This window comes from Quercus lobata, chromosome 8 (genome assembly GCF_001633185.2).
Source record: "Quercus lobata isolate SW786 chromosome 8, ValleyOak3.0 Primary Assembly, whole genome shotgun sequence".
NCBI classification, from domain to species: domain Eukaryota; kingdom Viridiplantae; phylum Streptophyta; class Magnoliopsida; order Fagales; family Fagaceae; genus Quercus; species Quercus lobata.
In genome coordinates this window covers 38,265,566-38,389,198 of record NC_044911.1, presented here as the reverse complement: position 1 = coordinate 38,389,198, position 123,633 = coordinate 38,265,566, and the positions used below count along the sequence as shown (strand labels likewise).

Below are 123,633 nucleotides of genomic sequence, written 5' to 3'. Positions count from 1 at the left end.
TGGTTGATTTGGAATTTATCGGTGTTAAGGCTTTGGATTGGAAACTTTGTTATAAATTTGAGATTTCAAATTTATGGGTCTCGGAATTTTGCATTGAAGAATTTGGTTGAACCATAGATGTAGTGTTTATGTACTTAGTTAAAGAAGTACTATGTCCACAACATTTTTACAACAAATCATAGATCGTAAGTTGTTATTGGTTCTAATTTGAATTCACAACTTAAATTACTTTTTTATCCACCTATAACAACCAATAACAACCTACCAATTAGGATTTGTTTTGAAAGTGTTTTGAACATAGCATTTCTCTTATTGCTAAGGGTTTTATGACCCGTCTCTAAATATCATTGTATTTACTATTTACAAGCTTTTGGTCTATGATTTGAAATCCATTTTGGTTAGTTTTTTGTGGGTGATTTTATTTGTATAAGTTCTGGTCAAATATTTTGTAGCATTAGTATGCTTACATATTTTTCTATTCTGTCTCAAGAAGATAAAGGAAGAAGATTGATGTGAAAATCCAACTCAAAAGAATGATTATGTATTTTTTTCACTTGAATTATGGAAACATGTCCTCAACATGATAGATCACATTTGTACCATGCTCTAAACTTGTGATTCAATCCTTAGAGGACACCAATACTTCGGTCATAGATTCATTTTCCTCTCTCAATGTCCTCAAATAACTCTGTTATTTTCTGTTGTTTTTAATTATCTTCTATAAGCTTTTAATTAAAGTCAAACGACGCCATTTCAGCTCTCTCCCTCTCTTTCTCTGTGAATTTGGTGGTGGTTTATGATTTTTCTGTTGGGTTGTGTTGTATAAGAACGAGGGCTTATTTGTTGTTGTTGTTGTCGTCGTCTTGGTCTAAGAAAAAAAAGCGGTGTGTTCGGATCGCGGTAAGAACGTTGTTTGTTTGTTGGTTGGGAAATATGATGAAAAGTCATTTTTCTAGATGAAAGTAGAACGTGTTAAATATCATTAAAAATGCATGTAGGGATTGATGTAGATTGTTGAAGAAGAAACCATATGGTGGAAACGTTAGATGGACGAAACAAAAATAAAATGGGACAATGAGAGAGATGCCATTTTGAGGGGCTTATCCAAATTTTGAATGGCCTACCTATGGTTAGAATTCTATGCTATCATGGCCCCATTATTTGAATTTTTTCCTAAGATTTTTTTTTAAAGAAGATTTTTGTCCTAAGTTAAAATATTAAGATGTTTGGTAGAGTAATTTGAGTGATGTTGTTTGTAATTTTTTGAAATACGTGTTGGTGAAAAAATGTATGAAAATGTGTGTAATGTTGTTTAAAATGTGAAAATGTGAGTTTAAGCTTGCTTACTAAACAAACCCTGAAAATAAAAGGCTTATTATGTTGAGATTTAAAAGGAATATATAAAAATAAAATCGATCCCCAAAAAAAAATTACAACTTGTACTTTTCGATTTGAGGGTACGTTGACAATGGACGGATTTAAACTTTATCCTTTCGGTTGGATTTGAACTTATCTTATATTTTATACGGAGTATATTTTAATCTTGTCCAGTGAAAAAGAAAAAAGTACAAGAGGAAAACAAACATTTATTAAGTTGTTAAAATCCTTTTAAACCTTACTAATTTATATAATAATAAAAAAATCCTTATAAAATATCTATACATCTATGTAAATAATGAAAGTTCAGTTGTATGTGTTTGATAAAATGACTTATGAAGTACTTAAACGGCATGCTTCTATTTATATAAAATGTAATATCTTATTTATCCTTGAAAAGTAGTGAAGTTGTGAAGTCTTAAGTGGTGGTGGTGGTGCTGTTGTTGTTGTTTTTTTTTTTTTTTTGGGTATTTTACATGTCAGCCCCATGACTGTCATGAGACCACTGCGTCTTCTTATATCTTTGTTAACTTTTTCTTCTACCAGTAGCTTTGTTGATAGACATAAACATAGGACATGAGAGATAGAGATAAGAAAAAAGAAAGAAAATTTGTAACTTTTTTTTGGGCTTAAATCTTAATTAATTGGTATGAGATTTACAAATAATTTGGAAATTGATTATAAATTTTGGTTTTTGGAGCTTTTGTATAGATTGATCACTTGGAAATTTATTCACGTGGTTGATTTGGGATTTATCGGTGTTGAGGATTTAGATTGAAGACTTTGTTATAAATGTGAGATTTCATATTTATGGGTCTCGGAATTTTGCATTGAAGAATTTGGTTGAACCATAGATGTAGTGTTTATGTACTTAGTTAGTATAACCCAAGTATTGAAATATATTTTCTTGTTGGTTTGTAGTGCTGATGGATATGCTGATTTGCAAAATATTCATCTTTGTTTCATTTATCATGAATCATAGCCTTACCTGATTGACATGGTTAATGTGATGTTAATTGAGAATTTAATCAAAACCTTTAATTTTCAAGTTTTCTACACCTCCAGGTTCTTTTATTTCAACTTTAAAAAAAAAAAAAAATGATGTTTTAGTAATATATATATTTTTAGGTGAAATAAATTTTGAAATCTTTACAGCAATAATTATTGTTAGAGAAGTGTTACGTCCACAACATTTTCACAACAAATCATAGGTAGTAAGCTGTTAGTGGTTCTAATTTAAATTTACAACTTAAATTACTTTTTTATTCACTCATAGCAACCAATCTACCAGTTAGGATTTGTTTTGAAAGTGTTATAGACATAGCATTTCTTTTATTGCTAAGGGTTTTATGACCTATCTCTAAATATCATTGTATTTACTATTTACAACCTTTTGATCTATGATTTGAAATTCATTTTGGTTAGTTTTTTGTGGGTGGTTTTATTTGTATAAGTTCTGGTCAAATATTTTGTAGCATTAGTATCCTTACATATTTTTCTATTCTGTCTCAAGAAGATAGAGGAAGAAGATTGATGTGAAAATCCAACTCAAAAGAATGATTATGTATTCTTTTCACTTGAATTATGGAAACATGTCCTCCACATGATAGATCACATTCGTATCATGCTCTAGCCTTGTAATTCAATCCTTAGAGGACACCAATACTTCAAGCATAGATTCATTTTCCTCTCTCAATGTCCTCAAATAACTTTGTTATTTACTATTGTTTTTAATTATGTTCTATAAGCTTTTAATTAAAATCAATCGCTATAGAATTGCAGTATTGTTTATTATGAACCTTTTTTGATAATATTTGTCACGTGCACTACACGTGCCTCAAAACTAATTATTAATAAAAATCCTTTAAAAAAATTATAAGATTCTAGATTTTTACTATCACTCAGGCTTGATTTTGTTGTCTAATAGTAAATAAATGAATAAATTATATTATATAATTTTTACTAAAATATATCGACAGAATACTATAAACTAATAAATATAAATGGATATATATTATATATTTTTCACTAAAGCCTTTCCATGCCTGGATGGTTTCAAATAATACTCCGCATTTATTAAAAAAAAAAAAATCAATTAAATTTTGTTTAATCATTTTTTTAATTGGTCCATTCATTATTGTTAACTAAAATTAACCAAACATCAAGTAATTTATGCTTGACACTTATCCAAGCATTAACAGACCTGTTTCATGAACACAAGGTGATATTTTATTGCAGGAGAAGAAACTTGCAAAATGTAACCTTCACTTGTCTGGTACAATATTTTAAAGCTATTTAATAAGATTTTTATTTGGGCTAACTTGAATCAATTTAGAAACCTCATCATCAAAGCAAACTAACCAATTCACAACCACTCTAGCAAACCAAAAAGTAACCTCGTCATTTTAATTGAAATTTTTTAAAATTTGGGGTTAATTTGAACCAGTCTCAAGCTATAGAGAGAATTATGTAATTTTTCCTCAATAAATGTTACAAATTTTCAATATAAAATGGTAATCCATAAGAGTTATTTTTTATTGATAAGGAAGTAACATCTGACCCAACTTTCTATAGACTACATCATTTTATAAAAAAACTGGAAACTCAGTTAAACGATCTCTGAATTGAAAAAATCACATGTCAATAATAACCATTATTCAATATACTAGCTAACATTAATCAATTTAAGTGCCTTCTTCTATCACTACAAAAAAAAGTCCTATAGCCACATTTTAAATGGCTATAGGTCAATTTGGCCTATAGCCGCGTTTTCAGTCGTGGCCTAAAACCCATAACTATAGGTTTAAGGGGTCTATAGTCGTGTTTTTACAAATGCGGCTATAGGACATACTTTAGCCGTGTTTATAAAAGGCGGCTATAGGGGACAACTATAGCCGCGTTTTAAAAACATGGTTATAGGTTAGCTAAAAACGCGGCCATAGGCAAGCTAAAGCCACATTTCTAAACACAGCCATAGGTTAGCTTAAAAAACAATTTATTATTTGGTTGGTCCTATAGCCACGTTTTTCAAACGCGGCAATAGGGCCTAAACAAAAAACACGGCTATAAGCACATATAAATGTGGCCGTAGATGTATTCTATAGCCGCATTTTTATAAACGCGGCTATAACTCCCGTGTTTTGTAGTGTATTTTTATGTAGCCTACATATGCAACTATTAATGTTATATACTATATTTGATTTCGTGCACTAAATTTTAGTATGTTTTCAACCTCATTTTATGACTAAAATTATTACTCTAAAGGTACAACCAATTGTTTCCAAATTCTTAGTCTTTATGATTCTTCTTAGTCTTACTGTCACAATATTAAACTAAAAAAGTTTAAATAGAACCTAAATGGAATTAAGTTAAGAAAAGCCTAATTAAGTTTAAATCAAAACTACCCAAGAACAAGACCCATAAATCCCAGACATAAGTCCAACTCGAGCTAGAAACCAAATGATACCCAAACTAATAAACTATAACCAACTTGTTTATCCAAATCCAAGAGCTCAAACTCCATGAACCCACTATTCAATCCCATAAGCTATAACCCAAGATCTAGCAATAAACTAAATCCAATGACTCCAATCTACTAACATCCTAACCAAATAACAAAATAAATACTACATTAAGCCCAATAATAAACTCAACTCATACCCATTAAAGAAAACTATTAGCACCTAACACAAAATCCAATAAAGAACCCATTTTCATTTGTTGGATCTTTAGACTCTTGGGCCTTCTGCAACAATTTAGGGTTAAGGCCTACAATGCTATTTAATAATAGGTATAGGTTATACCACTTCCAAAGAGTAATTCTAGTGCCACACCCAAAACCACAACTTTGTTCACAACTTTCATACGTGGCAAGCCATCTCACCACCTTGGGCCCACCAACATAACACAGTACTTAAACCTTTAGTTATTCCAAATTTTCAATTACAAATCTCACTATGACTTTACTCCTCTAATCTTCTTCTCCCTCCCAAAACCAATATGTGAAAAAGCTTGAGCGCTAAAACAAATTGCAGTGACTGGAGTACTGAAATGACGGTGCCAAAAAGGAAACTCACTCCGAAAAACACCATCTCACATCAAAAAATAAAAACCCAACCTTGAGAAACATTACCTCTCTACCAAAAAACCAAAACCCATTGCTCCCTAAACCCACAAAAACCATTGTTCGTCTTAGATTTGCAGCTGCTGGAGCACTGGCATGGTGGCTCGTAAACGGAAAGCTCACACTAGAAAACGCCATCCCACATCGGAAAATGAAAACCCATCCTTGTGAAACATTAAGGGGTTGTTTGGATTTGTAGTTTTCCATCACCCATAACTCTGTTTCCATCATCCATAACTCAAAACTAGTGGGTCTCATGGCTGAGTAGTTTGTTTGGATGTGTTTTTAGTTTTTGTTTCCATCACTCAATTTTCTGATTTTTGAGTGATGAGTTATGGAAATTGAAAACACATTTTAGGTGTTTTCAAGTTATCAAAATTGAGTTTCCATGGCATTTTTGGTAATTAAACACATATACATGGGACCCACTAGTCTTGTCAAGTTAGATTTCCTTCTCTCTCTCACCGATCACTCTCCTTTTTTTCTTTTTCTTTTTCTTTCTCCACTTTTCTTTCTTTTTGTCTCTCTTCTTTCTCTGTTCTTCACTACAAGCTGATCAGTTCTTTTTTTTTTTTTCTTCCTTTTCGCCTTTCTCATCATAGAACATTTTTGGTGTTATATTTTCTTTTTAACAAATCCTTTTTGAAGTCCAACCAGTTTCCACAAGTAGAACAACCAAAGCAAAGAGAGAAAGAGACAGAGAGCGAGAGAGCCATGATCGGGTAGGATGTTTGTGTGTGGGTATTGTTGTTTTTTTTTTCTCCATCCTTCCTGACTCCACCGTCAGCACCATCAATTAGTCTCAGACCCATAAAAAAAAAATCAAGAAACAAACTTTTCAAATAGAACAATACTCACAAAAAATATTTACAAATTTCACCGATAAAACTTAAGGGATCTATGAAAAAAAATTCTCCTTTATTATTTTCTCACCAACCAAACAACAGGGAAAAATGAAGGCAAACACAGTTTCAAGATAAAAGCTAACAGTTTTCTCAAAACCCAAATGCCAAAAACATAAATCAGATCCATTCAAAAGCTGAGAGAGTACAAAAAGGGATGAAGTAGTTTTTGTTTTGGGTCGGAGGAGATCGGTGTTTCTTCAGACTTCATCAGCACAGCTAGGTCACGACAAAGGAGATCGCGCCATCGATACACGTTAAAGAGATGGGTGAAGCGGCCCTGGTGACGGTAGAGATCGGCGAGGGAGCTTCTTCTATTTTTATGGGATTGGCTTTGTGTTTTGGGAGAGTAACAGGACTGGAGGGGTGAAGGGGAAATGAGAAGTGAAGAAAATGGTGGGAATAAGGGTTTCGTAGGTAGGCTAATAGAAGGCTCTGACCAAGTGCTTAGGTATGGGTCCCACAAAAAGTAGAAATATTTAAGTGATGAGAAGTTGAAAATAGTGTGCCAAACATGTGGGGTTTAGGAAATTGGGGTATTTTAAGTGATGAGTGATGAGTGACAAAAATTGAGTGAGGAGTGATGAGTGATGGTTTTTTTAAAACCAAATAGCCCCTAACCCATCGCCGAAAACAAAAACCCATTGCTCAATGAACCTATAAATCTTGTTTGTGTTTTAAATTTCATCCAATGGACTTACAAATCTTGTTTGTGTTTTAAATTCCATCCAAGTAAAGAAATAACTTCAATTGAACTAACTTTTTAGCAACTTCTGGGCAGATTGTTGCTGCTCTTATGATCTTGACTAGGCATTAACAAGCTTAAAGGAAGAAAACGGTTGCATATCAACTATAAGGTTGTTTTGGTATAAAAGGAAGTTGGATAAAATATTAAAACTTGTTCTTTGTAATTTGTAAAACACTCCTTTTTTTTGTTCTTTGTGTGAGGAGTTTATGGCTCAATTGCTTGTTGTTATGTTGATTTGCTCAAAGTGTTATGCCAAGGATGTTGTAGTATTGTGTATTGTACAAATACACAAATTGTTGTTGTTGATTGTCAATTGCTACAAAAGAACTTCAAAATCCTTAGTCCCTCTCTTCAACCTCAAATGTTTTTTTTTTTTTTTAAATAAATATAAAAATAAAAGGCTAATACAAAACTGACCCTCTAACTTTCTTTAGATTTCATTTCAGTCCTCAGACTTTGCTTTCGTTCATTTTAGTTTTCTAAGTTTCAGATTTATTCAATTAAGGCCTTTCCGTTAACTTTTGTTAAAATTTTTGAAAAAAAAATCTGAAAAATATTTTTCAATCATTAATTGAATTTTTTAATTTAAAAAATTTGAAGAAGAATTTATAAAATTGAAAAATTAACCACAACATATAACAAAAGTTGATGGAAAAATCTTAATTAAATAAACTTGAAAGTTAGAGGACTGAAATGAACAAAAACAAAGTTAGAGGACTAAAATGAAATCAGAAAAAACTTAGAAAGTCAATTTTGCATTTTACCCAAAATAAAAACTCTCAAAAAGTTAATATAACACACCAAAGGCTCAAAACACCCAAAAAAAAAAAAAAAAAATGGTGAGATACTTGTTTGGAAAATGAAAATCTTTGTTTGGATTTATGAATTGCTTTCATTGAAACAAAAACAAGCAAATTACAATTAGGAACCAAAACCTTATTCTCTTGAGTAATAATAATAAAAATAAAAAAACAAACAAAACTTAAAACAAGGGAGATGGTAAAGGTTCTTACCTAATTACAAAAAGATACCTAACAAGTTACATAAGCACTCATGTTTTCATGTTTGTCGGGGACATTTTTGTGACAAAGGCTGAAAATGTGAGAACAGCCAAATCTCCCCTTGAGTTCTTTAGAAGTGTTTATTGTGGAAAATCAAACCCAAAATTCCAAAAGTATAATGAACAAAAGGCTAATGGTGCTTTGACAAGAGAGAATCAAAATGCTAATAACAAAAGTGCTGAAAAAGCATAAAAATATAACAGGTTTGAAAGTTCAACCTATAGTCAGCGAGAAGAGAAAATTGATAGAGGTTGTGAGGAAGAGAGGGAAGGTTCTCTTGTACCCATATTTCCACCCCTATGCTTTAGAATTGCGAGAATGTTAGCTAGTTGAAAGAGCTTAACAAAAGTGCAGAAAAAGCATAAAAACATAACAGGTCTGAAAGTTTGACCCACAGTCAGCGAGAAGAGAAAATTGAGAAAGGATATAAGGAAGAAAGGGAAGGTTCCCCTGTACTAATGTTTCCACCCCTATACTTCAAAATTGTGAGAATGTTAGTTAGTTGAATGGGCTTAACAAAAGGGCAGAAAAAGTATAAAAACATAACAGGTTTGAAAGTTCGACCTACAGTCAACGAGAAGAGAAAATTGAGAGAGGTTGTGAGGAAGAGAGGGAAGGTTCCCCCGTACCCATATTTCCAACCCTAAGGTTTAGAATTGTGAGAATGTTTCCTGGTTCAATGGGCTTTTCCTCTCAAGTTTCAGCTCCATGGGGAAAACGTGGTTCCTTGATTTTTGAGCTCAAAAGAGATTTTATATTGAGTTTAGGGTGTAGCTAATGACTAGTTTTTTAGTAATGGAAGAGGCTTTTATCCTCCATGATACTAATTTAGTGTTTTGGCTCGGGTTGCTTTTATTTAAGGAAGAGTTTGGCATATGAAAGCTTGAAAATGTGTTAAAAACACAAGAGCTATTTAGACCCCCTAATTAAAGTTACGGCTCGATAGATTTTACACTAACTTAATACTAAGTACGGAATAGTGTAAATGCGAGCGGATAAACAAACAAGTTACTCTAATCCATAATCAAGACAACATAGTGGTAAAATGGAATGTAAAAGAGTAGGGAAGAGAGATGCAAACACAAGATAACACGCCGATGTGTTATCGAAGAGAAAACCAAAGAACTCGGCGAAAAACCTCTCTGCCGTCCTCCAAGCTGTAATCGATCCACTAGACAATCAGTTGGGATACATGGGTTAGCAAGAGACCCTCCAAGCCCAATCTACCCAATGTACCTAAGCCTTCCAAGCTCCGACTCCAACAAGGCTTCTCGGAACAGTGTCTTGTTTAGCTCTCCAGATCCCACAACAAGCTCCATGCTGCATCTGCCATCCTTAACTTCTTCCAATGCTTCCCAGCAGCACCAAAATATCACTTGACACTCTGAAAGGGTGTGGTAGGTGTTTGGGCTATCAACCTCTCAATGATATGGAAATGGAGAGGTAGGAGTTGAGGAAAATCTACAAGCAATTGTGTAGAGGATTGTGAGTATAACAATCTCTAACTCTCAAGGTTTGTGGCTAGGGTTTTCTCTCTAAAGCACTCCTCAACTTTTGTGGGTGATGTTGGTATATATAGTGTGGGTACAGAAAGTGTGTATCAGATAGCACAGTCTAGCAAAACAAAATGTTTCGCAGGTGTATCGCGGGGAGGCCTTACCTGCGGGATACTTGCGAAACACAGTTGTCTTCATCTGTACTGACTTTTCACATTCCAGTCATGTGCAGGGCACATGCATCACTTCGCGGGATGCTAAGTTGCGAGCTACCCGCGAAAACCTCTTCAGTCTTCAATAGCTTGAGTCTTCACACACTCTCTCTCTATCACACAACCCTTACAATCAAATCCCACAATAAATATAGGGTACAAAAGATTGAATAAAGTTACAATCAAATTTGGCACGGAATTAAAGCCAACAAAACACATAGTTGCAAATTACAACTTTATAGCATGCTTTTAGCATGATTTTGGAAATAACGTGGTTGACTCCATTAGCTATTGTTTCCTTGTCATTGTAGGCTTTTGACAGCTGCATTTGGTGGCTACAATAGGCTAGCTAATTAGTTTAGGGCCAGTTGTGTTTTTTGGGCGGAAAAGAAAATATGGTAGCAAAATTAGGTTAAGGCATAAACTTTAGGCCACAGTCAGCCAGAGCATAAAAGCACTTTTGGGGTGAAAATTTTAGGTACAAGACCTCTTTCATGAGCTTGAGATGCTAGCAGTGCCCCTTGCCCACTTGGTAACACACTTGTGTTGGGCTCATGCGAAAGGTCCGAAAGGAATCAACCCATACCCTTCAAACTACACTTCCTCAATTTCCCCAATAAGTCACATGGGCTTGAGCCATGCTTAAAAGAATAAAATAAAATATAATATAATACATTAATTGAGCCCATAAGGAAGTCGGGCTTGGCTGAATCGAGTTTGTAGAAAATTTGTTGCAAAAATGGGTATCAACAATGTCTAAAATACTTGTACATAATTATGGTCCTATCTATTCAAAGCAGACTAAGTGCTTCCACCCTTCCATGAGATCACCAAAAATTATATTGTAGTACCATGTCAGCTTGTATCACATGAACCATCTTTGTGCAAGCTTGGATTTTTTTTTTTTCTCTTTCCACAAAATTCATACTGGCCTCTTGATAATGAGAACCCTAAAAACTAAAAAGTAAATAAAAATCAATGATAATATATATTACAATAAATACACTCAAATTTGCTATAAATTTATAAAATCTCTAAAATAGTTAAGGGGGAAAAATTATACCTAAGATTCGTTATCAACTTTTTCATGAGATTCATACCAACCTTTTGATAGTGATGACCTTACAAAATAAAATGAATCATAGTATATATTATAATAAGTACACTTAAACTTGCAATGTAAATTTCACTAAAAATTTAAAAGTAGCTAATTGAAAAAGCGCATACCCTAGGTACATTATCATGGTAAAAAAAATGGTGCATGCTAAACTTTTTGTTAGGACATATGTGAATCATGTTAGAAACATATGTCATTTAGAATTGGCTAATCCTTTGACAAAACGCACTTTACTTGTAATTGGGTAAATCTAGGATGTGTTTAATACTTCAAGGAACAAGAGTTCAAGTCCAAGTGTTAAAACCATGCAAATCTGTTCAAGAATCAAGTGAAGAAGTGCTATATTTTAAAGCTCGACAGATATCATCTATCGAGGTTTAAAAGGGATCTTCAGCCCGATGCTTGACAGCTGCTCGATAGATAACCTATCTATCGAGATTTACGAAAACCGATTTTTCAGATCTGATTTTACACAAATTTGTGTATATTTGTTTAGGCTTTATTTTCTCACAACCCAAAACATATATAAGGATTATTTTAAGGTCCGTCACAGACTTAAAACAAAAGTTTTTCACAAGCATATTGTGACTGGAGACATATGCCCTAGTTCATCTTTCTCTTGAAGAAGCTGCTGCGTTTGTACGCCGTAGGGTTTTGTAACCAAGGAATTTCGTGATCTTCATCGTGTTAATGAACTGAAGAACTTTGCAACCAACATCCTTCTCAAGTTGGTGGTTAGTCACGTACTGGGAGCCAACATTGAAAAGGAGAGATTGTCACTACAGAACAAGTCCAATTGTGTATTGGGGTAAGGATTCAACTGTAGGTTAGTATAAGGTATTGAGATTCCTTTACTTGTAACTAGGGGTGGAAATTTTTATCCATATCCATGAACCCACCCATTACCCACCTTATTTGGATAAGTCTTAACCCAACCCATTTGAATATTTAGGTTAAATGGGTAAAGACCCATTTGGTTATTTAATTAGATGGGTCTAAATAGATAAATCCACTAATACCCACTAAACCCATTTAAAATTTAAAATTAAATATACCCACAAATACCCACTTAACCCTTCTAAAATCTAAAACTTACATAAACAGTATAACCTTAAACACTTTCCCTCAGATTTTCTAAGCCAAAAAATTTGGCCCTCTCAAGCTCAGTCTCACTCTCCTTAAACACTTTCCCTCAGATTTTCTCAATAACCAAACAAAAAAGTAAGGAAATTCTAGAGAGAGATGGAACATACCTGAATCACTTAGTTCTTGGGTTGATTTCTCAGGTAGTGTTTTTTGAAGTTAGGGTTTGAAAGGGCCTAACCCACTCTTTCTTCTATTTGTTTTTTCTCTCGCCTTCCTATCTCCCAAATGTTCAGTTGTTGCCTTGCCGGTTGCTTCTAAGACAGACCCAAGGTGAGTGTTTTTTCTTCTTTACTTTTACTGCTTCTATTTTGGTTTATGTGGGCATTTTATTTTTGTTTTGAAAGTTGTGGATGGTTAGTATAGTTATTTGAGATTGTTGACCAGGTGTTTGATAGAATGCCTGTGAGAACTATACTCTCATGGAACTCAGTTACGAGTTGTTCTCTGTTATTAGTGTTGGTAGTAATGGTTTTAGTACATGCATTTTTTGTTAATGGAATCTTTTAACCTCATAACCAAGAGCTTTGTAATACAGTGTGCCTTTTAAGCTTCACATGGGTGTCTAAGGTCTAAAGGTTGATGCCCATAGGTGTCTCTAGCATTCTAAACTAATTGTTTGTATAATGATTAAAAAAAAAACCACTAGTAATAGTTTACTTTGTTAGTGTAGACAAAGTGAAATTGACAGACTATATTGAAGTTTTTTGTTAATTTTTTTTCTTTTGGATAGAAAACAACCGTTATTATTGTTTTTAATTTGTTGATATAATTTTTAGTCCTGTAATTTGCAAATTACAATATTTCTATTCTCTTTCCATTTATTTGTGTTTAGTTATAAGCATGCTACAATTTGCCTGGAATTGAATTAATATTTGAAATGCTCATTAATATATATTTGGTTGATTTGAAATATATATATTTGTAGAAATTGTCATTTTGCTTGTTTTATCTTTTAAGGTAAACCATGTCTGTAACCGAGGGGATGGATGAATTTGAACAAACAATTTCAAGTGGTAGCAAAAGAAGTAGGAGTAGGACTTCTGAAGTGTGGAATGACTTTGAAATATTACCTTTATATGAAGATGGCCATCGAAAAGTCAAGTGCATAAAATGTACTAATATTTTAACAGTAGATATGGAGAATGGGACTAGTAATTTATGCCGTCATGCTAAGAAATGTCATCAAGAAAATGATAGTGTGCCTTACTGTCCTCCCCTTGATCAAGATATGTATTGTGAAAAGATTGCAATGGCAATTATTAGGCATAATTACTCATTTTCATTTACGGAGCATGAGGTTAATAGAGAGCTTCATATCTTTCTAAATCCTGATGTTAAGCCAATATGTAGGAATACAACAAAGTCAGATGTTTTGAAAATCTATAAGAGAGAAAGAGAAAATCTCAAATTTGCTTTAGAGTTAGTCTCGGGCAAGATTTGCTTAACATCAGATTTGTGGAAATCTTCCACAACGGATGAGTACATGGTTCTTACTACACACTACATTGATGCAAATTGGGAGTTGCAAATAAGGGTTTTATGTTTTTCTCATACGCCACCTCCTCATAGTGGTAAGATTTTGGGAGAGAGATTGTTTAACATTCTAAAAGATTGGGGCATTGAGAAAAAAGTATTTACAATCACTTTAGACAACGCTTCTTACAATGATACCTTGGTGAATAGTTTGAAGAAAAACCCTTCTTTTAGATCATCTTTGCCTTGTAGTGGTGAGTTCTTTCGTGTTCGTTGTGGTGCTCATATTTTAAACCTTATTGTACAAGAAGGTTTGAAAATTATAGAGCATGCTGTGCACAACATACGTGAAAGTGTTAAATATGTGAGAGGCAATGATATGAGGAAGTTAAGATTTGCCGAATGTCTTCAAGAACTCCCTAATTTAACTAGTAAGAAAGTGTGACAAGATGTGCTGACAAGATGGAACTCGACATATTTAATGATTGAGAAAGCTCTTACATTTCGGGATGCATTTCACAATTTGAGTATTATTGATGGAAGCTTTCGCACTTGTCCCTCAGATGATGAATGGGATAAGGCTGGGAAGATAGCAAAGTTTTTGAAGCCATTTTATGACATCACCACTCTCTTTTCAGGCACTCAATACCCTACTACCAACTTATACTTTCATGGTGTATGGAAAATTCATGTGCGTATTTTAGAAGAGATGGAAGATGATAATATAGTAATCAATGACATGGCAAAAAGCATGAAAGAAAAATTTGATAAATATTGGGATTGTTACAGCATTTTGCTATCATTTGCAGCAATTTTAGATCCTCAATATAAGTTGCAGTTTGTGCAGTTCGGTTATAGGCGACTTTATGGCACTAATGGGACAAAAATGGTGATGGATCTTCGTGACAAGTTATATTCCCTTTTCGAAGGATATTTACGTGCCACTAATTATGAAGCACACAATATGGTTGAAAATGCATCTAGTAGTGGTGCTAATGAGAAGGTAAGAGATGTTGATATTGTTGGTTTTGATACATTTGAGAGTCAAATTTTTGGTTCAATCAATAGTAAGTCACAATTAGATGTGTATTTGGAAGATGCCCAGTTTGACCATAACACTCATATGGACTTGGATATTCTTGAATATTAGGAATCACATTGTGGGCGTTTTCCAGAACTTTCACTAATAGCTCATGACATTATGAGTATTCATATCACTACTATTGCCTCAGAGTCTGCGTTTAGCATTGGTGGTCGAATTCTTGATAAGTACCGCAGTTGTCTATTGCCACAAAATGTAGAGGCTTTGTTATTTTCCCTTAGCTGGTTGTTTGGTGGGCAAGGTAAATATCTTTTTCATATACTTGTAATTTTTATTAAATTATGCATTCTCCCTTTTTATATTTAATTACTAGTTTTTTACTTTGCTAGTTATACCTGATCATGATGACGAGCACCTTGTGAAGGATTTTGAACACCTATGCATTTCTGGACACATTACATATAATGATAAGGTTTAGTTAATTTTAATAATTACAACTCAATTAGTTCTAATTAAATGCCAAGTATTTTTTTTTTGGACTATTTGTTGTTTTTAATATATTTATAATTAAAAGCTTGATGATATGATGCATATTTGGTTCCCTAACTGTAAGTTCTGTGGTGTAGTCATCAGACCATGATAGTTGTGGACCTGTGGGTCTTGACATTTGCTAAGTAGGTGAGTGGTTTTACAAGTCTAGTGTTGCAATTTTGAAGAAACTGTTCTAAATTGAAGATTAGTTTGTATCAAATATAATTCTGTTGAATTATCTAGCAAAATGACAATCTATGCGAAGTTTATGTTACAAACTGTGTATTAATTCATGACAATGAAAAAGCACCCTGGTTACTTTGAATTTTCATTTTCCAATGATTATTACTGAAATATAGTATCTTGCATGACATAAGCCAACTTGGGTAGTGACTAGTGAGATAGTTGATAAGTGGGATTAATGACATAGACAACATATATGCTTGAATCCTTTTTAATTTTGTATATGGCAGAAGTCCATGTCAAATTTTTGCCAACAATTTTAAAGTAATTGAACCTAAGATGGAAACGGCTAAGTGGGAGAGAGGTGGTCTGTTGTTCTGTCCTGTGCTCGCATGTCTTTTTACGATGAGTTAAAGACAATATAGGAGTTAAAGCTGCACTATCTATGCTAAATTTTTATCTTTTTTAATTTTTGAATACTAGGTTTTACTAAGGGTACTGTCTTAACTGCTTGGCGTCTATGTCGTTACAATCCCCTTGGTAATAATGGTTATAAATTAGTATATCTCTCTGTTTTCGTTTTTATAGGTATAATATGTGTATATATGTATATTTTAATAAGAATGAATTTTCTGGTACTTTGTCAGGTGGTTCTGGATTTGATCCTCCGCAGTGGTTTGGTGAGACAAGTATACCTGAAGAACGATGTAAAAGTAAAATTTTGCTTTCTTTGAGTTTAAGGTTTCAACTTGTCATAACTAGTATTTGTTTCATCAACTATACAAATATAGATTGAACTGGGTTGTATCAAGTGCATGAAGTTACTATTTTTCTCGTTTGTTCTTAATTTAATAATTTCTGCTGATGACTCTGCAATTATCACTATCTGCCTTCCAAAACTTCATCTTTGGATCAAGGTAGCCTTCTGAGCTAGAGTTGGACTTAGCTTTCCACCAGGGAAAGTATTTTGCTGGCATTTCAAAAAAACTCAAGGGAACAACTTGATTTTTCCCCCTCACCATATATACAACATTTCCCATCTCAAAAATTGTTTTCATCTGCCTTGTTGTATTAAAACTATAATTATGTTCTTTGACTCAGTGATGTCCAGTTCCAGGATTGTCTCATGCATCTCTACCAGTAAACATACACTCATTTTCATTTGGATAAAAATAGGACACTAATTAAAGGAAATTAATTTTTTTTTTTAAATGTCAAAAATTAAACTAAATTTCTGACAGGTGTCTTACTGGGCATGGGCAATTTCATCAATCCAATGGTTTTTCTAAAAGCTTAGATTTATCATTCTATGGGTATTTTGGATGTTCAAGGGTATATTGGTAATTTTGAAAGTGTAGGGGGGTATTTGGGTCATTTTTGGTATTTAAGGATACTTTGGTATTTTTGGAAGTCAATAGGATATTCAACTACTTTGAGAGGTATTTGGGTCATATTAGGTTAAATGGGCGGGTTACTAATTAAATGGGTTGAGTAGATAATGGATAATTAATTTATATATAAACAGGTCATAAATGGATAAATGAGTAATTACACACCCAACCCATTTATGACCCAACCCGCCCATTTGTCAACTCTAGTTATGACCGATTGTTGTGATAATAATGGATTCTCAGGAGTAGTAACCTTAAAATCACCCGGTGGGATTTTGCCTTGGAAGTTTTCCCCATTTGTAAATAAATCACTATGTCAACTTTATTCTCCACTACATATTAACTTAGTTGGTGATTTATTTGTGCTGCCATGCATATTGCTTATTAATCAGATTAATTAATTAACTTGGCTAATTAATTGGTTAATTCATCACAAGGGGTCAATACATTCTTGGCCTATCACATTTGACCAATCATACTTGTTTGAAATGGAAAAGTTTCTCCTTGTAACATATTTTGTTGGCTAAAATATGGAAATATCCCAATGATATTAAGAATTTCACTCATGTTTGGTCACACGAGTGATTGGGGAAAAAATTGACTACTCTTATCACTAATATGTTGTGATTATGACTGTTGCATTTCAAAATCCTACATTTTATATATAATATAATTAACATTTCAGTATACTTTAAACCTATTAGCAACATCCTAATAATAGAAAACAAAATATTTTACATTAAAGTTAAAACTCTCATGTGTTTTAAGCATACCAAATCCCATAGTAGAATTTGTACCATACATATTTTCGACCATCGTAGAATCCTACAAAAACACAAAGTACAAAAGTTAATAATAGTAATAATAATGATTAATTTTCCAAAAAATAAGCAAATAATATAATTATAGTCTAACCTTCTAAACAATTCCTCAAGAATTGAAGTCTCAACTTAGTTAACTACATTCCCTTCGTTAGTTATAGTCTTCATTTTCATTTCCTTTTTCTTTTCCTTTTCCTTTTCCTTTTTTCTTTTTCCTTAATAGCTTTTTTGACCTTTGACATCTTCCTTTTAAATGGTGGTCGCCCTTTTTGACAAACAACCATTGAATCAAGAATTTTTCAAGCTTCTTTCGATAGAAATAGGCTTATTGCTACTATAAGCACTTCCCCCTTCCTTGAAATCCCCTTTCATTTCACATATTTGTGTCATCATATTCTTATACGCATTCTCAGAATTTGCTACAAAATTAGCAACCTCATAAAAGGCATTACACATCTTTTCATAGCGACATGCTTCAGGTTTCAAAGACCAGTTGTCATAACTTATTCAAATTTTAGTGTGCCTCATTTTGACATTTCAATTCCATCTTTTTAAGATGTACTTGTCTGGTATTCAATAAATCTTCCTATGAATGAAAACTAAAATTTGATGCTTGCCTACTATCCCCTTGAACTTAAACAATCGGCATTTGTAGTTAACTTTATTGTTATTCTCATTAAAATACACATGGAAAATTACACTCTACTGACCTTCTCCACATGATACATCTTCACGTACTTCATGCTCTGAAAAGTTGCCATGTTCCCTGCATGATGACAAACTAGAGTAAATACTTCCAACTATCACATTTTGGAAATATTTAAATTTTCCCAAGTGAAAGCACTCTAAATTTTTTTTTCCATCTCATAAATAGTTATATAGGAAATACATGAATTGAAAAAAATTAAAATCTTCAATAATTTCATTATGCACCTTTGTTGCCAAAACATTCTCATATTGTTCAACAAATTCTTATAAAGTAGTTTTCTTATTAATGTATTTATCAAAGAAAGCATTCATGCACCCAATGATGCTGCTCATCATACAACCTAAGTAACCATTCATTGCTTTCAAGTTGGAATTTCTTAATGAATTTACTCCAACTTTCTTCAAATTCTTCTTTTATCAATGAATCATGAACAACATTTTTCATATAAACTTTTATTGATTCATAGTCTTTGTACCCTTTAAATTTGTCAGGCAGCTTATTCATGATATGTCATAAGCACCATCAATGTCATGCATTAGGGAAAACAATTTCTATCGTTTTTTTCAAGGCTTTGTCTTGATTCGTAATAATTGCATTGGGAGGACATTTAGACATGTATGCAAGCCAAGATTTGAATAGCCATATAAATGAATTTGTGTCTTCTCTTAAGATCAATTTACATCCTAGCAATGTTGATTGCCCATTATGGTTCACCCCAACAAATGGAGCAAATGGCAATTCATATTTGTTAACCATATATGTAGTATCAACTGTAACTACATCACCAAACTTTTTATACACTGCCCTACCCCTTACATCAGCCTAAAATACATTCTTTAACCGACCATCGTCATCAAAATCCATTGCGTAAAAGAATTTAAAATTGTGAGCTTGCATTTTCAAAAAGTAATTGTGCATTGCACTAGTATTTCCTTCCCTAAGATGTGAATGTTTGACTTTTTCAATATGATTTCTACATTTTTTTTTTCTAGAAAAGAAAAATTCTTATGTCCTCTTATTGCAACAACAAATGAATTAAAACTCTTGTTCATTCTAATACCAACTTTGTCGTTAAATTCAAGCTTTTTTTTTACATGTGATTCTACTATTCTATTGCATTTGTAAAATCAGGTTTGTCTTGGACACAATCCGTGATTATGGTCAAGTACCATGAATCTAAATTACCACTTTCCATAGTTGATCTTTGCAATCTATTTTTGCTTAAGGTTTCAATTTAATTGGATTGGTAAATCTAGTCCTTTTAATTCTAGGATGATTTAATCTAATCCTTGGCTTTCCAGCGTAACTACAAGCAATGGTCATATACCTCAACACCCCATCATCCCCTTTTTTAGAAGTTCTTTTAACTACCGCAAAATCTTTTTCTTTAGCATATCTTCTATAATATATCACAATATCAACAATGGAATTAAACATCATTCCCAAGGTCCACCACTTTGTTTTCTACACTCTTTGTTTCTACCATTTCACTCAACTCCATTATTTCATTATCGATATTATCTTCATTTGACTCCACATCCACCATATCATTCTCAATATCTTCATTTGAATCCCCCTCCACCATATCATTCTCAATATTATCTTCGTTTAATTTCACATGTGAGAAAACATTTGATATTTCATCTGCCATGACTATACAATATAATTCATAACACATTATCAAAATATAAAATCATTTTAATCATAAGAAAATTAATAATTCTAAATTAAATATTATAATCTATCCTTTCAAAAATTTTGTGCTTCATATAAATGTGTTATTCACATTTATTTTGCAAAGCAAATGATGGATTACTTTTGTTGTCTATAGCCTTTGGCCATTATTATAGAAGAAAAAAAAAATTACATTTCCAAATGCAATAAAAAAAAATGGAAAACTCATTGATTATAGACACCAAATTCACAACTTCAAGATTGCTTTTTTTTTTAGTCCAATTTAGATTTCATTGAAATTTCATTGAAACAAAATAGAGTAAAACTATACAAGAAAAGTTGAAGTGTTGAACCCCAAATATAAAGCAGTGGAGGACCTTGAAATAGGGGACCTCCTAGCAATAATTTATTTGCAAACACAACAAATAATTGACAAAGTAAACTAACAGCATAGTAGTACAAAGTGAACTAACAAATATTCGCAATAATTTTTACCGAATGAGAGTAATAATACAGGGAAAACAAAAAATCAAAGACTAACATAGAAATATAGAGAAAACACTAGACAAAGTGGAATGAACTTATGTAGCCGCGATCACATCCTTGGATGGCAGATGGTAATTAGCTTTGAGATTTGGAAGATAATTTTTTTTTTTTTTTCACAATAGATGGAGATGAGATGAATGATGTTTTTTGTGGGTTTAGGGAGCAGTGGATTTTGGTTTTTAGGTAGAGAGGTAATGTTTCTAAAAGTTGGGTTTTATTTTTTGGGCGTGACTGAGATAAGTAAGTTTTCCTTTTTTCCACCATCATTCCAGTACTCTGGCCGTTGCAATTCGTTTTGACTCTCAAGATTTTTCACATATGGGTTTTGGGAAGGAGAAGAAGACTAGAGGAGTAAAGTTATGGTGGGATTTGTAATTGAAAATTTGGGATAATTAAGGTTTAAGTGTTGTGTTATGTTGGGGGCCCAAAGTAATGAGGCGGCTTGCCACATATGAAAGTTGTGAACAAAGTCGTGGTTTTGGGTGTGGCACTAGAATTACTCGAATTCCAAATGAACCCCATACCAAACATGTCATATCATTTCAAATCTTAAAACAACTAAACACTATTAAATAATTAGTTGAAGTAATTTATAATTTTCAGTTCCAATAGAGGCTTTAATACCTTATTGCATTAGGAAAATTTGTTGCAATAACTTAAAATGAAGAAATTATTGCAATAACTCAATACCCATTATTTTTGCAATTTATTACAACGAACATTTTAAAGTGATAGATTATTCCAACGAGGATATCATAGTAATAACTTGGTATCAACTATTTTACAATCTATTGCAATAACAAACATGAAATTGTAACAAAGATATCATTACAATAACTTGATATTAATTATTTTACAATTTATTACAATGATATTCATAAACCAATTATCTATTACAATGAAGAGGTTGTTGCAATAATTTGACCCCAATTATTTTTATCAGTTATTTACAACCTATTGTAATAAAATTCATGATGCGGAGCCAGGATTTGAGTGGGGGGGGGGCAAATTTTATATATGATACACACACTTACACACATTATATGAATATAGAATATTTGAGATCAACTTGAAAAATTAAAAGCTATTCATTTAAATGCTAACTGATATTTAATGTAATTATACACAAAAAAAAAAAAAAATGCTAATTCATAATATTGTATTTATCTATTGAGATATTTCTCACATGAATGATCTATTTTAAATTTTTTTTTTTTAGAGCCAAAACTCAAGTTATGAATGAAACTATTAGTAGTTAGAAAAATACCGAGTGTAATATATGTGAATTTCTATTATTTTGGTTAAGGTGGACCCATAAAAGGTTCAAATTATAATATGGTAGGGACAAACTAAAAAATTCAGTGCAAGGCATGCTAATGAAGGACTTAAGGTTCCTCAATGGTTTGTTTAGAAGTTGTATTCTATTTCAAGACCAAAGAAACAGAGTGGCATTTAATAAACCCAAAAACAAAATGTAGGCAGGAGTATTTAATAAGTATTAGCTATAATAACTAAGGGTATTTTTTGAGTGGGCCAGGGGGGCAGTTGCCCCCTTGACTCCGCCCCTAGAAGTAATAGTCTATTGCTACTATATATTCAAAGCTGTAAATAGTTTATAGACAAAATTTAGTTACAAAATTAGTTGTAGTTTTAGACTACAACCTTACTCAATATCTTTTTATTGGAGTTGAATTTTGATAAATCTACCATTGGATGACATCTTCTTCTTATATTCTTCACGTTTATAAAATTTCTAGAAAATTAAATATCAATAGCTATATCATCAATAAATTGTTTAAATTGCAAATTTTTGTTATTTAAAAATTATGCATAAAATATAAGTTTATAAATTATATAGTAAATAATATCCTATTAATACAAAATTTGACATATATATTAAGAGTATAAAGAACATATAATTCAACGGTTAGATTTTCAAAATATGTAGTAATGTGAGAGACTGCACCCCCGGCCTCCTTTTTTATGATGCTGGGCTAAACCCAAGTAAATGGGTGGAGTCGTGTTATTGTCTCTCAAAATGGAGGTTCGACTAGTTATATTTTTCCCTTTAGATTAAGGGTTTTATAATGAAGTCGCCACTTATTTAATTATTGGGATAAATAAGAAAACCAAAATTGAAAAATTAATTTTCAATTGAATTTACATTAGTCATAGGAAAATTACATGGTTTTAGTCCTAGATACAATCTAAGATAAAGTACATAGTTTTATTTCCTAGTTACAATCTAAAAATTACAAGGATAAGCATTGGTCTATCAACCCCTGATCTAAAGATGTTAGGCACCCACCTTGCCTAATGAAACCGATTTTCTAGACTATGATGACCAACATTCATATCACATCATTCAATATGTTATCAATCAATTTGCATGTTGAATTTAAAGTGTGTGCATGTGATAAACTCTAATTCAATTTATTAAGCATTTCATTTGGATTGAAAAATAAATTCTAGTGAATGTGTGTGGATGAGTGATATCCTAGATTCAAAAATTTAAAAGTATTATTAAACAAACATATTTTTCATGTTTTTGATGTGGATTTAAGATCGAAACTAGTGTTATGCATGAACATGTGATGAACAACCAAGAACATGTGAAGAACATGTAAGAACAATTAAGAACATTCAAACATATTCAAAGGAATTTAAGTGATTATTTTCATGCTTTAATCTTAAACTTTTATCATGGCAACATAAAAACAATTAGGGAAAAGGATTATACCTTTATGCAAGATCCATATGGTAGAGGAGGAGACTCTTGAAGGAGATCCTAAAGGTGGAGGAAAAAAAGAGTTAGGAGAGGAAGAGTGAGTCTTACTCAATACCTTGAGTCTCAAGAAGATCAAGATATGACAAAAATACTCAACTTCCTAGAACTCAAGAAAGGAGAAGAAATGGAGTTTTTGTCTTTGTGTTTTGGAATGAAGGAGAGGGAGTTTATATAGTAGTGGTAGAGAAAATATGAATGAAATGTCATTTAATGAGGGTTGACAAAGAATCATGAACCTAGATCACATTTTAGCATTTGCAGAAATCTGGTGCATTAAATATGGAGATTGGTGAGAGTGAGGAGTAAGCCAAAATTCGGTTTTTCCGTAGCTGCTGTAACAACCTGTAGAGCCAATTTTGAAAAATCATATCTGACTCAATTTTGAGAACTGAAGAGAGGAGAAGAAATGAGGTTTTTGTCTTTGTGTTTTGGAATGAAGTAGAGGGAGTTTATATAGTAGTGGTAGAGAAAATATGAATGAAATGCCATTTAATGAGGGTTGACAAAGAATCATGAACCTAGATCTCATTTTAGCCTTTGCGAAAATCTGGTGCATTAAATGTGGAGATTGGTGAGAGTGAGGAGCAAGACAAAATTCGGTTTTCCCGTAGCTGCTGTAACAACCTGTAGAGCCAATTTCGAAAAATCATATCTGACTCAATTTTGAGAACTCAAGAGAGGAGAAGAAATGGGGTTTTTGTCTTTGTGTTTTGGAATGAAGGAGATGGAGTTTATATAGTAGTGGTAGAGAAAATATGAATGAAATGTCATTTAATGAGGGTTGACAAAGAATCATGAACCTAGATCTCATTTTAGCCTTTGCGGAAATCTGGTGCATTAAATGTGGAGATTGGTGAGAGTGAGGAGCAAGCCAAAATTCGGTTTTCCCGTAGCTGCTATAACAACCTCTAGAGCCAATTTCAAAAAATTATATCTGACTCAATTTTGATCGGAATTGCCTTGTTCTTGCGCTCAAATTAAAACCTCGGATGTCTAGTTTCTGGAAAAATTAACTTCATTCACATATTCAAAATATTCTAAGAGATATCAATGAAATGGTGAGCAGAGGTCATTTGTTAGAAAATTATTTTAGCACAATTAACATTAATAGGTCCCAAATTAGCTCCCAATTAACATTAAATGGCTCCAATCACTTCCATTTCAGACTTAATTGGTTCCAAATTTACCCTAGTTAAAAGATAATTGCATAAATTACTCATTGAATAATTAATATCTATCTAATTAATTAAGTGTATGCAACCTCACCATAAAATGTAGTCTTAACCAATCTAATTATGACACATCATTAATCTCAAATTAATTATAATTATAACCAATTGGAATCAATTGTTCATAATCACATATAGTTGGACTCAATTTGTGATAGTGCATTTCGGCCAGTAAAACTTAATTTGATAATAACTTTCAATCTGATGGTCCGATTAGGGCTTATGACCAGTCGATTTGATCGTTATAACATCAAGATCATTTTGGTGAAGTGAGATTAAGGATTAGTGACCAGAATCAAGATGCATATTTCCAAGGTGAAATTATCCTTTTACCCTCCATGTGAAGTTAAATGCGGGTTGCAAAATGAGGTGTCAACAAGTAATGCTTATTTTATTGAATAAGGTTGTAACTTAAGACTATAACTAATTTTGTAGCTAAACTTTGTCCATAGTTTATTATAATAACTTGTATATCATTGCAAGGGTGGAGCCATGGTGGTTGAGTGGGGGCAATTGCCCCCTTTGACTCCTCTTAAAGAAATTTATAATTCCTAGTTTTTACCATTTAGTAACCAATTCTTGAATGATTTGTCATTTTTCCTCTCTGTCATAGGAAAAAAGATAAAAGGTATTCTCCAAATATAAGAAAACTTAATTGGCAACCAAAAAATGACAGAAAAGGCTTCCTAACTAACTCTATCAATGGAAAAAAGTGCCCTGAGAAGGGTGGCCTGATGGTTGGGATTCGTAAATCAGCCTTGAGGTCCTTCGTTCGAGCCTAGGCGAGTACCTAGGGAGGAGTGTGGGTATTATCTGCTGAGGAGCCCCTGATTACCAGCTCTCTCGAGGTGATAAAATGAGGTTTGTGATCACCCCAAACCGCAGTAGCTATGACTCAATCCAACATTCCCTAACAGGGGGTGCGCTGATGGTCACGCTCAGGGGGGTGAGTCACAATGGTTACAACCCCCCCCCCCCCCTATCCATCAAAAATATTAATGGAAAAAAAGTTTCGTCAACCAAAGACTTTTTGAATTTTATTTTCTTCAAGTTTTTTAGCTTTACACCATTCACATAAAATCATCACAACAGTTATTTGGCAAGAATAGACATCATGACACTTTTTGTGTTTTAGTGTATATCCTTTTTTTTGGGGGCATTTAAAATATGGGTCTTATATTTTACTCTAAATAATTATTATAAAAGAAACTACTAAATGTCTTTGTACAGAATTAAAACCATATAGCCACCTGTTTCTTTTTTCCCCCCACCATTTCTTGACTTTTCAGTTTCAAATTCTGGAGTTTTGTTATAAATTCAAATTTTATAAACTTAGAAGAACAAAGAAAGAAATGTTGAGTTCTACATTTTTTTTAAAGCAAACAAGGAGTGAGATGTGTATAGCGTATACAACTTTATAGGTATGCTTTTATACTCTTAATCATTTTAGAGTGATCTATTTTCTCAATTTATTTGAAGAAATCAAATTAGATTTCTAAAATTTAAGTATTTAGATTAATATCTTACTTTGACGGTTAATAATTATGAATGATTAATTTTTTCTTTATTAATTTATTTAAATGTTATGAAATTTATCCTAACCATGATAATGATATGAAATATATACTGTTGTTTACAGTTATATTAGATATGTATGACAATTACAATTGTTTATTTTATAAGTTTATTAATATTTTAAAAAAATATTGTCTTTTAATTTAGCCATTCTTGAATTGAAATCCTGGCTCTGCCATTATATCATTATATCAAACTTGAAATTAAAATACCTAGAGTTTATTGCAACGAATTTTGTTGCATAAATTTATTATCTTAGATTTTATTACAACACCTTATATTTACCATTGCAATAAGTTACTGCAATGATTTTTTTCCTTTATAATAAACATTTTTCTTGGATTTTTGATTTTGCATATTTGTGTAGTATTCCATGTTTCATTGTTTATCACATCTATTTATAGTATTCAGTACTCTGATATATCACTAAATACCATTATTCAATATACTAGCGTTATGAAGCTTTAATAAATGTTTTAATCAATTTATTGTTTTGTTTTTCCATTTTTATGTTTCCTATATATGCGACTATTAATGTTGAATACTATATTTAATTTCATGCACAAAATTTTAGTATGTTTTCTACATCATTTTATGACTAACATTATTAGACTTTCATTAAAAAAAAAAAAAAAACATTATTAGACAGATTGTACAGTTAATTGTTCCCAAATTCTTATAGTAACTATAATTCTACTAAGTACTAACTGTCACATTATTAGACTAATTAATGGGTTCCAGCTAGCTTAATTGGTAAAGTCTCCGATAGTTGAATAAGAGATCTGGGGTTCAATCCCCGCCTACACCAAAAACTAATTGGTGTCTTGGTTTGATGATAAAGAGCTATCATCAGGAGTGGACGTCATAGGTTAAAACTCTCTAAAAAAAAAAAAGTTTAAATAAAGCCTAAATGGAATTAAATTAAAAGAAGCCTAAGTTTGAATCAAAACTACCTAAGAATTAGACCACATAGAAATGTAATTTTTTCCATTGTTGTTTTTTGAATAAATATTCATACTAGACTAATAGACCATGTAGTACCAACCAAGCTAAATTTACCATATGGTCAACATGGCTTACAGTAAGATAACCCTAAAGTCTTTCAAGCGAAGGTTCAGAATCTAAAATTGTTATCTATAAAAAGGGTTATCCAACCTGACGGGACTGACGAAATCAACTACAGACGAACCTAATATCACAGACGAGATCATCCTCATGGACGAACCGAACAAATGCCTCCATCACTGACGAAGGTATCAGGACCATTCAATACCGCCAGTAACACCTCGGACGGTTACAGCAACAGCTACGCAGACTATTGAAAGCACATTAAATCCCCATCATTAAGTAGAAGGCGTTACCAGGAAAGGCATTAATGTCCCATTATTAACCACAACGGTCAGAATCCAAGGCAACATATATATATATATATATGGCTCTCACATCACCAACAGGGGGTACATACACACTCTAAGAAACACCCATTATTATCTTGCTAATCTATTTCATTTCACAAAGTGCTTTCCTATTCTAACTTTGGCATCGGAGACGTTGTGGCAAGCACCACACCGGTGACCATCTTTGAGGATACATTCACGCAGACCGGAGGTTGGTTCCATCTGCCTATTTCGACTGACGAACTCACGCTTCATCAGTTTGGCGCCGTATGTGGGAAACAACATTTTCAGATTCATATTTGAAAACGTAGTTTCCATCAACTTCTACATTCAGATGGAATCCAATCCAGATTCCGCAGCCTTGGCCCAGCAAGTTTAAGCTCTTGCGGTCACCATTGAAGAACTCACCAAACAAAATCAGGAAATGAAGCTACGGTTTCAACAGGTTCAGCAGGCTCAACAGGAGGAGAATCGACCCAAGGATAACGTGGAAGGAAAATGGGATAGCCATAGAAAGAGTATTCATCAAAGGCCAACTACTCCAGAGGAGGAGAATTCAGATCTCCTTCGAGAGATGAGGAAGGAGATGGATGAACTGAGGAACGCCATCAAGGAGAAGACAGACCGATGCGTAGACAAAATGGTAAGGGCCACGGATTCTCCCTTCACCGTGACAGTACTTAAATGCCCCGTGCCGTCAAAGTTTCGTTTACCTCAACTTGAGTCATTCGACGAACTCAGAGACCCTTAGGATCACCTTAACACTTTCAAGACGACGCTAGGTCTTCAAAAGCCACCCGACGAGATATTGTGTTGTTCCTTTCCCACCACTCTCAAAGGAGCTGCAAGGGAATGGTTCACAAAGTTACTGACATCATCTGTTGACAACTTCGAGTAGTTGAGCAATGCCTTCTTGTGTCACTTTATAGGGGAGCAACGTCCAAAGAGGCCGGCGAATCACTTACTCACCATTAGATAGGGAGAGAAGGAAACCCTAAGGTCGTACGTGAAACGCTTTACTCGAGAGACTCTGGAGGTGGACGAAGCTGATGACAAGGTACAGCTGACGACTTTCAAAGCGGGACTGAGATCTAGAGATCTCGTTGCTTCACTTGCGAAGAATCCTCCAAAGACGATGGCAGAAATGCTCCTGAAAGCACAGAGGTATATGAATGCTAAAGATGCTTTAGCAGCCATAAAGGATGTAGAGAAACTAGGAGACAAGGGAAAGAAGGAAGATGAGCGTAGGGGTCAAAAGAAGGAGCGCCCAGATCGTCGGAACAATGACGAGAACAGAAGAAAAGATGATAAAGGTCCTCGGACGGTAAGATTTACTCCTCTAGTTATGCCTGTTGACAAAATTTTAACGCAGATTAAGGATGAGCACTATCTCAAATGGCCGAGACCATTACACTCATCCCCCAACGTCCGTGATAAGAAGAAGTACTGCCGATTCCACAAGGATCACGGCCATAACATAGAAGATTGTAGGGACCTAAAGGAGTAAATAAAAGAGTTGATATGGAAAGGAAAATTACAGAAATATGTGAAGAAGGGGGAATATAGTAGTTCAAGGACGGCAATAAAAGCTAACATGAGTCCTCTTCCAGTAGTGACGACCGGCCGTCCCAACCTCCACAGGACGTGATTGGGGAGATAAAGACAATTACAGGAGGGCCCTTCACAGGAGGGTCATTTAAATCCCTCAAGAAAGCGTACCAGAGACAAGTGAATAGCATCCACACGATACCCCCGTTCAAGCAGCAACGAATAGACCAGGACATGTCCTTCAGTGAAGTGGACACCAGGGGAGTGAAGCAGCCCCACAATGACCCTTTGGTTATAATGCTGAATATAGAGGGATTCAATACCAAAAGAATCCTCGTGGACAATGGTAGCTCTGCAGACATCATCTATCTCTCTGCTTTCCAACAGCTGAAGCTAGATCCTAGGAGACTGCGCTCATTTAACTCCCCCCTTGTCAGCTTCAGCGCAGACAGGGTATATCCCAGGGGCATAGTGACGTTGACAGTAACAATGGGGACCTGCCCGATGCAGTTGACCCATCAATTAGACTTCCTAGTGGTAGATTGCCCCTCATCTTACAATGTAATCATTGGGAGGCCCACACTCAACAAATGGAAAGCAGCCACGTCCACCTATTGTTTGAAGGTGAAATTCCCAACAGATAACGGTGTCGGCGAAGTAAAAGGAGATCAAGTCTTAGCCAGAGAGTGTTATCAGGCCGTCCTGGCTGTAAAAGAGAACCACACATAGATGATTGAAGAGAAGGAAGAAGGAAAAATGGAAGCCTTGGAAACAGTGGAATTGGCTGAAGGAGAAGCAAACAAGACGATGAAGATAGGGACGACGTTAAGCCCTAAGATGAGAACAAGACTCATCTAGTTCCTCAAAGAAAATCTAGATGTCTTCGCATGGAGCCACGAGGACATGCCAGGCATAGCTCCAGAAGTCATCCAGCATAAGTTGAATGTGAACCCGGAAAGAAAGCCCGTCCAGCAGAGATGAAGAGTCTTTGCCCCAGAACGAGACCAAGTAGTCACAGACGAAGTTACCAAGCTGTTGACGGCGAGCTTCATCCGGGAAGTGTACTATCTTGAATGGCTCGCAAATGTTGTCCTAGTGAAGAAAGCAAATGGAAAATGGAGGATGTGCGTAGACTTCATAGACCTGAACAAGGCATGCCCGAAGGACAGCTTCCCCCTATCGAGAATAGATCAGCTTGTGGACTCTACAGCCGGACACAAGTTACTGACGTTCATGGACGCTTTCTCGGGATATAACCAGATAAGGATGGCTGAAAAAGATCAGGAGAAGATTGCTTTCATCACGAGTCAATTACTCTATTGTTACAAGGTAATGCCTTTTGGATTAAAGAATGCCGGAGCTACGTATCAGAGACTAGTGAACAAAATGTTCAACCAACAGATTAGCAGGAATATGGAAGTATACGTAGATGATATGCTTGTCAAGAGTAAGGAAGAGCTTACACATCTAGACGACCTGAAAGAGACATTTGCCACCCTCAAAAAATACCAGATGAGGTTGAATCCTAGTAAGTGTGTTTTTGGTGTAGTTTCAGGGAAATTCTTGAAATTCATGGTGTCCCAAAGAGGAATAGAAGCAAACCCAGAGAAAGTGCAAGCCATAATCAACATGGCATCGCCCAGGACCGTCAAGGAAGTCCAGAAGCTCACAGGAAGGATTGAAGCTTTAAACAGGTTCGTCTCTAGAGCTACGGATAAGTGTCTACCCTTTTTCAAGACCTTGAAACAGGCTTTCACCTGGACCGACGAATGTGAAGCAGCGTTCCAAGAACACAAACATTACCTGAGTAGTCCACCCTCTTAAGCCTGTCCAAGAAAGGGGAAGACCTATATTTATACCTGGCAGTATCAGTTTCAGCAATGAGTGCAGCCTTGATTAGAGAAGAAGGTAAGAAACAGCTCCCAGTTTACTACGCCAGCCAAGCTTTCCAAGGGGCTGAGTCCAGGTATCTAAGGATTGAAAATATCGCGTTTGCGTTAATAGTAGCCTCATGCAAGTTAAGACAATACTTTCAGGCGAATCATATCCTAGTGATGACGGACCAACCAATCAAAAAATCCATGAACAAACTTGAGGCAGCCGGAAGAATAGTCTAGTGGGCAATTGAACTCAGTCAATTTGACATTGAGTACCATCCCGGAATAGCCATCAAGACGCAGGCTTTGGCAGACTTCATCACAGAATTCACCTTTCCGGACGAGGACAGTCTTACCGACGAAGTCGAGCGATGGATGATACAAATTGATGGTTCATTAACCCAAAGGAGGGGGGGAGTAGGGGTCGTCATAATCACCCTTGACGGAGAGATACTCAAGTATGGAGTTTAACTGAAATTTTCGGCTACCAACAACGAAACTGAATACGAAGGGATATTGACAGGATTGAGGCTCGGAAAGGCACTTGGAGCTAAGAACCTATTAGTCCAACATGATTTAAAGCTAGTGATTGGGCAGATCAAGGGGGAGTACGAAGCAAAGGAAGAGAGAATACAGAAATACCTTAGGCTGACGAAACATCTGACTCAGGAGTTCGATACAGTGGAATTCGTACAGATCCCAAGAAGTCAGAATATGGGGGCAGACGAAGTCTCGAAGCTAGCATCGTCAGAAGAAGGGGAGATTAGCACGGACTTGGCGATGGAATTCCAGAAACACCCCATCATTGAAGAAGTCCCAACATTCACAATCTAAAGCGCAAACAGCTGGATGACACCAATAATATCTTTCCTCTAGGACGGGCACCTCCCTCAGAATACAAAAGAAGCTAAAAAGATCAGGAAGAGGGCGGCCAGATTTACGATCCTCAGTGACACCTTATACAAGTAAGGCTTCTCCATGCCTTACTTGAAGTGTGTCGACGAAGAAGAAGCTAGATACATACTGGAAGAAATCCATGGAGGAATTTGTGGCGACCACGCCAGCCCCAGATCCTTGGTAAACAGGGTAATACAAACAGATTATTTCTGGCCTACCATGCAGGTGGACACTGTGGAAATCGTCAAGAAGTGTGACAAGTGCCAACGATACTGGAATGTACAACGGCTTCTAGCAAAGAAACTAACGATGATAGCCTCCCCGTGGCCATTTGCACAATGGGAAATCAGCATCGTCGGTCCACTACCCCAAGGTAAAGGTTAGGTAAAATTCCTACTAGTTGCTATTGATTACTTCACAAAGTGGGTTGAAGCAGAGGCTCTAACAACAATCACCGAGGCAAGAATTCGGAGCTTTGTGTGGAAGAATATAATCTGCAGGTTCGGGATTCCATTGACGATTATATCAGATAATGGGAGGTAGTTCGACAGCCAAGGCTTCAAAGACTTCTGCTCAAACCTTGGAATCAAGAACCAGTTCTCTTCCCCAGGTAAACGGACAGACGGAGGTAACGAATCGAATGTTGCTTAAGATTATCAAAGCCAAGCTAGACGATGCGAAGGGTGCCTGGCTAGAAGAATTACCAAATGTCCTGTGGGCTTACAAAACCACGGCGAGAGCCCCAAGAGGAGAAACCCCCTTCAGGCTTACCTATGGCACTGAAGCAATAATCCCGGTCGAAGTAGGGGTAACAAGCATCAGGCGAGAGACATTCAACAAAGAGTGCAATGACGATGAACTGCAACTCAACCTGGATTGTTTGGAGGAAGTAAGAGACAAAGCTTTTAGCAAGATGACAAAGTACTAGCTGAAGATGGCCGAATACTACAATAAGAGGGTTAAACTCAGACGACTGGACATAGGTGACCTCGTCCTGCACAAGATCACCACAGCAACTAAAGACCCTGCCCAAGTAAAGCTTGGCCCCATATGGGAAGGACCTTACCGAGTCATCCACTATTCAAGGCAAGGCAGTTATCACCTGGAAATCATAGATAGACAAAGACTCCCCCGACCATGGAACATTGAGCACTTGAAGAAGTACCACCAATAGATGTAACAAACGAATATATTCATTCCTGAAATTAATGAAAGAATTATTCATCTAATGTCTTTATGTTAGCAAGTCTAGTCAAACCGTACAAAACAAAATTGCCAAGTAACGCAATTCCGCGTTGACGGACGTAAGTTACTGACAAAACCAAAACACCCTAAATGGGTGTAAGTCAAAAAAATGGCTAAGTAACAAGATTCCACGTTGACGGATGTAAGTTACTGACGAATCCAAAACATCTTAAATGAGTGTAAATCATAAAATGGCTAAGTAACAAGATTTCGCCTTGACGGATGTAAGTTACTGACGAATCCAAAACATCCTAAATGGGTGTAAGTCATAAAATGGCTAAGTAACGAGATTCCGCCTTGACGGATGTAAGTTACTGACGAATCCAAAACATCCCAAATGGATGTAAGTCATAAAATGGCTAAGTAACAAGATCCCGCCTTGACGGATGTAAGTTATTGACGAATCTAGACAAACACAACAAGATCCCTTAAATGGGTATAAGTCGTAAAATAGCCAAGTAACAAGATTCCGCCTTGACAGATGTAAGTTACTGACGAAGAACCTTGCAACCAAGCCAAGGCTGGATCGGGGCTCCCAACCAGTTCACCAGAACCCTTGATGAGACCCCTTGAAGGGGTTCAGGTTACAGGAAAACAACTAAGTAACAAGAAGCAAAATCATTAATGAAGAAGAAAGGCGCAACTGGAAACTTTTTTTAAGTACAAAGCATGGACGAATCCCATAAACATGTCACGAACAAACAAGTGCGCAACCACACATACAAGTAACAAGTAAGTATGCAGCAAATTCAATTAAAAGCCCAAAAATCAAGGGCAATTTCCATTGTTGTTATACCCAAAAAAGACCCATAAACGCTGGGCCACAAACATTGTTCTTAAGATAGGATAACAAGTAGTTGTTTTGAAATTAGATTTACAAAAAAAAAAAAAAAAAAAAAAAAAGGGCCCAAAACATGACAGGCATCCACAAAAATGAAAAGAAATTTCCTTAAGTAACGAGGTCAGGCATCAGCAGTAGAATTTTCACCAGTCGGAGCGTCTGTAGCAGTCTCAGGGGCATCACCTTCGGGAGCTGAGGATTGGGCAGCTTTGTCTGTCGCCATCTCTTTGTCAACCTCCTCTAAGTCCAAACTCTCCGTGTCGACTCCAGTAGGATGCTTAACCAGATACCTCCTGAGAAGCTTGAAGCCTTTGAAGTACCAACTAAAGAGTACTGTGTTGGTACTCGTCAGTTGTTTGGAAGGCCTCAACTGATCTAGCGGCAATTGTTTTAAGCTTTTCCTTGGTAGTTTGGAGCTGCTCATCCTTCTCTAGAGTCAACTTGCGCTTAACTTTGAGATCGTCATCCAAGGTCTTGACCTTCGCCTTCAAAAAGGCAGCCTCATCCATAAAAACGATTAAATTCTTCTTCAGCTCAGAATTCTCCTTTTCCAAGGCCTCCATCCTAGATGTTAAGGACGCCACTTTAGCCTCTTGAATAAAATACTCAGAGGTGATGTGAAGACTTTCCCCCAACACCTGGAAAGAAGTTTCAAGTCGTCAGTACCCAAAAAAAAAAAAAAAAAAAAGGGAAGGCACACTAACACCCTACCTGAACGAGCCTATGGACGTGACGAGATGCAACCTCGTTAAGAGGCACGTCAAAGAGGGCCTTCAAATCTGCCGCAGTCACGACCTCATGAGCCCTGTCTACTGCCAATCTCTCGTCATCCCATATAGTGGACGACCGAGAATTAACCTTCTCCTTCTCCTTACCAGATACACGTGGCCTTTTGGAACCTGGGGTAGGGATCTCTTCTACCAACATGGTAGGAGAAGTCGTCTTCATCGTCTCAGTGACGAAAACTATGGGATTGACAGAGACAAGGGGAGCGGCGGAAGGTCCCTTCCCAGTAACACGCATTGTCTTCTTCCCAATGTTTGACAGCGGCTCATCCTTCTTGGACCTCATCTTCGCGTACATATCCTTATTAAACTTGGTCGTCATTTCTGCAAGAGAAAAACACTTAAAAGAAAATCCAAGTGTACATAAGAAGAGTCGATACTGACCAGGTCAATACTTACTCCTTTTTCCTTCAATACCAATACTACGAAGAACGTAAGGAGATGGGTTAGGTCCAAGGTTGTAAAAGGCAAGGATCCGTGGATCAACCAGATCGTCCCAACTCTCAATCGTCTCTGCGTATCCTATCGTGGTATAAACACACTCCTTATGCCTACTTTTAAGCTTAGGCCGTCTCTTAACTGTGCCAAACAAAAGATAAAGGAGTTAGCAGCAATAAACAGCAAATACGGCAAAACTAAAACGACGGGGAGAAATACTAACGCACCTAAAGTCGGGGTTCCCCACCAACGAAGCAACCTCGGGATATTGCCCCAATCCCTGCCGGATTGAGTTGCAAAATCATCCCCGGACACAAAGAAAAATTGTGATTTCCAATACCTGAAGGACGAAGGTAAACCCTTGACAATCCTTGTTCTTCTCTCACAAGGGACTAACTCATAGTATCCATACTCTTTAGACTCTTTCAAACAGTATAGATAGGTGAGTTCACCTACCTTAATCATGTCTCCGTTAGCAGCCAACCATATTTGCATACAGTTGACCACAATTCTCCACGAGTTGGGCATGAATTGCCCGGGAGCAATACCAAAATGGGCCACGAGTTCCATCAGGAACGGGTGGACGGGGAGCCTAAGCCCACAAGTGAAGGCCGACTCATAAAAACATACCTTACCAGGAAAAAAATGACAAGCCCTATCCTCATCATTAGGACGACAAACACGAAACTGCTCCGAAAACTGAAACCAATCCTTAAATCTACTCACAGTGTCGGCATCCAGACCACACACCTCCCTGAGGGCATAAAAAGCCCTAACCTCTTGAGGGGCAGAGACGGCTGTATCTCCCTCCACTCGGTAACCATTAGACGATAACCCAGTCTCGAGGTCGCTAGACCTAACCTTAGACATCGCCTCTCTATCTCTCACCAGACCCTCGAACCAGTTAAACGATTGGCGAAGCAGAGGCAGCAAGTCGCCCAAAACAACACTCAAACAATTGCCCTCAAAGACAAAATTCTCTAAATGTGGGAAAACACCCAAAGACCCTCCTAGGCACGCAAAAAGAAAGGAAATTGATGGGCAAGCTATCCTAACCTCAGAGCTGTTAACCATGGAAATACAGAAAAAGGGGCAAAGGGAGACAACATAAGCTAAATTCCCAAGAAAATTGAAGACAAACAAAAAGAAAAAGAAGAAGAGAAGAAGAGAATTAGAGGCTATATCGCAATAAAATAAAAAGGAAAGGTAAAAACATGTAAGGGAAAACATACCTTAACAAATGGCGAAGCACCAATGCGCAGCACAACAGTTTGAAGAAGAATTGCAGAATGAAGGTTCGAAAAAAATCGCTCAGAACAGTGATTGGAAGCTTTTTTGTTTTTTGAAAAGTGAAGGAAATAAGAAGAGGAGAAGTTTTAAAAATCAAGACTCAAAATGATTGAAAACCAGCGGGAAGCCCAATAGTCCCACAAAGCGGAGCATTAACTCCACCAGTCAAAAAGCGCCGTGTGGCCACTCCCTATGGAGAGCCGCCACTACGCATTTAATACGGCACAAAATCCCAAAAGAGTTGCTTTCAGGTTCAAAAAAAAAAAAAAAAAAAAACCTCTTCACCTTTCATGGTCGTCATGACATGTCAAGGCGACCACAGAATCCGAGGGCAGCTGACGGGATTGACGAAATCAACTACAAATGAACTTAATATCATAGACGAGATCATCCTCATGGATGAACTGAACAAATGCCTCCATCACTGACGAAGGTATCAGGACCATTCAATACCGCCAGTAACACCTCGGACAGTTACATCAACAGCAACGTAGACCGTTGAAAGCACATTAAAGCCCCATCATTAAGTAGAAGGCGTTACCAAGAAAGGCATTAACGTCCCATTATTAACCACAACGGTCAAAATCCAAGGCAACATATATATATGGCTCTCACATCACCAACAGAGGGTACATACACACTCTAAGAAACACCCACTCTTATCTTGCTAATTTGTTTCGTTTCACAAAGTGCTTTCCTATTCTAACTTTGACATCAGAGACGTTGTGACAGGCACCACACCGGTGACCATCTTTGAGGATACATTCACGCAGACCGGAGGTTGGTTCCATCTACCTATTTCAACTGACGAACTCATGCTTCATCACAATTTATCCGAAGACTTGACCTACTTGAGAAACCTAATAAATCGATTGCCATCTATTGAAGACCTGAGTTGATCAACCTCTCCGATCATTGATAAGTTGAAATATGCTCCACTTAATCAAGTTGGATTGAATGCTGGTTGAGCCCAAACCTGGTCCGTCCCAGACACATGGACAACATAGCCCATAAATTTTTTATTTTTTTTAAAAAAGAATGAAAAATTCTAAAATCGTCAAGCAGTTCAATTACAATTAGATTGGGCTGGTCCGGGCCACGTATCAAATCTACACGTTGCAAAATCTTTTCAACGTGTAGCGAGCTCATGCTCTGATCAGTTGAGCTTTTCAACCCCGCTGACAATGTCACGGTTCTAAGAAGTCAATCATCTACCTTAGCTCCTCCCTCTCTCTCTCTCTCTCTCTCTCTCTCTCCTCGTAACAGAGTCACTGACACTGAGTTTTGAAGCCGGAATTGGAGAAAATGGCGGACCGGTTCTTCCCAAACGTAATGCCAGACTTCGTAGCAGAAGCAACAGCTGAAACCCAAGACGAAGAAGGAAAAGAGCCAGCAGTTGTCACCCAAGATTCTCTCATGAAGCTCCTCTCCATGCCTTACTCTTCTCTCTCTCAGCGTTTCAAACGCGCCGCTTTGGACCTCAAAGAAACCGTATCCATCTCTTTTATTTACTCACTACTTTCTTTGTCTCTTACGCCTACCAAGTGTATGTGGATTTGTTTCAGATAACTTTGGAGACGTGGGGTATGACTGGGCAACAAGTTCAAGACTTTACGTTGTATTGTGGGACTCTTGGGACGGCTTTTTTCCTCTTCAGAGCTTACCTACTCACTAACAACAACAATGATCTTGCTCTCTCCTCTCAGATTGTTAAGGCTTGTGACACCGCTTCTTTCAATTCAAGGTACTCTCCTCACTTACTCTCTTGCTTTGTATGCACCTAATATCTCTAAGGCTACGGACACAACTTTTTTCATAACAAATTTCACTTTGCTAAAGTGTTTGGCTGCGAGTAGTGGACACAATTGACATGAAACTACTATTTTTTCTCCGCCACTCATAGTCAAACACTTTTATTATGGCTTTTTTGGGTGATAGCATGCTCACCTGAGTTTGAGTGCTTCGTGTGATGCATTGATGATGGTAGGGATGTGACTTTTCTATGCGGGCGAGCTGGTGTATGTGCTCTTGGGGCTGTGTTGGCAAAGCATGCCGGTGATGAACAGTTGATAAATTACTATTTAGTTCAATTTAGAGAGGTATTATATTGGCATTTGTTAAATAACAGTTGCATTAATTGGTTGCTCAGAACTTGTTTGTCGGTGTTAACTCATGGTTTGACTTATGAGTATAGATTAAGCTTCCCAGAAATCTTCCTGATGAGTTGTTATATGGGAGAGTTGGATACTTATGGGCATGTTTGTTCATAAACAAACATATGGGCGCAGGGACGATTCCTTCTACCTACACTGTAAGACTTGCATCATGAGTTACTAAACGATCTTGGATATTGTTATTTGTTTCATTAGAAGTGGCACTGATATTCTGGTAAACATGTGTGTAGTGTTCAGTTGTGAATGAAATCATCAAGAATGGAAGAGAATTGGCTAAGAGTGGAAGATGCCCATTAATGTTTGAATGGTATGGAGAAAAGTATTGGGGTGCGGCACATGGATTGGCAGGGATAATGCATGTTTTGATGGACATGGATTTGAAACCAGATGAGGTCGAGGATGTCAAGGGCACTCTTAGGTACATGATCAACAATCGATTCCCCAGTGGGAACTACCCCGCAAGTGAAGAGGATAAAAAGAGAGATGTTCTTGTGCATTGGTGTCATGGAGCTCCTGGAGTTGCTCTCACACTCGTCAAAGCAGCTAGGGTAAGATCTCTCTGATGGGAAGTTCTTTTCTTTTTGTGCATACCATTTGTAATTTTGTTTCCCTGTATCCTTGGACTGTCAAAGTGCCATGTGTGATTACAGTCATTGGCGCAATTCATTGAACAACTTAAGGAAGTTCTCACAGTGCTGTTTCATAAGCTTTGCTTTCACTTTCCATAATCATAGGTTGGGTATCTTCAATAATATAATACCTAAAGCTAATCTAACTCTTTGTCTTGAACTTTTAAGTGGGTAAGTAATTATATGTTTTTTAAGCCCTGCAAAAAGAGGAAAGAGAAAAAAGGGGGGGGGGGGTGGAAGTTGGTCTGATTGGCTAAGAATCCATGGAGGAATGACTTCCATTTTTGACTAGAATTATTTCCAATGGCCTGATAATGCATAAAATGTGTTTCAACTTACAAAAGCATTATAATTGGTCATTTTCCCTCTAAAGTTCTCCTTAAGACAGTCCTGAGTAGAATGTGTTGAAATTTCTTTTCTGTTGAGACTTAAAATGATAAAAGAAGAACCATTTTGTGTTGCATCAATCATGTGGTGACATGGGAAAAGGCGTGTACCTTTTTTTTTTGGATAATTTAATTAGAAAATGCTGAGGGCATGCAGCCCAAGTATGTCAGTTATATTCTAGGGAAGACTACTGTTGTAGTTAACTTAATTAAGAAAATGTGTACTGTTGTACTTCTCTTGGTTAGCAAAACTAAATTCTCAGTGTCTTTACCATAGTTTTTTTTTCTTTTCTCAGATATTTTTTCTTGATTGCGTGTATTGAATAAAAACTGTGTCAAATGCGCAGGTTTTTGGAGATAAGGAATTTCTGGAAGCAGCTGCAGATGCAGCAGAGGTGGTGTGGAACCGCGGACTGCTCAAGCGAGTCGGGATTTGCCATGGCATTAGTGGGAATGCATATGTGTTCCTCTCACTTTACCAACTTACAGGCAATGTAGAGTTCATATACAGAGCCAAAGCTTTTGCTTGCTTTCTACTTGATAGAGCTCACAAGCTCATATCAGAGGGAGAGATGCATGGAGGTGATAACCCCTACTCATTGTTCGAAGGGATGGGAGGTATGGCTTATCTTTTTCTTGACATGATTGATCCCTCTCAGGGTAAGTTTCCGGCTTATGATCTCTGAAAATATTTTTACAATGGAAGGTTGGAAGGTAGGCCTTATGTATAAAAATTTATTGTGCTTAGAGTACCTCACATTGTGTAATGTTTTTGAGAATTTGCTGGCTCTGTTCCTATTTTGTCATTTCATACTGGGAATCTGACGATAAATTTTCTTCTTGAAACAAGCTGGTTTTGAGTTTTGTTTGGGAGGAGATGACTGGACGAATGACTTGACGAAACAACAATCAATATCTTACCATGTTAGTTTACACAATTCTAAGCTTAAGGTAGCAATTGCCAATAGGCTTATAGTCTGATTAGCACCTACCTTGTCCCCTAGTCTCATGTCATGGGTTCAACCTGCCTACTCCCTCCCTTACCCAAAAAGAAAAAAGAAAAAAGTAATTCTCCTTATCAGTGGGACTAACTTGATTGAATGAATTCCATTTTAACGATTTCGATAATGGTTCATGGACTGGCTTGGCCCACCAGTATCAGTGGGACTAACTTGATTGAATGAATTCCATTTTAACGATTTTGAAAATGGTTCATGGTCTGGTTTGCCCACCAGAATCAGTGGGACTAACTTGATTGAATGAATTCCATAAGCAGGAGTATATTAATCTGACCGAAATTGTCACTAAATGACAAATACAAGAAATCCAACTCCATATGTATTTAAAACCATTTGGAATATCTGTTAAGCTAAGCACATGGAGACGACAAAGTTGCACAAGAAAGATTTAGTCCTCGCTGCGCATGGATACAATATTTTCTAGCATAGATTTTTTTCTTACACCTGGGGTACTCATCCCTCAGGCACTATGTTTTCCAAGGAAGGTGATGATGAACTCATTCACCTGATCTGGAAGTTTCTCTTGGATAAAATGGCTCCCTTCAGGCATGAATATGATATCTAATTCTGGTACAACATGTTTCATGGCTCCACTCCTTATGTAGTCCTCGATCCATGGGAATTTCCGTACATAATCCTTCTCCCCCATAATCAGCAGCGTTGGAGCTTTGACTATCGGCTCAGTTATTCCACAATCCACATTTAAAGTCCTGCCCAATAGACCAACCAGTCAAATGTATGTTTACCTCAAGGAATGTCATACTTTTGGAAGATCTTATTGGTTTCATCAGAACTTTATAAAGTTAGGTGATCTGTTTTCCTAGGAAAATTATACAATATTTTTCTAGCTCCAGAGCAATGCTCTCTACTCTCACATGAATATTTAATTCTACCATAAATTTAATTAGTGAAACATATTATTATATGAGAGGAGGAGACATTAGTTTCTTAATATTGAATAGTTATTCATTTTTTAGGTGCACGTTGGGATGTTACTACAAAAATAAGCCTCATACCCTTGGACTAAAATAATTTGAACTATTTGGTTGAGGTCATGCCTTACCTTACTTCACCCAAGTTGACTATTTACATTAATGGAAATCACTATAAGGCCAATTAGAGGATTCCTAATTCATTTTTCTTTACCCAGTATTTGGTTCTTGAATCATAAAGGGTTGGATGGTGTTAAAGGCAATTTCAAAAGTAAAAAAGAAGCTTTCACATTTCTTCCAGCAACTTGGGGGAACTTTTGTGTACCTGTATGGAACCTGCAATGCAAAATGGAATCCAGACTTCTCATATAAGGAAGCATAGACTGAGAGATCTTCCTCGGAGAACCATGGTGGAAGAGGAGCAGAAGGGTCAAACAAGTCCATGATTTCCTGATCCTCGGCTGCAATTGGGACCTCACTTCCTGAGAAGAGAGTGTAGATGTTCCTTACCACTGCTTTGGCATCAAACCGGCCAAAGTCAGCTTCTGCTCGCCCTGGCTCCTACATAAGATCCAGTAATAATACTATTAAATTGAACATTATAGTGCCTGGGGAAATAAGAAAGTAGGAAAAATGCTATCAAGTAAATGACTATGTTTCATGTTTGTGTCAAAAATCAAAATCTATATTACCTGCCACCTAGTTATGTAGAAGCCTCGAGGAAGTTGATGATTCTGGATAGCAGAAGGACCAGGTAACATGAAAGGAACACCAAGTGTTATAACGCCTGACACCCTTTCTGGATGGATCGCTGCTACCATGTATGCTGGGAAAGCTCCGAAGTCCTTGCCAATAAGAAAAGCCTGGCGCCAAGAATATCCATGTTGATGTGGGAAATTTCGAATGCATTTTTATGATCACTTTTTAATGATTCAAACTTAACTAGTTGATAAGTATGGTCAATGGTATCAATGTAACCCAAATAGCATTCCATTCCTGATGGTGGCAAGAGACCATGGGTTTGATCCCACTCTACTATAGTGCGTTTGTTTTACCATGTCATAGCAAATAATAATAAGGAAATGCCACAAACAATATTCTTTCTTTTCTTTTCTTTTTTTCTTTTTTTTACATTAATTTAAAAGAATCTTTATAGTTGACAAATAAAATATTAAATTACCGATTTTCTCAAAAGCTTAAACTATTGAGAATTGATAAATTTAATTATTTAATCACATAATTTTAATTCTCTTCCTCACATGTGAGCTCAAACTACTTTTTAATAGGTGAGGTCTAACATGAGATTTTGAATAGGAGGTAGAGTGAGAGAAATATGGATCGAAGGTCGAGGTAAAGTGGACAAGGTTAATGAAATTGTTAGCTAAAATAGATGTGGAATATTGTACTTTGTGAAATTGTGAACTATCTCTTTTTATTTCACTTATATAAGGTTGTTGAGGTAGGAGTAAAAATCATTTATCTCACTTTAAATGTTTTAATTTAGAGAAGTGTTACATTCACAACATTTTTACAGTATTTTCAAAACAAATTATGTGGTAGATGTTATTGGTTCTAATTTGAACCCACAACTTAAATTACTTTTTTATTCACCCATAATAGTCAATAATAACCTGTCACTTAAAATTTGTTGTGAAAATGTTGTGTACATAGTATTTTTCTTTACTTTATGCTCCACTAATCATAATTTAAAAAAAAAAAAAAAAAATTCCTTTACAAAGTAATTAAAGTTTAAAAAAAAAAATTAAGAATGTAATAACATATTATGGTAATGGGGTAAGGCTTGGGTCCAATCAGGGGCAACTTAATATATTTGAAGGCCTAAGACGAAAACTGAAAGTGAGTCATTTTATATATTTGTGGGGGAGGATTTTTTCCAAGCCCGCAAGCAGTTTGTCCGCTCTGGGGCTGAAGGACTCGCACGACTTTGTTCTTTGCAAAAGACGTGAGCAGTTTTTGAGACTTGTTCCCATATCGAAGAAAGATGCGCCTCACTCATGCCTTATAAGCCTTAACTGAAGGCAAGAGTATACCACTACAACACATGTGTTGTAGTGGTAGAGGCATGCCCTTCAAGGCAACAAACCCGTGTGGGTGAGAGCAAGGATCAACCCTACCCATCCCAAAGCAAACAATACAATAGTGGTAAGTAAAAAAGTGATGTTAGTGGTGAACTTAGATGAAAACTAGTAAAAGTTTGTCAACTCAACTTATGAAAAATGTAGTTTTTTATTTATTTTTTTTTTTTAGAAGTTTTACATTCACAATATTTTCACAACAAATTCTAGATGTTAAGTTGTTACTGGTTCTAATTTAAACTCATCATTCAAATTAATTTTTAGTCATCAATAATAGGCTGTAACAATTTGTCAATTAGGATTTATTGTGAAAAATGTTATGGATGTAGCATTTCTCTCTCTCTCTTTTTTTTTTTTTTTTTTTCATTTTATAAAAAATATTATTTTATTTTTAGCTAATATTGGGCTTAACTTAATAATATTATAAAAAAAAAAAAAAAAAAAAATTAGTTAAATTTGGAGACTTTTTTTTTTTTTTTTTTTACTTAAAGCCTTAAGGGACTTCCCCATTTGCTTCTAATATAAAGTCGGCATTGGGTCCAGTGTCCAGCACTGAACCTATCCCAAGTGCATGTTATGAAGCATGAAGTGGAATAATAAATAAATAAAAATAAAAAGGAGGATTTTTAGTGGTCGAGGCAGTATATGGATGCAAAATACTTTATTTTTTCCATGTGAAACCTTGTCTCACGTCTCACATAAATTTGTCGTATTTTTTAGGTAAAATAGACGAAGAATATTATTTTCTAATCCTATCTAGCTGTCTTTTAAGTCTAACCTAACCCGCTAACCGTCGAAATGATATATTATGTAAAATGGATATAAAATATTCTGTTATTGTCAAACTATCCTATTTCTAGTCTCACCTGTCATATCTACATTTTTCCCATTGGGATAAATCATTAGTCACATCCTTAAAACTAAAGGTGAACCCTTCGAAGTTTAAAGGTTCACTGGTAGTCCACCATGTGGGGCTAATTCACTGGTATTACATTTGATGTAATTTACTCACTTTTTTCTCACGATTTTTTTTATATTTTTTTTTATATTTTTTATTTTTTTAATATATTTTATTTAATAGTTGAGGTTGAAAATTGTTTTTTAAATTTTCAATCTCAACCATTGAATAAAATTGGGGTATTCAATTGGTGGATGTAATACAACAGTAGATGATCAGATATGACAATTTGACAGGCTAGTTTGTGATTTGCTGATTATAATAATTTTGGAAAACATTTTACATTTCCAGGACGACTCCAATTTATAATTTGTTTACAATTAAGACCCCCCAAAAAGATAATGCTCTGATTTCAGGATACTGGATCAAATTGGAAGGATTGTGGACTTGAGTATTTGCCTAGGGACGACCATATAGGTCTTGCCAACCAAAAAGAGTATCTGAAAGTTGGGCAACTGGAGGGGAGATCTGTTTAAACCAGGGCTAGATTAGAAGTAAAAATGTTTAAGCTTTGAAGAAGTCTTTGAAATTGAGCAATAGTAAGAGACAAGGGCGGCTTGATACATTCAGGGGCCTTAGGCGAAAATTGACTTGAAACTTTTCATATATTTAGATATGATTTTTTTTTAATAAAAAAATTAATATTACTTAAATTCTATAATCTTGTTTTCGATGCAAAATTATTAATTAACCATGTAAAATCTTTTTTTTATAGAAAATATATAGACAAAAAAAAAATTGACAAAACTTTGCACAGTTGTTGATGTGGCAGATTGGTAATGGTAAGTAAAAATGTGATGTTAGTGGTAGACTTGGATGAAAACTAGTAAAAGTTTGCTAGCTCAACTGTTGTGAAATTCTTTGTATATTGCTTTTTTTTTTTCTTTTTTTTCTTTTTTTTTTTGTGAAAAGTGTTATATTCACAATATTTTCACAACAAATCCTAAATATTAAGTTGTTACTGGTTCTAATTTAAACCTATCACTACAATTACTTTTTTCCCCACCAATAACAGTCAGTAACAACCTTCTACTTAGGATTTGTTGTGAAAAATGTTGTGGACGTAGCATTTTTCTCTCTTTTTTCTTTTTTTTTATTTGATAAAAAATGTTATTTTATTTATTGGCTAATATTTTTGGGCTTAATAAATAAGTTTATAATATAAAAAATTATTGTATTGGCCAAAATTTGGAGGCCTTTTTTCTACTTGGGGCCTTAGGCGAACGCCTCACTTGCTTTCATACTAGAGCCGGCCCTGGTAAGAGAGTGAGATGCGAAAGACAGGTGTGAAACAGAGAGATGAAAACGAGATTGTTGTTGAAATGGCAATTTAACAAAGTAGGAATGGGGTTGATCACCTACCCACTAAAGCTGAGAGACCAAAACTAAAACTTTCACTTTGATTAACATAGAAATCTTGCATTTTTTAAGTCATACATTCAAGCTGTATGTATATCTAAAGGGGAAGAGATTTGGGTGGCAAGTACTACCTTATTGATGCCCAGATAGTCAAGAAGGCCGACAATATCATCAACAAGGTCATTGAAATTTGCTTTCTCTAGCTCCGGTGGCTGGTCAGGCAGTCCATAGCCCCTGAAATCAATGGCTATTGCTCGGTACCCAGCATTTGGAACAGCAATCAATTGGTGCCTCCATGTATACCATATTTCAGGAAATCCATGCAGGAACACCACTACCTTATCACCTGCTCAAACATTCATGATTAGAGAAAGTAGAAAATCAAATTTCAGAAGTGATGAAGTGCAAATCGTCAGTCTTGTAGGTTCGTCCAGATGGAGCCATAGCTTCGTTGATGTCACTGTGAAACTGGTAAGGTAGCTCCCTTAAGGTGGACACCGGTGTGGTGCCTGCCACAACATCTCCGATGCCAAAGTCAGTATAAGAGAACTTTGAGGAAATAACAAAGTATTAGAATAACTAGAAATGCTTTGAGGTGTGTATGTGTCCCTTGTGTTGGTGTTGTGAGGGCTTTATATATGCTCCCACAGCCCCTAGCCGTTGTGGTTGTTAATGTGGTTTTAATGTCTGTTTTGGAAACGTCTCATGCTTAGTAATGTGTGCCTTAATGAGGCATCCAACGGTCTGTACAACTGGTCTTGTAACCGCTCGGGACATTATTGGCTGTATTGAATGGTTTTGTTACCTTTGTCAGTGATATGGACATGTGGTTAGTTCGTCTTAGAGGACAGCCTCGTCGGTCTCGATGAGGTCGTTCAAGAAAGGTGAGTTCGTCAGTCCCATCAGATGGTGAGTTCGTCAGTCCCATCAGGAAGGATAATAAGGGAAAGTTAAAAACCTATGGAGTGGAAAATAAAAGAACATGTTGGTATCAGATATACCACTTCCAATCTGGGCGACATGAAGCTTTAGTCCTCTTACTTCTACATGACTGTGCTGGATCTTTTCCATTTTGGAGAGAGGTGAGAAATAAGGGAGAGGTGGTTATGACTAATGAGAAAGTTAATTGTATTGACTATATAGAAAGAGCTGAAAGGCTAAGGAACAGTACTTATGGATTATTCAAGTTTTGGGGATTTTTTTTTTCTTCAAAATAACACCTATTTTTAAACTATTTCGTAGACATGGCAAAACGAGCGGGTCGGGTCGGGTTAGGTCAATCGGGTTTGCGGGTCAAATGGGTCGTGGGTCAAAACATGTCATTTTTAAACAGGTTAATTGGGTTTCAGGTCGGGTTTACCCGTATTTTTCAAACAAGTGTTTTTTTTTTTTTTCAATTACAAAAACAAATCAATGACAATCTGTTTAGTGAGAATGAATAAAATCAATTAAGCAAATGAATTGCACTTAATGTCACTTGTTAATATCCTTCCAATTATGATAGTTTTGAGTATGAAAAAAATTATTTATAGTCATAAATTCATAATAGAAAAAGTCTTCAATGTTAATAGTTCACTGTCAAAATGCATATAATTACAAGTTTACATGGCTTTTGAGTGGAGTTGTGGTGTGTCTTTGTGTTAGAACTCATTTCCCTCTCCCTTGTGCGTGTATGTATGTTTGTTTCTCAAAAAAAAAAAAAAAAAAAAAAAACCTTCAAAAAGAGATAGATCTTAAAACAAACAAAATAATTAAGTCAATAAAGTAACAAGTTATCGGTCTTCTTAAATGCACATGTTCCTGTTGCATTTAAAATAATAGTAAAGTTAGATTACTTAGAAAGATAAACTAAACAAAAAAAGATTTAAAAATAAACATAACATATTAAGTAAAGAAGAATAAGTAAATATTTTATAAGAATTACACCTCAATCTCAATCTACTCAACGTTGGTAGCAGATTCAGCACTACAAATATTCATACTTGCAAATTGTAATTCAAGTTGGCCAATTTTGTCAGCATCTTCATCTACAATACAATATTTTATTATAACTTAATGTACATGAAAACAAATCAATAAAGAATTAAAATTGTATAATTATGACTATAAAAAACGTAGTTTCAAATCCATATAACCAACTTTTAGTACACAACGTAGTTTTCACATTCTCAAATAAAAGACGTGATCGATACGGAGTAAGAATTTTTTTTCCAACTGGGAAAGGAAGCTTTGTGGTTCATTGGTTTGGTTTGACTCAACTTTTTTAGGTTTGCCATTTGTGGCTTTGTGCATTGTAACATTGTTCATTTGTTTGTGCTTTTGGCTTTGGAGTTTGGACAATGGACTACAGCTCAGCTCAGCTAAATGAGATTTTTTTTTTAATGATTGTCTACTTGTCTTGACTCTTGAGTCACTTGACAACCTTGGCCTTTGTGTTGTGTAACATGTTGAGGACCTTTTGTCTTGTCTGATGGCAATTGATTTGGCAAGGCAAGCACTAAAGCTAGGCTAGCAACTAGCTTCTCAAAAAAAAAAAAAAAAAAGGAAGAAGTTAGGCTAGCTAACTTTTATTGGTAGTCATTCTCTCTAATATATAATATATATTGATTATTAGTTTTGGTACTTTGTGCTTTATGCACTTAGTCTCAGAACGTAATTTAAATATTTTTTTAGCGAATTTTTTTAACAGTTCAGGTCACGGGTTATCCGGGTCGGGTTACGGGTCAACACGTTTTTGTTTCGTGTCAAAAAAATCGGGTTCGGATCAGGTATTTTTCAGGTTGGGTCGGGTCGGGTCAGAAAATTCTGACTCATATTGCCATGTCTACTATTTTGTTAGTTAGCAATGTTTTCAAATTATTTAGGAAACTAGCATCTTGAGGCTCACAATCCATGAAAAATCAATGTGGAACTCGAGTTCTAGACAGCCAAGACCCAAATCCAATCCACGAGTTCTAGTTTATGCAGTTCATCAAACGAGTTCCGGTTTTTGCAATTCATCAAAAGCCAAACCTTCACAACCCCACAAAGACCTAAATCCACGAGTTCCAGTTCCGCAGTTCATCAAAAACCAAACCAAAACACAACCCCATGAAGACCTAAATCCACGAAGGGGGTTGTTTCCTAAAGAAGAAGAAGAATTTGACCAAACCCCACGAGGACCCATGGTAGTTTCGATCTTGGCACCAACCTCTTAGATTGGGTTTGTTGATCCTGGCATTAGTGTCTCTCTGGTATTGTTGAATCAAACCAAGTGTCTTTTTGGTACCATAGACAGACTAACCCAAAGAACACAAAAAATGAATCAAGAGACAAACCAAACCAGAAAACAAACCTTTAGTGCTGAGATCAACAAACCCAAGCTGCTCCGGTGCTGAGATCGTCAAACCCAAAACACTCCGTTGTCAAGATCATCAAACCTAAGCCACTCTGGTGTCAAGATCATCAAACCTAGTGCTTGGAGTTGTTGGTATTTCGTTTTTGTTGATAGGAGTTGGGAGTTGTTGGTATTTTGTTTTTGTTGCTAGTAGATGCTAGGTTGTTGCATTTTTGTTGTGGATCTGCTTTAGTGAACTTGAGTCTTGAAGACTTGAGTTCTGAGGAACTCGACTCTATCATACTCGAGTTCTAAGAGCAAAATCGAGTTTCTTAGATTCGAGATGTTAGTTTCCTAAATAATTTGGAAACGTTGCTAACTAACGAAATTGTTTGGAGATTGGTGTTAGTTTGCAATTTTTTCCAAGTTTTGGACTCACGCTAATGGTACAAAAAAACACATTGTTTCATATAGGGGCTTTGATTTGCTCAATTTGGAGCTGGTTTTTTTTTTAATACAACTATAACAAATTTTCATAATTATTGAGGTGTTAGTTCCTTATTTATTATCTATATAAAAAGAGCTGAGAGGCTAAGGAATAGTGTTTTTGGTTTAGGAAAGTTTTGGACTCATGCTAATGCTACTAAAAAACACATTTTTTTAATACTTATTCTGGGGCTTGGGTTTGGTCAATTTGGTGAGCTAGTTTCATTTTTCTTTTTTCTTTTTTCCAAGTCCATAAGTTTGTATTTGTTTTTTTTTTTTTAATGGGTAAGATTTATGTACAGTACTTAGATATTGTTCTTTATATTCACCTCTTAAGATTCTACTATGTGAAAATTTTTTTTTCTCATGAAATGGAAGTGTATTTTTTAATTAAGTAGTTACATGGCTGAATCTTAAGAAAAGAACCTAAGGAATAACACCTAAGGTACTATACCTAATTTTTGTCATTTTTTAATATTTATATGCTTGTTTTGGTTTAGGATTTTTTTATACGGATACAACAAATTGTCACAATTTTTGAGGTGTTAATTCTTTATCTATTTCTATTAACAAGAGAAAAAGAACCAAAAGGCTAAGATAGTATTTTGATTTAGTCAAGTTTTGGACTTATGCTTTTGCTACTAAAAAACACATTGTTTCATACTTATTGGGGGGCTTTGGTTTGGTCAATTTGGTGAGTTGGATTTTTTTTTTTTTTTTAAATATTTAAGTACGTTAGTTTGTTTTTTATTTTTTAAAGATTTTTATAGGACAAAATTTAGTTACAAAATTGGTTGTAACTTGAGACTAAAACCTTACTCAATAAAATAAACATTACTACATAGTTTGAAAATCTAACTATTGAATTATATGCTCTTAACACTCTTAATATACATGTTAAATTTTGTGTCAATCGGATATTATTTATTATATGATCTATAAACTTATATTTTATGCATACTTTTAAACTACAAAAACTTGTAATTTAAACAATTTATTGATGACATAGCTATTGATATTTAATTTTATAGAAATTTTACAAGCATAAAGAATATAAGAAGAACATGTAATCTAATCAATAAAAAGATAGAGTAAAGTTGTAGCGTTAAACTACAACCAATTTTGTAGCTTAACTTTGTCCATATTTATATGCTAATTTTGGTTTAGGAGTTTTTTTATATGCATACAACAAATTGTCACAATTGTTGAGACTAAACCAGCAACAGCTAAAAATAAAGATATTGTGAAAATTTTATGACATAGGTTTTAGTTCCTTATAGATCAAAATAAAATAAAATATTAGACCATGATTTATCACAACTGAAAATAAATGTATGTTATTGTAAAAATATCGTGACATTTTGTTGTTATCACAATATTTTCACAACTACTAATGAAATCTTATGATTCTTAGAATATTTTATTGTGCAATGTCTAAAATACTTCCACTAAATTTTAATATCCCAAAAAACCAATTTTGTCTGTTTTCAGTATTATTTGGTAGTCATTCTTGGAAAGTTCAAATGGTGGTATAGGGTGTTCTATTTATTACCTAGAGAAGTTGATTTACTAAATTTAAACTTCTAGACCTATAATTTTAACTAATGGAAACTTCAATAATACGTGTCTTTTTTTTCTTTTCTTACTTAAAAGGGTGTTCATAAAAAACTAAGTTAAACATTATAGCTAGACTCATAAAATGTAAAATGGTAACAAAGTAAGTATGAATAACAAATTCTTCATTATGAATAATTGCAGGTATTTGATGAAGACCTCCGATTCTAGCAAATGTCATCATTAATTATGACTATTTAAATATTGTTAGCAAAACTCAATTGCTTATTGTTGAAAAATGATAATATTCGTCATCATTTTTAGAAGTTTTTAATGAATGAATATTGCTTTTAGCAAATAAATTCTAAGGAATTGTCATGTGATAAATAGATATTCATATGTTAAATAGTTAGTCTAAGTTTAAGTACATGATTTCATTCTTCTTCAAATAGAAGTTCTATCTTAGTTTTCTCACTCAAGAAGCAGCATGTGACTTGCATGTACCACCCAAACTAGTAAATAAAATAAACATGATTCTTGTTTAGGGAAATTGTCTTTCTAATTCTAATAAGTCAAAAAAAGAAAAGAAAAAGAAAAATAAAAGGGACTTGAAATCTCTTTGTCGAAGAAACAAAGCCCATTTGGTTGCATGGTTTTCAAACTCAGACCGTTCACAAAACCAGTAAGGGGAAAGGTTCAAGGTTTTTAAGGTCGAACCAAGATTCGACTGAGGTCGAACCGTGATAATGTCATAATTACCTTATTAATTAATTAAATACAAATATTGATATTATATTTATAAAATTATATATATGTGAAAAATTAAATGATTTTGAAGCATATTTTAAAGAAATTTAATAAAAGTAAAATAATAAAGCATGAAAAAATACTTTAAAAGTTATAATTAATTTTTGAAGTATAAAAGTATGAATATATTTATATACTCCCTTTTAGAGATGGCTAATTAAAATATATAAATAATAAAATATTATGAATATTAGCTATAATATAAAATAAAAGTAGTAATGAAAGTTTATTTAATTATTGGTATGAATTCTGTTAAGTTTTATTTAAGTATATTTAGTTTTCACTTAGAACATCAACACTCTAGTATAGCCTAGTGGTAAGACTCTAAAGCTAACCCAATTCAGCCAAAGTTCTAATCCCAGTCCAACCGTGGGTCAAGCGGTTCACAAGAATTGTTTGAAATCCAGGTCTGCTTGCTTAAAAAACCGAATTTCAATCCGGTTTTTGATTAACCTAATCGGACTGGCCAGTCTGGTCCGATCTGGGTTTGACAACCTTGTTTGGTTGTACACGTGTACCGAAAATAAAATATGTTGTATAATTGCATATTCTTATTTTGAAATATTTTTTAAGATATCAAATCACTATTATTATTATTATTATTATTATTATTATTATTATTATTATAGTTGGAGAAGGGGAATTTGAACTTTGAACTTTAAACTTTTGTTGTTTCAAAAAAAAAAAAAAAAAAAATTTAAACTTTTGTTGAAAATACTAGAAAGTGTCAGTTGAGCTACAAAACTATTGGCATAAACAATCATATAATGTCTCATATAATATTGTTGATGTATTATAATATTTAGGGAATCAACTAAATTTAATTATATTACATGTCAATAGAAAGAGATGTTAATCAAGATATAAACCAAATGCTTGAGTGAATTGCTAAATATATAATTATTTTTTCTAATTTGAGCGTAAAATTATCTTTTATATTCTTGATTGCTTGTAATTAAATTTGTCTTTATTTTTTTGCTGTTCTATGGTTCAATTGTTGCCAAAGAAGTCCAAATTTATTGTGTCTTATATAAATCATATGAACTTAATCATAAAAACTTATTTTTCATATTTGCACCACCTTTAAATAATTAATATATGAAAAAAAAAAAGTGTTTACCTTAGTAATACTCAGTTTAATTATATATCACAAACTTTAGACTACTACTGTGTATGTATTAATTGTCACTAGTGTGTAACCCTGTACATATGCATAGATACAATTAAAAATAATCACAATTATACAGTTCAAATTAGTATTTTTTCTAGAAAACATTGAAATTATACATTGTATTAGCTTAAACTTTTTTTAAAACCATACATATCTAAAATATATAATAGTTTCTCATTATATATATGATTTAAAATTTAATTGGATTTTGATTTTTGCATCCAATAATTCACTTGCCACAAAAATTAAAAATTTAGATGGATACATGACAAAAAATTAGACTCCAATTGAAAACCAATTTAAAATCTAATTGGATTTGGACTCTTCGATTTTTATACTCAATAATTCACTTGACACAAAATTTAAATTTAAATGGGACACGTGACGCAAAATTGTGTAGCTCTGTGCTTATGCACGAATACAATTAAAAATAATCACAATTATACAGTTCAAATTAGTATTCTTTTTAGAAGACGCTGAAATTATACATGGTATTAGTTTACACTTTTTTAAACTATACTGTAAGGACACGATTCCTTTGCGGCCCATTAACATTTTTGGGCTCACACATGAAAGATCCCTCACAATATGATTTGTAGAGAGTGGGCTTGAAAAGCTAGCCGCTGGTCAAGGGGCGATGCCCGGTCATGGTTTTTAGAGGAGTTCATTATAGAAAAAAGGAGTTGGGCTTGAACATTTAAGCCCTAAGGCGTCGCACCCTATGGGATGGGACTCCTCGGAGTTGATCCGAGGACCATTGAGGCCTTATCCCGGTTACCCAACGACGGACTTTCTTCAGTGAGGTCCGGTGTTGTTGAGAGGTTCTCCCCTATGTAGTCTTTTTTTTTCGGAGGTGGGATTGGGCTCCTTTTGTATTTACTTACTTTCTTCTTTTATACTCGTCTGCGTTGATTGTCCTTCGTCCACGTGTAGGGTCGATCTTTACAAGACTGATATTTGTCCCATCAGTCTAATCCCAGAATTGTTGGGGATGGTTCGATAAAATTAAAGAGTACGGCTCTGTCAGGGGCAGCGCATTGAATGGCAATGAGAGCAGCTTTCCTGGATATTCTTTGATTCTCTTTTAAGCTTGGCCCTATACCGGTTTTATCCTTCTTCTTTTGGTGAGGTTTTGGATCTGCCGAGGACTGAGTTGTCCTCGGCTGCACCACAAAAATGTTTGGTGCTCTGCATTGTAGAGCTTGGGCCATAGTTCTCCTCGGCTCGGGCCTTTGGACTCTCTAAGGACAAATGGGCTTGGTCCGTGAATTATTGGGCCCCACATATACATTTCCAAAATATGTAATGGTTTTTCATTTTATATATATATATATATATATATATATGATTTAAAGTTTAATTGGATTTCGATTTTTGCACTCAATAATTCACTTGTCACAAAAATTAAAAACTTAGATGGACACGTGGCAAAAAATTAGACTCCAATTAAAAACCAATTTAGACTCTAATTAGATTTGGACTCTTTGATTTTTACACTCAATAATTCACTTGGCATAAAATTTAAATTTAAATGGGACACGTGGTGCAAAATTGAGAATGTAATTAAAATCTAATTAGATTTTCTCTAAGTTTTGGCTATATATATATATATATATATTATGTTTGTGTTGCTTGTTCCATCTAATAATATGTATTCTACTCAGTATTAAGTATCACTAGCACGTAACTCATGTATCTTCTAAAAAAAAAAAGCATGTAACCCATGTAAATGCATAGATGCATTTAAAATTAAACACATTTTTTATTATAAAAATATATATAATTAGTCAAATTATTAAAAAAAAAAAATATCATGTAACATGTGCATATGTATAGATACATATAAATTAAACACAATTTCTATCATAAAAATATAAATAATTGGTCAAAAATTTTTTTTTTTAAAGTATACATAATTAGTCATATATTAATATTCTTACCCAAATTTAATACTACTTATGATCATTTTTTTTTCTTCTAATTTTTAATAAGATAGAATGTGTGGTGATTTTTGTTGTGTGATGATTTGTATTGAGTATAAGCGATTATTTTTTTTTTTTTTTTTTTTAGTTCATTAATATTAGATTCTTAATATTTTGCTCTCAATAACTCACTTGGCACAAAGATTAAAAAACTTAAATGGATAATTATGGTGTGGTTCCTACATAAATTTAGACACATAATGCAAAATTAGATTCTAATTAGGGATGACAATTTTTCCCTGCCCCGCTTAACTTGCCCCTCCCTGCTTCGCCCCATGCGGGTTTTCCCCACCCTGCAAAGGTGGTGGGGCCAGGATGGGGCAAGATTTTAGCTTCGCATCATGGGGCGGGGCAAGGATGGGTTTAAATTTTTTAGACCCACCCCACCCAGCCCCTCCCCTCCACTCCTCGTCCCAGCCCTGCCCGCCCCACGTTGCTAAGGGTTATAATTGTAAAATTTTCATAACCTAAAACTCTACTATTTAAACAAACATATAAATATTAGTTTATTTTATTCTACTCAATGTGGTTCTCTGCCTTTATTTTGTTATATGTTATACTATGAGAATTTTTTATTTTTTATGATTGTCTTGTTAAACACTTCGATATATTATTCAATTTTTTCTAAAAATTGATTTGATTTAATGGGATAAATTTTGTTGTAATTTCAAGTATATTTTTATTAATGAAATAGGTTTCATTAAAAAAATTTGTACTAGTTATAGGGCAAATTAACAAAAAGTAAAGTTTTACAGGGTGGGACGGGGCTTTGCAAGGCCCCAAGGGGCGAGGATGGGGCAAGACAAAACAATGCAAGGCGGGAACAAAGACCTCATCCTTCGACCCCACCCCACCCCATTGCTATCCCTAATTCTAATTTCGAATTCTAATCGAACTTTTTCTGAGCTTTACCTTTTAATATATATAGATTAGTTGGATTTAGAAAATGAAAAATGTTAAGATTAATATAATAAAAAATATGAATATATTGCTTTAGTAAGTTCACAAGAATTTAATTATTTCAACAAATTTAAGCATAATTTTTTTAATTTTTTTTTGCATGAGTTATTAAATTTGATTTTACTTTTTGATTTTTTTCCCTTTTTTTATTCAATTCTTGCATGAGGAAGAAAGTAATATTCTAAATCAATTATACTTCTCCATTTCATAATAAGTATTCTTATATAAATCTTGGAAAAATAATCATTGATTATTATTATTTTACTTAAGCAATGTGATATGCTATAGATACAATAAAATAATTAACATAGTTTCAAATGGTTTAAAAACTACTTAGATAAAAATCCTACTACTAAGAATTCTAGATTTTATTGAAAGAAGTTTCATTATTTATTTCATATTTTGAGTGTAACATTTTATCCCTTGTAGTTTTTTCATAAAACACAAAACCCTCTTAAGCTTTTGATTGTAACAATTAACCCCTTGATATTGTTTTGTGTAAACCATTAATTGTGAAAACTTAATCCCCTAGGGTTCAACTAAACCATAATAATAATTTTCAAAACAATTGATTATGTTTGTCATGGTGAGTTCAATTGAATCACCAAGTAGTAGATATATTATTCTTTTTAAATATAATTTTGTGTCTTCGATTTGTAGGTTAACTTGAGAGAGAAGGTACAAACCCTAGATATACATGAAATGCTCTCACTTTTGTTGTTTAGTCAACCCCTAATGGGACTGATTAAGAATCATGTATCTTGATTCTTGATCAATTGACTAGTTATCAACAACAAGGTTTTTAAACATGAACCGGACCATACAGTCCAACCGGGAAACCCTTGAACTGTTCACTTTCATGGTTCGTTTAAGGTGAAGAACCGTTCCATGCAAAAAAAGCATGGACCCGTCCGGACTGCGGTCCGACCGTCCAGTTCTGTGAACCGTGACTGGTTCACATGATTCAAACAGTTGCCTTGTTTCAAGCCTTAAAATGGTGTCGTTCCATCTTTTTTCCCCCCCTATACGGCGTCGTTTGGAGCATTCTCATTGAACAAATTTAACCCTAAAAACAAAAATCACTCTCAATCACTCTGAAACCCTCGCCTCATTCTCTCAATCACTCTCTGCCTCTTCCTCACTCTCTCAATCACTTTCTCGTCTTTGCCTCTCTCCCTCGTCACTGTCGCAGCTCAGCCCAGATCGCAGCTTACTCTCTCAATCACTCTCTACCTTTCTCTCACGCTCATCTCTGCCTCTCTCCTTCGTCGCCGTCGCAGCTCACTCTCTGCCTCGTCGCCGTCGCCGTCGTTTGGTACTTTATTACCTCTAATCTGCTTTTTCTTTGTTAATATTTGCAAGTTGATTGTGGATGATGATATAGATCTGAAGTGGTGGTGTGTAAATTGATTTGGGTCAATTGAAAATGATTCAAAGTTGGATATTATTAATGTTTTATAAGCAAATAAATCTGGAGTGTTGGATATTAAAGTTCTTTTATGTCGATTTATATTTTTTGTCCAATTTTTGGTACTTTCTCCACCTATGGTACTTTCTCTCTCTCTTTCTCTCTAGCAGAATACTAGGATTATTGATTGGTTCATGAAATATATGTTTCACAACCATTTACATTAGATCCTTGTTTGTTGTATTTAAAAAAAAAAAAAAGTAAATTTCGACAACCTCGTTTGATGTTTTCATTCGACTAATAATGTTTTCAAGTTCCGTGTTGAAAACATTATTGGTAAGCTGATGGGTTGGAACTTTTTTTTTTTTTTTTTTTATTTGGTTTAAAGCTTGGGTTGGGTCAGGATTCGGGTCGACCAAAATTTCAAAACTGACCCAAAATTTGACAATTTGATTTGTTTTATATTTTGGGATTTATTTGTTTAAATTTGTTATTTTGATGTCTTGAGAATTACTTGTGATGAAATTGGAGTATTAGGATTAGACCCAATTGTGTAAATTGTAATTATTTATCTATTAAATAATAGACTTTTAAATAGTTGAATGAAAATGCAATTTATTTATTTATTTATTATTAAGCTTAATAAAATGGCCTCAAACCAATGACTAAACCCAACTCAATTTGCCTCTATGGGAAATGGGATAGGGTTAGGTTGGTTGGATTAGAGATTTCTAAACCCAAGGAGGTAAAGTTGGGATTAAAGTTATCTCGAATTCAATCTGATCCAGCCTATGCATACCCTCTTTGAGTTCATGTGTGTATAAATTGTAACAAAATCAAGTTTCTTTGACTCTATGACTCTGTGTATATTAGTTTGTTAATTTGACTTTGTGTATGAAGTTGTGATTCTTTGACTATCTGTATTTTAAAAATTGATGGGTCTATGCGTGTTTGATTGGTTGTTTAGTCTTTTAGATTAAAATGGAAACAGAGACCGGGTCTACTCCATCACATGAAGTTGATTCCAATGTAGTGGAGTCTAGCTCAAGAGTAAGGGAAAATGTTGATCTGGCTTGGGAACATTTTAGCCTTAGAGCGGATGAGAAGGGACGGAATACTTTTACATGTGTGGATTGTAGGCAAACATATAAAGGTGGGGGTATTGATAGGATGAAAAAACACCTTGCGAGGATAAAAGGTGATATTGGATCGTGTAAAAAGGTTTCTCATGATGTGAGATATCAAATGTTGGAATATGTGAAGGAGTTTGAGTTGAAGACAAAAGCTGAGAAACAACGCCAAGAAGAAATGTTTAGTGTGCCTTCCACAAATAGTGATATGCAAGAAGATGAAGATGTTCAAGAAGTATTTAGTAGTGGGTTGCCTAAAAAACCCATTTTAGGTAAAATAAAGGGTATAAAGCCAGTGGATAATTACTTTGCTCCAAGAACTACTCTAGGAGCTCAACCTGGTCTTAAAAGTGTGTTCCAAAGTAAGGAAAGGGTAAGGCAAGTTGATACGGCTATTGCAAGGTTTCTGTATGACAATTACATTCCTTTTAATGTAGTGAATTCAGTGTACTACCAAAGGATGATTGATGCCATAGTTGCTGCTGGTCCTGGTTACAAAGGTCCATCTTATCATGTTGTACGAGTCCCTTTGTTGAGGGATCAAAAGAAAGAGGTTTAGTTGTTGGTTGAGTCACAACATAGGCATTAGGCAGAAGTTGGATGTAAACTTATGGCTGATGGTTGGACAGATACTAAACATAGGTCCTTGATTAATTTCCTTGTTTATTGTCCTAGGGGAATGGTATTTGTAAAATCAGTTGATGCCTCAGATATTGTGAAGAGTACTAGAAACTTGTTTAAATTGTTTGATGAAGTAGTTACATGGGTTGGTCCAAAAAACATAGTTCACATGGTTACTGATAATGCTTCCAATTATGTATCTACTGGTAAATTGTTGTGTAAAAAGTATAAAACTATTAGTTGGTTTTCTTGTGCAGCACATTGCCTGAATCTTGTGTTGCAGGATATAGGAGACATGTCTCATGTGGAGAGACTCAAAAAACGTGCATCCAAAGTTACAGTTTTTATTTATAATCATGTGGTTTTGATTGCTTGGTTGAGGAAGAGACTTGGTTGGACAGATATCGTACGTGCAGGAGCAACAAGATTTGCTACTACTTTCCTTTCATTTGGAAGCCTTCATGTACATAAGCATGACTTGCAAGCCTTAGTGACTAACAAGTTCTTTGTGGACAATAGATTGGCAAGAGAGTCAAAGGCAAAAGAAGTAGTTTCTATCATTTTGGATAATTCTTTTTGGGATGATATTAATGTTCTTGTCAAGATTTCATTGCCATTCATTCGTTTGTTATGGATTGTTGATTCTGATCAAAGGCCTGCAATAGGATATGTGTATAAGGGCATGGATAGAACACGGTTGGGAATCAAGAAGATCTTCCGAATAAAGAAGCACTTGTACAAGCCATACACCTCAATTATAAAAAACCGTTGGGACAAACATTTGCGTAAAGATCTTCATGCTACTGCATATTGGTTAAATCCCACTTTTCAATATGATGAGGAGAATTTTTGTCGGAAACCAGTAGTAAATATGGTTGTTTTGGACTACATTGGGACAAAATATGATGGTGACAAAGAAAAGGTAATTAAGGAAACCCAATATTTTCGAGACCTTATTGGGAGCTTTGATAGAGTTCTTGCATTGTCAACAAGCACGACCACTCATCCAAGTGAGAAGTAATTAGTTTACTTTAATACTATAAACAAATCTTAATTTTTTTTATTCATGTTGAAAGTTAGTTTTGTCACTATAGTTAGAATAACTAAAGTGATTATTCAATTGAAAGTTTGTTTGTTTATGTTGATTAATATTTGATTACATTGTCTTATGAAAATCAGATGAATGGTGGGAGTTGTGGGGTGCTAATGCTCCAAACTTGCAAAAATTGGCAATTAGAATCCTTAGCCAAACTTCCGTCTCTTCTGGATGTGAGCGTTGTTGGAGTTTATTTGACCAAATACATTCTAAGAGGAGAAATAGATTGGAGCATCAAAGGCTCAATGATCTTGTGTTTGTTCATCATAACTTGCGATTGAGACATAGGTAACTAAATGCTATATCTTGTCATTATATTAATTTTTAAGAAGTCATTTATATAATGTAATTGTTAGTTACTAATTATGTTCAAATTCCAATAATGAGCATGACATTTTATGATGCAAGCTTTACAACAAAAAGTTTAATTTTGACCCCATTGATTATGCAAGTATCGATAAAACTAATTTTTGGGTATTTGTGGAAGAGGTAGACCCATATCTTAATTATGAAGAGTTGGAGAATGCAATTTATGAAGAGGGTGCATATCCAGCAAGTGCAGGGCCTTCTTCTAATATTGAAGGTTAGTTTATATGTAAACAATTTGATAACCTATAGTGATTTTTCTTTTATTTTTTTCAAACTTGTGTAAACATTATAATGATTTTTCTTTTTATTTTGTTCAAACTTGTGTATAGAATCTATAGATGATAGCAGTGAGGTTGAAGGAATTGATTGGGAACACTTGGACAACCTATTGGCCCTCCTCCTGGATTTCTAGGGAATGATGATGAGCATGATAACTATCATGACATTTATGGTTTTTGATCATAATAATTTTGTTTGAACTTTGAAGTTCTATTTTGTATTTTAGAGATAGTTTCTATATCTTTTTGTAAGACACAGTGTGTAACTTGGGGTTTGAAGTTTTATTATTGTTTTTTAAAAATAAGTTTTTATGTATTTTTGGAAGAAACAATGTGTAGTTGTGTTTGTGTACTGTAACTTGGAAAACATTATTATGAGAAACAAGGTTGTACACACACAATGTGTAGTTGTATTATGAGAAACAACGTGTAATTGTATTTTGGATTAACAAACACTATTAATGCACACAGTTTATGCATATAGTGTTTGTACAGTTTATGTTTGGATTAACAATGTTTTATGCACACAGTTTATGTTAATCCAAACACAAACACAAACACAAACATAGTTTATGCACAGTTTATATTTGAATTAACATTGTTTTATGCATACAGTTTATGCATATAGTTTATGCACACAGTGTGTAGTTATGAGAAATAATGTACAGTTTATGCACACAGTGTGTAACAATGTGTAGTTGTGTACTGTATTTTCGTAAGTTTTATGTATTTTTTAGAAATAAGTTTCTCTAAATGAATTAGACTATTTTAGTTAATTTTTCTATTTTTTTATTAATTTAATGTTTTTATATATATTTAAAATAATTATTAAATTAATTATGACGTCATCACGATTCGACCCCGGTTCGACCTCAAAAATCTTGAACCTCTTTCTTTTACGGTTCAATGAACGATCCGGGTTTGAAAACCATGGTCAAGAGGCCATAGCAATTAATCTCGATGGATTGACAAGCTATCGACAAAACTGTCGAGAATCCAATTACTTCCTTTCTTCTTGAGTTATTCTGAGACTAAGGGTCTGTTTGGATACAACTTATGTTTGTTGAAAATTGAAAACACGATAACAAAATAATTTTTAAATGTGTGAATAGTGCCATGGAACCTATTTTTAATGAAAAAGTAGCTGAAAAGTAAAATTTATAGAACCCGTGAACAGTACATGGATGCACTGTTCACATGAGAATAGTCAAAAATTGTGGCTTGAAAAAAAAAAAAAAAAAAAAAAAAAAAAAAAAAAAAAAAAAAAGCGCAGAAGCAAAACACAGATGTGAATCCAAGCAGATACTAAGTCTTGTACTTAAAAACACATTGTTTAACACATAAAACACACGCACTTTTATTCACGATTTCCCAACCTAAAAATATCACCCTTTGGCAATCAATAAAATTAAACCCATTACGATTATAATCCCAAGATTAAAATGATATAACATAACTAAATGAGACAAGACTAAACGAATGACAACTGGTCCCCAGAAATTACTATCTGAAACAAGAACCAAATGTCTTTGATTGTTTTCATACATATCATTCTTGAAAGCACATTATAGAGATATTAACCCTGAAGTCTCTCATGCGAAGATTCAAAATCTAAAATCGTCGTCAATAAAAAGGGCATCCAACCCACCCAAAGACTTGACTGCCTGACAAACTCGAAGGAATCGACCGCCATCTGTTGAAGATCCGATTTGATCAACCTCTCCAATCATCGTAGGTTGAACTATGCTCCACCTGATGAGGTCGTATTAGATCCAAGTTGAACCCAAACCTGATCCATCCCAAACACATGGACAACCTAGCCCACAAATATTTAAAAAATAAATAATAAAAGGGAAAAATTCTAGAATCGTCAAGCAGTTCGACTACAATTAGATTGGGCTGGTCCGGGCCATGTATCAAATCTTTTCGCGATAAGACAAAAAGAACCTCGGAGGTGAGAAATCTTAAAGTCTGCCACGTAGTGCAAAATCTTTTCAACGTGTAGCGAGCTCATGCTCTGATCAGCTCAGCTTCTCAACCTCGATGACTGTGTCGCGGTTCTAAGAAGTCAATCACCTACCTTAGCTCCTCAACTCTTCACCTCTCTCTCTCCTCGTAACGGAGCCACTGACACTGAGTTTTGAAGCCCGAATTGGAGAAAATGGCGGACCGTTTCTTCCCAAACGTAATGCCAGACTTCGTAGCAGAAGCAACAGCTGAAACCCAAGACGAAGAAGGAAAAGAGCCAGTAGTTGTCACCCAAGATTCTCTCATGAAGCTCCTCTCCATGCCTTACTCTTCTCTCTCTCAGCGTTTCAAACGCGCCGCTTTGGACCTCAAAGAAACCGTATCCATCTCTTTTATTTACTCACTACTTTCTTTGTCTCTTATGCCTACCAAGTGTATGTGGATTTGTTTCAGATAACTTTGGAGACGTGGGGTATGACTGGGCAACAAGTTCAAGACTTTACGCTGTATTGTGGGACTCTTGGGATGGCTTTTTTCCTCTTCAGAGCTTATCTACTCACTAACAACCGCAATGATCTTGCTCTCTACTCTCAGATTGTTAAGGCTTGTGACACCGCTTCCAGCGCTGGCCCAACCTAATTTGGGCCTAAGTCGAATATATATATATATATATATATATGGGACTTTTATATATAAATATTAATTAAATAAAATTATTTAATATTAATTAAATTGAGGTTAATTTGATATATTAAATACATAATTTAATGAATAATACTAACTAAAATTAAGGTTAATTTCATATAAAGAATTGAATTTATAGTTGAAAATTTAATTTAACAAAAAGAATTTTTTTTAAAAGAAAATTAATTTATCTTGTATATATAACAATACATAGTTAATTACATTTATAATCTATGATCTTAATTGATGTGTGGCTTTGTACTAAATTAGTTTACTAATATTAAAGTTTCAAACTATTAAGGGAGATTAATCATCATTGATGATTTAACACATTTGCAAAAAAAAAAAAAAAAAAAAATTTAAAGCCTTGTTAGAAATAAAAAAGGAAAATATTAAAAGTACTACAAAATGTTCACAATATAATATAACAATAAGTGAAGGATGAGTTTCAATAATGTAATTAATGAATATTTAAAATTCCTTTTTGTGATTGGTAACATGTCAGTTTGTAAATCTATAATAAAATTTGTGATATCCCTACATCACTAATAATAAAAAGTGCACAATAATTTGAAAAAATTCTTAATTTTTATAAAATTTTGAGCCTTTTACAATGATGTGGGGCTTTTTTTGTAAAGGGTAAAATTTTTTTTGTGGTGGGGGCCTTAGGCCTAGGCCTAAGTTGCCTAGGCCTTGGGCCGGCCCAGACCACTTCTTTCAATTCAAGGCACTCTCCTGACTTGCTCTCTTGCTTTGCATGCACTTAATATTAGTAAGGCTACGGACATAACTTTTTTCATAACAAATTTCACTTTGCTAAAGTGGTTGGCTACATTTAGTGGACATAATTGACACTCATGGAACTATTATTTTTTCTCCGCCACCGCCACTCATAGTTGAACACTTTATTATGGCTTTTTTGGGTGATAGCATGCTCATTTGAGTTAGGGTGCTTTGTGTGATACATTGATGGTAGGTATGTGACTTTTCTATGCGGGCGAGCTGGTGTATGTGCTCTTGGGGCTGTGTTGGCAAAGCATGCCCGTGATGAACAGTTGCTAAATTGCTATTTAGTTCAATTTAGAGAGGTATTCTAATGGCATTTGTTAAATAACAGTTGCATTAATTGGTTGCTCAGAACTTGTTTGTCAGTGTTAACTAATGGTTTGACTTATGAGTATAGATTAAGCTTCCCAGAAATCTTCCTGATGAGTTGTTATATGGGAGAGTTGGATACTTATGGGCATGTTTGTTCATAAACAAACATATGGGCGCAGGGACGATTCCTTCTACCTACACTGTAAGACTTGCATCATGAGTTACTAAACGATCTTGGATATTGTTATTTGTTTCATTAGAAGTGGCACTGATATTCTGGTAAACATGTGTGTAGTGTTCAGTTGTGAATGAAATCATCAAGAATGGAAGAGAATTGGCTAAGAGTGGAAGATGCCCATTAATGTTTGAATGGTATGGAGAAAAGTATTGGGGTGCAGCACATGGATTGACAGGGATAATGCATGTTTTGATGGACATGGATTTGAAACCAGATGAGGTCGAGGATGTCAAGGGCACTCTTAGGTACATGATCAACAATCAATTCCCCAGTGGGAACTACCCTGCAAGTGAAGAGGATATAAAGAGAGATGTTCTTGTGCATTGGTGTCATGGAGCTCCTGGAGTTGCTCTCACACTCGTCAAAGAAGCTAGGGTAAGATCTCTCTGATGGGAAGTTCTTTTCTTTTTGTGCAAACCATTTGTAATTTTGTTTCCCTGTATCCTTGACTGTCAAAGTGCCATGTGTGATTACAGTCGTTGGCGAAATTCATCGAACAACTTAAGGAAGTTCTCACAGTGCTGTTTCATAAGCTTTGCTTTCGCTTTCCACAATCATAGGTTGGGTATCTTCAATTTTGTTTCCCTGTATCCTTGACTGTCAAAGTGCCATGTGTGATTACAGTCGTTGGCGAAATTCATTGAACAACTTAAGGAAGTTCTCACAGTGCTGTTTCATAAGCTTTGCTTTCGCTTTCCACAATCATAGGTTGGGTATCTTCAATAATATAATACCTAAAGCTTTTCTAACTCTTTGTCTTGAACCTTTAAGTAGGTAAGTAATTATATGTTTTTTGACCCCTGCAAAAAGAGGAAAGAGATAAAAAAAGGGGGGGGGGGGGGTGTTGGAAGTTGGTCTGATTGGCTAAGAATCCATGGAGGAATGACTTCCATTTCCGACTAGAATTATTTCCAGTGGCCTGATAATGCATAAAATGTGTTTCATTAGCTTACAATAACTTTATAATTGGTCATTTTTCCTCTAAAGTTCTCCTTAAGACAGTCCTGAGTAGAATGTGTTGAAATTTATTTTCTGTTGAGACTTAAAAATGATAAAGAAGAACCATTTTGTGTTGCATCAATCATGTGGTGACATGGGAAAAGGCATATATCTTTTTTTTATGGATAAGTTAATTAGAAAATGCCGAGGGCATGCAGCCCAGGTATGTCAGTTTTATTCAAGGGAAGACTACTGTTGTAGTTAACTTAATTAAGAAAATGTGTACTGTTGTACTTCTCTTAGTTAGTGAAACTAAATTCTCAGTCTCTTTATCATAGATTGATTTTTTTTTTTTTTCTCAGATCTTTTTTCTTGATTGCGTGTATTGAATAAAAACTGTGTCAAATGCGCAGGTTTTTGGAGATAAGGAATTTCTGGAAGCAGCTGCAGATGCTGCAGAGGTAGTGTGGAACCGCGGACTGCTCAAGCGAGTCAGGATTTGCCATGGTATTAGTGGGAATGCATATGTGTTCCTCTCACTTTACCAACTTACAATGTGGAGTTCTTATGCAGAGCCAAAGCTTTTGCTTGCTTTCTACTTAATAGAGCTCACAAGCTCATATCAGAGGGAAACATGCATGGAGGTGATAACCCCTACTCATTGTTCGAAGGGATGGGAGGTATGGCTTATCTTTTTCTTGACATGATCGATCCCTCTCAGGGTAAGTTTCCGGCTTATGATCTCCAAAAATATTTTTACAATGGAAGGTAGGCCTTATGTATAAAAATTTATTGTGCTTAAGAGTACCTCACATTGTGTAATGTAATGTCATGGGTTCAACCTGCCTACGCCCTCCCTTACCCAAAAAGAAAAAGCAATTCTCCTTATCAGTGGGACTGACTTGATTGAATGAATTCCATTTTAACGATTTTGATAATGTTTCATGGTCTGGTTTGGCCCACCAGAATCAGTGGGACTAACTTGGTTGAGTGAATTCCATAAGCAGGAGTATATTAATCTGACCGAAATTGACACCAAATGACCAAAATGCAAGAAATCCAGCTCCATATGTATTTAAAACCATTTGGAATATCTGTTAAGCTAAGCACATGTAGACGACAAAGTTGCACAAGAAAGATTTAGTCCTCGCTGCCCATGGATACAATATTTTCTAGCATAGATTTTATTCTTACACCTGGGGTACTTATATAGCATCCTCCCCAGGCACTATGTTTTCCGAGGAAGGTGATGATGAACTCATTCACCTGATCTGGAAGTTGCTCTTGGACAAAATGGCTCCCTTCAGGCATGAATATGATATCTAAATCTGGTACAACATGCTTCATGGCTCCACTCCTTATGTAGTCCTCGATCCCTGGGAATTTCCGTACATAATCCTTCTCCCCCATAATCAGCAGCGTTGGAGCTTTGACTATCGGCTCAGTTATTCCACAATCCACATTTAAAGTCCTGCCCAATGGACCAACCAGTCAAATGTATAGTTACCTCAAGCAATGTCATACTTTTGGAACATCTTATTGGTTTCATCAGAACTTTATAGAGTTAGGTGATCTGTTTTCCTAGGAAAATTATACAATATTCTTCTAACTCTAAAGCAATGCTCTCTACTCTCATGTGAATGTTTAATTCAAACATAAATTTAATTAGTGAGACCTATTATTATATGAAAGGAAGAGACATTAGTTTCTTAATACTGAATAATTATTCATTTTTTAGGTGCATGTTGGGATTTTACTACAAAAAAATAAGCCTCATACCCTTGGACTAAAATAATTTGAACTATTTGGTTGAGGTCATGCCTTACCTTACTTCACCCAATTTGACTATTTACATTAATGGAAATCACTATAAGGCCAATGAGAGGATTCCTAATTCATTTTTCTTTACCCAGTATTTGGTTCTTGAATCATAAAGGGTTGGATGGTGTTAAAGGCAATTTCAAAAGTAAAAAAGAAGCTTTCACATTTCTTCCAGCAACTTGGGGGAACTTTTGTGTACCTGTATGGAACCTGCAATGCAAATTGGAATCCAGACTTCTCATATAAGGAAGCATAGACTGAGAGATCTTCCTCGGAGAACCATGGTGGAAGAGGAGCAGAAGGGTCAAACAAGTCCATGATTTCCTGATCCTCGGCTGCAATTGGGACCTCACTTCCTGAGAAGAGAGTGTAGATGTTCCTTACCACTGCTTTGGCATCAAACCGGCCAAAGTCAGCTTCTGCTCGCCCTGGCTCCTACATAAGATCCAGTAATAATACTATTAAATTGAACATTATAGTGCCTGGGGAAATAAGAAAGTAGGAAAAATGCTATCAAGTAAATGACTATGTTTCATGTTTGTGTCAAAAATCAAAATCTATATTACCTGCCACCTAGTTATGTAGAAGCCTTGAGGAAGTTGATGATTTTGGACAGCAGAAGGACTAGGTAACATGAAAGGAATACCAAGTGTTATAACGCCTGACACCCTTTCTGGATGGACCGCTGCTACCATGTATGCTGGTAAAGCTCCGAAGTCCTTGCCAATAAGAAAAGCCTGGCACCAAGAATATCCACGTTGATGGTGTGGGAAATTCGGAATGCATTTTTATAATCACTTTTTAGTGATTCAAACTTAACTAGTTGATAAGTATAGTCAATGGTATCAATGTAACCCAAATAGCATTCCATTCCTGAAGGTGGCAAGAGACCATGGGTTTGATCCCCCTCTACTATAGTGTGTTTGTTTTACCATGTCATAGCAAATAATAACAATGTATGGAAATGCCACAAACAATATTCTTTCTTTTCTTTTTTTTCACGTTAATTTAAAGGAATCTTTATAGTTGACAAATAAAATATTAAATTACCGATTCTTCCAGAAATTTAAACTATTGAAAAATTATAAATTTAATTATATAATCACAGAATTCTAATTTTCCTTCTCACATGTGAGCTCAAACTACCTTTTAATAAATGAGACCTAACACAAGATTTTAAATGGAAAGTAGAGTGAGGAAAACATGGATCGAAGGTCTAGGTAAAGTGGAAGAGGTTAATGAAATTGTTAGCTAGAATAGATGTAGAATATTGTACTTTGTGAAGTTGTGAACTATCTCTTCTTATTTCACTTATATAAGGTTGTTGAGCTAGGAGTAAAAATCATTTATCTCACTTTCAATATTTTAATTTAGAGAAGTGTTACATTCACAATATTTTCACAACAAATTATGCGGTAGTTGTTATTGATTCTAATTTGATCCCACAACTTAAATTACATTTTTATCTACTCATAACAGCCAATAGCAACTTGTTACTTAAAATTTATTGTGAAATATGTTGTGGACATAGTATTTTTTTTTTTTTTTTCATTTGATAAAAAATATGATTTTATCTTTTTAGCTAATATTTGGGCTTAACTTAATATTATTATATTGAAAAAAATAACTTTATTAGTTAAAATTTGGGACTTTTTTTTCTACTTGGGGCCTTAAGTGACCACCTCATTTGCTTCTAATATAAAACTGGCATTGAGTCTAGTCTTAAGTGCACTGAACTTATCTCAAGTGCAAGTTATGAAGCATGAAGTGTAATAATAAATAATTATAAAAAGGAGGATTTTTATTGGTCGAGGTAGTATATGGATGCAAAATACTTAATTTTTTCCATGTGAAACTTTGTCTTAAAGTCTCACATAAATCACTATAAAAATAAAAAAATAAAAAAATAAAGTCTCACATAAATTTGTCGTATTTTTTAGGTAAAATAGACGAAGAATATTCTTTTCTAATCCTATCTAGCTGTCTTTTAAGTCTAACCTTACCGTCGAAATTATATATTATGTAAAATGGATATAAAATATCCTGTTATTGTCAAACTATCTTATTCATAGTCTCACTTGTCATATCTACATTGTTCCAATTGGGACAAATCATTAGTCACATCCTTAAAACTAAAGGTCACTAGTAAGTCTACCATGTGGGGCTAATTCAATTGGTGGTGGTTCAACCAAAAAAAAAAAAAATCAACTGGTGGATGTTGTACAATAGTTGGTGATCACTGATCAGATATGACAATTTGGCAGGCTAGTTTTTGTTTGTATCCTTCGAAAAAAAAATTAAAAAAAAAAAGGCTAGTTTTTGTTTTGTCGGTTATAATAATTTTGAAAATCATTTACATTTGAATAAATCTAGTGTCACACATTTTAACACAACAAATATCACAATTCACTCATATGATAAGTTATGACATCCTTTCACTAATCACAACTCGTCCATCCATGTAACGAGTTGTAACATTTATTGTGCCAAAATGTGTGACACTAGACTTATTCTTCACATTTCCAAAATGACTCTGATTTATAATTTGTTTACAGTTAAGACCCCCCAAAAAGAAAATGCTCTGATTTCAGGATACTGGATCAAATTGGAAGGATTGTGGACTTGTGTATTTGCCTAGAACAACCATAGGTCTTGCCAACCAAAAAGAATATCTGAAAGTTGGGCAACTGGTGGGAAGATTTGTTTGAACCTGGGCTAGATTAGAAGTAAAAATGTTTAAGCTTTGAAGAAGTCTTCGAAATTGAGCAATAATAAGAGTGAGATGCGAAAGACAGGTGTGAAATGGAGAGATGAAAACGAGATTGTTGTTGGAATGGCAATTTAACAAAGTATGAATGGGATTGATCACCTACCCACTAAAGCTGAGAGACCAAAACTAACATAGAAATCTTGCATTTTTTGAGTCATACATTCAAGCTGTATGTATATCTAAAGGGTAAGAGAATTGGGTGGCAGGTACTACCTTATTGATGCCCAGAGAGTCAAGAAGGCCGACAACATCATCAACAAGGTCATTGAAATTTGCTTTCTCTGGCTCCGGTGGCTGGTCAGACAGTCCATAGCCCCTGAAATCAATGGCTATTGCTCGGTAGCCAGCATTTGCAACAGCAATCAATTGGTGCCTCCATGTATACCATATTTCAGGAAATCCATGCAGGAACACCACTACCTTATCACCTGCTCAAACATTCATGATTAGAGAAAGTAGAAAATCAAATTTCGGAAGGATAAAAAGGAAAAATTAAAAACCTATGGAGTTAGGAAATAAAAGAACATGTTCGTATCAGATTCCTATGTCATATATACCACTTCCAATCTGGGCGACATGAAGCTTTAGTCCTCTTACTTCTACATGACTGTGCTGGATCTTTTCCATTTTGGAGAGAGGTGAGAAACAAGGGATAGGTGGTAATGACTAATGAGAAAGTTAATTGTATTGACTATATAGAAAGAGCTGAAAGGCTAAGGAACAGTGTTTATATTCAAGTTTTGGGGATTTTTTTTTTCCCCCAAAATAACACCTATTTTCAAACTATTTCGTTAGCTAGTAAAATAACGTTTTCAAACTATTTAGAAAACTAGCATCTCGAGGCTCACAAACTCGATTTCACAGTTACAACTCGAGTCTCTAAGACTTGAGTTCCATGAAAAATCAATGTGGAACTCGAGTTCTAGACCACCAAGACCCAAATCAAATCCACGAGTTCTAGTTCTGCTGTTCATCAAAAACCATACCAAAATACAACCCCATGAAGACCCAAATCCACAAAGGAGGTCGTTTCCTAAAGAAGAAGAAGAATCTAACCGAACCACGAAGACCCACTGTAGTTTCGATCTCGGCACCAGCCTCTTAGATTGGGTTTGTTGATCTTGGCACCGGTGTCTCTGGTATTGTTGAATAAAACCAAGTGTCTTTTTGGTACCGCAGATAAACCAACCCAGAGAACACAGAAAACGAATCTAGAGACAAACCAAACCAAAAAACAAATCTTTGGTGCCAAGATTGACAAACCCAAGCCACTTTGGTGCCAAGATCGTCAAACCCAAGCCCCTCCGGTGCCAAGATCATCAAACCTAGTGCTTGGAGTTGTTGGTATTGCGTTTTTGTTGCTAGGAGTTGTTGGGTTGCTGCATTTTTTTTGTGGATCTACTTTAGGGAAGACACAAGTTCCATGGAACTTGACTCTGTCATACTCAAGTTCTAAGAGCAAAATCCAGTTTCTTAGACTCAAGATGTTAGTTTCCTAAATAATTTGAAAATGTAGCTAACTAATGAAATTGTTTGGAGATTGGTGTTAGTTTGCAATATTTTCCAAGTTTTGGACTCATGTTAATGCTACAAAAAAACACATTGTTTCATATAAGGGCTTTGATTTGGTCAATTTGGTGAGCTGGTTTTTTTTTATATCAAGTACAACAATTTTAAAAAAAAATATTTATATGCTTATTTTTTTTAGTTTTATTTTTTAATTAAGTAACTACATGGTTAAATCTTAAGAGGGAAACCTAAGAAACAATATCTAAGGTACTGTACCTAATTTTTGTCATTTTTAAATATTTATTTGCTTATTTTGGTTTAGGATTTTTTTATACGAATACAACAAATTGTTACAATTTTTGAGGTGTCAATTCTTTATCTATTTCTATTTCTATTTCTATTAACAATATTAGAAAAAGAACAAAGAGGCTAAGATAGTATTTTGATTTAGTCAAGTTTTGGACTCATGTTTTTGCTACTAAAAAACATTTTGTTTCATACTTATTGGGGGGCTTTGGTTTGGTCAATTTGGTGAGTTGGCTTTTTTTTTTCTTTTTTTTTTAAAAGATATTTATAGGACAAAATTTAATTACAAAATTGACTGTAGCCTGAGGCTACAACCTTACTCAATAAAATAAACATTACTACATAGTTTAAAAATCTAACTATTGAATTATATGTTCTTAACACTCTTAATATACATGTTAAATTTTGTGTCAATCGGATATTATTTATATCTATGATCTATAAGCTTATATTTTATGCATACTTTTAAACTACAAAAACTTTCAATTTAAACAATTTATTGATGACATAACTATTGATATTTAATTTTATAGAAATTTTGCAAGCATGAAGAATAAGAGAAGAACATGTAATCCAATCAATAAAAAGATAGAATAAAGTTGTAGCCTTAGGCTTCGTTTGGGAGTTTATAAGGGAATGGAATGATCATAAGGTTTCGTTTGGGAATTCATAAGAGAATGAAATGGAATGATCATATGGGAATGGAATAGAATGGAATGTATTTAAGTAAGGGAATAGAATGGAAAAGAATGGAATGGAATGGAATTAATTAACCTTGAATGGATGTTTTAAAATAAAGGAATGTAAATGAATGTAAATGAATGAAATGTAAGTAATCTTGTTTGTGAGTAACATAAAGGGAATGGAATGGAATCATTTTATGACAATATTACTATTAGACCTCTATTTTAAAATAAAGGGTTGAATATATAGGGGTATTTTGGGAGTTTTAGTAAAAAAATTCATTAAATCTAATTTCATTCCCTCCCATTCCTCCCAATTTTGAGGGAAATGAAAATTTGAGGTTTTAAGGAAATAGAGAGGAATGAATGTTCCTTCCTACCCATTCCATTCCCTCCCACTTAAACTCTCAAACAAGGGAATTGACTTTCCATTTCCTACATTAAAACTCCCGAACAAGGGAAGGGAAGAATATTCTAAAATTATTTTTTTTTCATTCCATCCTCCCAAACGAGGCCTTAAGCTACAATTAATTTTGTACTTAAACTTTGACCATATTTATATGCTTATTTTGGTTTAGGATTTTTTTTTATATGGATACAACAAATTGTCACAATTGTTGAGGTGTCAGTTCCTTATATCCCAAAATAAAATAATAAAATATAAGACTAGACCAACCACAGCTAAAAATAAAGATATTGTGAAAATTTTATGACATAGGTGTTAGTTTCTTATAGATCAAAATAAAATAAAAAATTAGACTATGATCCACCACAACTGAAAATAAATATATTTTATTGTAAAAATATCGTGACATTTTGTTGTTATCACAATATTTTCACCACTACTAATGAAATCTTATGATTCCTAGAATATTCTATTGTGAAATGTCTAAAATACCTCCACTAAATTTTAATATCCCAAAAAACAATTTTGTCTATTTTGAGTTTTATTTGGTAGTCATGCTTGGAAAGTTCAAATGGTGATATAGGGTGTTTTATTTGTTACCTAGAGAAAGTTGATTTACTAAATTTAAACTTTAGGACCTATAGTTTTATCTAATGGAAACTTCAATAATACGTGTCTTTTTTTTTTCTTTTTCTTTTCTTACTTAAAAGGGTGTTCATAAAAAACAAAGTAATGTAAACATTATAGCTAGACTCATAAAATGTAAAATTGTAACAAAGTATGAATAACAAATTCTTCGTTATGAATAATTGCAGGTATTTAATGAAGACCTCCAATTGCATCATATGCCATCATTAATTACAAAAATTGAAATATTGTGACAATATCTTAGCAAAACTCAATTACTTAGTGTTGGAAGATGATAATATTCGTCATCATTTTTAGAAATTTTTAATGAGTGAATATTGCTTTTAGCAAATAGGTTCTAAGGAATTGTCATGTGGAAAATAGATATTCATATGTTAAATTGTTATTCTAAGTTTAAGTATATGGTTTTATACTTCTTCAAATAGAAGTTCTATCTTAAGTTTCTCACTCAAGAAGCAGCATGTGACTTGCATGTACCACCCAAACTAGTAAATAAAATAAACATGATTCTTGTTCAAGGAATCTGTCTTTCTGATTCTAATAAGTTAAAAAAATAAAAATATAAAATAAAAAGAAAGAAAGAAAAGGGACTTGAAATCTCTTTATCGAAGAAACAAAGCCCATTTGGTGGGAAGCTAAATAGTGTGCTTGCAGAACTGTGGGCTCTCCGGGACGGGCTAAATCTAGTAGCAGCAGAGAAAATCCCTAATCTAATTGTTGAACTTGATGCTTTAGCTATTGTTCACCTGATGCAAAACTCTAATTCCAACCTCTCACTTGAACCCTTACTCACTAATTGCAGCCTTCTCTTGAAGAAATTCCCCAACCTGTGAGTAGTGCATGTATATAGGGAAGCTAATCAGTGCGCGGATGCATTGGCACAAATCGGTAGCGCTAGTGATGTTCCCTTTATTTTGTTTGCTCTTCCACTGCCTGTGGTGGATCAGCTTTGCACCCTGGATAAGGAAGGGGCATTTTGTAAAAGACTCATTTAATTTCTAATGCATTTCATCCCCCTTTTCCCAAAAAAAAAAAAAAAAGCCCATTTGGTTGTACACGTGTACCAAAGACAAAATATCATGCTGGATAATTGCATACTCTTATTTTGAAATATTTTTTAAGATATCAAATCACTATTATTATTATTATTGGGAGAGGGGAATTTGAACTTTAAACTTTTTGTTGAAAATACTACAAAGTGCCAATTGAGCTACAAAACTATTAGCATAAACAATCATATAATGTCTCATATAATATTGTTGATGTATTATAATATTTGGGGAATTGACTAAATTTAATTATATTACATGTCAATAGAAAGAGATGTTAATCAAGATATAAACCAAATGCTTAAGTGAATGGATAAATATATAATTATTTTTTCTAATTTGAGCGTAAAATTATCTTTTATATTCTTCATTGCCTGTAATTAAATTTGCCTTTATTTTTTATTTTTTGCTGTTCTGTGGTTCAATTGTTGCCAAAGAAGTCCAAATTTATTGCATCTTATATAAATCATATGAAATTAATCATTAAAATTTATTTTTCATATTTGCACCACCTTTAAATAATTAATCTATGAAAAAAAAGTGTTTACCTTAGTAATACTTAGTTTAATTATATATCACAAAATTTAGACTACTACTGTGTGTGTATTAATTGTCACTAGTGTGTAACCTCGTGCATATACACAGATACAATTAAAAATAATCACAATTATACAATTTAAATTAGAATTTTTTTAGAAGACATTAAAATTACACATGGTATTAGCTTAAACTTTTTTTAAAACCATATATTTCTAAAATATATAATAGTTTCTCATTATGTATGTAAGGGCACGTTTTGCTTCCAAAGCCCATATGAAATGGACAAAGGCCCAAGGAGCCTAAAACAATGAATTTGTAAAGAGTGGCCTAGAAATTGAACTTCAATGAGTTGGACAACGATCACAATAGGCTAATTGTTACTTGAAAGCATAAACAAACAGTTTTGGATAAGGAAAATCCTCCTTGGCAATGTCCGAGGAAGGTTGTTCTTATGTATTTCTTTTAGACTTAACCACAATTATAGTTCTTAAGTGTACAGTGATTTTTCTACAAATTATCTGATGATCCTTTTCCAATGGGATCTTTCTTCTTTATATTCCCTTTCCTTACTTCATCTCTGCCCTCCATGTGTAGATTAGATCGCTGGCTTGGATACTTATCCCATCAGCACCTTCTTGAAGTCTTTGTAGGTAGCTGTAAGGTTGAATGTTACTGTTCATGTATCACCTTCACATTAATGCGGCCAGGAGGTTAGCTACAGAGCATTTAATGCAATAGTACCAGCTTTCTTCTCAGATATTTTCCAACTCTTTTTTGTCTTATCCCTACCTGATGCTTCTCCTTGCCAGTATGATCGTCTGTTACCTTAATTTTGATGAAAGGTCGGACTTATGACCTCTACTCTGTTTAGCCGAGGAGGTACTTCTCCTCGAACAACATCTCTAATTCCTTATGACCAAACACCTTCCACGGACCGTTGTCCTATAGACCTCCATCATTATTACCTGTCTTCGGACTACTTGATGTCCTCGGATATGGCCCAATACTCATATTTGGGCCCTTTATCCCTAAAATATATATATATATATATATATATATATATATGATAATACTTTGAAAATCAGTAGGCTGGATGCTTCGGGCTTGAATGATTTAAAGGGCCTGAAAAAGAAAAACAAAGAATCAAGGGAGACCAGGGTTAACCAGACACAAACCCTTCGAAAAGGAGTGTTTATATAGTACACGAGGCGATTACTTGTCTCATAACTTCCCTTATCATTGAGGAGGTCGGAAGATTCAAAATTAACTTCCATAATTGCCATGGAAGTTATATTGTTTGATCTTATTTTCTATAACCGTTATTGGTAGCGGTTCATAGTAATGAACCTCAATTTTTACTTGTGCTCCAGAATAAGAATGTGGAGCTCATCTAAAACTTGTATAGAGTTGGGATGTATAGAGGTTGTCCAAACATTTTTATGGACAGACGACCTTGTTGTGGACGAGTACTCCATTCAAAGCTCGTTTTTTATATTCTTGCCCTAGACGACCTTTATGGACAAACTTGGAGTTGGTCTATTTTCTAATACACCATCAGTTGCCCCCTGGTCCATAGGTCGTCTAGGGAGATGTACAACCTGATGCCATTCTTTGGACGTATGTACTTATGTCAGCCTAGGTGTGCCAAGTGTCATGATTCCATTGGTGATGGGTCCTGCCAATTCATTTTTTTGAGGAGTATGCCATGTGTCACCTCTTTGTTGGTCGTGTCGTTTCAGATGCTAAAGTCCATTGCCTATAAATAGTGGAATTCCTCTGCTACCCTTTACATTTCTTGAATTTCCTTCTTTGACACCCCTCATCTTAGAATCTCGTCTAGAAGTTTCCTGCGTCTATAGTCTCCCTTCGTCTAGATCCAGGTATTTTCCTTACTCTTGTCCTTAGGTTTCAAGTTTTCTTTAAAAATGTCTGAGGTTGTCCTTTCCTCGTCTAGTAATAGCGTTGATAAGGCCATAGACAAGTATCACGACCCTAGCAGTTTTAGTGGTTCTAATAATAATAGTAGTAGTGGTAGAAATAGTAGCAGTGGGGGAAACACCACGGACGAATACACTTCCGGTCACTTCTAAGACAGACAAGAAAAGGTTGGACTCCTTTCAGACTTGGTACCAAATTCTTGAGGATCTAAACCCCAGGTTACCTGTGCGTGGGGTGTGGTGTTGTCAACGCCGTTTTAGTGTTGGCATTTATGAGGCTTATCTTTTAGGTGGTTTGAGGTTGCCTCTTAATGCCTTTGCTAGGGAGTTGCTTACTAGATTAGGTTTAGGTATATGTCAATTCAATCTCAACACATGGAGGCTAGTTGTCTCAATGCAAGTTTTATGGAGGGAGGTGTTTGAGGGGGATCGTCCTCTTATAGTCGATGAGTTTCTTTACTGCTACAAACCCTCCGAGATTAACCAATCCCTTGACTTCTACCAATTCACAGCCAGAGGGAAAGATTATAGGCTAATAACATCCGTAGTCACCTCAGATAGGAACTAGAAGACAGAGTTCTTCTTCGTCTTTGGTTTCTAGGCTGGACACCTTGTTGAGGTTGGCAGGGATCCATTTGCTCCCTATACAGGAGAGTTAGGGAACCTTCGTCCTGAAGGTACGCTTATGGTTATCATTTTATCATTTGTTATATTTATTTTCGATTGTAGTCATCTTAACAACTCTGCTCTCTCTCTCTCTCTCTCTCTCTCTCTCTCTCTCTCTCTTTTAGTTGTTAGACAACCTCATTTGAGTAGGTTTTAGGAACGAGTTCAAAAGGCTCGTCTATACACTGATAGGACTTTCCATTCTTTGGTAAGTCTTCAACGTCTTGCTACTTGGGGGTTAGGCCCTAAGCCATACACTGAAGCAATTGCCCACGAGCTTACTTTCTGTAGACGTAAGTTCTTTTTTCTCTCGTCTTTCTCTTTTTCATTTCATTATTTTTTTTTTTCTTTTTAAGGTGAGTAACATCTTTCTTTTCAGGGATGGCAACAATGAAAGAGAACAAAGGTAAAGAAGTGATGGATGAGGTAACCGGGCAGGGGGTACGATCCTAGCCTCGTCCATCTATAGGTGAAAAAAGGAAAAGTTTATCAAAAGGAATTGACTTGAGAAATCTCCTGAGTAGACGTCGGGAGAAAAAGGCCAAGCACAAGTCGTCTTAGTTTGGGGGGGTTAAGCCTGGTCTTCCCGTCCTCCTTATTCAAGATCCCTCTGTCCAGATTCTCAATGTTGACTCCGAGCCTAGAGATCCTCCGTCCGTGCAGATCCCGTCCAAAATCCATGTGCCTGCCTCGTCTCAACCTTCTCGACGAGCACCTCAAAACCTTGTTGAAAATAAAGACTTAGCTTGGGAAAGGTTTGAGAAGGTTGTGACAGACAAGGACGTGGCGGCATGCTACAACATGTCTTTGAAGGACTTTGAGCACTCTGGTGTTCATGACCTTTTCAAGGTATGCGAACTCTTTTTTATACCTCGTCCTATTAGCAGTGTATACATGTGTACTTTGTCTAACCAAGTTTTAATTTATGTAGGCAATGTTTAAGTTCATCGCCACGTCCAAGCAGGCAACAAAGCTGGACAAGACGAGGATCCTGCTGGAGACGAGGATCCAGGAGGTTAAGGACGAGTGTAAGAAATGGGCTGAGGTGGCAGCTAAGGCCAAGGACGATGCCAAAGAGCTACAAAATCGTGTTGAGGAGTTGAAAGCTGATGCCATAAAGAAGGATACTTGTCTTGATCACCTCTAAAAGAGGAATGACGAGTTGAGTGCCCTTCTTGAAAGAGCAAAAGGAGATGCAGTTGCAGAGTTCAAGGTGTCCAAGCAATATATTGACTTATTGGACACCAACTACACAGTCGGGTTCGAAGATTTTAGGATAGACGCTATAGAAAACTTCCCTGAGGTTGACTTTAGCCCCATCAAACTCAACCTTGTTGGCACAACTACAAGTTCCCTTCTCCAGACGAGCTCAAAAGATATTAACATTGAGGACGATGCCACCACCCAACCAACTCAGGACGACTCTAATGCTGACACCCCTCCTTCTTGAAGACGAGACTTGGACTTTTGTTTACCCTCGTATTTTTTTCTTCTTTTTTCCTTTTATTTGTTCCGTTGTTTTTTTGGAGCTTTTAATGTAACTCAAGTACATTTAGCTCATCCACAGTTTTAGAACGAGTTCTCAAACAATTACTTTGTTAAGCCTTACTTTTATAAGGGTTTTTGGACATAGGTCGTCCACCCTTTAATTAATGAATGAATGTTTATCTCATTTTCTTTTACTTACTAAACATGTTGAATGGACGAATGCTTTATGTACCCAAGATATTGATTTCAACCTTGGCTCGTCCCTGATAAGATATTCATGTTCAGTATTTTTCACCATTCAAATTTTTGCAAGTATAACTCGTCCATGAATGGTGTTTCTTTTGTTAGTTATATTGGTTTACAGCTTTCATTACCCCTTGTCCATAAACTTGGACGATTTTTTACTTGTCTTTGGGTAAACTACCATATTTTTCTCGTCCAAAAATTGATTGGTTATACAAATTCCTTTTATGGACAGAATATTTTTGCATGCATTCTTTGTCTCGTCCATTGGTTGGACGAATGTACCTTAGGCTTTACCTCGTCCATTGATTAGACGAAGACGCCTTAGGTTCATTTTCCTTTGTTTTATCCTTATTAAGCAAAGCTTATAGACGTTACATCCCTACATCCAGAGAATTTACTTGTCTTGGGCTTTTAGCCTTCTTGTGGATCAATTTGAACGAAAACAATATGAAAATTGGGAATTCACAGAATTATTATGTACATAACATAAATATCATTCATAGACAAGGCATATGCTTAGAAGCTAATGCCTTTAGGGAATTTGACAAATACAAATACTACAAATCCACAACTTCGTCCATAGTCCACACCACATAGTTTAGGAACTAACATAACCTTAAGGAGTTAATTCAACATATATAATGCTAACAATACGTAGATAAACAACACACTTGGGGCTCGTCTAAGATAATGCTCGTCCAAGCTGATACCTTGTTGATAATACCTTCTTAGGTGTTCAAAATTCCAAGGATGCTCCAATTTTCTCCTGTCCAAGGTCTCCAAGTAGTAAGATCCTTGCCTTTTGCAATTGATAACCTTATAGGGTCCTTCCCAGTTAGGTCCCAATTTCCCATGAACTGGGTTTTTGCTTGCCAAAGAGACCATTTTCAAGACGAGGTCTCCTATGTTGAAACACCTATGTTTCACCATTGCATCATATTACCTAGCCATAGGTTCTTATACCTTGTTGTCCTTTGCTCTGCGTCCATCGTCACCTTGTCTATTAGATCCAGGTTTAGGCGGAGTTGTTCCTCGTTATCCTTGTCTTGATACTTCATTACCCTCTGATTAACCATATGTACTTCTGCAGATATAACTACTTCACTTTCATAGGCTAGCTTGAAAGGAGTTTCCCTTGTGAGGGTTGTAATCGTCGTATTGTAGGCCTATAGAACACCTGGTAGGTCGTCTGGCCATACCCCTTTTGCCCCCTCAAGCCGAGTCTTGATTATCTTTAACAAGGATCTATTTGCTACTTCTTCTTGACCGTTTGCTTGAGGGTAGGTGGGTGAAGAATAATGATTCTGAATTCCAAAGTGTTCACAGAAGTCCTTGAAAAGTGCGTTATCAAATTGCCGTCCATTGTCTGATATCAATACCCTGGGTACCCCAAACCTGCACACAATATTCTTCTAGATGAAGTTCTTGACATTTTGTTGCGTGATACTTGCTAAGGATTCTATTTCCACCCACTTGGTGAAATAGTCAATCCCAACCACTAAGAATTTCATCTGCCTGGTTCCAAGTGGAAAAATGATCCAAGATATCTAATCCCCATTGTGCAAATGGCCATGGGGCCATCATCGAGGTGAGATACTCTAATGGTCTCTTGGGAATATTGCTAAAACGTTGACATTGGTCACACACCTTGACATAAGCCTTTGCGTCTGCTTGAATAGTTGGCTAGTAATATCCTGTACAGACGACCTTATGAACCAATGCTCTTGGTCCTGAATGATTCCCACATGCCCCTTCATGAATCTCCCTCAATACATAGTTCAACTCATCCGGGCTAAGCACCTTAAATAGGGCTGAGAGAAACCCTGTTTGTACAACATCTCGTCTATGAGAACATACTTGGCAGCTCTAATCCTTAACTTCCTGGCCTCGTCCTTGTCCTTGTCCTCGGGAAGCCTTCCGTCCTTAAGGTAGATGACTATTGGAGTCATCCAATTTTCTTCTCCTCCAATTTGATGTACCTCAGGTAGATCTATGCTTGGCATGTACTAGATTTTGTCAAACTCGTCCATGGGCTCCCCTGTTAAGGATGTTTTCGCCAAAGCATCTCCTTCCATGTTTTCCTCCCTCAGGAGTTGAACAAAACTAGCTTCTTTGAATTTCTTGACAAGCTACTTTACCTTGTTTAAATACTTCTTCATTCAGCTTTCTTTTGCTTCACACATTTCATTCACTTGATTAATGATCAATTGAGAATCCCCTTGGGTGAGAACTGTCTCGACCCCTAAGGACCTAACCAATTCCAATCCTTTGAGAAGGGTTTCATATTCAGCTTCATTGTTGGTGGTTTGGTATTGTAAACAGGCTACATATTTCAACTTATCCCCTTCCGGGGATTTGAGTATAACTCAAATTCCTCCTGCATATAACGTGGATGAACCATCCACATTAACGACCCATTTCTATACCTCGTCCTCCTCATCTAGCTCACTTTGATTTGGACTAAATTCTGCAATGAAATCTGCCAACACTTGTGCCTTGATTGCATTTCTTAGTTGGTACCTAACATCAAACTCGTTGAGTTCTATGGCCCATTGGATCAGTCGTCCTACGGCCTCCAACTTGTTCATTGCCTTCTTTAATGGATGATCTGTTAAGACATTGATGATATGAGCTTAAAAATAATGCCTTAACATCCTGGAAGCTATGACCAAAGCGAAGGCTAGTTTTTCCATCATTGGGTATCATCCTTCCGCCCCCCTTAGTGCTCAGCTTGTATAGTAGACCAGCTTCTGCACCCTTCCTTGTTCTCTAATCAAAACTAAGCTCACTGCGTGTAGGGACACTGCTAGATATAAATACAACTTTTCACTAGGCACGGAGGGACTCAGCAAGGGAGCTGTGGTGAGGTAGGTCTTAAGGTCTTGGAAAGCTTTCTGGCACTCATCCATCCATTCAAACACCTTTTTAAGAACCTTGAAAAATGGTAAACATTTGTCAATAGCTTTAGAAACAAACCTGTTAAGGGCAGCAACTCGTCCGGTAAGGGAATGGACTTCTTTGATATTTCGCAGAGGCTTCATATCCAGTATTGCTTGTATCTTATTTGGATTTGCCTCAATTCCCCTATGCGAAACCATGAACCCAAGGAATGTTCCTAATGCAACTCCGAAAGCGCACTTGCTGGGATTCAACTTCATATTATATTGCCTAAGCATATCAAAGGTTTCTTGCAGGTTGTCTAAGTGCTTCCCCTCGTTCAGACTCTTCATCAGCATATCATCTACATAGACTTCTACATTCCATCAAATTCATGGACGAAACATACTGTTAACCAACCTTTGCTATGTTGCCCCTGTGTTCTTCAGACCGAAGGGCATCACCTTGTAACAAAACAAGCCTTAACTGGTGATAAAGGATGTTTTCTCTTGGTCTGTCTTATCCATCCTTATCGGATTGTATCCGGAGAAAGCATCCATGAAACTTAGCATTCTATGACTTGCAGTCGAGTCTATCAACTAATCAATACGCGGCAATGGATAGCTATCCTTGGGGCAGGTTTTGTTTATATCGATGAAGTCCACATACATTCTCCATTTGCCATTAGCATTCTTGACCATTACTACATTGGCCAACCAGTCTGGATAATAAACTTTTCGAATAAAATTTGCTGCAGTTAACTTCTGAATTTCTTCTTTAATGGCAATTTCTCTCTCTAGAGCAAACATTTTTTTCTTCTGTCGTACGGGCTTAGTGGAAAGACATACATTTAGATGGTGGGAAATGACACTAGGGTCTATACCTGACATGTCCTCATGATTCCATGCAAACACATCGATGCTCTTCTTTAAGAACTAGACAAGATCTTACTTCGTCTTCTTTTTCATATCTGCTCCAACCCTTGTATACTTCTCAGGGTTATTCTCGTCCAAAGGAATGTCTTCCAATACTTCAGTAGGCTCTGCCACAACTCTTCTCTCCTCAATGTTCATCATCTGAACCTATTCGTCCATGGCCAACATGGCTAAATAGCATTCTCTTGCTGCTAGCTGATATCCTTGTACCTGTCCTATCCCATACTCTGTAAGGAACTTGACTGATAAATGATAAGTAGATGTGACTGCCTTCCAACCATTTAAGGTTGGTCTTTTGATTATGGCATTATAAGAGGATGAACAATCTACCACAAGGAAATTCACGTCCTTAGTTATCTGTTGTGGGTTTGCCCCCACCACCACAAGTAATGTAATGGTGCCTACAGACTACACTTTCATTCCTCCAAACCCTACCAAAGGCGAATTCACTAGATGAAGTTGATCTCGCCCAAGCCTCATTTGCTGAAATTTAGGGCTAATACAAGATGTCTGCCGAACTTCCATTGTCCACCAACACCTTTCTGGTCGTATAGTCAGCAATAAGCAAAGTGATGACAATGGCGTTGTCATGGGGGTGGTGAACCCTTTCAGCATCCTCGTCCGTGAATGTGATGGCTTGTTCGTCTGTTGCCCTTGTCCTTGGTGATCATCCAGAGAGTTGTACATTCTACACTACTTTCAAGTACGTCTTTCTGGACTTGGAAGATTGCCTTGTTGAGGTTCCTCCTATGATAACTCTTATTTCTCCTAGCGGGGGTTGTGACGACTCTTCTACTTTCCCCTTCAACTTCTCATCCTTATGATCTCGTCCAAGGAAATTTCTCAATTTTCCTTGCCTGAGGAGATTTTCAATCTGCTACTTCAAATCAAAACACTCGTCCGTGTCATGCCCATGGTCTCTATGGAAACAGCAATACTTATTCCTATTACGCTTGTTGGGATCTCCCTTCATTTTCTTCGGCCATTTCAAGGAAGGATCATCCTTAATTTGCATGAGAACTTGTTTAAGCGACATGTTTAAGGGCGTGTATTGTTGACTTCGTGCTGAAGAGCTCGACTTCTTGTCTCGATCTTTCTTCTCTCCCATCTGTCCTTTCTTTGGACGAGGACCTTGTTCAAAATGGCGCTGGAGATCTGCTTCTATTCTCTCAACTCTCTCCCTTTTCTTGGCTATAATTGCATCTTCTGTATTTATAAAATTTTGGGCCAAATGGACGAGTTCAGCCATGGTTTGAGGCTCTTTCTCGTAAAGTTTGTGGATGAATAAATCAGAGTTAACTCAAATGCGGAAAGCCGCCAATAACAATTTATTTTTCATCTCGTCCACTGTCAGGGCTTCCTTGTTGAAACGAGTAATGAAGGACCACAAGCTTTCATTCTCCCCTTGTTCAATGATTAACAAGCTGGACAAGGAACGTTTGTGCCTTTGTCCTCCGATGAAATTATTGATAAACAACTTACTCAACTCTTCGAAAGAACTCACTATGTTAGGAGGGATCTTACTAAACCACATTCGCGCTGGTCCTTTGAGGGTGGTAGGGAATGCTCTACACATAATCTCGTCTAGAACCCCTTGAAGGTGAATTGTAGCCTTGAAAATAGCAATATGATCAAATGGGTCACGCGTTCCATCATACAAATCTAAGGAAGGCATCTTAAACTTTGAAGATAAGGGATGACCATTGATGGAAGCCGTGAAAGGGGAGTCTATTTGGTGAACTAAATCCTCTACGGGATTCGCCCTTCTCATGTTCTCCCTCATCTCATTCATAACCTTCCTCATCTGATCCATCTCTTTCTCTAAGTGTGGCACCCTTCATAAAGTAGTGCCCTTTGATTGGGTCTCGGGCTCAAGATTTCCTCTATCCTCTTGACTCTAGGCTTGTCCCTCAACATGTCCTTCGTGATATTGCCTCCTTAGATTAATCTCCCTAGTCAGTTCTTGGTTCTGACGAGTTAACTTTGCCATGGCAACTGCCATAGATTGTATGTGTTGGACGGAAGACAGTTGCGTGACTGGCACTGACTGGCGATCTTGGTGGGGATTGCTAAAAGCATCCCTACTCTCCTGGTGGCCTGGGCTAGTGGCCTTCAATCTTGTCCGAACCATTCAGCCTTTTGTCGTAGAAAGATAAATCGCAAGACAATCTTCCCACAGACGACGCCAACCGATAATACTCTAAAAATCAGTAGGCTGGATGCTTCGGGCTTGAATGATTTGAAGGGCCTGAAAAAGAAAAACAAAGAATCAAGGGAGACCGGGGTTGACCAGCCACAAACCCTCCAATGATGAAGTTAGTTTCTCTCTTCAAATTCCAAATTTCTGGGAATTGTGTAAAAGGGAAAAACTTCCCATAATTTTACGTAGAGGAGTGTTTATATAGTACACGGGGCGGTTACTTGTCTGATAACTTCCCTTATCATTGAGGAGGTCGAAAGATTCGGAATTAACTTCCATAACTACCATGGAAGTTACATTGTTTGATCTTATTTTCTATAACCGTCATTGGTAGCAATTCGTAGTAATGAACCTTAATTTTTACTTGTGCTCCGAAATAAGAATGTGGAGGTCGTCTAAAACTTGTATAGAGTTAGGACGTATAAAGGTCGTCCAAACATTTTTATGGACAGACGACCTTGTCATGGATGAGTACTCCATTCAAAGCCCTTTTTTTTATATTCTTGACCTGGACGAACTTGGAGTTGGTCTATTTTCTAATACACCATCAATATATATATGATTTAAAATTTAATTGGATTTTGATTTTTGCACCCAATAATTCACTTGCCACAAAAATTAAAAACTTAGATGGACACATGGTAGAAAATTAGACTCCAATTGAAACCCAATTTAGAATCTAATTGGATTTGGATTTTTCGATTTTTACACTCAATAATTTACTTGACACAAAATTTAAATTTAAATAGGACATGTGGCACAAAATTGTGTTGCCTCGTGCATATGCATGGATATAAATAAAAATAATCACAATTATACAGTTCAAATTAGTTTTTTTTTTTTTTTTTTTAAGAAGACGTTGAAATTATACATGGTATTAGTTTACACTTCTTCTTTTTTTTGGGAAAAATTACACTATTTTTAAACCATACATTTCTAAAATATGTAATGGTTTTACATTATATATATATATATATATATATATATGATTTAAATTTTAATTGAATTTCAATTTTTGCACTCAATAATTCACTTGTCACAAAAATTAAAAAGTTAGATAGACACGTGACAGAAAATTAGACTTCAATTTAAAACCAATTTAGACTCTAATTGGATTTGGACTCTTTGATTTTTACACTCAATAATTCACTTGGCACAAAATTAAAATTTAAATGGGGCACGTGGCGCAAAATTGAGAATGTAATTAAAATCTAATTGGATTTTCTCTAAGTTTTGGAGAGATATATATATATATATATATATATATTATGTTTGTGTTGCTTCTTCCATCTAATAATAAGTATTCTGCTCAACATTAAGTATCACTAGCATGTAACTCGTGTATCTTCTAAAAAAAAGCATGTAACCCATGTAACGCATAGATGCATGTAAAATTAAACACAATTTTTATTATAAAAATATATATAATTAGTCAAATTATTTTAAAAAAAAAAATAGCATGTAACATGTGCATATGTATAGATACATTTAAATTAAACAAAATTTGTATTATAAAAATATAAATAATTAGTCAATTTTTTTATAAAGTAAACGTAATTAGTCATATACTAAAATTCTTATCCAAATTTAATACTACTTATGATCTTTTTTTTTTTATACTTTTTAATAAAATACAATGTGTGGTGATCTTTGTTATGTGACGATTTGTATTGATTACAAGTGATTATTATTATTTTTTTTTAATTTTATAGTTCATTAATATTATATTCTTAATATTTTGCACTCAATAACTCGCTTGGCACAAAGAAATTAATTAAAAAACTTTCCTAAAAAAAAAAAAGATTAAAAAACTTAAGTGGATAATTATGGTATGGTTTCTACATTTATTTAGACACATAACGCAAAATTGGATTCTAATTTCAAAATCTAATAAAAATTTCTCTGAGCTTTACCTCTCTCTTTATGTATAATAATAGGTGAAGCTGAAAGAAAATCCAATCAGATTTCAATTGAATTCTCAATTTTGCGCCATGTGTCCTATCTAAATTTTTAAAATTTTTGTGCCAAAATAAATAATAGATTAACACCTAATACAAAAACCAAGACCACAAAAATAACCTAAACAAGAACATTTCACCTGGACACTTCTATGTAGACTCTCAAGCTCCTCTCTCCCTCTCTCTTAAATGTTTCTCTAAATATAATCTCAACCCCTAATTACTTGCTGCCATCGACAAACAACTCTTAACCACACACCGGCAACCCCCAATGTACAAAAAACAGATTTGTAAGTAAACTTACAGCCCCTTTTCTATTCATATTCATTGACTTATGAAACATTGTCAATTCCTTTTCTCACATTTTTTTTTATGGTTAACAGCTCTTTTGTTTCATAACTAACCATTGAATTTAACAATTTCAATATTCAAATGTATAAATGAAACTTAAATCCCGTATGAGGATTAAAATAAGCAACCATACAAATTTGAAAAATATGGTTTTTGGAAACAATACTTCATTATAATGCTATTTGGAGATTTTATTTATTATTAATTTTGTTGTTGTCATATGCCTTTTTTGTTTTGGGTTGCATCTCAACAATAAACAAAGATAGTAATCCAATTATTTGTGGTAAGAATATAAGGGCATGATTGGGCAAGACCAGTAGTTTTTTTTTCTTCCAAGTCCAATGTACATGACTTATTTTTGGGAGAGGGGAGAAGGTCTTAAATATTTTTCATATTGCATGAGATAAGATCTATAATGAAAAATATATATAGTTGAATTTAGTTATACAATTAGTAACAATGACCAGACTTTAATACAAGTTTTTTATACAGTTAGGTAGATGAGATTTATCGATTAAAAATTTAAAATATATTTAGTTTCTCAATAGGTAAATATAGAGAGATAGTATTTACTTAGATCCAATATGGGGGATGGCACTCAAAAGCGGTAAATATTCATCAATAGCTAAAATATAGCATTCCATATGAGTGTTGTTACTTATCTTTGAAAAGATCATATCCAAAAACAAACAAACCAAAAAAATAGGAAAATTATAAATTGTGGCCATTTTTAGAGAAATTTGTTTATTTTATGAGCTTTTATAATAGGTTTTTTTTTTTTTTTTTCATAGTTTGTAATGCTCTTCAAAGTATATACTTAGTTATGTGTGACTTTTAATGAAGCTAAGCATTACTAAAAACAATGGTATCATATTGCAGAAAATACAGTGGAACAAATGAAAGCTCTCAATGAAAGTTATTTATTTGTCTTAATTCGTGAGCGAATTTTGGTTTGGAAGATTCACATATGGATGAATCTGGAAATATTTCATATGAGAATCATATAGCATGATATAATAGTGGCTGAATGCCATGGTTGAGAGAGAAGATACTTTAAAGTTTGATTTGTGAGCCAGAGGATAATAGTGGGTGCATGTCATTTGATAATTGTATCTTTGACTTAACCTTGACTCTTGAGGCATTCTCATTGTCCATAGTTCAAGGCAAGCTCTAAGTTTTAAATTTTTTAAGACAAAACTTTTTCTCCTGAATGTTGTCATTCATGGTCATTTTATGTCATGTTGAACTTGATATCAAAATCATGTATGAAGCATAGCTCCTACATGCACCCATGGAATGTGGCTTATAATGTAGCTTATTCAAGTGAAAGCCAAAGTTTTTTTGTGAGCAGTGGAATTAGCAGGTCAAAAGGAGCTTTAGAATGCGGTAATTGAGGGTAATTCCAAAATTTGAGTTGAGGTAGTGACCAATAGATCCAAATTAGTGCATAGAGAATTGTTAATTTTGCTATTGAAGTCAGATTGTTATATGAAAGATTTGATCAACTGGAGTTTAATTGGATGTATAGGAATGCTAACAAAGCAACATGTCTTAGCAAGATGGTCTTTGTCAAACTCTTTTTCAAGTTATTTTGGTGAAGGGATTGGTCCCTTAGGAAATGTTGTATTGGCATGACTAATTCCATTTTTATGTTTATTATTCTAAATGTTAATTTCAATTTTTTTAATTCATAATTAATAAGGAAACAATATATATATATATAATTGTGATTGTTTTTAAATTTACCGTGCATATGCACGTCGTTACACACTAGTTAATATATCTATATATATACATACATACATATATATATATATATAGATTAGTTGAATTTAGAAAATGAAAAATGTTAAGATTAATATAATAAAAAATATGAATATATTGCTTTAGTAAGTTCACAAAAATTTAATTATTTCAACTAATTTAAGCATAAAATTAAATTTTTTTTTTATTGCATGAGTTATTAAATTTGATTTTATATTTTGATTTTTTTCCCTTTTTTTTGATTCAATTCTTGCATGAGGAAGAATGTAATATTCTAAATCAATTATATTTCTCCATTTCATAATAAGTATTCTTATATAAATCTTGGAAAAATAATCATTGATTATTATTATTTTCCTTAAGCAATGCGATATGCCATAGATATATGAAAATAATTAACATAGTTTCAAATGGTTTAAAAACTACTTAGATAAAAATCCTACTACTAAGAATTCTAGATTTTATTGAAAGAAGTTTCATTATTTATTTCATATAGAAAATATGGAATTCCCTTGAGGTTTTGAGTGTAACATTTTATCCCTTGTGTTTTTTTCGTAAAACACAAAACCCTCTTAAGCTTTTGACAGTAACAATTAACCCCTTGATATTGTTTTGTGTAAACCATTAATTGTGAAACACTTAGTCCCATAGGGTTCAACTAAATCATAATAATAATCTTCAAAACAATTTGATTATGTTTGTCATGGTGAGTTCAATTGAATCACCAAGTAGTAAATATACTATTCTTTTTAAATATAATTTTGTGTCTTTGATATGTAGGTTAACTTGAGAGAGAAGGTACAAACCCTAGATATACATGAAATGCTCTCACTTTTGTTGTTTAGTCAACCCCTAATGATCCCGTTTATTCTCTGACAAGTAGGGCTTAGATTCCAACTCGTGGGTCTACTTAATGGGACTAATTAAGAATCATGTATCTTGATTCTTGATCAATCGACTAGTTGTCAAGAGGCCATAGTAATTAATCTCAATGGATTGACAAGCTATCGACAAAACTGTCGAGAATCCAATTACTTCCTTTCTTCTTGAGTTATTCTGGGACTAAGTGTGATGCCCCAATTTGATTAATTGTATAATGTGTGTGGGTGTGTGATGAGTCCCACATCGGGTATTTACTGGGTTGAACTAGGATTTATTAACAACTGCAAAAAGTCTCAAGATTAATTAAGAATCACCCTCTGGCAATCTGTAAAATTAAACCCATTACAATTATAATCCCAAGATTACATGATATAACATAAATAAATGAGACAAGACTAACCGAATGACAACTGGTCCCCAGAAATTACTATCTGAACTAGGACCAATTTTCTTTGATTGTTTTCATACATATACATATCATTCTTGAAAGCATGTTACAGAGATATTATGCACACCATTTGGAAAAAAATTGATGGTGTAGAGAGGGAAAATTCCCGACCTATCACAAGCTGACACGTCACATTACCAAGTCCACAAAATACAGCCAATTACAGAACACCATATATTGCTGCTAGGTTTTGCTATCACTATTCAGAAGCCAACAGAAATTTGCCAAATGTCATGCAAGAGCTAATCACGCATCAGCGCACGTGTAAGCGATGACTCAAGCAGCCTCGCACGTGTAAGCGATGACTCAAGCAACCTCGCACGTGTAAGCGATGACTTAAGCGGACCAATCAAGCTGTGACATGTGTCACCAATCAAGCTCCGCCACGTGTCGCTCACCCACCCCAAAACTCCTATAAATAGAAGCCTTCCTGAGACATTTAGGGGACCAGAATTTAGAAGTGAAAAAGCTCTGTGAAGATCAAGCCTCAAAGCCTTCAAGAACTTCAACCCCAAAATCGAAGAACATTCGAAGCAGAATCGTCCAGATCATCTGCCTAGATCCTAAAGTTCACGGGAATCAAGCCAAAAGTGTCCGAAAACATCAACAACTCACAAATCATTGAAGCTCAACGGATTCAAGCCTCTAAAGCTCCGAAGAACTTCCACCACAAACCTTCGAAGACGAAGAACGCACGAAGAACACGAAGAACGCGAAGAACAAAGGATTTCTAAACAAGCTCATAGCCAGAGATTCATTGTAATTCCGTTTCAGTAATCTTCGATCCATCCATCAACCAAATTGAAGGATATTTTGTGTTTAAGTCAAATCCACATTACCATAAATCTAATCAATAAGTTTTGCAAGGAGATTGAATCAGAGGATCACTCTTTTATAATTTCAGAGAATTGTACCACACAATCATCAATATAAATTCGCATTTGTGAAACTATTTTACTTGTTTGATTTATTTCAAACTAGAAATTTAGTCGCTTACAAATTCTGGCACGCCCAGTGGGACATCTCTGCCTCTCATCTCATTCTCCTTCAAAGAAAGAAATCAACATCACCATCTTGCTACCTACTTCAATGGGCTCTAGCAAGAATATCCGAAAATCAGTGGTTGATGATTCCAGTGCTGATGAGTATGTCGGCCCAATCACTCGCAGTCGATCTAAAGCTCTTGATCGACTCCAACCTCAACCAACCCAAGAAAACCAATCTCCTGCTGACACTTCTCTGGACTTTCTTGCAAATAGGAAAGCTACCACCAAAGATTCATCTACCTCGGAAGATTTGGAAATCAGTAATGAATCATCCCCAACAAAGACCTTTTCTATCAACTCTTCGCCCGTGATGAGAAACTTAAGAAGTGAAGTACCACTAACTCATCCTGTTTCATCATTTTCTCCATCATCTATAGAGGTCATGCCAGTAATGATGACTAACACCTCTACCATGGAAGAAAAGATGGCTGAAATGGAACAAAGAGTCATCCTTCTCACAAAGGCACTTGAAGAAAAGGACGTCAAAATTGCAACCCTAATGAACAAGCTGGAGGTACAAGATTCGGGTGAATCAAGCCTTGGCCCTGAGCAGCCACCTGGCTTTACCTTCAAAGGAGAAAACGTCAAGGGTGATAAAGGAAAAGGAGGTGAAGGCACTTCTCAACACGGACATTCCACCTCAATGGCCTCAATATCTGTCCAACAACTGCAGGATATGATTACAAACACCATTCGAGCACAATATGGAGGTTCTTCCACAAGTTCTCTCATATATTCCAAACCCTATACAAAGCGCATTGATAACATGAGAATGCCAAATGGGTATCAACCTCCCAAGTTCTTGCAATTTGATGGCAAAGGAAACCCTAAGCAACACATTGCTCACTTTGTAGAAACTTGCGAGAACGCAGGGACTCAAGGAGGCCTCTTTGTAAAGCAGTTTGTCCGTTCCCTAAAGGGGAATGCCTTTGATTGGTATACAGACTTAGAGCCCGAGTCAATCGATAGCTGGGAACAACTTGAAAGGGAGTTTCTCAACCGATTCTACAGCACACGACGCACGGTAAGCATGATGGAGCTTACCAATACTAAACAGTGGAAGGATGAACCCGTCGTTGATTATATCAATCGGTGGCGTTCTTTGAGTCTAGACTGCAAGGATAGACTTACTGAAATATCTGCCATAGAGATGTGCATCCAAGGCATGCATTGGGGACTTCTTTACATCCTTCAAGGAGTAAAGCCCCGAACATTTGAAGAGTTGGCAACTCGGGCGCACGACATGGAATTAAGTATTTCCAGCCATGGAAATACGAAACCTCCCGTACCTGAGGAAAGGAAAGAAAGACGGGAAATAAGGAAAAATGACAGGAATGCGAAAAGTAATATCAAAGATTCAATGAATGTCAATCCTGCCCCAGTCAAAATTTCAACAAAAAATGCGAAGGCCAATGAAAAGAGGCCCGAAGGAGGTCAACAGCGTGAAACGCGTCGCTCATCACTTAAGGAATGGGAACAAAAGGTCTATCCTTTCCTAGACGCCGATATGCCTGAAATGCTAGAACAACTGCTCAAGTTGAAATTAATTGAATTGCCAGAATGCAAACGACCGGAAGAGATGAGAAAAGTTGATGACCCGAACTATTGTAAGTATCATCGCATCATAAGTCATCCAATCCAAAAATGCTTTGTTCTTAAAGAACTCATCATGAAGCTAGCCAAGGAAAGGAAAATCGACTTGGATTTTAATGATGTCGCTCAGTCAAACCCGGTCACATTTTCTTGTGGGTTACCTAGTTCCCTGTCTCCAAATACTAAGCAAGGGGCAAATACCACGCTCATCCATTTTGGTTCTCTAGAACCGGTTCAAATTCAGCTCTCACAAAAAGCACCTGATTATAATTCAGATGATGATAAAAGGTCAACGATGGATGAGGAAGAAGGCTGGACGATAGTTACTCGCAAGAGATGGAAGAAGAAACGAGCATTCCCTCTTCATTTGATCACCCGAGAGTCCAGAAGAGCACAAAACCAGATTCAGCCTTGGTCAAAAAGAATGAGTGATAAGAGGCAAGGGAGACTAGGAACAAAAGTGTATGAAGATTCAGCACAAATCCAAAAATCTCGAAAGCTCATCACATTGGAAGAATTCTTCCCCAGGAAATTCTTTCAAAATGACTCAGCCGAGGCCGTCCACACAATTTCTCGTTGCGAAATCCAGGACGAAAAGGAGGACGTTGACCATGATGATCCAAAAGAGACCTTGTCATCTTTGGAGAAACTCCAATCTCAGGTCGATGAAGTTGAACCCTTGCAATCCCCCACATCACCAAAAGAAGTGCTCACCCGAGCTCTTGAGGAGCCAGAGATATACGCCCCTCATACCAATACGCTTCAACAAACACAGGGATGTTACGCATGCTCTCCAGACTTGACTTTCACTGATGAGGATCTATTGTTAGGCTCTAAGCCCCACAATCGCCCACTCTATGTCTCTGGTTATGCTCGTGAACAAAGGATCGAGCGTATCCTTGTTGATGGAGGTTCAACCGTTAACATACTTCCAAAAATGACCATGAAACGACTAGGTTTTACTATGGAAGAATTATCACACAGTCGTTTGGTCATCCAAGGTTTTAATCAAGGAGGACAACGTGCAATCGGCCTGATCCACCTAGAATTATCCATTGGAGAATTGAAAAGCAACGTCTTGTTCCACGTCATTGACGCTAAGACGACCTACAACATGTTGTTAGGACGTCCTTGGATCCATGAAAATGGAATAGTGCCATCAACCTTGCATCAATGCTTCAAGTTCTTTCAAAATGGAATAAAAAAGGTCGATGCCGATTTAAAGCCTTTTGCAGAAACCGAAGCTCATTTTGCTGATGCAAAATTTTATGCAAAAGAAGACATTTCTAGCGAGGTTCTTCCAGTTGAGATCCCGTCTATGAAAAGTAAACAGGATGAAAAAGAGCATGTTAAATTCATCGCCAAAAAGGACATTTCTTCTCCAAAGAAAGGCCCAGAACGCTTCCTTCGGTATATACCATTATCACACCGCAAGAATGGACAATCACCATTCGCGGAATGCCTTCAACCTACAAAAGACATGGGAAGACTTGCAAAGCTCACGATGGAGGATGTAGCCATATTGAAAGAAGATCATGTCATGCCTTTAACTTCATCCACAAATCCTTTGCCCTCGAAGCCGTTAAATGGATTCGTGAGGTCTTTGCAAACTCCGATAGAGCATGGTATTCTACCAAGTGGGCGGACAAAAGAATGGTTCGACCCAAAGGCATATAGGCTGTTAGCCAAAGCAGGCTACGATTTCTCAAAACGAGAAGACTTAGGGAAGCTAATTCCAGAAGCCACCGGAGAAAAGATGCATGGCCTTAGCAAAACACAAAGGAAAATGCGGCTTGAAGGGCATGAAATTCATATCCCAAAGACCGGATTAGGTTATACTCCCGAACAACCAGCTCAGATATGGATCAAGAAAAGAAGCGATCCTTCAAGTTCCCAATACATAACGGTGGAGGTCGGCGAAAGTTCAAATCAAAGAAAAGACCATTCTTCACCCCATGTCTCAGTGTTTGATCGAATCGAGGCCTCGTCATCACGAAACACAGTGTTCGACAGGTTAAATACAACTTGTTTAACACCAAATCGGGACACTTTTGCTTGTAAATCAGTCTTTGATCGACTGGGGGCAACGAAAAGGCCTATTGATAGTCATTCTCAAAGTTCAATAAACTTTGACGTTCAAGGGGAGAAGAAAGCCAATGATGAGATTCGCAGTAGCATTCCTTCACGCATGAAACGTAACTTTACCTTGGAGATCAACACTGAAGGATCGCTCAAAGTCAAAAGACGAACGATTGTACATACAAGTCAGTCACCCGTCTATGATGAGGAAATTGAAGAAGTATCATCCTCGTTTCATATTACAATAGAAGAGGGTACACTATCAGATGCTGAAGCAACCAATGAAGAGGTCGATGAAGCTCCTCCAGCCTTGGAAGATGGAGGACAAGCTACAGTTGATGAACTTAAAGAGATCAATTTAGGAACTGCTGAAGAACCCCGGCCAACTTTCATCAGTGCACTTCTCACCCCTAAAGAAGAAGAAGGATACCTCAAGCTCCTAGTAGAGTACAAAGATGTATTCGCTTGGACTTACAAGGAAATGCCTGGGCTCAATCCGAGTATTGCTCTACACCATTTGGCCGTAAAGAAGGGCGTGCGCCCAGTCAAACAAGCTCAAAGACGCTTTCGGCCAGAGCTTATCCCTCAAATAGAAACCGAGGTCAATAAGCTCATTGAAGCAGGCTTCATTCGTGAAGTGCAGTACCCGGAATGGATTGCTAACATCGTCCCCGTCAAGAAGAAGAATGGACAAATCCGAGTGTGTGTTGACTTCCGGGATTTGAACAATGCATGTCCCAAGGATGATTTTCCATTACCCATAACTGAGGTCATGGTTGATGCCACTACCGGTCATGAAGCTTTATCTTTCATGGATGGATCTTCGGGTTACAACCAAATTCGAATGAATCCTAAGGATGAGCAGCTTACAGCTTTCCGTACCCCTAAGGGAATTTACTGTTACAAAGTGATGCCTTTTGGACTAAAGAATGCTAGTGCTACTTATCAACGGGCCATGCAAAAGATCTTTGATAATGTACTTCATAAAAACGTGGAGTGTTATGTCGACGATTTGGTGGTTAAAACAAAAAGGAGGGAAGACCATTTGGCAGATCTACGATCCGTGTTCACCCGCCTGAGAAAGTATCAGCTTAAGATGAACCCCCGTAAATGCGCTTTTGGCGTAACATCTGGGAAATTTCTTGGTTTCATTGTGAGGCACCGCGGTATTGAAATTGACCAGTCCAAAATCGAAGCTATCCAGAAAATGCCAGAGCCCAAGAATCTACGAGAACTTAGAGGCTTGCAAGGAAAATTGGCCTACATACGACGATTTATCTCAAATTTGGCCGGTCGATGTCAACCTTTCAATAGATTGATGAAAAAGGATGTGCACTTTGAATGGGATGAGGCTTGTAGCAATGCTTTTGCACGCATCAAAACATACTTACTTAATCCTCCAGTTTTAGGTGCTCCTATCCCAGGAAAGCCTTTGGTGCTGTATATTGCGGCCCAAGAAAAGTCTCTAGGTGCTCTTATGGCGCAGGAAAATAAAGAGGGGAAAGAAAGAGCCCTTTATTATCTAAGTCGAACTCTCAATGGGGCTGAATTAAATTATTCTCCTATCGAAAAGATGTGCCTCGCTCTTTTCTTTGCCATAGACAAACTGGAGCACTACATGCAAGCATATACAGTCCGTTTGATAGCAAAGGCGGATCCGATCAAATATGTCCTCTCCAGGCCAGTGGTTTCGGGTCGTATAGCTCGATGGGCAGTCTTGCTACAACAATATGACCTTGCATACATTCCACAAAAAGCTGTCAAAGGACAAGCATTGGCAGATTTCTTAGCTGATCACCCAGTTCCATCTGATTGGGAGTTCTCCGATGATTTCCCGGATGAAGATGTGTTTTACATTGAAGAAATGCCACCATGGATTATGTTTTTCGATGGGGCTGCACGTCGAGAAGGAGCGGGGGCAGGTGTAGTGTTTGTTTCTCCACAAAGGCAAATACTTCTATACTCGTTCTCATTAAGCGAGCTTTGCTCTAACAATGTAGCTGAATATCAAGCATTGATTATTGGTCTACAAATGGCCATTGAGATGGGCATAGCGCAGCTTGAGATCTTTGGGGATTCCAAATTAATTATCAACCAAATCTTGGAGCAATACGACGTTAAGAAAGAAGACCTCATCCCCTATTGCAAATATGCGAAGAAATTGCTAGCAAATTTTGAGGCCACCACATTGGAGCATATACCAAGAAAGGAGAATAGACAGGCCGATGCTTTAGCTAATTTGGCTACTGCCTTAGCATTATCCCAAGAAGAGACAACCAAAGTCGCTATTTCCCAAAGGTGGGTGGTACCTCTCGTGGTTGAAGAAGAAGAAGAAGAGCAAGCCAACATCATTTCTGTATGCCTTGTCGAAAAAGAAGATTGGCGACAAGTGATCATGGAATACCTTCAACATGGAAGACTCCCGGATGATAAACGCCACAGGACTGAAATTCGGCGGAGGGCTGCTCGATTCATTTACTATAAAGACACTCTCTTCCGCCGTTCATTTGATGGATTGTTTCTCCGTTGCTTAGGAGAGGAGGAGGCTAAACAAGCCTTAGAGGAGGCTCATTCTGGCATATGCGGCGCACATCAGTCAGGTCCTAAGTTACACTATAGGATCAAACGAATGGGTTACTATTGGCCTACGATGGTACAAGATTCTATGGAGTGCGCTAAGAAGTGCGAAGCTTGTCAATATCACGCGAACTTCATCCATCAGCCGCCAGAACCTCTACACCCAACTGTAGCTTCTTGGCCTTTTGATGCATGGGGTCTTGATGCAATAGGGCCATTACCAAAGTCATCCGGTGGCCACTTGTACATCTTGGCCGCAACTGACTACTTCTCAAAATGGGCGGAGGCTGTACCCCTTAGGGAAGTGAAGAAAGAAACGGTGGTCAATTTCATTCGAACTCATTTGATCTATCGGTATGGTGTCCCTTGGTATATCATAACTGATAATGGCAAACCATTCTACAATAGGCTGATGACAGAGCTATGCGAGAAGTTTGAATTTAAACAATACAACTCCTCCATGTACAATGCCCCGGCAAATGGACTAGCTGAAGCGTTTAACAAAACACTTGGCAGTTTGTTGAAAAAAGTGGTATCCAAGACAAAGCGAGACTGGCATGAAAGAATCGGAGAAGCATTATGGGCATATCGAACAACATTTCGAACGCCTACTCAAGCAACGCCCTATTCTCTTGTCTACGGAGTTGAAGCCATCCTTCCGTTAGAACGCCAAATCCCATCATTACGGATTGCCATTCAAGAAGGATTGACTGGAGAAGAAAATGCCAAGCTCAGGTTGCAAGAATTAGAGGCGCTTGATGAAAAAAGGCTCGAGGCCCAACAACGCCTTGAATGCTACCAAGCTCGTCTTTCAAGTGCATTCAATAAAAGAGTCAAGCCACGATCATTCCAAGTTGGTGAATTAGTCCTCGCCGTTCGAAGACCTATCATCACAACTCATCGTACAGGCAATAAGTTCACTTCAAAATGGGATGGACCTTATGTTGTGCAAGAAGTCTACACCAATGGAGCTTACAAGTTGATTGATAATGATGGTGTAAGGATCGGCCCCATCAATGGGAAGTTCCTCAAACGCTTCTATGCTTGAAAATCAAGGATTACTCCTCGGTAAGAGCTTAAACTACCCACTGTAGCGCTGCAAGAGTACATGATGTCTTCCCATTACCCTTCAAAGCGTACCAATAAAGAGAAATTAATCTCATTCCATGTCAACAATTGTGAGTGTGGCGTAGCGGTTGGACGCCCGTGTCACCCTTGAGGCCATCTCGGGTTCGAGCAGTGGTGATACCCACTATTACACACTGCGCCCCCCTTTTTGCGAAAAAAAAAAAAAAAATCTTTTGAACTACGTGATGACTTGATCCCTCTCAAGGGTACGTAGGCAACTTAGTATCTTTTGCTAAGTTCAGTCTCGAAAAAAAAAATCATTTGAACTACGTGATGACTTGATCCCTCTCAAGGGTACGTAGGCAACTTAGTATCTTTTGCTAAGTTCAGTCTCGAAAAAAAAAAATCTTTTGAACTACGTGATGACTTGATCCCTCTCAAGGGTACGTAGGCAACTTAGTATCCTTTGCTGAGTTCAGTCACGCACTAAAAAAAAAAAAAAATGAATGAAGGAACAGAAAATAAAGTCTTCTTTATTGATTGACGAAAGGAAAATAGTACAAGAGGAAAGCATGTTGACATATATGAAGGGAATTAAAACTAAAGAAATTATGACATCCATTTCAAATCTTTCAAACTAGAGCGATTATCTTCCAGAAGGATTCGTATCTTCTCTAAAGCCTCTATATCCTGGTCTTCAAGAACGGGGGCAGATTTGACTTCTTCAAGTTGTTCTTCTAAGTCTTGCACAACATTGTCTTGTTCAACTTGATGAGTCTCAATTTGAGAAAGCGATAGCTCTAGTTGGACGAGCTCGGTTTTCAGGTCAACCATCCTCAATTTAACAGCATCAAGTTCGGTCTTCAAAGATGCTTTCTTCTGCGATGCTTCAGAAAGGAGAAATTCAACTTCAGTCTGGCGTTGAGATAAGATAACAGGACTTGGTCGTTTGTTCAGAGATTCCTTCATCTTCAAATAGTCTGCGATACCCTCACAATATTTGTCAACATTCTCACGCAAGTGTTGAGGGTCCACTCCAAAACTTTCAACCCCGCTATAAATTTCATGCACTTCAGCTTGTGGGAGGATGGTGTCTACAGAAAGATTCGAAAGCCTATTTAGAAGAACATCTCCTAGCATAGAAGCCCCTTTCCTACGCACAGAAGAAATATGCGCCTTGGCTTGAAACACAGAGACTTCCGGAGGTTTAGTCGATTGCAGGAATGGGAGAGGTGACCTTTCTGTCTCAATCGGAAATTTGGACGACGTACCAACATCAGCAAACTTACACCTCCTGAGATCTGAACTCTTCGCAGATGGCTTTGAAATAGAAGACTCACTGTTTGCAAAAAGATGCGCATGATTAATAGAATTCTCTGGATCAACACCCTCCATTGGACTCTTTGAATGTCTCCAATTGGAGCCTAGGTCATTACACACCTCCTCTTCAGAAATTTTAATGGCATCCCTAACTGGTACAACAAATGGACTTTTGGTGCCTTGACTGCAAGTGACTTCGTTATGTTGAGATGAGTCCTTTGAATGATTACCATCTTCAAGACGACGTCGTGCAAACGCTGACAAAGGCTGTGGAATGTATGGGTCTTGTAGTTCCCTCTTTCCCTTCTGAGGCTTGTTGGATGTTAGTGGCTTAACAGGGAAGGAGGCAATGTCAGCTAGGAGGTCTGTTCCTTTGGTAAAATCATTTCCGCAAACTCTTTCCCACCATTGTTTGTAGCTATGTCTGACTCGACTTCCAAAGTCTGTGGCAAAAGCTGGAATGAATATCTTAGAATCTGTGTTACAGCAAGTGAAGGATTGATAGAATTGGCAGAGGTCTTTTAAAGAACCGGTATGAATTTCTTCCTTCAAATCACCTGGGATGTCTTGATAAAATCCAAAGCCCCGACTGAATCTGTGAGGACTGTATGCTTCTACAATATGTTGGTCTTCACATCGAAGTGACAAGTACCCCGAGCGAAGGCTCATAAAGTAGTCGAACTTCTGAACGGATAAATGATTATTGTCAATGAAAGTCTGGTCATAGTTTTTCTTGAAAGCAGTTCGGTGCCAAAGAAAGTTTGTGGCGTTTCGTATATGCTTGCGTGCAGAAAATTCGTTGAACGGAGAGACATAACCCACACCAGAATATTTAGTCATCAAAGCATCAGATGGTTTATCATGGGTGAGGCGATTGCTTCGGAAGAAATGACCTACCCAAGCATAAACATAATGGATGGCAAAGCTAGCTCCGGACTTGCTCGGGGTAGAAGAGGAAGAAATGGTATTAAGCCCACGATAAATGCTAGCCAATACTGGGGAAGCAAGGCCAAATGAACGACCATTAGCTATGGAACTAGCAATTTTGAAAGTGCCAGGACGGATGTTGTTCTGATCCTTGATAGGGAAGACAAATATGCACAGCCAACAGGAAAGAAGTGCCGATAAGTAAGTCTCTTCCTTTAAATCACCTTCAACTTGAAGATCCACAAAGACCCCGTGTTCTTTGTCAAGCCATGGCCCATGATCCTTTATCTCACCCGAGGGATTCTGACTATACTTAGGGATGGTTGTCCGTCTCGCTGGTTTTCTGGGAGCCGAATACTTGCTAGTTCCTCTATACCAAAAAGTAATCCAGTCGCGAACACTTACTTTCCCTTGTTTCTTCAGCCGATTTTGAAGATGATGATACGCCAGGAAAAGGTAACGGCAGCTGTACGGCAGATAGGGTCGTCCTTGGTCATTGATTCCATCTAGCTCTTGCGCATTGGGTACTACTTCATCATAAAATGCACCGGTACAAGGAAGTCCACCGAGAATGGAAAGATCCCATGGTGTGATGGAAATTTCTCCAATGGAGGTGTGGAGGGTATTAGTGGACGGACTCCAACACTCACAAAATGCTTTCATGAGGTTCTCATCATAATCATACGTGAACAAAGAAGCAAAGACAGCACTGTAGAGGTGGGTTACATCAAGGAGGTGTTTACACCGACTGAGCACATCTTCTAGCCAATCCCAATAAAGGGAGAAGTAGGAAAACCCTCCATTCACGCTAAAGGAAAAATCCCAATCCGCACGTTTTGCAATCATCTCTCGCCCTAAAGTGTTATACGGCTTTGATCTAGCAACATTTTTGTGGTGTGAAGCAAGAAGGATAGTTGTTTCCAAGTTAGAGCCGCCATCAGAAGGAACGATCTGTGACCATTTCGGCAAATTGAGAGGATAAGAGTTACGACCCCATTTTTCTGAAAATCTCCCAATTATGGGTGGACGAACAATCAAAGTCGTAGCCTTCGCATCCTTGCCATCTTTTTTTCTATAAATAAACAAAGCTGATTCTTCGCCAATCTTCGAATCTTTAAAAAAGAGCGTCATGATAGCTGTGTACAAAAAAGAAAAAAAAAAATTATTATTATTATTATCAAATAATAGAAAATGAATAAATAAATTTAAAAAAAAAGAAAAAAAAAGAAAAGAAAAGAAGGGCGTGCATGGTTTCACCATACAGAATATTACGTATTCTTTTTAGAGGTTATGTTTGCACAAGTTAGTGCATGCCTGAGTGGCTTTATATAGGGATCCACAGAAGCTTCTTCCTTTATGGAGCCAACTGCCACCAACTCCATGAGATCAGCAGAGACACTCAGTAGTTACTCTGCAACCACTCCCTGCCTGGATTGTCAAGCGTTGTCAGAACGGCAAGCACCAATGTAGACCAAAGTGGCAACCAATTCAACAATATCTGTGGACTCCATTCTGGATTTCTAAAGTTTCTGACAAGATTTCACAAAGAAATCAACCCACAGAGATCTTCTAAAGACTTTTGCGTACAAAACCCAGAAAAAAATCTTCAGCAACGGAGCCGCCACGCACCGCCACGCACGGCCACAAACTCACGATGACCCACGGTTTAATCCTTCAAATCTGTGCAAATCGGGACACCAATTCAGAAAACAGAAACCACCATTAGATCCATCGGCTCGCGATCTACAAAACCCAAAAATTTCAAGCCCAGAAACGGCCGCATCCGCCTCCATGCGCCGCCACAATCTCTCAATGAACCGCGACCTAAGCCTTCGGATTTGTGCAAACCTGCTCAGAAATTTACAAAACTGACCAGACAGGGGTCTCGAACGGCCTTAGATCAACAAAACCCAAAAATTTAAGGCCCAAAAGCCCATGCACGCGCCGCCACGCGCCGCCCAAAGATTCGGCGGCGCGGCCTTCAGTCTCACGCGCCGATTGGGACCGCCAGAGATCGCACGTGCCGCACGTGACCATGACGTCATGGATGACGTCATCCTTCGCACGTGCCACACGTTCCAGCACTGTGACGTCATGGATGACGTCACCCGCTGCTGACCCGTTTGCCCAGATCCGACCCGGACCGACCCAGACCGACCCGGAAATCTGACCCGGTCCGAACCGCCTTAAAAAAAAAAAAAAAAAAAGAAAAATAGAGAGAAAATGCTTAGACCAAGCAGACTTTTGACCTTGACCAGAAAATCAAAAATTTCAAAACGGACCTGTCCCACTCAGTTTTTCGAGTACATTCCGATTTTGGGACCCCTTTCTTCATTCGAAGTTCAGAAATTGTGCAAACGTCCAATTTCCAAAAAAGTTGACTTTCGTGCAAATATTGACCAGAAAATCAAAAATTTCAAAACGGACCTGTCCCACTCAGTTTTTCGAGTACATTCCGATTTTGGGACCCCTTTCTTCATTCGAAGTTCAGAAATTGTGCAAACGTCCAATTTCCAAAAAAAGTTGACTTTTGTGCAAATATTGACCAGAAAATCAAAAATTTCAAAACGGACCTGTCCCATTCAATTTTTCGAGTACATTCCAATTTTGGGACCCGTTTCTTCATTCGAAACTCAGAAATTGTGCAAACGTCCAATTTCCAAAAAAATTGACTTTTGTGCAGATGTTGACCAAATGTCAAAATTTTTTAGATAGACCTATTTTGCTCAATTTTTCGAGTACATTCCAATTTTGGAGTCCGTTTCATCATGTGAGACTCGAAAACTGTACAAATGGCTCAAATTCCAAGACAGTTGACTTTGATGTTGAAATCAACCTAAAGTCAAAATTTTCAAGTCACACTTGCCTTTCTCAATTTTTCGTGTACATTCCAAATTTGGGGTCTGTTTCTTCATTTAAGAATCCAAAATTGCTCAAATGGTGTGATTCTATAACTGTTGGCTTTGAAGTGAACTTTGGCCAAGAATCAAGACATTCGAGCAAAATTTGTCCTGTTCGGACCTTCTCAAAGATTCTGATTTTGAAATCCACTTATTTTGGATTTGGTGATCACCAATCAAACCCCCACATCTTTGAAGTACTGACGATGTCCAAAACTTAAACTCCTGAGATCAAAATTTGAGATTCATCCGTTTAATTGGGATCTCCTCAGGGTTATTCTCCAGACTTCATCAAAACTTCTCTCTCCAAATATAAATGAACTCTCACAAGTATGTCAGAACTTGAGGTTACACTGGGTCATTAATTCAACCTAACATTCTCATTCGGTGCCTACCATTCCCACCTACCATTCCCACCTACCATTTCCACCTACCGTTCCCATCTACCATTCTCACCAAAAATTCTCAACTACCATTCTCAACTACCTACCTACCATTCTTCATCTCTCTACTATAAATAGGAGGGCCGGGTTCATCAAAAACTCATCCAAAAAAAAAAACCCTGAATCATGAAATGAAGATTTGCCTCTTTCAGATTTTCAAATCCTCCTTTTCATAACCATTTCTCACTATGATCTTATCATTCTCAACACCTAGCAACCGATTTTGCTTCATAATCGGTTTGAGATCAACCCTCCCATGGTTCGGTCGAAACCCTATTTACAACATCATTGCAGTTTTGAGATCCAAACAAACTTTATTTCTCCACTTAACGACCACCTTTGTCCATAAAATTACTCGTAACAAGGTCTGCATTGCGGTTCCATGTTTCCTTGGACTTGGTTGGCCAGGAAATCCAAGTCCAGCAGAAGCACCCGTTCCTAACCTTAGGGCTCCTGTAGTCTCTTTCCAATTGCTTGGTCTTCCAGCAGGAGCAGTAGTTCGGAACAAGCAGCAACTTGGCTGGTTTCTAGGGCCAGAATCACAAGTTAGCTCCATCTTTCATTTTTCTGTGCTTTTCCAACAAGTGGCAGTAGGTGAAGATGGTAAAAAAGTGTTGAGGTATCCTACAAATTGTTTTCCATCAACACTTAAAACAACCTCCAAGGTGCCAGCTCATCAGAATTCAGCCTTTGGTGCCGGTAAATGGTCATCAAAGCCTTATTCCATGTCCCCACTACTACGGGACCTAAAGGTCATCGTTGCTGGTACCTCAAAATTTATTTTCTGAAATTACTCCAACTTAAAATCAGCTTGAAGAATTTCAGAAGGTACTCTTCTGAAATTACTTCAACATAACATCCGTTGGCATGGTCCCATCACACAGGCACATTCGGTTACTTGTTGCCAGACCCCATGCAACACACAGTCAGTCCCATATTCAAAGGTGTACTTCCCATAAACATCTACACCAGAAGGGTCCCAGCATACAGGGCCAGCACCATGGTAGTGTATGCTTTGCCCATTTGCTTTGCTTCATCTCCGTCTTCTTTGTGATCTTCTGAAATAACTTCACCAGAAGTTCTTAAGAACACGAGGCTAGCACCATGACCCTGCATGCTGTACCCAGCCACCATTCTCTCATCTTCCCCATCTTCAACATCTTGTGATCACCGCCAACGATCCAAAATACTCTCCTGAAAGTACTTCAACTTAATCTCTGCTAAGAAAGCTCCATCACGCAAGTACGTTCAAATACTTGCAGACCCTTTTTCGATCTCATCAAAGCCTTTCATATGGGTAGGTCTACTCTTCGGAAATTATCTCATCCTTCTGAAAGCTCCACCACCTTCAACAGCTCCACCACCTTCAACAGCTCCACTACCTTCAACTACTTCACTTAAATAGTCAAGTACCAAAAATCCATTTTTTCGAAACTCATTCCCACACCACACTCTGAAACTGTGTGCGTGAACGAGTCTCGAGGGGGCATTTGTAGAGAGGGAAAATTCCCGACCTATCACAAGCTGACACGTCACATTACCAAGTCCACAAAATACAGTCAATTACAGAACACCATATATTGCTGCTAGGTTTTGCTATCACTATTCAGAAGCCAACAGAAATTTGCCAAGTGTCATGCAAGAGCTAATCACGCATCAGCGCACGTGTAAGCGATGACTCAAGCAGCCTCGCACGTGTAAGCGATGACTCAAGCAGCCTCGCACGTGTAAGCGATGACTCAAGCAACCTCGCACGTGTAAGCGATGACTTAAGCGGACCAATCAAGCTGTGACATGTGTCACCAATCAAGCTCCGCCACGTGTCGCTCACCCACCCCAAAACTCCTATAAATAGAAGCCTTCCTGAGACATTTAGGGGACCAGAATTTAGAAGTGAAAAAGCTCTGTGAAGATCAAGCCTCAAAGCCTTCAAGAACTTCAACCCCAAAATCGAAGAACATTCGAAGCAGAATCGTCCAGATCATCTGCCTAGATCCTAAAGTTCACGGGAATCAAGCCAAAAGTGTCCGAAAACATCAACAACTCACAAATCATTGAAGCTCAACGGATTCAAGCCTCTAAAGCTCCGAAGAACTTCCACCACAAACCTTCGAAGACGAAGAACGCACGAAGAACACGAAGAACGCGAAGAACAAAGGATTTCTAAACAAGCTCATAGCCAGAGATTCATTGTAATTCCGTTTCAGTAATCTTCGATCCATCCATCAACCAAATTGAAGGATATTTTGTGTTTAAGTCAAATCCACATTACCATAAATCTAATCAATAAGTTTTGCAAGGAGATCGAATCAGAGGATCACTCTTTTATAATTTCAGAGAATTGTACCACACAATCATAAATACAAATTCGCATTTGTGAAACTATTTTACTTGTTTGATTTATTTCAAACTAGAAATTTAGTCGCTTACAGATGGATAATTAAAAATTAAAACTTCTCCCCTCTCCCCATGTGTATGTTAAAAATACTTAGTATTCCCCACAAAAAAAAAAAAAAAAAAAAAAAGGCTTCAACACAAGCAAGTTAATCAAAAAATAGATACCAATTGTTAACATATCATCATGAAAACTCAAAGGCACCTCAAACGGGTACAAAACCCAATTGTTCAAACAAAAATTAAAAGCTACCAAATGGAAAATATGATCAAAGAGTTTCAAAATAAAAGTAAATTGTTTTCCCTTTGAAACAGATATTAACAAAATAAATTGTTCTTCCCTTGAGTCATTTCCTATCTCTCTCCTACTTTACTTACTCTCCCTTTTTGTCATGAAGAGCAAAGGTGTCATCATAATCATCAAATAGTAGCATCAGGAGGAAGTGTCAATTAACGCTCAATCTTGGAAACGCAAAGTCGAATTTCATCTACATCATTTGTGGATGCCTTATTTTGTATTCCTTAGTCCTTACGACCTAAACCCTCATTTCCTAATGACGAGACCTTATAGGACCAATTCTTAAGATTTCATGGCCAAGAAAGAAGGGTTTAAATTGAGATTTTTAAAATGGATGAAAGAGCCACTGAAAACCCTAACTTTACGCACACAAGCTTCAATTGTTGCGGACGTTGCCTCAATGCTGTGTTTGTACTGTAGAATATCGAGCTCGCATACGTAGGCTGGAGTTAATGGAGCTTTGTATGAAAATTTTATTGTTGAAAATGAAGCAAGACTGATCTTACATTGACTAAGAACAACCATACACCACATCTTGAGCACTATAAAAGCCCCATAGGCACAATTATCAAAACACTCTAGAATCACCACCAAAAAGTGATGCAAGAGAGAAAGTGATGAAAGAGAGAGTTATGTTATTCCTTTAAGTTTTATTTCCCTCTAGTTTAAAAAGTCATAAGCCTCTAGGTTGTGTTGGTTTTGTTTAGATTGAGTGAGATAAGTAGTAAAGAATCAAGGTTCAACTTTGTGTGAGGTATGTTTTTATTTTTTATTTGAATATTTTCTTGTACTTTAGCTTTGTTTTTTATTTATTTAGTAGGAATATGCTCTACAAGTAGAATAATTGTAGGTTCTAGGGATGCACACGCAGGATCACCTAGAAATATATGTTTGATTATTTTCTTGTTTCCTGTTTGTTCAATCAGTTTTGTTTGATGCTTAGTAAGTAGTAACATATTTAGGATTTTGTGATAGCCTAGAAACATGCTAGGGTACTTTGATTAATGTAAACTCCCCATTTTCAAATGAGAATCCTTAAAACATGCTAGGGTATTTTGATTAATGTAAACTCCCCATTTTCAAATGAGGAATCCAGTAAGGGTAAAATAATCATTTTCAAATAATTCAAGAGTAAAAATGTCATTTGAACCATCTAATGAACTTGAACATCACTCTAAAAAATAAATAAATAAATAGTTCACCATGTTTAAAACGACATTAAAAAATGGCAATCAGACCATCCAATCAAAAGATCAAACCACATCAAAAACTTAATGGTTAATATGCATTATAACATTTCATGGCACAAAATTTTGTGACTATGGGTGATTAATTTTGATTGGTCCTTGATTGGATTAATTTCATGTCCAAATCTCATAGGTTTATTTTTTAAGACAAGAATATAATTAAAAATTATCATAAATGATTTTTTAAGCCCTGATTTTTATTTTTACTTTTCCAGGGAAAGTTAGAGGTCAAGAGATAGGATCATTAAGATAATGTTTTGATCATTTAGTGGTTTAAAATTCGTAATTATCCTCAAACAAGTCAGTAAATGAGCAAAACCTTCCAAAAGACAAAGTAGGAGCCAAAATATGCCTAGGACACTGGTGCCGATTGGCACCTTGTCACAGAAACTTGGATCTTGATAATGATCAGCACTCATGTCTTGATTCTCACCAAATCCGAGTTTTGTGATACTTTATCAGCTCCGAAACCAGATTCAAACGCGTCTGGGATAAAAATAAGTTCCAAACTCCTAGTGGGAAATACTGGAATAAAACTAAGCTATCTATTCCATTCTCCTTCTATAAATAACACCCCACCATCAAGTACAACCATATATATAGTTATTGAAATTGGAGAGTAGTGAGGTTCAATAGAAATTCTGAGAGAAAGGCTTAGAGGTTATATTAGGTTGCTCTTGCAATATCATTTCTTTCTAGCCTTCAAATACATTCATATACAAACATTCTACACAACGAATTCTTCATCAACTATTTCAAAAACCGCTACATGCAAGCCATATAGCACAATGGACAACATTTCACAAGCATTCACACAAGCACAATACTTAAATAAAATACATTGCAAAAATTTCAAATTTACCTTTAAGATTTTATGGAAGCCAAACCTAGGATCAATTTTCTTGATATATTTTGGCTACTGTGGCCTGACAATAGTAACTAGAGGATGTGGGAAAATAATGATGGTGGTTGAAAATAGTTGGCTATGGAGGGAGTGCGAAAGGTTTGGAAACTACTGTTGTCACGCCCCAAACCCAATCAGTGCCTAGAGGGCACTAGAGAGATTGAATCCTCAAATTTTCTAACCTATATATAAAATAAAATCTTCCCAACCACAACGATAATGAATTCTTCTGACCCAAAGGAGGTTCCAACAAAAACAATCCATTTCCATAGAGTCTAAATTTCTCATAGACTTCTATTACATCCATAATTCTCCAAAATATAAGGTCCTTTGCAAAGACACAAAATTAAAATTCCTCAAACATACAATCAGAGCTCGATAGTAAAGGTTCTAATCTCAACATAACTGCAACCACCTTTACCCTAGAACTCTCTTATTCACGATTGCTTCAAGAATTTGAAAAGAGAATATAAATAGGGGTGAGATAACTTAATAAGTGGGAAAATTAGCCATTTTATTACAATATTACATTTCTGATAAATTCACTACTTTGCAAAAACATATAAGATTTCAAATAGAATTATTTCTAGAACAACAGTGTAGGTATATATCTCAAAACATCAAATATAGATAAGAAAATATCGTTTTCTGTGGGCAATAGCATTAGTTAGGATATAACTCTCCCTAACCTCACCCCTCTTAAGAGATCTTTCGGACTTTCAGTTCACCACAATGCAATTACATCATAATAAATTGAATAAAATCACATAAAACAGCCTAAGCCTTTGTACTTGTGGTCAACATTGATGCCTCTTTGGCAAGTTTGTGCAGTCCCCTCTTAAGTTGAGACTAGGACCCCTTCTTTGAGGGCGGTTCCCTCTTTGGAACCTAAAGTTGGCCAGACTTCCTCTTTTGAACTACGACTAGTAAACCCCCCGCTTTGGAGCTACCAAAGGTGCAATGTCCCCCATTTAGAGCTACCAGTGAGTCTAAATTTACCTTCAAAATTGTCAACAAGTTGTCATTTAAGGAGGGAAAGGTTGTGCAGCGTGTGAGATGAGTAAGGGAAAAGGGAAGGGGCTGCTATGGGTAACAGCTAAATTGTAGGGGGCTACCTAAAAGTTTTGTTTTAATTAGATTATGGGTTAGGGTGTTTTTAGTCTATCAAGCCCCATTTATTTATTTATTATCTCTTGAGTTACTTTGCCCAAAAACTAATTACTTCATCTAAACTCTTGGACCCAAAATTTTCTCAAGTAAATGCACAATAGGCCTCCTGCCTTTTAATTAAAAATAAATAAATAATTATAATCCCCTTTTTATGTTGTGCGGAATACATGGTTGATTAGATGATACTCATGGCTTCAAAATTTGCTGTGTGTTACGACAGAAGACTGGAGTTTTTATGATGTGGGGGAGACAATGCAATTTAAAATTTAGGGCTATATATACTTATGTATTCAAAGCATGACCCTTCTAGTTTAGGATTTACAATCATGCATCTAACAACCTATAAACCATTCAGTTGTAGTAAATCTATGAGCCATGCAGTAGTGGTTCCTATGTAATGTTATTCTCAATATAAATCTACGAGCTTAGGGTATTCACGAGTCAATTTGGATCGATTTTGTACCCAACTCGCAACCAACTCAACTAAATCAAAGTTGAGAAGTTTCAGACGAACTGTCGACCAATAAGGAATTCAATTTGGACAGGTTGGATTATGGGCCGGGTGGCGATTGGTTTGATCAAAACTAGCAACAACAAAAATGTGTCCAGATCTAACGGAGATCTAATTGGATTTGGTGGATCTCCTCTAAATTGTCACCGAAAAACACATGGATGTCGTCATATTTGGTGGTTTTCACGGTTAAGTTGGGTGGCTCAAGTTTTGGATGATGAAACCCACCAACCTACTTGCTAGGGTCAATTTTTAAGGGCGAGGACCCACCGCCAACCGCCGAAGTAGTCGGTTTGAGTGGTGGATGGTTCGGGTCCAATAGGGTGTGGCCGGTGGGTATTGTATGGCTTGGACACACCTAACAATGTGTAACACTTACTCTTTTTCTCCCTCATTTTTTATCTCTACCTTTACTTTCTAGCCTCTCTCGCATTCTTTCTCTTTGTCACTTCATGGATACTGTTAGGAGTAATGCCTTAAAATTCAATTTTGCATCATTCATTATTCACGCATTTGGTTTGTAGGTTATTTAATAATGTTACTGATTTCTTTTTATTTATGGTCTTGCCTATTGAATCTACATGTATTCTTGTTTGTGAGATTTGTATGTTGCTTTTGTTTTTTTTTTTTTTTTTTGAAAGATAATTACAATATGCTGCTAACCCCGCAATTCGAACCATTTCCCTCTAGACCCCCAAGCATTTTGTGCATGAGGAGGTGCTAATTCAGCTACAAGGCCTTTGGCTATGCTGCTTTTGTTTGCATAATCACAAAAATAGATTATTTTTCTGCAATATAATCTTAAAAAATATGTCTTGTGACAAAAGGTGAGGGGACCAGGGTTTGATGTTGTGGCTGATGAGGATTCGACTATGAAACAACAATGTTTTTGCACAACAAATGGGTCTTTAGGCATGACACAAGCATTCCAAACGAAAGAGGCCTTATTGTTCTCTCTCTCTCTCTTTCTCTTTCTAATAAATTTTCTTTACTATAATTTATAATAAAAAAATATTTACGATTTTGTGGGTGATTTTTGTTTTTGGTCAGATTCTTTAGCATGTGTCTTAAAAATTTTCCATATATTTTTAAAATTTGTATAGCTTTACTTCTAAATTTATTGAAGAATTTATAATAATTTGGAGATGGTAATCTCATTCTGATTTTAGAATTTCATACTGTATTATATAACTTATACTTAGCTTTATGTGTTATTTTCTAGTCCATAAAAAATAAAAATAAAATAAAATAATGATAGAGGTTTACTTTATTTGTTGGTTAGAATGGGTTTTTTTGATTGTAGAGATGGGGATTGGGGTTTGATTGTGGTTGATAGGTTGAAAGGGGCTACACTGGCAGTGACGGTTGGTTAGGTTGTTGAACACCATATAACTTGTCTTACCCTCCCTTAAAAGTTAGCATGACTTTTTAGTGGATTTGTGATATACCTTTGTGTTAGAACATTTTTTCCCTCTCCCTTAAAAGTTGTTGAACACCATTCAAACAAATTAGTTTTTTTTTTTTTTTTTTTTTTTTTTTTTTTTTTTTTTTTTACAGTTCTTAATTCTTATTGAGATATACGGCAATAGCCACATGGTCCACCGAAGTTGATGTCTTACAAGTCATGTACAATAATACTCTATCAACCTACTTTTAATGCCACATTAGGAAGTGAGTGTGCCACATTATAAAAACACTAGTCACAGACCCGCGCGATACGTGGAAAAAATTGATATCATATTTTTTTATGTTAAGTAAAAAATGAAAATAGTGATTAAGACTTATAAATAATAGTCCCAAACCCATCTCACAATAATGTGATTACACTATAATATATAATATATATTCTGTAACTAAAGAAGTCCTTATCTTGATTTTTTGTATACATTTTTTTTTTTTTTGGCCAAGGAAACATGTTGCATTTTATTTTTAATTATTATATATGACAAAATATTTTGTAATTAATATGTTATAATATAGTGAGATATGCACCAAAATGCAACACAATAAAAAATATAAAAATAAAAATAAAAGAGAGAAAGAATGTATAATTTTTATTAGAACATGAAAATGAATCTTGATGATTTCATATGAAAGCTAACATTATTTTGCATTTTTGGAGATTTCAATGAGCAATTTATCCAAACTTTGTTTTCATTTTTTCGCATAAGAACTATTAAACAAAGTTATAACAATTTATATTTCGATAATCACTAAACTCATATATGAGAATCAATTATTACAAAAAAATTTCTCCCCAAAACATATATTAATTGATTTATATTTTTCCTTTACACACAATTTAAATTTTTTGAAAAACTAAGGAAGCTAAATGTGTGGTTGATTTTAGTCAATCAATAAAAAATATAAAAGGGGTAGATAAAAGCAAACATATTCATGATATAATTGTTTATACATGTCCATATTTGTTTTTTTATACCATGGAATCACCTCATTATGTTAAACTACTAAGAAATTTATACATTTAATACTCATGTTCTCTAAAAGATTCATGTAGTAGTTGTACAACTGTATCTTGTTTGATCTCTCCCAAGTCTATAACTTTAGCCCAACTCACAGCATATTAACCAATGATCATGAAAAAAGAACCTAGCAAGATGAAGCCAAACACAATTTCTAAATTTTAAAAAATTAGCCAAGAAAATAGTAGGAAAAGATCTTGAATTATAAATTATCATGTGTTAACAAACAATGCAATAATATACAATTATACAGCAAGAGTAATGCATTGATGATTGTAGAATTGCTAAGGAAATCATCCAAGTAGATGACTATATATATATATGGTCAGGAAAACTTGCTAAAAAGTGTGACCTATGTGAAAGTAAAAAAAAAAATTAGTAATACAAAAAGTGAAATAATGTAAAAGAATTTGATTAGTAATACTAGCATATAGATAACCTAACAACCATTAATCATTTAAGCTATGTTATTCAAATTGCTTTACTGACAAAAAAAAACTATTGTTATTATCTTGACAATACTTATCAATCTTCATATATTAACTTTCTCCATTCTAATTAATCCAAGAACTTCTAGAACTTGTAAAATGCCTATCATAAAGCATTAAAACAAATAGAATGTCAAGATTATAGAGAAATCTAAATGAGAGAGAGAGAGAGAGAGGTACCTTTGATATGTAGTAGATATTAAAAAAAATGTATTGATAATTGAAATTTTTCTATCACAAATACTAAGCTTATTGGTTTTAAAAGAGATAAAAAGAGAATTTATATATTTATATATATATATATATATATATATATATTTATATATATTTAAAATGTGTAGGGGAAGGGGAAAAGGTATAAATGATACATAAGTGTCGTGGGAGGGGAAAGGTTAGAGAAGAGGAAGAGACCTTGTATATTTTGGTAATTAAAAATTGTATTTGGAACTGCTAAGTTGCATATATGGGCGTTTGTGTGTGTCTATATATATATATATATATATATATATATATATATAAACTCATCAAATTTAATGTGATAACATAATAGCAAATCTAAATAGAGAACTTTTGGACTATCATATTGGTTTATGGAAAATTAGAGACTTTCCATATTCATTATTTTTTTCCCAAAATTTTTTATGTGAGAATGAGATCACATCGAGGAATATGCTTCAAGTAAGAGTAATGGATATTAGTATTATCATGGAAAATATAAAGCAATAGTTAAACATTGTAAGCGTCCCAGAGTTGTTTCCTTAAAAATTATAATTGGTAAGAATTTTTTTTTTTTTTTTGAGATGATAAATGGTAAGAATTAGAGATTAGATCTTAAAAAAAAAAAAAAAAAAAAAACATTCGTATGTATGACTTGCCGTAAAGTTATTTAGATCATAATGTTAATGAGAAAACCATACAAAGCTAAGTTATAATCTCAAATACAAAGAAAAAGATGAACACCATATGCTTTATACCTATCGATCATAATATGTAGAAGATCTTGTTTCTTCTTCCAAAGTATCCTAAGAAGTTAGAAGTTAGCATAGATTTAGATGAAACTAAAGAAAATTAGCAAGAATTTATATAGTAAACATAAATAGAACAAATAACAAAGCCATTCAAAAAATAAAATAAATAAATGGGAGGGAAATGATCATGTACTAAATTAATAAAACGCATTCCAATTTTTTAGACTATTTTAATGGTTAAAATGCAATTATGTATAGGAAAATTTTAAACATGAATATTAAGAAATAGACTAACAACTCACAGTTGGAAAAAAGAAAGAAGAAACAATGTATTACGACATCATAAAATATATATATATATAGTACAAACCATAAAATTTGCAATTGAAAAGCAAAGAAGTTGAGGGGGAAGAAAAGAAAAAACTGAACTCAAAGGGAGTAATTCTATTTGTAATTTGGTGACTTATGGGGTGGAAAGAGAACAATTCAAAATTTATATTAAAAAAATTAAATCAGTGGGTTTTAAATGCAAAAGGAGGCAAATGAATGTTTTGATGGGGAGAGAAGCTGTTTTAAAATGGCTGCCATGTGTTAATTAATGACTCCCTTACCTTAATCAATTATTAACTTTTTTATTTGCCTCTTCTAAAAATTAAAATAAAAAAAAATTTAAAAAAAATAAAAAACACTCTTTATTAGCTAGTCCGTTAAGAAAGCTCCTTCAATTAGGATAATATTGAGGAACAAATACCATAACATTAATATCAATGCATTAAATGATTTTTATTGTGGAGGAGGCTAGAAGAAAGGTTAGCTTGCCATAGATTTATAAAAAAAATGGAACCATTAAAACTATACTCTTTATTTTCTATCTATGGAATCCAAACATAGTACTAACAGACAATACAAAACAAAACATTACCAAACCAAAAAAGAGCTTAATTGTTTCACATGTACTAAATCAATAAAATGCATTCCAATTTTGTAGACACAAAAAATTTTAATGGTTAAAATGCAATTATGTATAGAAAAATTGTAAACATGAATATAAAGAAAAAGACTAAAAATTGAAAAGTTAAAAAAAAAAAAAATATACTGTATTATAACATCGTAAAAAAAAATCTAGCACAAACCATAAAATAAGGAGATGATAAGTCAAAAAGAGAGAGAGAGAGAGAGAGAGGATTGATTGTTGAATTTAAGACAATTGAGATTTAATGATGAAGTCATTAATAGGAGAAACATTAGCAATTTGTTTGGTAGGAAGATGATGTTTTTTTTTTTTTTTGAGAAGAGGAAGATGATGAGTTGAGAGAGAGATATATAGATAAGAAGTAGGTTTTATGGTGGAGATAAGGAGATTATAAGTCAAAAAGAGAGAGAGAAAGAGAGAGGATTGATCATTGAATTTAAGGCACTTGAGATTTAATGGTGAAGTCATTAATAGGAGAAATATTAGCAAGTTGTTTGGTGGGAAGATGATGTGTGTGTGTGTGTTTTTTTCTTTTCTTTTTTTCTATTTTTGAGAAGAGGAAGATGATGAGTTGAGAGAGAGAGATATAGATAAGAAGTGGGATTTATGGTGGAGATAGGGGTGGGATTTATTTTATATTTTTTAGTATTTTAAAATTGGTAGAAATTATTTTTAAATTGTTGGAGAAATACAAAAAATATGATGAAAATGACATGGTTGTTGAAGTAGTTCAACATAAGCGTAGCAACATTAAATGCTATACTTCAGTTTTTAGTATTGTATAAATATAGTTGACACCTTGTAAAATTTAAAAACCTTACTTGAATTACATTGTAATGGTTTACAACAATATATGAAAGCTTATTGAGGATAGTAACATAAGCATCAAATTGAAACCACTAGGCACTAGCAAATATATACAGGCTAAAAGGTTATTTAATCCAACTATAATTAAGGTAGAGATAAAAAAAAAAAATTTAAATTTAAAATTTTAGTTTCCCTAAAAAGTAAAAACTAAGGTTGTTAGTAATAGGTCAGACTATAAGAAAAATCCTTACATAGCTGAACTGGCCGGCCAAAAAATGGGAAAAATATTTAGAGATTTTTTTTTTAGTTAACTTAAAAAAGAGAAATCAGTATTTTATAAAAGTGGTACAAATTTATTTAGCATCTTTTTTTATTCTAATTTTGAAATGACTACTTAAATATAAATTGTTATTGCAATACTAAGATTCTTGTAGAAGAAACAATGTTCAACTATGGCGAATGAAAATTAGTGATTCACAGTGAATCTTTTATGGCTAACCTAATAATAGAAAATTTAAGTGTATTATTTTTCTATATATAAGAAAATTGATATGTACGTTTTTATTGTGTACCAAATTGAGTGATTTAGAAAAAAGATTTAGACCTATGAAAAGGTCATGGTTGCTCAGAATAGTTTTTTTCTTTTCTTTTTCTTTTTCTTTTTCTTTTTTTTTTTTCTTTTTCTTTTTCTTTTGTATGCACATTCTTGCAGGGAGAGAGAGTATATCTGTATATGATCAGTTTACCAAATCTAAATTCAGAGCTAGCTCTGGATTTTCCTTACAATAGAAATCTCGATGTTGTTTGGCATACTCTCCATGATTTTTGGTTTGCTCTTCGTGCATTCCATGATGTTTCATATGTTCTTCATAACAAATTATGAATGAAACAAGCCTCCAAACGAAAAGGTTTAAAACGACACTTATTGATGCAAGATTTTATGCACCCTATTGCAACATTGACCAGTGGGTGGTCAAAAGACAACTCGTGCTCATACTTGCAGTCTTCAAGTTTCCGATAAGCACAAATAAGGGAAAACAAATGTTCGGAGAAAATGGGCCTTTGCCCTTTTTTTTTTTTTTTTTAAATCCAGCATTTTGCTCCATTTTCTAAACTAATTAGAAAAATGTCCCTGTTTTGAAACTTAATTTTCTAAAAATTGAGTTTCAATTTAAAACTCGATTTTTCGACAATCAAGTTATAACAAACTGAAAATTTAAAAAAAAAATATATATATATATATATATATATATATCTGGAGCCCTATAGTGGCGTTTTGGAACTCAAGCTCCATGAACTCGAGTTCATGCAATTTTTTTTTTTTCTTTTTAAGTTTGATCACCCCATACCTATAGTGGTGTTTTAAGGAGCCCTATAGTGACGTTAAAACTCGATTTTGAGAAAATCGAATTTCAAAATAGGAGCATTTCCCTAATTAATTTGGAAAATGAGGCAAAATGTTGGATTTTTTTGCGCAAAAGGGGCAAAGGCCAATTTTCTTCACAAATGTTCCCTATAAAATTCATGACAATACTCAAATTTTAGTACAAGGCAATTTATAAATGTTATTTGAACAATATCGAGTTTAGAGGGATGGCTATGGGTAATTGTAAGATTATTAGCATGCAATGCAACAAGAATAAGGATAACCAACTTTATCATCATCACTATAAAATTTCTCAAAAAATCTCCTAAACATCAATTTTGTTCCGCATTAGAAAGTTTTTCATATTTAAGTTAAATTCAGAATAAAAATTGACGTTTAAACCCTTGTGCCTTATATAAAATTGAATGATTAGACACCTTTATAGTAAATATAATTTAATATATAAACTAATTTATTCTTAAAAACTTTTTTTTTCACAAAAGGTGTGGTTTAAGCTTTAAGGATTGTCAATTTTTGAGGTATAAGAACATTTAAGTTAAGTTACTTTAAGTTTAAGTAATGTCTTTTAGCTAAGGTCAGAAAGTTTCATTATAAATTTTATTTAAATGTGATTGTTCACAAAACTCAAGTATACTCAAAAGAGTTCAAAATGTGAACATATGAGGAAGGATGATCTAATCGTCATAATAGTATGCTTTGAAAACCACGACAAACATGTTTTATTAGATTATATCCAGTTCAAATTGTCCTACTACTCATTTATGAAATTATAACATATATGGTCAGAATATTATGTGGAATTTATTGTCCAAATTTTGATTTTATGGAGAAGACAAGTCATAGAACGAAAATAGATTCTTGAAAATTAAAATGAGACATTTTAAATGTAGCTTATATAATAATTATACTCAATCATATAACAATATGATTTAAGATGGAGGAAAATGCATTGGTTTAATTAAGGAAGGCAAAATGCTATATGATTCCCTAAAATAAGCTTTATTTAGTTGAAGAGTTGTTTATAATTGTAACTTAAGATAAGTCATATTAAGTTTTTTTTTTTTTTTTTTTTGGTGGATTAACACCAATTACCACCTGTGGTTAAATAGGTATGTAATGTAAGGCAGGCCAAGACAGTACAAGGCTTGCTTCAAGTCAGGTAGTTAACACCTAAAAATGGATGTCAAATGTAGACTTGCTGCTAGAAGGTTTAGAACTCCATTCAAAACGGAGATCTTTGTAGTCTTGCAGCTCGAGTTGCTTTTATTGACAAATGTGTTTCTTGTGCTTTGTTTTGAATGAAATATCTAATTTATTGAAAAAATGGAAAAACTCAAAAATTAGGAACTAAAGAACCACACATATAACTTTACTCAGTCGCAACTGCTATTATTAGGTTTTGAGTTTGTAATGTTGGCAAATCATGACAAAAACTAAGTCTCATTGGTTTAGAATGGTCTACATTGAAGTCCAAGACAAAAAACTCAAGTTCGGGATTAAAAAAATGAGTTACAAGTTGTTTCATTCAATTGGTACTCGATCAATCGAAAGTCATTCGATTGGTACTTGATCGATCGAAAGTTGCATATTAGCAAAAAATCAGCAAACGTAAAAAACCCATAACTTGACCGATTGAAGCCCAAATTGCGAACCTTTTTTTTTTTCAGTATTTAAAGGACATTATAAGCTAACCCTAATGTGGGTTTTCAGAGTTTTTTAGAGAGATTAGAGTGCATCTTGTGTCTCTTTTGTAGATCTAGAGTTTTGTACTCAAAAACTCTCTAATGTCTTCTACCGCTGTTATTCCTTGCAGAATCTCAAAATTCAGTGTTGTAAAAGTTGTTGCATACAAGATCAACATCTAAGGAGATCCAAAACCTTTGAGTGGAGTCTCAAAGTCACAAGTATGGGTGCTTGTGTTGCAAAGGCCTAATAAAGAAGGAGTCCGAGGATTCGGAACTTGCACTTGGTCGTGTCAATAAGTTCTAGACGTGGTAATAATAGAATATTAGTGGTCTAAGTTTTATTGTTTACTTTGATTCTCTATAGTGGATTTGCCTTTTACCTTGAGGATAGTTAGGTTAAATCCTCCCCAGGTTTTTTATCGGTTTGGTTTTCCTGGGTTATCATATCGTTATGTTATTTATTTTTCCGCTGCTTTACATGATATGAATTTATTGTTTTAACTTAGATCTGAATAATAAACTTAAGTATTCACTTGGTTAATTAATTATGATAAACAATCTAGTTTACAAGATCTTACAGCTATCATTTTCTTGGCAAAGAATATATATGGCTTTAGGTAATTAGGCTGCTCCGGAAATTGTCAAGAAATCTGCTTCTATACCGAGAATCAACGGTACATTATTAAAATACCATATTGTTTTGAGACTTGTTTTGTTGAATGCTCTAGGATTGATAGTTTGATTCCCCAAAATCTGAAAAGAAAGCCAAGTGGCAAGTTCCTAAACTTGAGGAAGCCAACTAGGTTCTCACTAAATACAGAAATCAAATAATCCCAGTGATACATTATGATTTTTTTTTTCTTAAATGTTTATTGAGCAAAAACCAAAAAATTAAAATGTAAGAACAGGCCCATAAAAATAGCAAACTAGAGATCTTGCAGGTAGATAAACAATAGTAGTAGTAATTTACTTCTGTTGCACGATCCCTCCTTATGTCCTGTTTGGATGGAGGGGGAAGGAGGGGAAGTGGAGAAAAAAAGAGTAGAGTTAGTTAAAAATAAGCTAATTTTGTGCTAAATCTACTCTACTCTCCCTCTTTCTCCCTCAATCCAAATGGACCATTAGCTTTCATCCCTTAAAGGGTACGCTTTATTAAGATTTATGTATACATTTCTAGTATTCGTAATAAAGGCAGCAAAATCAGATCAGCTTAATCTCCCAAATCTGAATACAATTATCTCATGGTTTCTAAGGTAAATTAATCAAACAAGAATAGATGTACATTCATAAGCTCTCAATACACTCTTCAGCAGAACAAGAAGAATAAATTTATATAGTGTGGTAAGTACTCCCTTCGGTTGCTGACTGATAGATACTGAATTTCTCTTGATGCAGAGGCTTATTCATGCCAGAAAAGGTTCCACTTTGAGAACCCACATCCTGCAATCACATGGAAATCGCTCCTCATCCTCGTTCAAACCAGTTAGTCAATAGACCTCAAAGATTTTGGATCATCTTGTAAACCTCCTCAACCAGTCATTCTTTCTGCACAAGATTCTCAGCATCTCCCATGTCCACTTCACTTCCTTGTTCTTTCCGCACAAGATTCTCAGCATCTCCCATCTCCACTTCACTTCCTTGCCATTCATGTTTATCCTTAAATAGCAACTCAATCTGCTCCAATGATTTTCCTTTAGTTTCTGGAACAATAGTGTAGACAAAGAGAACAGCAAGAGCAGAAGCTGCAGAAAAGATGAAGAAGACTCCGGCCACAGAAATTGCACGGGAAACAGAGAGGAAAGACATGGCAACCAGGCCACTGCACACCCTATTTCCCACAGCCCCAAGTGCAGCTGCTTGGGAACGTAGTCTTAAAGGGAAGATTTCAGTTGTCAAAACCCAGCTAATAGGGCCAATTCCCACTGAAAAGAAAGCTACATTCCCACAAACAGACAAAATTGACAAGGCAATCCGAACCTGTCCTTGTCCCAGTAAAGAGAGAGAGAGTCCCAAACTAAACAAACAAATAGTCATTCCAATTGTGCTCACATAGAGCAGGGGCTTCCTACCAAGTTTGTCAATAAGAAAAATAGCAACCAATATAAAAACAGTTTTTGTAACACCAACAGCAACAGTAGCAGCAAGGAGGTTTGTGTTCCCCTCAACTCCAGCATCTTTTAAGATTTCAGGACTGTAATACACAGTTGCATCAATTCCTGTGATTTGTTGGAAACATTGGATCCCAAAACCAGTGACCAGCATCCGGCAAACTGAAGGAGAAGGGCTCAACAGTTCACGCCATACAGCTTTCTCTTCGTGATTTTCTACATCAGCAGTTCCAGCAGTTAGTTGTATTTCTGCAAGCCTCTCCTCCACCTCTTTCTCATTGTCATTAGTCTTTTGCAACACTGATCTTGCTTCTTCAACTCGGTTCTGAATCACCAACCACCTTGGTGACTCAGGAATTACGAAAAGTGCAAACCCAATGAAGACTGAAGGCAGGATTCCCACAGCAAGCATTATCCTCCAATTTATGTGTGCCGGAAGCCCAGAAAATGCATAGTTTGAGACATAACCAAGTAGAATTCCAAAGTTTATAAAAACCTCTGGGAATGAGGTTAGTGAGCCTCTAGCAATGGTGGGTGATATCTCAGCAATATAGACAGGGGCAATCATGACTCCAAAGCCAATCCCAATCCCAGCTAGGAATCTTCCAATCATTAGTACTTCGAATGAAGGAGCAAGAGTCATTATGACTGCT

General features: G+C 35.6%; 6 protein-coding genes and 1 pseudogene across 6 annotated transcripts in view; 4 read left to right on the top strand and 3 right to left on the bottom strand.

Moving 5' to 3' along the window:
- The first annotated feature begins 28,676 nt into the window (after window positions 1-28,676).
- Window positions 28,677-29,818, top strand: LOC115956841. The gene is made up of 3 exons (XM_031075122.1): window positions 28,677-28,865; window positions 28,914-29,044; window positions 29,152-29,818. The coding sequence occupies exons 1-3, from the start codon at window positions 28,677-28,679 to the stop codon at window positions 29,816-29,818; spliced, it is 987 nt and encodes a 328-aa protein (XP_030930982.1).
- Window positions 29,819-32,395: 2,577 nt separating this feature from the next.
- On the top strand, window positions 32,396-32,791 carry LOC115956840. Its single transcript, XM_031075121.1, has one exon. The coding sequence runs from the start codon at window positions 32,396-32,398 to the stop codon at window positions 32,789-32,791; it is 396 nt and encodes a 131-aa protein (XP_030930981.1).
- Window positions 32,792-37,544: 4,753 nt separating this feature from the next.
- On the top strand, window positions 37,545-40,462 carry LOC115958011 (lanC-like protein GCL2). Its single transcript, XM_031076372.1, has 6 exons — window positions 37,545-37,953; window positions 38,028-38,206; window positions 38,450-38,561; window positions 38,657-38,773; window positions 38,867-39,184; window positions 39,999-40,462. The coding sequence occupies exons 1-6, from the start codon at window positions 37,768-37,770 to the stop codon at window positions 40,335-40,337; spliced, it is 1,251 nt and encodes a 416-aa protein (XP_030932232.1). The 5' UTR covers window positions 37,545-37,767; the 3' UTR covers window positions 40,338-40,462.
- A 668-nt stretch (window positions 40,463-41,130) lies between these two features.
- LOC115956839 (epoxide hydrolase A-like) lies at window positions 41,131-47,108 on the bottom strand. The gene is made up of 5 exons (XM_031075119.1): window positions 47,020-47,108; window positions 46,147-46,364; window positions 42,295-42,465; window positions 41,928-42,163; window positions 41,131-41,380 (listed from the first exon to the last, which is right to left on the bottom strand). Exons 1-5 carry the CDS (start codon window positions 47,084-47,086, stop codon window positions 41,131-41,133), a joined length of 942 nt encoding a protein of 313 aa, XP_030930979.1. The 5' UTR covers window positions 47,087-47,108.
- Window positions 47,109-62,662: 15,554 nt separating this feature from the next.
- Window positions 62,663-66,892, top strand: LOC115956838 (annotated as a pseudogene).
- A 275-nt stretch (window positions 66,893-67,167) lies between these two features.
- On the bottom strand, window positions 67,168-71,415 carry LOC115958631 (epoxide hydrolase A-like). The gene is made up of 5 exons (XM_031077059.1): window positions 71,269-71,415; window positions 70,925-71,139; window positions 68,508-68,678; window positions 68,141-68,376; window positions 67,168-67,591 (listed from the first exon to the last, which is right to left on the bottom strand). Exons 1-5 carry the CDS (start codon window positions 71,336-71,338, stop codon window positions 67,261-67,263), a joined length of 1,023 nt encoding a protein of 340 aa, XP_030932919.1. The 5' UTR covers window positions 71,339-71,415; the 3' UTR covers window positions 67,168-67,260.
- Window positions 71,416-122,049: 50,634 nt separating this feature from the next.
- LOC115957270 (probable polyol transporter 4) overlaps window positions 122,050-123,633 on the bottom strand; it is a 3,927-nt gene continuing 2,343 nt past the window's right edge. The window contains exon 2 of the mRNA XM_031075473.1: window positions 122,050-123,633. This exon is cut by the window's right edge and continues 190 nt beyond it. Within this exon, the coding sequence (XP_030931333.1) occupies window positions 122,409-123,633 (1,225 nt within the window). The 3' untranslated portion in view covers window positions 122,050-122,408.

Excerpts from the sequence above, each read along its gene's own strand:
- LOC115956841 (XM_031075122.1), top strand. The coding sequence starts at position 28,677 with ATGGCAGAAATGCTCCTGAAAGCACAGAGGTATATGAATGCTAAAGAT. Across the intron at positions 28,866-28,913 it reads ATGATAAAGGTCCTCGGACG|ATTAAGGATGAGCACTATCT; the intron begins GTAAGATTTACT and ends ATTTTAACGCAG. Across the intron at positions 29,045-29,151 it reads GATTGTAGGGACCTAAAGGA|TAGTGACGACCGGCCGTCCC; the intron begins GTAAATAAAAGA and ends GTCCTCTTCCAG.
- LOC115956840 (XM_031075121.1), top strand. The coding sequence starts at position 32,396 with ATGGGAGGTAGTTCGACAGCCAAGGCTTCAAAGACTTCTGCTCAAACC.
- LOC115958011 (XM_031076372.1), top strand. The coding sequence starts at position 37,768 with ATGGCGGACCGGTTCTTCCCAAACGTAATGCCAGACTTCGTAGCAGAA. Across the intron at positions 37,954-38,027 it reads CTTTGGACCTCAAAGAAACC|ATAACTTTGGAGACGTGGGG; the intron begins GTATCCATCTCT and ends GATTTGTTTCAG. Across the intron at positions 38,774-38,866 it reads CGATTCCTTCTACCTACACT|TGTTCAGTTGTGAATGAAAT; the intron begins GTAAGACTTGCA and ends ACATGTGTGTAG.
- LOC115956839 (XM_031075119.1), bottom strand. The coding sequence starts at position 47,086 with ATGGAAAAGATCCAGCACAGTCATGTAGAAGTAAGAGGACTAAAGCTT. Across the intron at positions 42,164-42,294 it reads TCTACATAACTAGGTGGCAG|GAGCCAGGGCGAGCAGAAGC; the intron begins GTAATATAGATT and ends GATCTTATGTAG. Across the intron at positions 41,381-41,927 it reads GCATTGCAGGTTCCATACAG|GACTTTAAATGTGGATTGTG; the intron begins GTACACAAAAGT and ends TCTATTGGGCAG.
- LOC115958631 (XM_031077059.1), bottom strand. The coding sequence starts at position 71,338 with ATGGAAAAGATCCAGCACAGTCATGTAGAAGTAAGAGGACTAAAGCTT. Across the intron at positions 68,679-70,924 it reads ACTCTCTGGGCATCAATAAG|GCTTTTCTTATTGGCAAGGA; the intron begins GTAGTACCTGCC and ends TCTTGGTGCCAG. Across the intron at positions 68,377-68,507 it reads TCTACATAACTAGGTGGCAG|GAGCCAGGGCGAGCAGAAGC; the intron begins GTAATATAGATT and ends GATCTTATGTAG.